Source organism: Jaculus jaculus, chromosome 2 (assembly GCF_020740685.1).
Source record: "Jaculus jaculus isolate mJacJac1 chromosome 2, mJacJac1.mat.Y.cur, whole genome shotgun sequence".
Lineage (NCBI taxonomy): Eukaryota > Metazoa > Chordata > Mammalia > Rodentia > Dipodidae > Jaculus > Jaculus jaculus.
In genome coordinates, this window is record NC_059103.1 from 14526056 (window position 1) to 14670234 (window position 144179).

Sequence of the window (144179 nt, forward strand, 5' to 3'; positions counted from 1 at the left end):
AGGCAGGGCTAGTTTCGTGGGCATTCCCCAACACTCCACTTACTCAGTGGCCATTGTCTGCTCTGCCATTGCAGAGTCCATTTCACCTGTGGACTGTTTGCTTTTGAAAAGCTAGCTCCCCCCCGCCCCTCCACTGGTACACCCACACTGCTTGGCACAGGGGCAACACATATTGGCACCGACTCAGTGATCGGATCCACCAGCCCAGGCAGCACCCTCCCTTCCCTTCCTGAGGCCCTCCACGCTCCCTGGCATGGCTGCCTCGCTCAGGGGTTGCCCTCCCTCTTGGATCTTGGCTCAGCTTTCACTTCTTGGTATTGTTCCTTCTCCAATGCTGGATTTGGTTGGCGCCCCATTATTTTCACAGTCCCGAAGGGACTCGTACATCCACGTTTCTGGTTTCTCAGGAATCACACGTGGCTTCTCCAGGGGGATTCTTCTTCCCTATCTCAAGTTTCTGCCTGAAGCTTACTGAATGTAACCATCGTCCCTGTACTTCAGGCTGGGGTTTTTAAAATGTAACACATCCTTTGCTGGTGTCAGGATGTAGGAAGCCACACACTTGGACAGCCTGCGGGGAGACAGGCTCTGAAGATAGTGGTGTTCATAGATGTTGTTGAGAGGGGGAGGCCGGTTTGATAAGGGGCAGCTGAGATGACACCGCCTTTTAGAATTGTATTATTTAGGGGAGTGATAGCACTATGCCAAAGCTGGGCATGGAGATAGGGGGAGAGAAGAAAACTAAAGAGAGAGAGAGAGAGAGAGAGAGAGAGAGAGAGAGAGAGAGGAAGAAAGAAAGTGAGCTGGAAGTTTTTTATGACTTCCTGGATAAGAGGTACACCAGATACAGCTATGTTAGAGAAGTCACAGGCAGCAGAGGAGAGTGGGCATGAAGAAGGCCTTTGGTTCTTCAGGGTCTCTAGCTGGGAGGGGCTTTGCTGCTCCTGATACTGGCAGGGTTGGGGGAGGCAGGAAGACACTCTGGATAATGCCTGACACTACCTACACAAGACCATCATAAGAGGAGGAAAAGATCATGACATCAAAATAGAAGAGAGGCCGATTGAGATGGGGAGGGGACATGATGGAGAATGGAGTTTCAAAGGGGAAAGTGGGAGGGAGGGAGGGTTTTGCCATGGGATATTTTTTATAATCATGGAAGTTGTTAATAAAAATTTGAAAAAAAAAAAGAGTAAAGTTATAATTCAAGGTTGCCTCAGCTCACCACTTAAAATGACTGCCATCTAGGTTCTAGCAGCCCTCTGGGCTGATTTTCAGGGCCAGGAAACAGAGACATTAGCACCTGTTGCTGTGAGAACTCTGTAGGCTTTGGTCCTTCTGTAGCCACGTTGTACACACAGCACTCATCCCAAGGGTCTGTATAGGGCTGGGCATGATAACGTATGTAACACAGTTGGTGTCTGAAACACAGAAAACACTTCATTACCTGTTGCCATGAGTATGACTGTTGGAATGACCTTCTTGTTGCTGGGACAAAACATTTGATCGAAAGCAGTTGATGGCAAGAAATGGTTTACTTATTTCAGCTTACAGTCATGAGGGGGAAACTTCATCATGGTGGGGAAATCTTAGCAGAGTGGACGACTGAGTGTCACATCTTGTCACATCAGCTGGGAGGAAGCAGCAGGAGTGAGCCAGCAATACCCAGTGGGTATGAACTAACAATAAACCTCAAGGTCTGGTCTCCAGAGACACACTCCCAAAGGCCCCACAACTTTCCCAACCTGCCATTAGCTGAGGACCAAGTATTCAAAACACATGAGTCTCTGAGAGGAAATTTCATTCAAACCACCACAATGGTATTAGTCATTTTTGCATCAGTGTCATCAAGATAGGTGACATAAAAATTTAAGATTAATTAATTTATTTTTATGCTTTGGTTTTGTTTTTTTGAGGTGGGGTTGCGCTGTAGCACAGGTTGATCTGGAATTCACTATGTATTCTCAGGGTGACCTCAAACTCAGCAATCTTCCTACCTCTGCTTCCCGAGTGCTGGGATTAAAATGTGCAATGCCATACCTGGCAATGTATTTATTTTTCACTCATGGTTTCAGACAGTTCAGTCCATGATTTTACTATTTTTTGCTTCAGATGTTTAGGCAGAACATCATGGCTGTTCATTTAAGAAGGCTGGTGATGAGAACTGTTCACTCTGCGGCTGACGGGGGGCGGGGGGGGGGGGCAGAACAGAGACAGGATGTGGCCATGGATATTAAGCTCTGAAGTACCTACTACTCCTCTGGGATATGAAGCAATTTCCTCCAAATTTAAACATTCTCTTCTTCTCTTCTAGAGAGAGGAGGGAAACTCTTATGAGTTTTGTAAGATTCAAAAAGTAAGCTGAGCATGGTGGTGCACACCTTTAATCCCAGCACTTGGGAGGCAGAGGTAGGAGGATCGCTGAGAGTTTGAGGCCAGCCTGAGACTACATAGTGAATTCCAGGTCAGCCTGAGCTAGAGTGAGAGCCTCCCTGGAAAAACCAAACCAAATAAAACAAGGTTTATAAGACACAGGAAGGTCCAGAAGCTTACAAGATTCACAAGTTCCTTCTTGAAGGTTATATGGACAGGAACAATTGCTGAGGAGAAGCTACTTCCCCACCAGCTGAGTGGCCCACAAGTTATTTAGGGAATCAGCTTTTGTGAGTCCTCATTCATGCCGGGTGGGCTTTGCAGTGATGTAAATGGCTCTGGCTCATCTGTGCTCCCATAAGTCATTCCTCATCCGTGCTCTGTAAGTAATCTCAATGAATTCATTGACTCACGAGTCACTGGACATTGATGGAATGAGTACTTTGGTTGTCATTGGTGCTCCTGTCTAGATTGAATAGATGTTGCATCTCAACATCCAGCAACCTACTTCCTCTATCCGTGTTCTACCTCTCGACATTTCCAAGACCTTCCAGAGTAGGGCCACCATTTAGAGACTGTGCCTGTTATCTTCTCATTGGTGGGGCAAAGCTCCTGGTCAGAAGCAGCTCATGGAAGGAGCAGCTTTCAGTTCAGCTCCCAGATTCGGGGAGAAGTTTCATCACAGTGGGGAAAGCATGGCAGAACAGGCCAATGGGGCATCACATCTTGTCATGGCAGCAGGAAGGAAGCTGTCTGAGGGAGTTAGCTGTGAGCACCCAGTGGGCTGGACTAACAAACCTCAGAGTTCATATCCCCAATAACACCCCTCCTCCAGCAAGGTTCCTGTTGGACCAGAATCAGGACTTGGGACCAACCAAGGTGATGTGTAAATGAAAGAAGCATAAGATGACCTCTACAGCACAAATTGTCCTTTATTCGGTCAGGCTAAGGGACAACAGTCTCTCCCTGCAGGATTGGGAGACTGCTATGTCCAGGCTTAGCTGGATTGGATATTTTTTTAAATTATTTTATTTTTGTTTATTTATTTGAGAGAGGGAAGGAAAGAGGGAAGGAGAGAGAGAGAGAGGGAGAGCATGGGCATGCCAGGGCTTCCAGCCACTGCAAACGAACTCTAGATGCATGTACCCCCTTGTGCGTCTGACTTATGTGGGTCCTGGAAAATTGAACTGAGGTCCTTTGGCTTTGCAGGCAAGCACCTTAACCACTAAGCCATCTACCCATCTCCTGGACTGAATTTTAAAGGAACAGAGGTGGGAAGAAGTGAACTTGGAAAAGAATGGGGAAGTTGTGGAACTTAAAAATGGAAACAGGGTCATCTCCTTTACTGACTTGTTTTTCAGGTGGGCCTGGTGACTGCAGCCCCTCAGGTCAGGCCTGTCTGTGTAAGTTATGGATCTGTTTCATGGTCTCGGGGTAATGGCTTCTTGCAACAGATATCCCATAGGTCAGCATGTCCTGCTGCTTTACATGAGTCATTACTCCTTTAGTTCCACCTCCCAAATGCTCCACAACTTTCCCAAATCACCACCAGCTGGGGACCAACTATTGAAAACACATGAGGCTATTGGGTACATTTTACATTCCAGCCACCACAGGGACCAAGTGTTAGACACAAACATATGGTTGACATGACATAGTCACATCATACAAGAGTGTTGTTTGTTTTTACTGGAAGATTGGGCCCAAAGTATGTAGCTTTGCAGGGTGGGATGAAGCTAGAAGGAGAGACTTGTTCATGATGACTTGACCCCTTCAGGCATCCTCTAGACTCCCTGTCACTTTGTGGAAGCCACTAGCCCCTGAATTCTGGGAGCCCTTTGAGGAGGAGCCTCTCATGTAGAGGTTATGTGTCGATGAGAGTCAATGTTCTTAGGTCTGGCTCTATAACATTGCTATTTCCAAGGACAAACAAAAGAGGTGCATCATGGTGGAACCCACCAACCTATCCCAGCCCTTGAGACTTCAATCAGATATACACGATATTGAAGACAGGAAACATGGGTGAAATTTATCCCTCCTGCAGTTTGGGGGTAGGTGAGTTGGGGAAGGAGGGCATTGCAACAAGAAATGGAATGTGCTAGAATGGCCCAGTTGCAGCATTCTCACAGGCTCCACAGTCTAGGCTGGGTATGTTCAAATACCCATGTGTAAGGAAAGGTTTTGTACCTTTTAAGGTGGTGCTTTATATCATTTCAACCAAGCTGTAGTTGCAATTAGGTCCATCCAGATAATTAATTCTAATTTCTTAGTTTGCAACTAGTGATTAAGTGCTAGTCTCCCAAGTGAGCCCTGGGAAGGGAAGAGAATGGGACTTTTCTCCCTTCTTTTCTTCCTTCCTTCCTTTTTTCCTTGCTTCCTTCTTTCCTTCCTTCCTTCCTTTATTCCTCTTCTTTCTTCCTTCCTTTATTCCTCTTCTTCCTTTCTTTCTTTCTTTCTTTCTTTCTTTCTTTCTTTCTTTCTTTCTTTCTTTCTTTCTTTCTTTCTTTCAGTGTGTATGTGTGTGGTATATGCACATGTGTACAGTAGATGATATGTTTGTTTGGTATGTGTACACGTATCAGGCACTGCCAGGCACAGGCTGGAACCTTCAGGAGAGGGGCCTGAGCTGCCAGGCACAGCCAAGGACCCGGGCTACAGGAGGCCACACCCTCTCCAAGTCCAGCACACCTGAACTTAGGCTCTGCCCATAGCCCTGTGACCTTTGGCCAGTTGCCTAGGAAACTCCTTATCAGCCAGCACCTTCACACAGCCCATCCCCCTGCGACCCGCTTCCCACCACCATGTAGATCACCCGACCCTCTCCCTATGTGTTGGAATGAGCATCCCCAGGCATCGGCTAGCAGCCTTTAAACCCAACAATCCCCGTAGGACCCTCGTCCCACTCTCAACTGCTTATAAACCTATTTCCCTGTTGAATAAATGGAACTACTCTAAAGTCACCTCCTGGGTATTCATCCCATCGTGCTCACGGCCACTCAAGACCCTGCTCTCCATGGTTGCCTGGATGCCTTTGGGTTACCGTGGCCCCGAGGATCCAGAGACCCACATATGTGCATGTGCAGATGTCACATGTGCATGTGTGTGGGCAGAGGAAGACATCAATGTCTTTCTCTATTGCTCTTCCATCTTATTTTTCTGGAACAGAGTCCCTCACGGATAGGGAGCTCACCGTTTCTTGGCTAGACTAGACTAGACTAGACTGGAAGTCCCCAATGCCCCTTCTTTCTCCACCTCCCTCAACACTGGGGTTACAGGCATCTCGGGTCATGGTGTTTGCACAGCAAGCAATCTTAACCTGCTCAACCATCTCCCCAGCTCCAGGGCAAGATTTAATTAAGTTATTTATTTATTTTGGATTTTTCAAGGTTGGCTCTCACTCTAGCCCAGGCTGACTCAGTACTCACTTTGAGCCCTAGGCTGATCTAGAACTCACTGTGATCCTCTTACCTCAGCCTCCTGAGTGATGGGATTAAAGGTGTGCACCACCATGCCCGGCATGGGGCAAGATTTTAAATCTTGCTGATGTTTAGTTTCCTTTCCAAGGAAAAGCAAGAAGTTCTGTTTTTGACACACAAGAACCAAACATCCAGCCGTGATGTGTCATCTCTAACATAGGGATCAAAGATTTCCCCACTTCTTCAGTTCTGAAGTTTGTGTCTGTTTCTGGTTTTGCCATGTATTTGGAAAGTCCATCCTTCTTCCTTTACCAACAGTATTAAATCCCAACCCAGCATATTAAACTCAGCTACCCACAGCAAGAATTATAGGATTTACACTGGTTGCCACCACAATGGAGTGGGAATAAATTTGCCCCCAAAATATATCTGTCTTTTTGTACATATTAATGTAGTGTATGTTCATGTGTGTATGCCTGTGTATGGGTGCTCATGCACATGTGTACACATGTGCGTGTGGGTGCCAAAGATTGATGTCAGATGTCTTCCTCAGTTGATTTCCACCTTGTTTTTTTTTTTTTTTTGAGGTAGAGTTTCTCAGTGGACATGAACCTCACCAATTTAGAGAGACTAACTAGGCCTAGGCCGTGTTCCTCAGGGATCTATCTTCCTGTCTCGGCCTCCCAAGCACTGGGGTTACAGGTGAGCACCACCACACCTGGATTTTTTTATGTGGGTGCTGATCATTATGATCAGATCATTATGCTTGTGTGACAAGCACTTTTCACACTGAGCCATCTCCCCGGCCCCAAAATGAATTTTGATTTGTCCCTTATCAGATGTCCTCAAATCAGTCCCCACTGGATCACAGGTTTACTAAAGAAGAAGTAAACGTAGAGCCTCTGGGAGGCGACAGAACAGATATATGGTTGAGGGGAGGCAAAAATAATTTGGGCAAAAAGATTTCCCCTAAAGAACAGGAGGAAGGAAGTTCTAATATCCAGACATAGGCCTACAACTCCAGATTACAGGTCTTTGGAGAACGAAGCATGTTGGTTTGCAAGTGTGAAGCCTGTTGAAGCTATAGGGAGAGCCCAAGGTTAGCCTGAGAAGTTTAGGAGACCCTGGTTATAAATGAAAAATTTTTAAAAATGGCTGATATTACTCTAAAACAATGGGCTCTAGCTGGTAATTCCCAGGGCCAGAATTGGGTCTCCTTTCCCCCCTACACTGAACTTTTGGTCAGGGAGATATGAGGTCTCCAAAATCATACAGGCTATCTCCAAAGCACTTGGTTACCTGCAATAGCTAAAAGGCAAGTACGACCCTATTGTTGAAGGCACCACAGCCTGCAGCCACAGGACACCAACGTGTCATGCTGGAACTGAGAGAGGAATCCTGTTACCTCCCAGGCAGCCCTCATAGTGCTGGAAAGTGATATGAGAATGGCTGGAGAATAACAGTTGCCAACTGGTTGAGCAGGAGATCTTGCCAGTTACAGAACCAACCAGCAGAGCAAGAAGTATATACTTGTGCAATAGTGGCACACAGCTGATGAGGTAATCAACTGCTTACAGATTGGACCTGCTCTGACTGAGTGAGGCCTCTTGGTCCCCAAAATGAATACCAATGACCCCACCAAAGAAAACCCTCAGCTGGATTGGGGTGGAGGAGAGGGATCTAGGTGTACAAACTTTCAATACAAAAAAAAAAAATCAACAAATTAAAAGGATGGCTAGGGATCTACCTAAGGGTACAGCCCTTGCCTGGCATTTCCCAGAGAGGAGATGGAGGTGTGATTCACTAGTAGAGTGCTTGCATGAAGTCCCCCAGTGAGGGGCTGTGGGCGTGGCTCAGTGGTTGAGCTCCTGCCTAGAATCCCCCAGTGAGGGGCTGGGGGTGTGGCTCAGTGGTTGAGCTCCTGCCTAGAATTCCCCAGTGAGGGGCTGGGGGCGTGGCTCAGTGGTAGAGCTCCTGCCTAGAATCCCCCAGTGAGGGGCTGGGGTGTGGCTCAGTGGTAGAGCTCCTGCCTAGAATTCCCCAGTGAGGAGCTGGGGGTGTGGCTCAGTGGTAGAGCTCCTGCCTAGAATCCCCCAGTGAGGGGCTGGGGGTCTGGCTCAGGTGGTAGAGCTCCTGCCTAGAATCCCCCAGTGAAGGGCTGGGGTGTGGCTCAGTGGTAGAGCTCCTGCCTAGAATCCCCAGTGAGGGGCTGGGGGTGTGGGTCAGTGGTAGAGCTCCTGCCTAGAATCCCCAGTGAGGGGCTGGGGGTGTGGCTCAGTGGTAGAGCTCCTGCCTAGAATCCCCCAGTGAGGGGCTAGGGGTGTGGCTCAGTGGTAGACACTTGTCTATCTTTTAGAGGTCCCAGCTTCTATCCCCAATGCTGCAATTATAAAACACAGAAATATTCTTTGATCCTGAGACATGAACTAAGAAATTAATTAAGGACATGTTGATCTTCCCAATAACCAGAGCAACATAGTGTCTCTATGACAATGCATCTTGAGTGGGATAAAACTTTCTAATACGCACGCTCCCAAAGATTCCTGGAACAAATATTCAAAGAACTATACATCTATAATAACACACTGACACTCCAATTTCAAAAAAGGAAACAGAAAGACAAAAGGGGCATCTCCCAGGAGAATATAGGCATATGAAAGCGTTCGACATTGTGTTCAGCTAAAACACAAGTTACACATGGACTATGGTGTCACTGCACACCTACACTGATAACCTTGATGGAGGTCTAGAACAAGCCTACAGTCAGAGATGCTGGTGGGGAAGTAATTTCTTCTACTCCTTGGCAAGTGTTTCTATTTTCTGCTAAACAAGAAGCCACAGGGAAGCTGTTACCCAACCATTCCAGTCTTGGGCTTATCAACCAAGGAAAGCATCTACATGCAGAGCAGATGACATGTAGAGTAACATAACTCATGCTAGTTACAAACTAGAAACAGCGTGGATGCGGAGACTGTGGGGGGATGGCTCAGTGGGTCAAGTGCTTTCCATGTCAGTATGAGGACCTCAGTTCAAATCCCCACACCCATGTAAAATGTACAGTGTGGTGGCAGATGGCTGTAAACCCAGCCCCGGGGATACAGAGACAGGAAGATCCCTGGAGTTTGTTGGCTGAGCAGTTTAGCCGAATTGGTAAGTTCTCAGTTCAGTTATTATATTAAAAAATAAGCTGGAGAGGGGGCTGGAGAGATGGCTCAGCACTGAGTCAGGTGTTTGCCTGCAAAGCCTAATGGCCATGGTTTGATTCCTCACTACCCACGTGTTGCAGTCCGGTTCACATTGCTGGTAGAAATCACCCAACCAAGAACAGCTTCTGGGAAAAAGAGATTTATTTTGGCTTACAGGCTCGAGGGGAAGCTCCACGATGGCAGGGGAAAACGATGGCATGAGCAGAGGTGGACATCACCCCCTGGCCAACATAAGGTGGACCACAGCAACAGGAGGGTGTGCCAAACACTGGCAAGGGGAAACTGGCTTTAATACCCATAAGCCCGCCCCCAACAATACATTCGCTCCAGGAGGCATTAATTCCCAAATATCCATCAGCTGGGGAGCTAGCATTCACAACGCCTAAGTTTATGGGGGACACCTGAATCAAGCCACCACACCATGTAAAGCCAGATGCACAAAATGGTGCATGAATCTGGAGTTCGTTTGCAGTGGCTAGAAGCTCTGGCACACCCCTTCTCTCTTTCTGTCTCTCTTCTCTCTATCTCTTTCTGCTTGCAAATGAATAAATAAATAAAATAATCTGGGCAGTGACTGAGGATGACATATGTGCCCACACCGTCCATGTGCACATATACCCGTATGGACACGCATGCACACATGCACACATAAGCCACAAAACAAAAACCAAAAAGAAAGGATGCCTGGTGGAATATGGAATGGAAGGCTACATAACAACTGTTGCTATGTACAATGCCTAAGATGAATTCCACATATACACCCTGTGCAAAAGAAGTCAGACAACAACGACAGTGCATGGGCAAGGTGGCATGCACCTAGAATCTCAGCACATTGCTGCAACTCTGTGGCTAACTGGAATACATAGTGAAACCCTATCTCAAAAAAAAAAAATGAACAAGAATGTACTGTATGACTTCATTTACATGAGGTTAGATATCATGTATATTTAGTTGAAAGAAATCCGAGATTGTGATATTTTAGTGATAAAGATTGGAAATTGGGGAAGTGAGAGGGAAACGCTTTTGGAATGGTGGTGATGTTTTGTATCTTGTGGGTGTTATCCCCATGGGTCCTCTCTCTCTCTTTCTCTCTCTGTCTCTCTCCCTCTCTCTCTCTCTCTGCAGTGGAAATTGAATCTCATGCATTCTAGGCAAGTTCTCTAGCACTGAACAATGTTCTTATCCCCTCACTGGGGGATTCTAGGCAGGAGCTCTACCACTGAGCCACGCCCCCAGCCCCTCACTGGGGGATTCTAGGCAGGAGCTCTACCACTGAGCCACGCCCCCAGCCCCTCACTGGGGGATTCTAGGCAGGAGCTCTACCACTGAGCCACACCCCCAGCCCCACACTGTGGGATTCTAGGCAGGTGCTCTACCACTGAGTCAGGACCGTGGCTCCTTAGTGGAAAATTCTAGAGAAGCTCTTTGCTATTGATCTACATCCTACCTTTCCTCTTTTTTTTGAGATAGGATTTCACTAAGTTTTCTTGTTTGATGTTGAACTTTTGAGCTTACACCTTTCAGCCTCCTGAGTAGCTGAGATGCCTTGTGCCAGAAGACCTGGCTGGTATTCATAGTTTCTAAAACTTTACATTTGATTTATGATTTGTCTAATTTATTGTATGATTCTATCCTTCAGTATAAAAGTTTAATAGGGGTTAGGGAGATGGTTCAGTGATTAAAGACACTTGCTTCTTCCAAAGACAACCTGGTTTCAATTTCTAGTACCCACATAAAGCCAGATACACCTGGCACATGTGTCTGGAGTTTATCTGCAGAGGCAAAAGGCCCTGGCATGCTCATAGCATATTCTCTCTCTCTGTGTGTGTGTCAAATAAATAGTTTTCTTTAAAGTTTACTAAAAGCAGGGATGGAGGGATTACTCAGTGGTTAAGGCACTTGCTTGCTAAGCCTAACAACCTGAATTTGATTCCCCAGTACCCACATAAAGCCAGATGCACAAAGTGACGCATGCATCTTGAATTTGTTTGCAGTGGCTAGAGGCTCATTCTCCCTCCTCTCCAGACCCTGATCACTCTTCTCTCTGCCAATAACTAAAATAAAAATTAAAAATATTTTTTAAACAATGTACTAAAAGAAAATATAGCCCCTTAGATCTCACCTTAGACTAACTGAATAAGAATGTAGGCAGGAAGTGGGGCTTGCAGGTGATTTAAAAGAATTTTTTTCTGTTTTATTTATTTTTTAGAGACAGAGAAGGAGAGAGAGAGAGTGAGAGAGAGGAATGGGCGTGCCAGGGCCTCTAGCCACTGCAAACAAACTCCAGATGCATGTGCCTCCTTGTGCATCTGGCTTATGTGGGACCTGGAGAATCGAACCTGGGTCCTTAGGCTTTGCAGGCAAGTGCCCTAACCACTAAGCTATCTGTCCAGCCCTGAATATTATTATTATTATTATTATTTGCAGCAGGGTCTCACGTATCTCAGGCTGATCTCTCACTTACTATGTAGCTGAGAAAGACCTTGAATTCTTGATCCTTTTGCCTCTACCTCCCATGTGCTGAGATTACAGGCATGCATCTGAGAATGGAACCTAGGACATCATTAATCCTGTACAAAAACTTTGCCAACTGATCTGCCCCCTCATCCCCAGTTTCCTTTTCTTGGTGAATCTTACATGCAAAAGGACTTGATAATCACTACACTAAGAGCCAACATCTTTTTCATGGAGTCATTGCTTATAACTTTACCTCATGGACATTTGGTTTGGGGATTTCGTTGGGTGGTCAGGGTTTTGGAGAAGCATCATTTGGAAATTTCTAATCCAACCTCTGGGGCATCTGGGCTCCGCTCTGACATCCCAACTCCTGGTGCATCCATGCTCCATTTTGGCATTCCAGTGTTGTCCCTGGCTGTCTCCTTGCTTCATCGTGTACTCTGAATGCTCTATGGACATCCTAAATGCCTTGTGTAGGCTCACCTGCAAGAGCTATGATTTGAATCTAGGCTCCGGATGGTTCTGCACCAACGGATGTTATAGCCACAGCTTCATGCAATGGAAGAACTTAAAAATATTTGAATGGGGATCTGGGAGATGGCTCAGTGGTTAAGGCATTTGCCTGCAAAGCCTAACAACTGGGTTCGATTCCCCAGTACCCACGTAAAGCCAGATGCACAAGGTGGCGCTTGCATCTGGAGTTTGTTTATGGTGGCTAAAGGCTCTGGCACACCCATTCTTTCTCTCTCTGCTTGCAAATAAATAAATAAAAAGATAAAATGTTTAAAAAATATTTGAATAGGCAAAGTTTGATTTGCAAAGCTTGCTGGGCCAGTTTTGATTCCCCAGTACGCATGGGAAGCCAGCTGCACAAAGTGGCACATGCATCTGGATTTTGCTTGCAGTAGCAGGAGGCCCTAGTGTACCCGTACTCGCTTTGCTGGAAAATAAATACATTAATTTTAAGAGTACTGGACAGATGAGGCCGGGGCGATGGCTCAGTTGGTCAAGTGCTTGCTTTCCAAGAATGAGGACCCAAGTTCATTCCCGAACTCATGTAAAAGCCAGGCATGATGGCTCATACCTGGAGTCCCTGCACGGGGGAGGCAGAGGTAGGAGGATCCCAGGAACGCTCTGGCCAGTCAGTCCAGACTTGTTGGTGAGCTCCAGCCCAGTGAGAAGACCTGTCTCTCCACAAAGGTAGATGATGTCCTCGAGGAACCACCCTGGCCTCCTGCACATGCATGCCCCCACATATGCAAAAAATTGAACGTGTAGAAAACAATAAAAAGAGAAACAAGCTTGCCTTTCTAACTTATATCCAATGCAAGAGCTCCCTGTTTTATTCTGAATTTATATTATAATAATTATTGCTGTTTTCTCTTTTTGGTGGCGGTGGCGGGGGGCAGGGTGGGGAATTCTTCCCAGTATGGGTCTCAGATCTAGCCTGTCTGATAGTACAAATACACGGGAGGATGTGTTTTTGACTCGCTCCGACACTCTGTCCCTCTGTTCTTGATCTACCGGCTTGTAGAAGAACTCCAGGCTGTGGCTCTGTCTCCGAAAAGGTGTTATGACTTGAGATTAGTTAGGCAAGTGGCAGAGCGAATGCATAAGCACTGATTTTGCATAACGAGGCGTGTGAAATCCCACTGGCGGTTGTTAAAACAGCAGACAGGCTGTGGTAAACAAGGAGGAAGGTAGGCTTTGAAAACAGATGGCTTTGAAAACCTGGCACAGCCCAGGTTCAGATTTTTAGAAATTGGTTTTCCTAATGCAAGTTCTTTTTTTTTTTTAAGATTCTACATGCATATTTTAAACTTCTGTTTTAATGATAAAGTTCTGTGGGTAATTGAGCATAAGTTTCCGCCGTGCTACAGGCAGCCTAACACCCAGATGTGATGGACAGCTTGCAGAGAGACTGACTGCTCTTGTATACGTGGATTTATTTTTATGTTTTATATGGGGTGTGTGTGTGCGCGGTGTGCATACATGTATGTGTGTTTGTGTGTGTGGGTGTGTACAGACATGGATGTGCAGGTGTCAAGACAGGTTGTTGACCATCTTCCTCAATCTCTCTCCATCTTATCCTTTTATAAAAGCTAATTAATTTATTTGTGTGTATGAGAAAGAGAGAGGGGAGTAAGGCTGTGCCAGGGCCTCTTGCCACTGTGCATCATTTCCAGTCAGGCATACCTCATTCTGCATTTGCCTTTACATGGGTACTGGGGAATGGAACCCAAGTTTTTAGGCTCTGCAAGCAAGTGCCTTTAAGTGCTGAATCATCTCCCCAAGTTCTTCTACCTTGTTTTAAAAGACAGGGTCTCTCATTGGACCTAGAGCTCATTCATTTAGCTAGCCAGCAAGTCCCAGGAATCCTCCTGCCTCGGCCTCCCCCGTGCTGGGATTACATGTACACACTGCCATGCCTTGCATTTTGTGGGTGCCAGGGATTGAACTCAGGTCCTCAAGCTGGCACGACAAGCGCTTTACCCACAAGGCCGCCTCCTTAGCGCCTGCAGTTGGATCTGAATGCGCTGTTGTGTTTCAGCTTGAGGCAGCTTTTCTGACTTGCACGCTGGAAGTGTGTGTGGCCCTGGCCTGTCTTTCCCTGACAATGTGGCCCTCTGAGAGCCACATCAGGAGCCTCTCTCCTACCTCTTCCACACCTGCCCTCATCTTGTCCAGGAAATGGGCGGACCCTTGCTTATCTTTCCTGCCTCATCTTTATCCTTCAGTCCTTAATCCTCTGAACACCCACAATGTGTCCAACCCTTTTCTGAACATCACGTTATTTCTGGAGTCACCTTACAGATACAGGTTGAGTCCTTTACCCAGGATGCCCTTCTTTTGATAGATAGATTCACTCATCGAGTTTCTCTGCATTTCAAATTAACCTGACAAAGAAAGGGCCTCTCCCAGTTTGGGTTGATCTAATGATCATATCTCTGAATTCAAGACAGCCTTGAAATATTTTTGCATGTGTATGTATGTATGTGCATGGAGGCACATGTATGTGTGTGCGGGTGCATGTATGCCTGTGTACACGTGCATGTCAAGGCAGAGGTTGATGTTTGGTGTCTTCCTCAGTCACTCTCTACCTTTCTCTTTGAGACTGGATCTTTCGCTGAATCTATAGCTCACCTATTAGGCTAGACTAGCTGGCCAGCGAGCCCCAGGATTCCCCCCTGTCTCTGCCTCCCAGCACCGCCCCCCACACCTGGCAGCTGACATGGGTTCTGGGGATCTGAACTCGCGTCCTTGTGCAGTGTGGCAAGTGCTTTAATCCCCTGAGCCATCTCCCCAGGCTCCATAATGACGTCCTTCCAAGTCCAAGTCTCATTCTCTGACCTTCTCTGCTGGGTTTTACCATGACCTGTTCTTTTCCTATCCGGTTCATTAATATTAGATACTCATGAAGTAGGGAGATGTTTTTAAAAATTATTTCATGGGAATGAAGAATTTTCACTCCCAAATCCAGCAGAGAAGCCCTGGTGGCTCTCTAGCTGGGGATTACTTATGAATAGGACCTTCGAATTCAAGCACAGCCCCCATCAGTAATGCTGTCAGTGCTGGTGTCTGGCACGGTGACGCACTCCTTGGGAGGAGACTCGGATTAGCTTGTTCTCAATAAATAGATTTTGGACCATAATGCTGTGTAATTATGTTTCTTAATAACATTATCTTACTACCCATGGGCAAAAACACATGCGCAAAATCTCTCTATTGTACCAAAGGAGATATCCAGCGAGCGGAACTTCCAGGCAAATATAACGTGTAGAATGGATCAAACTGGGAAAACAGGTGCCCTCCAAAGAGTCCGGGGGAGCTGAAAGAAGATCTGTCGTGATATGTTCAAGCTCTGATGTTTCCGGGGTCCAGTCATTCCACCTCGGTATAGTAGCTGAACCTAGAGCTCCAGCGAGCCCCAGGGTGCTCCTGTGCCCTCCCCGTACCGCACTACAAGTGCTCCCCACCACACCTGGAATCTTACATGGGTTCTGGGGATCTGAACTCTGATCCTCATGCTTGTACGGCGAGTGCTGAGCCATCTCCAGTCTTGATAACGGTAGATCTCTGAGGGTCTAGCATACTTGCACAGACCTGAGGTTATCAATCCACCGTCAGGTAGGTGATTCTAGTAGCTCTGGTGTTTATAGTAAATTTTATTTAGCACACACGCGCATGTGTACCATGGAGTGCGTGTGGAAGTCAGAGAACAACCTTGAGTGTCTGTCCTCACCTGCCACCTTGCCACCTTGTCACCTTGCTCGAGACAGGATCTGTTGCTGTTCACTGCCGTATTCACCAGGCTAGCTGGCGTATGGGCTTCCAGGGGATTTGCCTGCCTCTGACTCCCATCTTGCCATAGGAATCCTGGGATAACCAAAGCTCGGGCTGCTGTGTCTGGATATACACGGGTCCTAGGGGTCTGAACTCAGCTCCTCACGCTTGGGCAGCAAATGCTTCACCCACTGGACAGTCTTCCCAACCCTGGGTGGATGTCAAGATGCCACTGAAGTATGTTTAGAGTCCACGTGGCAGAGATAACATCGCTATCAGGTCCCACCTGTAGTTTGTGCTTCCTGGCTGGGGTTGGTCCTATCCGTCTGGCTGGATGAGTTCGAGTTCCCATCGCATTTTAAACTCCTCCTAAGCCCAGAGACCCCATGAGTAACCTCTACCTGAACATCTAATCTTTCTTGTGATGCTCTTTCCTGATTGTAAGCTCACTGAGGACAGTTTCCTATTCTTCCGAATCCCACAGAACCAAACCTTTCTATGGGTGGCCCTTAATTACTTGGGAATTGACTCATGTTAGAGGAGAAGAGAAACATAAACTCGAGGCAAAGGTTTTCTTGGGTGCTTATTTTCAGAATTGTGTTGTCATCCAGAGGACATGGTTCCTCAGTGGCCTCCCCTACTCCATTGTCTTAATTTACCACCGAATTCAAGTAAGATCCTCCTCTTCTCACTTTGAGAACTGTTCCTTCCTTTTTTTTTTTTTTTGTATTGCCTCGGGTCACGGTTTGAATCTGAACTCCCTCTCCCCCTTCCCACACAGGTTTATGTGTTGAACCCTTGGTGTCCAGAAGGAGGTGCTATTTAGAGAGGCTGTGGAACCTTTAGGGGGTGGAGTTTCACAGAAGGAAGTGGGTCATCAGGACCTTGAAGGTTATGTCCACCCCTGGTTCCTGTCCATGTCCTCTGCTACCTGATCAGCTATGACATGAACAGTCTCCGTTACATAATCCTGCTGCCACAGACAGTTGCTTCTCAATACCTTCCCCACCACAATGGACATGGAACCTTCTGAAAAAATGAGCCAAAGTATATCTTTCTTCACTTAAGATGTTTCTTTCAAATATTTTGGTCACAGAGACACAAATTAAATGAACACATCTTCCATTATACCTACTTTTCTCTAGATTCTTACGATTTTTAAAGGAATTCCTTCATTTAAAAAATATTTAATTTAATTTATTTGTTAATGAGGGAGAGAGAGAGAGACAGAGAGAGAGGCAGAGAGTGATAGAGAATGGGTACACCAGGGCCTTTAGCTGCTGCAAATGAATTCCAGATGTATGCACCACCTTGTGCATCTGGCTTTATGTGGGTATTGGGAAATTGAACCTGGATTCTTAGGCTTTGCAGGCCAATGCCATAAGTACTAAGCCATCTCTCCAGCCCCCACCTCAAGTCTTTTTCTATCCCTAAATTTTTATTCTTAGCAGCAAATCTGTCTCAGTGATCTTGAGCTCCACCTAAGCCATGCTTCTTCTCTTCCCACCAGAAAACACAGTCTACTCAAGGAACCACTTCCTTCTCACACTAGTTCTGAAATCTTCTTCCTCTTGTCCTGGCCAAGACTTGTCATGGAATTATCTATGCTGGTGGGTTAGCCCAACCCTTGGAGCGCGACTGTGATATTAAGAACACTTTTGTTTTGAGGCGGGGGTCTCATGTAACCTAGACTGGACTTCAGACACTCTCTGTGTAGTCTGACGAGGACCTTGAATTCCTGATAATCCTGCCTCCACCTCCCTGAGATGACAAGTGTATGCCACTGTGCCTGGTTTATGCTGGGGATGGGGCCCAGGACTTTCTGCATGCTAGGCAAGCATTCTTCCAACTGAGCTACCTCTTCTGCCTTAATAATACATTTTTGGGCTGGAGAAATGGCTTAGCAGTTAAGGCGCTTGCTTGCGAAGCCTAAGGACCCAGGTTTGATTCTCTAAGTCCTACGTAAGCCAGATGTACATAGTGGTACATGCGTCTAGAGTGTCTGCAGTGGCTTAGAGGCCCTGGTGCGCCCATTCTCTCTCTCTCTCTCTCTGTCTCTAATAAATAAGCCAGGCGTGGTGGCGCATGCCTTTAATCCCAGCACTCGGGAGGCAGAGATAGGAGGATCGCCGTGAGTTTGAGGCCACCCTGAGACTACATAGTGAATTCCAGGTCAGCCTGAGCTAGAGTGAGACCCTACCTCGAAAAATCAAAAACCAAAAAAAGAATATATTTTTGAGACCTTCTTGTTTCTTTGAACGTGTCTAAGGAGATTCAACCCTTGAGAGAGGCCTGAGAAAGTGTCCGTGGCCTCAGAGATGGCGATGGCTCTGCAGTGAACGTGGCTTGCTTGAAGAGCTGGCCTGAGTTTAATCCCTCAGTAAGGCCTGGGAAACCAGATGCAAAGTGGCGCAGGCCTCTGTGATTCCCCATGTGCCCACAGCAATGGGAGGCTGAGCCAGGAGAAGAGGAAGCACACACGTCATTCGTTTCCAGATTGACAGGTGTTTGCAGCAGCAAGGGACCGTTTCTCCCAGAAGGTGAAGCACAGGGTGGTCCTCTGCCCCCCACATGTGCTCTGTGGCATACACCCAACCCTCCCTCCATGCAAATACTTTTGAAAAGAAAAAGAGAAGAACATTGGATTCTGACTCTAGTTGCAATGTGGTGTTGGTCACAATGTCACCCACACTTGGAGGCTCTGACATAAGCTGATTGTTGTTTATTTTGAACTTTTATGCTACCCGAGATTTGCTCTGTAATATAAGGCTTGTGTTCTTATTAATGGTCAGACAAAAGGGGTATTAGCCAGGTGTGGTGGTGCACATCTTTAATCCCAGCACTCAGGAGGTAGAGGTACAAGGATCACTGTAAGTTTGAGGCTAGCCTGAGATTATATAGTGAATTCCAGGTCTGCCTGGGCTAGAGAGAGAGAGAGAGACCCACCTTGAAAAACCATAAAAAACAAAACAAAACAAAAACACAGCAGGTGGAATGATATCACTAAGGAAGAAGCAATGGATAAAAATCTCATAGTCATATCAGGGGCTGGGGAAGTGGCTCAGTGAGTAAGCACTTACTTAACGAGTGTAAGGGTCTGAGAGGGCCTGGTGCTCAGCTCCCAGGTAAAAAGCTGCGTGTAGCCGTGCACACCTGGAGTCTAGTCCTGCACAGAAGGGGGTGGGGCGGATGGAGACAGGAGAATCGCTGGAGCTTGCTTGCTTCTCAATGGATGTGACCGAAAATGGCAGGTCCAGTTCCAGAGAGAGACTATCTTAAGCAAACCATGCAGAAGTGCAATAGAAGAAGACACTGAGTTTCTTCTGGTTTTCACACGTATGTCCATGCACACACACACACACACACACACACACACACACACACACACACACAGGTTCCCATGCCACCCTGTGCATGTGGGGGACAGAGGACAGCTTTGAGGTGTTTGTGTTCCACCTTCTTTGAGATGGGGTCTCTTGCTACTACATACATCAGACCAGCTGGCCTGCAGGCTTCAGTTTTCCTGGCTCAACCTCCCATTGTTGTAGAACACACTGGGATCACAGATGCATGCACCACTTTGCACCTGGAAAATCGAACCTAGGCTGGCAGGCTTTGCAAACAAACACCTTTAACGATTGAGTCATCTCCCTGGTCTCCAAATGATTCGTTTAAAAAAAAAAAATTAGAGCTTGGAGAGATGGCTTAACAGTTAAGGCGCTTGCCTGGGAAGCCTAAGGACTCATGCTCGACTCTCCAGATCCCATGCAAGCCAGGCACACAAGCAACACAAGTATGAGGCTGCACATGTGCACGAGGTGTCACACATGTCTGGAGTTTAATTGCTGTGGCTGGAGGCCCTGGTGTGTCAATTCTCTCTCTCATAAAAAAATACAAAAATCTATTTAAATACAGTCCTCTTATATGTCACGGAATCTCATATGCATTATGCATACATATGTACTTTAATATCTAAAAGCTACTAGTTTATTGGTTGAAAAAAATTTGTTGTTCAGAATCAGATTTAGATATTTTCAGCAGTCATGTATTGGTTCAAGTATGCCAGGGGTCAGTTATAACACCCCATCAGACAGGGCTACCTCTCGTGAATTCAGTCCTAAATATCATTTTATTCCTTTCTTTTGAGGCAGAATTCCACTCTATCCTGGGTGGGCCTGAAACTCACTCTAGCTCAGACTGGCCCTAAACTCATGGCTAGGCTCCTACCCCAGCTTCCCTAGTGCTGGGATTAAAGATGTGGGCCAGCATTTTATTCATTTTATACTTAGGAGGAGGGTAGGAGGACCAGGGTTTCCCAGACGTGGTGTTCATCAAGATTCATAATCTCAACCTTCTTTTCAGTGGTTGGTACTTAGGAAATGTTTTTCCTTACATAACCTTAATTCTTCCCCACAGCTCCCCAGGAGGGTGTCACTGGCCATCCCAATGGACAGATAGAAAGATGTGGTCCTGAGACAGTGCATGGCTAATCCAGATTGTATAATTAGTATTGCCCTTGAGTTCCTTCCATTTTCTTTTTATAAACATTTATATATTTGCAAGGGGGGGGGGGAGAGAAAGAGAGAGGGAGAGAATGGGCACACCAGGGCATCTAGCCACTGAAGACTCCAGATGCATGTGCTACCTTATGCATCTTGCTTTACATGGGTACTAAAGAGTCAAACCTGAGTCATTAGGCTTTGCAGGCAAGCCCCTTAATCACTGAACCACCATTTCTCCAGCCCCTTCTTCCTTTTTCTTAATGTTCTCCCTGGAAGTGATACCTCTGAACATCCCCCCCCCACCCCACTCCACCATACGGATTATTGACAAAACCTGGGAAATGTGTGTGTGAAGACTGGGTATTCTATAATCACTGGATAACATCTATAATGGTTTGAATGTAAGAGGTCTCCCATAGCTTCATGTGTTTGTAATTAAGCCTCATACTTAATCCCTCGGCTTTTGGAGCCTTGCTGGAGGTGTGTCACTCGGGGTGGCCGGGCCTCGGGGTGTTGAGGCCCAGTGCCTCTCATGGCACTTAGCTCCCACTCTACTCCTGCTCTGCTGATGTGGAGATGTGATGCCCAGCCATCTCCTCCTGCCATGACTTTCCCACCATGGTGAAACTTTCCTTTGAAACTGCAAGCTAGAAGAAAGTCTTTCTCTGGATAGATGGCTCAGAGGTTAAGGTGCTCAATCGCAAAGCCTAAGGACCCCAGTTCCATCCCCCAGTACCCATGTAAAGCCAGATGCACAGGTGGCACATGCATCTGGTGTGCATTTGCAATGGCTGGAGGCCCTGGTGTGCCTGTTCTCTCCCCCCCCCCATGCTTGAAAATAAACAAATAAATAAAAATATATTTAAAAAGAATAAATCCTTCCCCCCCACACATAAACTGCTTCTGGTTGGATGTTTTGTCCCAGCACTGAGAAGACAGTGGCTACAACATCCAAAGCATGCATAGGCCTTTGGAATCGAGGCCAGGGTGAGCTAGCCACTATCACGCCAGAAATTTTCTCAGCTCCTCATCCTTCACCTGCCCACCTCGTCATTTGCTTTTGTTGTGTGAGTGTGTGTACAGTGTGGGTGTGTGTGTGCTCAAGTGGGTGAGGGAAGGCAGTCACATGCCTCGCCATCTGTGTGTGGAGGTCGGGACAAGCTTGGGCATTGGCCCTCACCTTCCCCCTGTGGAGGCAGAATCTACTGTTGTTCACTGCTGCATTCACCAGGCTACCTGGCCCGTGAGCTTCCAGGGGATTTGCCATTTCTGCCTCCTTTCTTGTTCCAGGTGTCCTGGGATTACGATTCTTTTTTTTTTTTTTTTGGTTTTTCAAGGTAGGGTCTCACTCTAGCCCAGGCTGACCTGGTACTTACTCTGTATTCTCATGGTGGCCTTGAACTCACGGTGATCCTCCTACCTCTGCCTCCCGAGTACTGGGATTTAAAGGCGTGTGCCACCACGCCCGGCAACAATTTTTACAGCATACAGCACTGCAGTGGGTCTGGAGATCCGAACCCAGGTATTCTTGCTTGTGTGGCAAGTGCTTTATCCACTAAACCATATTCCCAGTCCTGATTCATTTTATAGAGAAAATCTTTTAAAAAAAACATTTATTTATTTTTTATGAGAGTGAAAGAGGCAGAGAGAGAGAGAGAGAATGGGAATGCAAAGGCTGCCAGCCACTGCAAATGAATTCCAGATGCACATGCCTTCTTGTGCATCTGGCTTACCTGGGTCCTAAAGAATTGAACCAGGGTCCTTTGGCTTTGAAGGCAAATACCTTAACCACTGAGCCATCTCTCCAGCCTGAGAAAATCTTTTAAAAATATTTATTTAGGGGCGGAGAGATGGCTTAGCGGTTAAGCATTTGCCTGTGAAGCCTAAGGACCCTGGTTTAAGGTTCGATTCCCTAGGACATACGTTAGCTAGATGCACAAGGGGCTGCACGCAGCTGGAGTTCATTTGCAGTGGCTGGAGGCCCTGGTGTGCCCATTCTCTCTTTCTGTCTGCCTTTCTCGCTCTGTCTGTCGCTCTCAAATAACTAAATAAATGAACAAAAATCTTTTAAAAAAATATTTAGTTATTTGAAAGAGAGAGGCTTATATATATGTATATATATACACAGATACATACACACACACACACACACACACACACACACACACATATATATATACACAGATACATACACACACACATATGCACACACACACATATATATATGAGAGAGAGAGAGAGAGAGAGAGAGAGAGAGAGAGAATAGGTGCACTAGAGCCTCTAGCCACTGCAAATGAATTCCAGATGCATGCACCACCTTGTGCATCTGGCTTACATGGGGAATTGAACCTGGGTCCTTAGGCATTACATGCAAGCACCTTAACCACTAAGCAAACTCTCCTGCCCCTGATCATTTTTAAACCCATGTGTGTATCTTTGTGTATGTACGCATGTAGGAGTGTGGGTGCATGTGTGTGGGTGTGCATGTGGAGACCAAGGGACAGTCTTGGGTGTCATCCTTAGGAACACCCTCCACCTCCTTTGGCACAGGGTGTCTCATTAGCCTGGAGCTTAGCAATTAAGCTCAATTGTCTCTATCTCCCCATAATTGGGATTATAGCCGTGGGCCATGAAATCTGACTTTTTATGTGCCTTCTGGGGATCAAACTCCGCTCATCATGCCTCCAAGGCAAGCGCTTTGCCACCTGAGCCATCTCCTCAGCTCCAATTCATGTTTCTTTCTCTTGACTCAAAAGAGCCCCAGGACCCATTTTTGCTGGCTTGAGGCACAGGAGTCCGATGTTCCTTGTGGGAAGAGAACAAGCTTCAGCCTAACTCACTCATTGTTCTACAAATGATTAGGAGGAGGAGAATCTACAGACCCTGGAGGTGTCCCCTCATCAGGCCTCAGAGACTGCCACTTGGAGCATGTGTGAGCCTGTACTCCGTGGAGGTGTTTCCTCTTATCTCTGGGGCTAATGCATCCATTTCCTGTAGAGGAGAAGGGTGCTCAACCCACATCAGGGCCAAGAAGAACCCACAGGGCGGGAGAGAAAGGAAATGCAGTGTGAGTTGGTTAAACAGCCGACAGCTGCGCTGACTTAATTGGGGTTTATTCTATTTGATCTTGGATAAAGAGGATTTTTGAGAGTCTATTTTCTCCTTCTTAAGTGTTCTTGCTTAAAAAAAAAAATAATTAAAAAAAATAAAAACGTTCCTAATATCCACTTGGTTCCCAGATCCTTGCTATCCCAGTTTGTTACACATGGGGGCAGTAGTACACCGCGGACCTGACTGGAAGCACCCTGGGAAGCTGATTTATGAATCCGAGGAGTTCATTGGAATTTTAACTCCAGTTAGATATTTTTCCATCTCATATATATCGGTGAGAAATATCACTTAAGACAAAGTTGGAAATAAATTAAGCAGAGAACCACATCAAGAGATTTAGATTTGCTTTCCTGCCATAGTCTGTGAATTTTTATATGCTGAATATTTTCAGACTGGCTCGCAAACCCCCAGTGTGATTCTGATTGTCCCATCAGGTGGTTTCCATCATCGCGAGGGTGTTCCTGGGAATTCCAGGGCAGGATGGAAAGTCTCTACATGTTGTCTCATGGCTTTTGAATGACGAGATTGTACCAGGCATTCTTGCATGGGTGGGTGTATCCCTTCCCCAGTTTAATATTCAACCCAGGCCTGTTGATGCAGGCCTGTTATCATAGCCACTGGGTTGGCAGAAGCATGAGGAAGATCTCGAGTTCAAGGCCGGCTAGGGCTGTAGAGTGAGTTCAAGGCCAGCGTGAGCAAGTTAGTAAGATCTTGTCTCAAAACGGAAATTTAAAAGAGAACGAGAAGTGATCTTTAGCAGTGGAGTGTTGGGCCTCGCATGGGGAAGGCCCTGGCCTGAATACCATGGGTTCTTCCCACCAAATGCCAGCAAACTTGTAGCATTATTCTCCAATACCAGAAAAGAAATAAGGCTAAGAGGATCGAGAGAATTGGCCAAGATTCAGTAAGTCAAGGACACACTCCTTCACACTCACTCTTTGAAGGCCAGGACACTGCTTGTCTTGTTTGCTCACTGACTTCTTATTATTATTTTATTATTAATAAGTTTTGTATTCAGCAAATACAGTCAAGTTGGTACCATTGTTAGGCTTGTCCATGTCCTTCCCCTTCCCCCAGCCCCTCCTTGTTGAGGTGTATGGATCATGCATTGTGGAGTTAGCCCACAGTTATGGGTAGGAGAAATGTCTCTGCATACCATAACCTAACATGTGGCTCTGACATTCTTTCCGCCCCCTCTTCCACAAAATTTCCCTGAGCCATGTTGGGTTCATTTTTGGTCTGATTCAGTGATGTGGTGTTGGGGGCCTCTGGGTCTCTGGATCCCTGATTTGGTAGGAGTTGACTTTTCTCTGTGTTGGTCTCCTTCACCCTTGTGCTGGTATCCAGTTCACCAAGAAAACAGCGCCCTTGCTTGTTTCGCCAATTGTTCTTAGTTTCAGCCAGGGCCCTTTTGAGGTATGATGGGGTGGCTCTCTCCTTAGGATCTACGTCTATTGAAAAAGAGAAGCAGATTCTCCAACGGAGAGTAAGTTAGCACCAGACAAATGTGATAACCCTTACTTTTTTAATAGAGAATTTAATAGGTGTAGGCCCTCTTGTAGCCCATGATTGGTGGTAGCTTGATAATGGAGAGCAGGCTTATGTTTGGATTATTATTGTTGTTGTTGTTGGTTTTTGTGGTAGGGCCTTGCTGTAGCCCAGGTTGACCTGGAGTTCACTGTGTAGTCTCAGGCTGGCTTCAAAGTCACAGAGATCCTCCTACCTCAGACTCACTGGGATTAAAGGTGTGTGCCACCATGCCCAGCTTCATTGACATATTCTTAATGGCCAGGGGAAGGGCTAAGCTACCTTGTTGGTATTTAATAAGTAAATGAGGGCTGGAGAGATGGCTTAGAGGTTAAGGCATTTGCCTGCAAAACCAAAGGACCCAGGCTTGATTCCCCAATACCCACATAAGCCAGATGCACAAGGTGGCACATGCATCTGGAGTTCATTTGCAGTGGCTAGAGATCCTGGTGCACCTGTTTTTTTCCCTCTCTCTATCTGCCCCCCTCTCTCTTAAATAAATAAATAACATTTACAAAAAGCAAAACTTAAAAAAAAAAATAAGTAAGTGAACAAGAGTTTGTTCCCTCCAAGAATAGTTCTCTTTGTACACTGAACTGTTTTTTAAAACATGTGCACGTGTGTTCATATGTCTGTAGACACGTGTATGTATACATGCTCGTGTAGGCCCGAGGTCAATGTTGGGTTATCTTACAGAATCTCTGTCCTTCTTAGTTTTTGAGAGTCTCTCGTGAGCCTGTAGTGCTCACTGATTTATTTAGATTAGCTTATTAATTTAGATTAGATTATTTAGATTAGCCAGCAAACCCTAGGGATCCCGAGACTGAGGTTACAGCACACACCACCATACCCAACTTTTACGTGGGTTCTGAGGATCTGAACTCAGGTCCTCATGCTTGCATGGCAAGCTCTTTAACCACCTCCCCAGCCCTGTACTGTGTTTTACGGAGGGGATTGGCAGCCCTTCCAGTCCTCCTACAGAAGCTCTTTTACTGCACATTGACCTCTGGCCTTCATAACATACACATTTATGGACATGTGCACCTCCTCATATGCTCCCACATATATACACACAAAAATACCACATATGCATGCACCACACACACACACACACACACACACACACACACACACCGTCACATATACAAAGAAATTAGTCACCAGACACAAACTACGACCTTGCCAACAGTGGGCTATTGTTGGTCCCAGTTGGACATGACCCCGTCTTTGGATAGCTGCCTGATCTCCAAACACACTCAATCTCAACTTTCTCCCCATGGCCACTTTGTGATTACAGGTTTTATTAATTCCACTATGATGCCTCTTTTTTTTTTTTTTTTTTTTTTTTCAGATAGGCTCTCATGTAGTGAACTCACTTTGTAGCTAGGGATGATCTTGAAATTCTGATCCTCCTGACTCTACCTCCTGAGTGTTGGGATGACAAGCATGTCCCAAAGGTAACCTGAAATGATTCTTGAATCCATCTCTACAGCCATTGCCCACTGTCCTCACGCAAACCAAGTTGTTTCAACTGCAGTGGGGTATAGAACTCAACATTGTACCTGCTGGCCATCCTTACCCCTCCTTGCTCTGGGAAGGGGTTGAGAATGCGTCATCTCCACGAAACATAGTCAGAGGCTACTGTTCTGGGAGGTCAAGGACAACTCTGTAGCCCGGTACTCAAGTCAAGATGGATTTACCCCTCCTGGTCTTCCAGCACATCCATCTACTATGCCTGCTCTGGGTGGGAGAGACAAATACTGCTCTCTCTAAACACACACCCCCTTTTTAAGTAAAGATTAATTTTTTACAGAAGGAGAGCATTTATAGAATTTATTGTTATTCAGCCAGGTGTGGTTGCACACACATTTGATCCCAGCACTCGGGAGGCAGAGGTAGGAGGATTGCCATGAGTTCGAGGCCACCCTGGGACTACATAGTGAATTCCAGGTCAGCCTGGGCTAAAGTGAGATCCTAGCTCAGAAAAACAACAACAAAAAATAATAAAATAAAGAAGAAAAGTTTAGTGTTCTTCAATTTATTTATTTGAGAGAGACAAAAAAGAGACAGAGAGACTGGGGAGGGGCTAGGGGTGAGGGGGGATGGGCATGGTAGAGACTCTAGCTGCTGCAAATGAACTCCAGATGCATGTGCCACCTTGTGCATCTGGCTTACATGGGTCCTGGAGAATTGAACTTGGGTCCTCAGTCTTCATAAGCAAATGACTTAACTACTAAGCCATGTTTCCAGCCCCATATCACCCCATTTGCACCTGCTGTTCATTCTTCCTGGAAGCCCTCCCACATCTACTCCGTATTGCATCCAGCACGCTGCTTCCCATAATTCCAGATGGACTCAAAGCTCTGCTTGTGAAGCCATCCTGACTCCACAAAAAGAACATCAGCTCTCTCTCTCCCAAGATATGCATCCCGACATAGTATTCACATACCTTGGTCCCCATTCTTCATTTCTGGAAACCCAGGGCTCTCTTCCTTCAATGCAAGTCTTTTAACACTTAGCACACATCACAATTTGTGGAAAGAATAAACAATAAGTACACTGTGTAGCTTGAGCCCAGCTAGATTGTCAAAATATTGGTCAGTGAGACAAGTACAGATCCTTTAATCCTGAAGGTTTATCCGGATTATTTGACCTAATTCTTTAATACCCCATCATCAGATAATTCCGTGTGAGCCGGCCCCTGTAATGGCAGCAAGCACACTACCAGGTCTCCTTGGCACTGCTGTGTGGAGGGTTGGAGTCCTTCAGGGGTGCCCGTAGGAGGAGAGATGTTAGAAGATTAGCATTCTTGCAATGAGGAGGGAAACATCCATCAAAATTACTCAGGTGCTATAGGCAGAACATCTCTCAGCAAAGGCCAGTGAATGGCAGTGTGAGATGGTAGATTTCACAGGTGGGTCATGGGGAAGCTTGTTAATTTCACAGTGTATAAAAGATGAATGTTAAAGGAAATAAAACACAGAGGCAGCTCATCTAATTGTGGGAAAACTCTTTGTCTGAAGTATAACCCCCAACAAAATAGAAAAGGGCACATCATTATGTCTGACTTCAGAAGTAATGAGAATGTTTAACCAGGGAGGATTTTTTTTTTCATCCCAAAGTCTGGATAGTGGGCCAACAAATCAACCACTCTCCATTTTATTGGGAACCAGGAAAGATCCTGCTGTGGAGATTGTTTTGAACTTGTATGATAGGCTGTTGACCCCTTCCCTAAATTTGAAGAGATGTGTGGAGTGACCTCTGAATGTTAATTACAGTTGTGAGTCATAAGGAGTTATAAAGGCAAATACCAAGCTTTTATTATCCCACTGGAATTGATTATGAGTTGTTGAATGATGCAGAGAATTCCAGCCCATGTTGTTTTACATGACGGATCGTATCACATGTTACCCAAATGATATATTGGATGTCCAATCCCACAGTCATTGTGTAATAATTTGGAGATGGGTCTTCACGGAATTAATCAAGCTAAAAAGATGCCATTAGAATGCAATTACAGATATGTGGCCAGAGGCGGCTGGTCACATATCTGTAATCAGGAAGAAGAAAGAGAGAGAGAGGAATCCAAACTCAGGCAGTCACAGAGGAAAGCCCTACTTTGGCTCCATCTCTGAGCCATGGCTGAAGTTCAAGTACACCTTGAAGTTTGACAGTCAGTGAGTCCTTCAATAAAGTGTATCATTCACTTCCATTTTCAATTGCTTTTTAAAACTTTAATGTTTACTTATTGAAGAGAGAGAGAGAAAGAGAGAGAGGCAGATAGAGAATGGGCATGCCCGGACCTTTGGCCACTGCAAATAAACTCCAGACACATGTGCCACCTTGTGCATCTGGCTTTATGTGGGTCCTGGGGAATCGAACCTGTGTCCTTAGGCTTTGCAGGCAAATACCTTAACCACTAAGCAATCTCTCCATCCCTTCAATTGCTTTTGCTTCTTCCTGGAGCTTAGGCTCTGATGCATATGAGGGGTAAGTTTGCATGCTCCATGGGATGATCATTATTCATTACTGACACTCTTGGATTTGGAGTCACCTAGGAGGCACACCTCTGGGTATGTGTGTGAGGATTTTTCCAAGGAGGTTTAACCAAAGAAATAAGACTAACCCTGAATGTAGGTTCTACTACCTCTTCTTCCCATAATAAATAGAAAGAGAAGCACTGGAGGGATGGCTTAGCAGTTAAGGCACTTGCATGCAAAGCCAAAGGACCCAGGTTCAATTCCCCAGGACCCATGTAATCCAGATGCACATGGTGGCACATGCATCTGGAGTTCATTTGCAGTGGCTGGAGGTCCTGGTGCACCCATTCTCTCTCTACTCTGTCTGCCTGTCTCTCTTCCTCTCTCTGTCTCTCTGTGTCTTCACATCCATTCTCTCTCTGGGTCTACTTTTCTCTCTCTCTAACAAATTAATAAAATATTTTTTTAAAAAGAGAAAGGAGAAAGCCAACTGACCACTGGCATAGATGTCTGTGCCTTAACGGAGGTCCCATTGTGATACCTCACACTCCCAGCCACCATGCTTTCCCCACCACAATGGACTATATTCCTCTGAACTGTAAGACAAAATGAACTTTTCTTCCTCTCATTTATTTTTGGTCCAGGATCAGGGCACATTTTACAAGAAAATGTAACTATGCACCTGAAAACCTTCTAACAGATTCAAGCTGTGAGAAAACCCAGTGGCCACACCCAGAGAGCTAGCACCTCCAAAGAAGTCTCACTCAGTGACGCCCACTTTTGCTGGAGGACGGCGCTCTGCATTGTACACAAAACCAAAGGTGCACATTCATCCTCATTCAAACCCCACGTTGCACTTGAAATCCATACCCCACGTGTCCTTCTACCAAAGATATTTCATTTCATGTGAGGTCTCTGGAAGATGGAATTATGGTCTTCTATGGTGCAAGAGAAGTGCTTGTCATTCTGGCTGCTCAGAGTCCATGTGGTGCATGTGGGAGTTCATTCCTTCATTCAGAAAAAAAAATCCTTCCTTGAAATTAAGTGGAGTAAGAAGTGAACATTTACCCCATCATTGTCTGTCTTGTGCCTTTTGCCAATTAGCACTGGTTATACCTTATGGCTTAATTTAGTTTCACTTGTAGTTGTGAAACTTGAAGGTGGTCCCATCTTTGAACACTAATGCGACTTTCTTTTCTTGGAGCACTAAACCCTTTCACATACTGGTCTCTGGCTGGTAGAGAGTTTTTGGATTTTTGACTCCAATAAAGCTTTGCTCACCCAATAGTCTATAATCTTCCTTTCTTATGGTGATAAGAATCCTCAGATTGCCATGTGTATGTGTGTTTCTGTGTGAGGGGCATGGTGGAGATCAGAGGTCAATGTTGAATGTGTTCCCCAATCATTCTTCAACTTATTTTTTTGATACAAAATCTCTTGCTGAACTGATGTGGCTAGACAGTGAGCTTAGGGATCCTACTGCCTCCATCTTCCCAGCACCATGATTAAAGGTGTGGGCTACCACACACTGCATTTCAAAAAAAAAAATATTATTTATTTACTTGTTTGCAAGAAGAGAGAGAGAGAGAGTGGATACCCCAGGGTCTCTAGCCTCTGCAAATGAACTCCAGGTGCATGCATCACTTTGTGTATCTGGCTTTGCATGGGTATTGGGCAATTGAACTTGGGTCATTAGGTTTTGCAGCAAGTGTCTTAACTGCTGAGCCATCTTTCCAGCTCCACATTACATTTTATATGGGTTCTGAGCCTCACACTCTGGCCCTTGTGTTTGCGAGGCAAGTACTTCACTTGCTGAGCTATTTACCCAGTCTAGATTTCCCATTATTTTTAAAAAATTATTTATTTGCAAGCCGAGAGAGAGAGAGGGATACAGGGAGGGAGGGAGGGAACTGGATATACCAGGGCTTCCTGCCACTGTAGCTGAGCCAGACACATGTGGCACTTTGTGCATCTGGTTTTATGTGGGTGCTGGGGAATTGAACCCAGACCACTAGGCCTTGCAAACAAATCCCTTTAGCTGCTGAGCCATCTTCCCAGCATCCCCAGATTCTCCATTTTTAACACAAGTACACTTCTCAAGGAGAACTACAGATTCATGTGGCTTATGTGGGTCCTGGGAAATCGAACCTGGGTCCTTTGGCTTTTCAGGCAAGCGCCTTAACCAATAAGCCATCTCTTCAGCCCCCTTGAGACTTTTTACCCAGATCATGCTTTGTTCAATTTTATCTAAAATGAACTAACTAACCTCATCAGAGCAGGAAAGACTTTTTGAGATTAAACCCTGGTCACAGTGTCTGATACATGTCACGGTTTCAATAAATTTCTTCTTGAATCTCCAGGGCAGTTATATCTACACTCATCAGACTGCGCACCTTCCTGGGCATTTCAAAAGTACCAATGCTTCTGTGACTTGAGCACTTACTGAGAGCTATGTAATGGAATTCCATCAGCTCTTTGCATCCTGGTGAACCTCTTGGCATCTTTTTGCAATCTTATATGAGCAGAGTCCACATGTTTGAGTGTGTTTGGGAAATAACCAAAAGTTTCCAGGGAGTCTTGACAATTCATAAACATGAGGTTTTTTTTTTAATTTTTTTTAAAATTATTTATTTATTTGAGAGCGACAGACACAGAGAGAAAGACAGATAGAGGGAGAGAGAGAGAATGGGCGCGCCAGGGCTTCCAGCCTCTGCAAACGAACTCCAGACGCGTGCGCCCCCTTATGCATCTGGCTAATGTGGGACCTGGGGAACCGAGCCTTGAACCAGGGTCCTTAGGCTTCACAGGCAAGCGCTTAACCGCTAAGCCATCTCTCCAGCCCCAAACATGAGGTTTTTATCAGCAAGAAATACATCCTTTGTGGGCTGGGGAGATACTGCTGTCAGTAAAATTCTTGCCTTGTACACATGAGGACCTGTACCCCAGAACCCATGTAAAATGCCTAACATGGTGGTGTGTGTCTATAATCCTAGTACTGAGGAAGCAGAGACAGGTGGATCCCTGGCACTTGCTGGCCAGCTTGTCTGTCTATCTTACTTGGCAAGTTGTAGGCAAATAAGAGACCCTATCTCAAACAAACCAAAAAAATTTTTAAAAAGGAAAAAAAAAGAAAAGAAATACCCAACTGTAAGGAAGGTGGACAGTTGTAACAGTTTTCTTCTTGTTGCTGGGAAACAACATCTGACCAAAAGCAGCTTGCGGGAAGCAAGGTCTTACTTCAGCTTACAGTTTTGAGTGGAAGTTTCATCATGGCAGGGAAAGCCTAACATGAGCAGGACAGCAGGGGCAGAAAGTAGTCCAAGTGAGCTGGCTGGACCTAGCAAACTGGGCTAATAAATATCAAGGCCTATCTACCCCTAGTGACACACCTACACCACAAAGGCTCTGCTTTCCAAATTGCTGCCAGGTGTGGACCAAATATTCAAAATACATGAGGCTTTGAGGGACATCTCATTCAAACCACCACAATAGTGTCTGAGAAATGACACCTGAGATTGTCCCCCATGACCTCCACACACATGTGCATATACATGAATATGTATCTGCACACACATAAACACATGTGTATACCCAAATGCATCCCTCATTAAGAAAGACAGCATTTCTCAGAGTAGGAGACATCATCCTATCAGAAAAGTCCCAATTATGGGTTTCAAGGGACTCTGGCACTCTCTTGGTGACCATCAAGCTGTTACTTACCCATTGGGACCTCCTGAGTTACAGTTCACCCTTTTCAATTCTCCTTCCTCCCACAAAGCTTAAGCCAAACATGGCTCATGCCAATTCCATATTTTCTCAAGCTGTGTGTCTTGCCAATGTCAAAAATAATTACTGGGGGCTGGAGAGATGGCTTAGCGGTTAAGCGCTTGCCTGTGAAGCCTAAGGACCCCGGTTCGAGGCTCGGTTCCCCAGGTCCCACATTAGCCAGATGCACAAGGGGGCGCATGCGTCTGGAGTTCGTTTGCAGAGGCTGGAAGCCCTGGCGCGCCCATTCTCTCTCTCTCCCTCTATCTGTCTTTCTCTCTGTGTCTGTCGCTCTCAAATAAATAAATAAAAATTTTTAAAAAAAGTTAAAAAAATAATTACTGGGGGTCTGGAGTAGTGGCCTAGTGATTAAGGGCCTTTCCTTGCAAAGCCTGATGGCCTAGGTTCGATTCCCCAGTATCCACATAAAGCCAGATGGACAAAGTGGTGCATCTGTAGTTCGTTTGCAGTGGTAGGAAGCCCTGGCACCTTGATACCCATCTCTCTGTCTGCCTCTTTCTCTCTGTCTCTCTCTCAACTAACTAAATAAAATATTTTGAAAAATTACTGGGGATGGCAGGCTGGGGAGATGGCTCAGTTGGTAAAGTGCTTGTCATGCAAGCATAGGGACTTGAGTTTGCATCCCCAGCCATCACATACAACCCAGAGTTGGTGGTGTAGCCCTGTAATCCCAGTGATAGGGAGACACAGGCAGGAGAATTCCTGAGGTTAGTTAAGCTGAATTGGTGAGCTCTAGGTTCTGTGAGGGGACCCCCCCCCATACCAGCTTTTCCTTAACCTAATCTCAGAACTTCTGCCTACATCCACCCACATTAGCATGCCCTTTCTCTTATCCCCTGGAGCTTACCTCCTGCACAAATATTGATTCTTGGCATGATTAATATCGCTATTCACATTAACAATGAATTTGTTCACCAAAAAAATAATTAGCACAAGGAGCATGCACATTATTAAAGGCCTCATTAATTTCACCAAGTTTATTTAAATGACAGCAGGATGTCAAGTCAATAATGATGACTAATTAATAAACACATTGGGATACCTTAAGAGACACTAATATAAAGCTAGAGAGGGGAAGATGCGTGGATCTTGACCCATGGAGGGGATGCTTTCTCCTTGAAATGAAACTACACGAAGGCAGTAACTCCAAGGTCAATTGCATGAGGGGTGGACTGTAACCAGTTTGGGGTTTGAAGAGCGATCCCACAATCAACATTGGCCTGAAACTCCACGTCATGACACGAGTCCTTTTCCTCCTGCTGATGCATCTAGTTTTGACATGAAACTGTTTTTTTTTTTTTCTAGAGACTGTACATTTGACTTGACATGTCCCATTTCAGTAGCCTGCGATATAGAAGGTGATTGGGTAGTGTAACCTGTTTTTGTTGACAGCCTACCTCTAGCTAGTACCAAGTGGAATCAGGTTGACATGACTACAACCATCTTGAATCATAACCACCATTTTTCCCGAGTAGTTCCCTACTAAACAATAAACAGACAGACCATAGAGTTGTATGTTGTGTGTTCCCCCTCATCCTTCTCCCCGGGGAGATGTAGGGTACCAATGACAGACCAAAGAAACGATTCCATGACATGTCCTATTTCAGTAACCTGCAATATAAAGGGAGATCGGGTAGTATCCCTTGTTTTTGTTGACATCCTGCCTCTAGCTAGTACCCAGTGGATTCAGGTTGACATGACTGCAACCATCTTGAATCATGATCACCATTTTTTTTCTGAGTAGTTCCCTACTGAACAATAAACAGACAGACCATAGAGTTATATGTTGTGTGTTTTTCTCCCCAGGGAGATGTAGGGTACCAATGACAGACCAAAGGAACAGGTCCACCCAAGCTTATCTTGGTGAACCAGTGGGTTTCTTGCAGAGATACAGAGCACAGGTGAGAAGTTGGTTAGCGGAGGGTGGGTGATTCAAAGACAGATGCATCACTGAAAAGCCAAAGCCAGCATGACTGTTGACTCAAGAAAGCTACATCCCAGAGAGAATCTTGTGGCCGTGATTGTGACTGCTTATTTAACCTCGTGAATCTTGTCACTTTCATGAGTTTTTCTAAGTGCTGTAAGTTTCCTTAGCTGCCATAGTCTCATGAGCCTCCAGCCTCCCTCCAGGAGGGAGGGTTTCAATTCAGAGGATAATGGCACAGCATAGGGAGTGCTTTGCAACTGGAACCTTGCTCCAGGGATGTGTCTGACTCCTTGATATTAACTTCAGATGAACCAGCTAGAAAGGAGTCATTTTTGTCCTAAGTCATATATCTGTATGATCTTTATCTAATTTACCGATATTTAATAATACCTATGCCCATTTATATATCTATATCTCTATATCATCTATAGCCATTGCTACAATCTATATGATCTGTATGTATCATCTATATGCACCTATATGTCTCATTTATATCTATCTATATAGCTGTTACCTATCTCATTTATTATATAAAATCTATACTTACATCATTTGTATCACTCATAGTATATCTGTATATCCTCTCGAAATCCATCTATATACCTATATATCTATATCATCCCTTATTTTATTTACTTATTTATTTGAGAGAGAGAGGAAGATATATATAGAGAATGGACATGCCAGGGCCTCTAGTCACTGCAAACAAACTCTAGATACATTTTCCACCTTGTGGCAAATGTGAAGAATCAAACCTGGATCCTTAGGCTTTGCAGGCAAGTGCCTAAACTGCTAAGCCATCTCTACAGCCCTCATCTATATATTTATATTGATATCATCCATAGCTATATCTATATCTATCTATAGCATTTATATATATACATATATAGTATCATGCATATCTATATTATCTATGAATATATATAATTTATATCATTCACATGACATGTATCTACCTCATTTATGTTCATATCTACCTATATCATCTCTATCTCTATATTTTCGATTTCATTCATATCCCTGTCTTTATAACATATCTATATCTATCTATATATCTATGTCTACATCATCTATATATGTAGAAAATATTTTTTGTTTTTTTCAAGATAGGATCTCACTCTAGGCCAGTGTGCCCTGAAATTCACTTGTAGCCCCAGGCTGGCCTCGAACTTATGGCGATCCTCCTACCTCAGTATCCCAAGTGCGGGGATTAGAGACATGCACCACCATGCCTGCCTTTAGAAATATTTTATTTTATTTTTGGTTTATTTTTATTTATTTAATTGAGAATGACAGACAGAGAGAGAAAGAGGCAGATAGAGAGAGAGAGAGAGAGAGTATAGGCATGCCAGGGTCTTCAGCCACTGCAAACGAACTCCAGATGTCTGTACCTCCTTGTGTATCTGGCTAACGTGGGTCTTGGGGAATCAAGCCTCGAACCGGGGCCCTTAGGCTTCATAGGCAAGGGCTTAACCACTAAGCCATCTCCTCAGTCCTAGAAACTTTTTTTAAAAAGCATTTTATTGGTGTTGGAGAGATGTCTCATTGATTAAGGCACTTGCTTATAATGTCTGACAACCCAGGTTTGATTCCTCAGTATTCACATAAAGCCATGGGCACAAAGTGACACCTGCATCTGAGTTCGTTTGCAGCAGCAAGTGACCCTGGCATGCCCATTCACTCTCTCTCTCTCTCTCTCTCTGTGTTTGCAAATAAATAATAAATAAATGTTTTAAAAATATTTACTTATTTATTTATGAGAGAGAGGGAATGATGCCAGGGCCTCTAGCCACTGCAAATGAATTCCATCTGCATGCACCATCTTGTGCATCTGGCTTTTCATAGCTACTGGAGAACTGAACCCTGTTGTAGGCTTTGCAGGCAAGCACCTTAACTACTGACTCATCTCTCCAGCCCTGAAGATTTGGTTCTTTAAAAGATCTTTATGATTATTAATTTATTTAAAAATTATTTGATGTTTAATATTTATTTATTTGAGAAAGAGAAAGAATGGGTGTGCAGAGTAACCTGCTATCATAGACAAACTTTGAACATGTGCACCACTTTGTGCATCGGGCTTTATGTGGGTACTGGGGAATTGAACCTGGGACAGCAGACTTTGAAAGCAAGCACTTTGACTGATGAACCATTTTCCCAACCCTATGTATAAAGTAGAAAAATCTATATTATTGAAATTAAATTAACCTATGTGATCTATACTTATAATTACCATTGTCATTCATGTCTATATCATGTATAGCTATATAATATATATGATTCATATCTGTGTTTACATATCTCTTGTGTATCCATTTCTATATCTATAACTTTATCATCTACATCACACATCTATGTCATCTGTACCTATATCATATATGTCTATGTATTATGTAATTATCATTTATACCATCTATTTGATCTGTATTATGGATATTCATATATTTCATGTATGTCATACACCTATATCTATATGTGAATTATGCTTATATCATACATATCTATATATCATCTCTCTATATCCATTGATACATGTTTCTATATCATCAATATCTATCTTTCTGACCCAAGTCAGCCATATTTCCATCAGTAAGTCCCCTCAGTAAGTTGTAGTCTGTGATGTCCTGGATCTGTCTACTTTTTGCTTTGATCTCCTGGCACTGAAGGCCAGTTCCCATTCAGAAAGATCTTATTATTTAGAACACCTGGTGCCCCTCTACCTACTGTGCCCACAGGGACATTGCTATTTGAGCCCCTTAGAGGCCTGGAGCCTCCCTTTATGTTCCTTTGCATGATAATGCTGCAGTTAAGAAGTCCTAGGAATCAGTAATCACCTATTAGATTGATTTCATTCCTCTGACCTCCCCACTCACTACTCAGCCTGCAGAGGAATGCTTTGGGAGCTAATGTAATTGGAGTGTTTAGGCGGAGTCCACTGGCTTCTAACGGAGCAATCTGTTCAGAGCATGCGGTCTTGAGCCATTGCAGAGGAAGCCAGTTGGGGCATTCCATTTATGGTGGTGGGGCGAAGGCTCTGTGAGGATCCCCATGTGAGAACTGAGGGCGACGGCTCAGGGTGGATCTGAGAGCCGCTTGGATGAGCCACCCTGAAGAAATGAAAACGTTTCCAGTTAAACTAGGGTTGTTGTAGGAGAAATTGTTTTCCAGATATTGTAATTACTTAGCAAGCCAAGGGCAGTGCTTGCCAAGACTTGAGAAGCGTTTATGGGCTTGTTTGTGAGCAAGTTAGAGCTACGCTTTAACTTCCATGAGGCCTCCTTCTCTGGGTCAGAACTGTGCTGAGGAGGTCTTTATGAATCCTTGCACTCTCACTTTACACATGGGTAAACTGAGGAACAAATCCAACATGGTGCCCCAGTCATTGGCAGAGGGCTCTCAAGAGATTCAGTTGGTTCTCTTCACAGGGTAGAGACTGCTGGCATGTTTCTATGACAACTCTCCCTATTCTATTTACACATATGCCCTCTACTGACATAGGGCTGAGAATGAAGAAGACGGCTTGTTCATTTCAGGGATCCTGGTAACTCATCAAAAGCCTTCGTACATAGTAGATGTGGCGTTCAACCCTGCTGGCTGCATAAATTGCGTAGATCCTGAACACCAAATTGTGGGGGTTTGAGGGAGCTCTGCAACCAGGGAGAGAGCATAGCAAGGGACAGGAAGGATTAAATATCTCCCATGGAGGTCATGAGAACATCACATGCTTTATCCAGCACGAGGTCCCTTACAGCATACTTCCTCCATGGAGAGCCCTCCCTTGACTCTCTGCCCACCACCCCAGAGCTGAGCGGATGCTTGATACCAGTCATAACAAAAGTGGCACCAAACACCTGGTGTCGTCTGTTTACATTAACTGTAACTCTGCCAATCTGCCAGCCAGATGTCTGGCTGAGTCCACCTTGGCCAGTACGTCTTGTTTATAATGTTGTCTAACATTACTTCAGGCCTTTATGTTTCCCTCATAGTAGGGACCTAGTCTTCATGACTACATGTGGGAATGATGTGCACCTGTTGCGCCCCTCCCGCCAGCAGGATTCTTCTCAAGCACACTTTATTGGGAGCTCCAAACTGAAAGAGAGAAGGACCCCGACCCTACGGAGCGCCAAGCTTATATACTTATGGTCATGTGATTGTATAGCGTCGTCTGATTGGCTTAAGTCTCATCAGATGATTTTGCATCACCCAATCGGGATGGGTGAGCAACCATATTAGAATAACATCATGTGCTCATGCGCAGACAATTAGGATACAAAAGCAGTAAACAAGCTGACATGGCAAAGCCTGACGAAGCCAGCATGGCTTCCCACATGCACCCGAGTCCCAAGTGGTCTCCCCATGTGCTTATAACAGGAGCCCAGTGGTGACGGCTACAGTGCGGCACCTCAGTGGTTGCAGTTGCAGAGCTCTTACAGTGGCAGGCCTGTGCTGAGCCCTGGGAGTGTATGTGTATGCCTGTTGAGTGTGTGTGTGTGTGCTGGCTTGTATATATACGTGTGCATGTGTGTGTAGAGGCCAGAGGATAACTTGTTTTGCCGTGGTGGTTTGACTGTAAAATGTCACCCACAGCCTCATGTGTTTTGAATACTTGGCTCCCAGCTGGTGGTAATTGGGAAGGTTGTGGAACCTTTGGCAGGTGGAGACTTGGAGGAGCTATGTCGAGGAGGCGGACCTGGAGGTGTATTAGGCCAGCCCACCGGGTCTTCAGAGCTAGCTCACTTAGACTGCTTCCTCCCTGTTGATGTGGGCATGTGACCCAGGCTTCCTGCGCTAGCCCATCATGCTTTCCCTGGCATGATGAAATTTCCCTTTGAACCTGTAAGCTGAAATAAACCCTTTCTTCCCATGAACCGCATTTGGTGGACTGTTTTGTCCCAGCAACAAGAAAGTAACTGCTACAAGTGCCACTCCTCAGAGATACCGCCCACCTTTTCCTGAGACAGGGTCTCGCGTTGGCAAGGAGTTTACAAATGAAGGTAAACTAGGGAGCTAGAGAGCCCCAGGGATACACCTGTCTCCACCTCCACAGTGCTAGGGTCACAAATGTGTGGCACCACACTCAGCATTTTATTTGGGTTCTGGGGATACAACCCAGGTCCTCATACTTGCACAGCAGTCACATGACTGACTGAGCCATCTCCCCAGCCCAAGGCTTCTTCAGTGACACCTCAACTTGAGCCAATAGACTTGATCTGAATGGGAAGGCTAGTGCTAACCAAACAGGACCATCTGGTGGAACCTTTAGGAGGTGGAACCTTGCTGGAGGAGGTGAGTCACAGTGGAGGGAAGGGGGACAGGGACTGGCCTTCAGGTTTCTAGCCCAGCCCTATGCCCTGTCCACCTTCTGCTTTCTGGTCTACCAGGATGTGAGGAGCCCTGATCACATGCTTTGGCTGTCATGAGGCCATTGTGCCTTCCCTGCCACGTTGGAGAGAGCTGAATAGTGAGTCAAAATAAATATCTCTTCCCTTAATATGCTTCTGTGTGGTATTTGATCATAGCGCTGTTGAAATAATTCATACAGGGGACCACAAGGGACTTCCTTGTCCGCCTCCATATTGTAGAAGGCTGGATTTTCTATATGTAAGTTAACCCAAGCAACATTGTTGCAGCTTGAGTGAAGGATCGGAAATGAGAATCCAGCTGTTTTTCTATGAAGCCAGACATTAGAGATTTGTAACAATGCTGTGCTTCTCGCCAAGCTTTTGTTTGGAAAATACAGCTGGGTTTTAGAAAATACATTATTTATGTTATCATGTGATGGGAACATTATAATTGAGTTAATAAATATTTTTAGAATGTCTCAGCTTCAATCTATAGTGCAGTATGAAATTATGACACATATAAACAGAAGCATGTTTGAGTCCTCAAATCATTTTGAAGCTCAGACTGGTGGTTGGTGTAGGTGTGTAATCCCAAGTATTTTGGAGGCAGAAGCAGGAGGATTGCAAGTCTGCCTGGGCTACAGGATGAGTTCAAGGTCAGCCTGTGTAAATTAGTGAGCTTCTATCAAAATAAAAACTACAAAGACAAAGCCAGGCATGGTAACGCACACCTTTAATCCCAGCACTCGGGAGGCAGAGGAAGAACAATTGCTGTGAGTTTGAGGCCACCCTGAAGATCCACAGTGAGTTCCAGGTCAGCCTGGGCTAGAGTGAGACTCTACCTCGAAAAACAAAAACAAAAGAAAAGAAAAGAAAAGAAAAGAAAAGAAAAGAAAAGAAAACAAAACAAAACAAAACAAAACAAAACAAAACAAAAGAAAAAACCTGCAAAGACAACTGGGGATATATCTTAGTGGTAGAGCACCTGCCTAGCATCCCCCAGTGAGGGAATGGGAGGGTGGCTCAGTGGTAGAGCTCCTGCCTAGAATCCCCCAGTGAGGGGCTGGGGGCGTGGCTCAGTGGTAGAGCTCCTGCCTAGAATCCCCCAGTGAGGGGCTGGGGGCGTGGCTCAGTGGTAGAGCTCCTGCCTAGAATCCCCCAGTGAGGGGCTGGGGGTGTTGCTCAGTGGTAGAGCTCCTGTCTAGAATCTCCCAGTGAGGGGTTAGGGGCGTTGCTCAGTGGTAGAGCTCCTGCCTAGAATCCCCCAGTGAGGGGCTGGGGGCGTGGCTCAGTGGTGGAACAGTCAACTATAATTCTCAACAGCATACCAGCAAAGGGCTGTGGCTGTGCTCAATGAAGCAGCACATGCCTAAAATCTGTGAGTGATGGGCTTAGGTGTGCAGTTCAGTGACGTCTTGCCTAGTATGTGCGTGGTCCTAGGTTCAATCCTCAACACTGGGAAAAAAATCAGCAACAAAATGAGGTGCCTTTGTTTGACCGAAAGGATCACTTCTCCCAGGAGGAGCAGCATGAAGCAATTTTTTTCCATGTAACTAGCAATTACCATGTATTAATTATACATGATATTGAGTTTATGACATTTTCATACATGTGTATAATGTATTTTCATCAAATCCATCCCCATTACCCTCTCTTGTCTTCTTCTCACTCTTGCTGAGCCCCCCTTCTCTTTTGAGTTCTTTCAGTATGGAAGCATGAGACTACCTTTTGGTGGGGGAGACTAAGGTCAAAGGTGTATAGATTTCCTTATCATTAAATCTGATGAGATAAAAGGTGTGTGGATGTGGTTGTGCACATTTTTAATCCCAGCACTCAGGATGCAGAGGTAGGATATGAGCTTGAGGCCATCCTGGGAGTACAGAGTGAGTTCCATGTCAGCCTGGGTTAGAGTGAGACCTTACTTCGATTTAAAACAAACAGACACACACACACACACACACACACACACACACACAAAAGGGTAAAAGATGACACAGATAACTATATATTTGTGGTAGAGTGATGACTGGCTTAACCAAGGTCACAGCAGAAATGCATGACCTCAGTCTTTTCTCAGCGCATCTACTCTGCAGAGCTTGACTTGACAGCCTGAATTAATCACAGTGTCCATCACTGTGACCGGACCCCTGATGAGACTCAGCTTAAGGAAGGGTAGGGTTCACTTTGGCTTACGGTTCCAGGGAGTACAGTCCATCATGGTGGAGACAGCAGCAGGAGGCATCTGGTCACACTGCATCTGTACTCCAGGAAGACAGGGAGGGAGCAGGAAGGTCTACACAATGACTTGCCTGCTACGGCAATCTTTCACCTTCTAAAGGTTTCTCTACCTTCTCAAATAGTGTCTCTAGCTGGACAGCAAATATTCAAACACGTGAGCTGTGGGGGACTTTTCATATTCAAATCACAACATAGCTCTTCCAGGGGTGAGTATTCTTGTAATCTGTTTATAGTATGCGTGAAGCAAAGTTCTGGCTCATAGGAATTCTCAAGCCAAACTAGATTCAGGGGTCAAATATCCTCACGTTGGCCTTTCTTGACTTTGTACTTGCCATCTTGTGAAAGCTCAACCTCACTGTCAACTGTATTGGCTTGAGAGACATCTAGGGGATTCATAAAGCACACTTTTGGACTTCTCCAGGGTGTCTCACACTTCTCCCAGGATATCTCTGGAGACGATTATATCATGAGCTATTGTAGTATGGGCTGGCTATAACATGTCTGCTCTATAGACATAGTAGAGGATACCTTGGCCAGGTAGCACATGATGACAGTAGCTATGTCTACGGTAATGGTAATGGACCTATTGACACTCTCTAATAAAAGGGAGAAGGTAGGGTTTCAGAATCATCACCTTCTAGTCCAGCCATTACTCCTTCCTGACTCAGTTGCAATGGATCCTGGGAGATGCTAGAGTAGACAGGAAGTGGAAGACTAACTGAATGGGGGACTCCATGAAGCAGTTTCCATGACTTCCCCATCATAGATGGGGTGAGACTTTGCAGTGACACGTCCCCTGTTGAGTCATGTGTTTCGAATGCTCCGTCCCCAGCTGGTGGCAATTTGAAAGGTGGAGCCTTACTCAAGGAGGCGTGTTGCTGGGATTGGGGCTTTGGCATGTTAGGGCCCAGCTTCCACCTTGCCAGAGCTCAGCTCACCCTTGCTGTTATTTTCCTCCTGCTGTGCAAGACGTGACATATCCAGCCTCTGCTCTACCATCCTTCCCCGGCTGTCATGGAGCTTCCCCTCAAGGCTGTGAGCCAAAAACAAACCCTTTCCTCCCATCAGCTTTGGGGCAGGTGTTTTGTCCCAGCAACATAAAGGTAACTACAACAGTAGGAAAAGTTGCTTCTGGCAAAAATCAATGGATGAACCCCTTGATGGAGTCATAAGATGATGTCATTACTAGGAGGTGGTAAGAGGTAGGGCATGGGGCCTAGGTGGGGGAAATAAACTGCTGGATACGAGTCTTTAGACTCCATAGTTTGCCCTGGCTCTTTCTTGTAGTCTTGTCTCTGTGTTTCTTTCTGTTTAACATGAGGTGATGACTTCCTCTACCTCAGGCTCCTGCCACCGCGATGTTCTGCCCAAGTGTGTGAGGCCAAGACCACATACCAAAGTCCCAGGAGCCATGAGGCAACATACAACTTTCCTCCCCTCTGTCAGCAATACAGATGGAATCAAGACTCTTGTCCTTCAAATCTAAAAAGACCCCTCCTCCCCTTAAGAATCAGCAGTCCTTCCCCACCTGAATTGAAGCTTTCTTTTGCTTAAAACAAACTCACCTGCCATACTCCCTTTACTGGGACCCAGGTAGAAACAGGCGTAATTCAGAAAAATTTAATTGGGCTCCAAATGTGATTAAGCAAGACTTGCTTGCATATGCTATACTGGTGCTTAGTGTGCCACAAATTCTATCATTATCCAGTGGGCTCTAAAAACCATTCTTCATGTTCCTTGCCTAGTTTACTCAAGGTGAAATTTAAATCAAAGGGTAACATGTACATTGGGGATAACGCGACAGTTTATCTTCATATAAAGGCTAATAAATGCCATGTTTTAAGGGAACTTTTTAAAAACAGTGGTTTTAACAATGTTATATACTTTTAAGGGTCTCTGGTAAACCTTTGGCGGAGTCTGGTAGCGGGTAATTTTAGACATTATAAAAACAGGAGCAAGCACGGGAGAGAGACAGCTCCAAGGTACTGAGCCAGAGCCAGAACAGATACTGGGATGTTTGCTGACATAACGATGGAATCTCCCGCATTCTCCGGGTCAGCTCTCAGTGCAACGCGTTGTCAGCAGGGTCTTCCTCTTCACAGCCTGCTGTGAACTGGAGAGCTGTAGGCGGCAGGCGCTGGGGGCTTTCAAATAAAACCAAAATTTCTAGTGGCGGTCTTGATACAGAATTCTGTACTGGTGCCACGTCTGTCACGTGGATTTAAGGGAGACTGTAGCAGCCAGTTTAGAGGAAATAGCATGTGGCAATATCTGTGTTCTGTGGCTAGGACAAAATACCTTGGATGGGGTAATTTATTGAAAGAAAAAAGGAGTTTGGTTCATTGTTCCAGAGGCTGGGAAGTCCAAGAACAGGGTGGTGGAATCATGTGAGGCTCTTCGTGTGGCCCCGTGACTTGGCACAGGGTATCACAGGAAGAGACAGTGTGTGTGTGTGTGTTTCCTCTTCTCATGATGTCACAAATGTCACGGTGGAAACTCCACCCTCATGACCTCATCTAGTCTCTCTTAATGTCCAAAGACCTGCCCTCCATGGAAGCTGTACCCATGGGCTTCCTTGTCAGCCACTCCCTCCAGGAAGTCTCCTTTTCTGTAGCAATTGTTTAGTGCTTATGTAACCCTGGAGAGGGGTCTTTTGAATCTCATAAATTCCTCCTTTTCAAATTTTTTTTTCTTTTTGATTTTTCAAGGTAGGGTCTCACTCTAGCTCAGGCTGACCTGAAGTTTCAGGCTGGACCTGAACTCACAGTCATCCTTCTGTCTCTGCCTCCTGAGTGCTGGGATCAAAGGTGCATGCCACTACGCCCAGCTGAATCTCATAACTTTCAGAGCTTCCTGGGCCTCCTAAGTGCTGAGTTCCAGCAGCTTCCTACATCTTCTGACTCCTCTGTTCCCTTCAAGAGGATGTTTCAATCAAGAGGACAAGGCACACAACCTCAAAAGTAATGTCTTCCTTTTCCTCTTAACCAGTGTCAGAATTTTTTTTTTTTTTACATAGGTTATAGTCTCATATCCCCTCTCCTCCACCCCCATTTTCCTGAGGGTCCTCCTCAGTAGGGTTATTGATGTTCACTGTGGGGTAATCAAAGCCTCAATATCTATGAGAAGGGCTGTACCTCAGGATATTTCTACCCACCCAGTGGCTCTTACAATCTTCCCACCCCATCTTCTGCGACAATCCCTGAGCCTTGGTGGGTGTGTTACTAGTTTGCTTTAGTGTCAAGTTCTCCATAGCATCTGTATTTCTGTTACAATGTGTTTCAGTTCACAACATTGTTTGTTGGTGTTTTCCTGGAGGTGGTTGTCAGTTTGGTATTGGGAGCAACACTCATGTCACTGTTCCCTCTGTAGATTCTTCTGGTCCCCATAAATGTTGTAGAGGTGGTTAGCTATCTTTTCTTGTCATTCTGATGGATCTTGGGTCTCACCAGTATTCTCTGCCATCTGTGAAATAAAACAGATTCTCCAACCAAGGATGATAGCAGCTTTCATGAAGGAGATTATACACCAAGGTTTGAGAGACATTTTGATGTGGATACCCATTCTACTTGTCCAGAGAGCCCTGGGGGCTTCTCTCTGGAGTTGTGAGCTTCCTGACTGTGGGGTGTTTGACTTGGTTCCCAGTACAAGTTATGAGATCTCTCCCACTGACTGGGCCTCATGTCCAGTCGGAGAGCAGTTGGTTACCCACAGATGCTCTGTGTCACTGTTTCACAAGTGTGTACTTTTTGTCTGACTAGTAGAGTGCCTAGATTGCAGGGCCTCCTGCTTGTTCACGCTGTAAGTGACCATTGCCACCCAGTAGTTCTGATAGTGCTTCCCAACACCATGAGATTTTGCCAGGAGAGGACGGACTTTCCTCTTGGTTCCCACATGGTCTTTTAGTGTCTTAAGGCTGTAGATTTTTTTAAAAAAAAAAAATAGTTACAGATTCTGAGACTTGGATATAACCATATCTAGCAGTGGAATCTTGGCCCTCTCTCCCAAGACCACAGGTATGCAACTTGATGCTTTTCACTGATTGACTGATTAATGATTAGTGAATTCCAAACTTGATAGGTTCCATTTGTTCAAGGCAACACGTCTGTTTAGGCGCAGTGAGAGACCATAGTCTTAAAATTCAGCTTTTAAGAATGTTTATTTATTAGCATACATATCTTTTTCAAGAGGACACAATTTGACCACCCATAACTTTCTAACTCCTGATACATTCTCATTCATTGTACTCACCAGTCCCATAATTTAAACTTGGGCCCCAAACATGTCAAAGAAGCACATATTCTCAGCTGTGACAAAATATTGAAAGAAGTAACTTAAAAGATTTGTTTCAGCTCATGGTTTTAAGGGATACAGTCCATCATGGGGGGAGGGAAGGCATGGTGGTAGGCAAACATATGGTGTATGGTTGTTATAGTTTCGTAGATTAAGAAGCAGAGAGCTTGGCCTAGAACAGGGACAATCACCTGTGAAGCCCAACCCCCAATGACCCACTTCTTCCAGCCAGACTGCGCCTCCTAAAAGTTCTACAACCTCCTAAAACATGCTGGGGACTTCAATTACAGAGCCTAAGAGGGATGTTTCACATTCAAATCAAAGTAGTTACAACCTGACTATAGAGCTGGGCACAACGCTCCAGATCATTTTTCCCATCCTGCCCTGCTATTTCTGCAGTCAGGATAGCCTTGTCTCACCCATGGTCTGATGGGAGTCACTAAAGCAAGACCATCGAACATCTTGTTCCCACACACACTGATTTGTAGAACCTTACAAACGGACATGTTGCAGTGTGGCTTGAATGTAAAAAAAAAAAAAAAAAAAAAAAAGTCCCCCACAGGGCTCATGTGTTTGAACACGTGGTCTCCGGGAGGTGATCTGGTTTGGGAAACTTGTAAACTTGTGGAACCTTCAGGAGGTGGAGCCTTGCTAGAGGAAGTGGGTCATTGGGGAGGGGGGAAGGAGGGACCAGCTTGAGGTTTTTGTAGCCCAGTCCCACTTCCTGTTTATCCTCTGTTTCCTGACTGTGGATGTCAATTGACCAGCTCTACTTCCTGCTCCTGCCACCGTGCACCCCCATGATGTTCCCTTGGAATTGTAAGCTGAATTAAATCTTTCCACCCTCAAGCTGGTTTTGTCAGATGTTTTGTTCCACCAATGAGAAAGTGACAAATCCAGTTATCAGCCTTGTTTTCATGGGAGCATATGATCTCCCTGCAATGCGAATAAGCATGTGTGCTAATTCTATTCTCTGCCTTGTTGGCTCCTTCCTGCAGTTTGTCACAGTGAGCTACCATCTGATGAGCCCTGGAGGAAGGAGACGTTGCGCCACACCCAGCCACTGCCAGGCGATGTCACCTGGGGACAACATAGAGAAGAATGCTTTTTCTTACTTATTTTATTTATTTATTTAAGAGAGGGAAGGAGGGAAGGAGAGAGAGAGAGAGAGAGGATGAGGCAGATAGAGAATGGGCACACCAGGGACTCCTGCCACTGCAAAAGAACTCCAGATGCCTGTGCCACCTTCTGCATCTGGCTTTACATGGGTATTTGGGAATTGAACCTGGGTCACTGGCATCTAGCTTTATGTGGTTGCTTGGGAATTGAACTTGGGACCTTAGGCTTTGCAGGCAAGCACCTTATCTACTAAGCCATCTCTGCAGCCCCGAGAATACTTTTTATCAATGATGCAGTGCTGAATGTACATAGGTGAAGGACACAATAACTTTGGAAGGATATCTTTCTTCCAAAAACCAACTTGGAGGTCGGGGAGATGACCAGTAGGTAAAACCCTTCCCATGCAAGCATGAATACCTGAGTTCATATCCCCCAAACTCACATAAAAGCCAGACACTGTAGTAGGCGCCTGTTATCCCAGAATACATAGTTTAAAAAGAAGGGCAAGGACAGAAGAATTTATCAGAAGCCCGCTAGCCAGTTAGCTTGTTGAGAGTGGCAAACATGAGATATCCTGTCTCAAATAAGGTGGAAGGTGAAGATGGACTTCCAGAAAGTTGGCTTCTGACCTTAAACCACACATACACACCTGTACTCACTCACTCACTCACATACATACACACATACACGTACCAAAAATACCTCATTTATTTTAAAAAATTATTTTACATTATCTTATCCTTTTATTTACATATCCCAAATCTTTAGTGTTCAAGAATGTATGTAAAACCAGAATGATAACATAGGCCTGTTACCCCAGCTACTGGGAAAAGAAGGAGGACCACAAGTTCAAGGTAAGCCTGCCAAGAAAAGTCAGCTCAAGGCTCACCTGGGAAATTTATGAGTTAAAAATTTTAAGCTTGGGGTGGTTGCACAGCTCTTTTGCCCTGGAACTCAGGAGGCAGAGGTAGGAGGATCATTGTGAGTTCGAGGCCACCCTGAGACTACATAATGAATTCCAGGTCAGCCTGAGCTAGAGTGAGACCCTACCTCGAAAAACCAAAGGGAAATATTTTTTAATTAAAAAAGGGTGTTGGAGATATAGCTCAGTGACAGAATGCTTACCTATCATACTTGAGGTCCTGATTTCCATCCCCAGTACTAAAGAGAGGAAGAAAGAAAAAGTGCAATGAAACATATAATCTCTAAATATTCCATACAGGAGTTGGGCATTATGCTCTTGGTATGTATGTTTTAGGGGCTGACAACATTGCTTGAGGAGGCAGGGTCCTGGAGCCATGGCCAAGAAGAAGGACTTTGGGGCTCGTCCAAAGCCAGGCTCCATTTTCAAAAGAGAACAGAACACTTACTTACCAAGGTATGCCTCATCTGGATGGTTCTCCCCAGCACCCTGGGTGAGTCAGACACCTTCCAGCATCTCAGCTGAACGCCCTCTTAGACCTCTCCAGACAACCTTCGTCATTTGTAATTGATTTGAGAACGTATGAGAAGTCACAATCCAAAGGTGGAGGCAGGAGGATGGAAGGAGCTAGAGTCTAGCCTGGGCTGCGTAGCAAGACTGTCTCAAAATTAAATACAGACAGCTAGGCGTGGTGGCGCACGCCTTTAATCCCAGCACTCGGGAGGCAGAGGTAGGAGGATCGCCACGAGTTCCAGGCCACGCTGAGACTACAGAGTTAATTCCAGGTCAGCTTGGACCAGAGTGAGACCCTACCTTGAAAAACAAAAAAACAAAAAAAAAAAAAAAAAAAAAAAAAAAAATTAAATACAGTCAAGTAGTGGAGGACGGAGAGATGGTTCAGTGGCGAAGGTACTTGCTTGCAAATCCTAAGGACTTAGGTTCCATTTCCCAGTACCCACGTAAAGCCAAATATACTAGGTTGTGCATGTGTCTGGAGTTTGATTACAGTGGCTAGATGGCCAGGCACACCCATTCATTCTATCTCTCTCTCTCAAATAAATAAACAAAATATTTAAAAAAATAGCAAATTCAAAGTCACAAAAAATGGTTAGGTATCCTAGATTAGTTACTTTCTCATTGCTGTGACAAAACACTTAAGGGAGGAGCGGTGCTGTGGCTCTAATGAAATGTCCCCTGTAGCCTTACATATTTTGCACACTTGGTCCCCAGCTGATGGCAGTTCGGGAGGGCTGTTGAGCCTTTGGGAGGTGGATCCTTGCTGGAGGAGGTGTGTCACTGGGGTAAGTTAACCTCTGAGCCCAGCCCTCCTTCCTCTTTCCTGTTTGCGGCCAAGTCACTAGACTCTGTCTCACCTCACCCAGTCTGTTCTGCATGGGGAAGATGTAAACGCTGATCCGAGCAGGGAGGAGGGGTGGAAGGAGCCCAGGCCCTTCCTTCCCGTGATTAAGCCACTGGTCATATCTTCAGATTTATTTTTGAGGTTGATGATAAATTTGCTCACTTTATTAAAGCAGCTTAAACCAGGTCTATCTGTTATGTATGTGTTGCCAAGGCCATCAGCACCGATTCACGGGGAGGAGAAGCGGGCCATACAATTACATCAGTGTTAGCTTATCAGCTTTTAGGGCCTGGCTCCTCCTCCTCCACTGGGCTGGCTTTATAGCTTATTTGAGAAGGGCAGGGGGAGGAGGAAAGGAGGCTGAGAGATACATGCCTTATACTGTCTCCTCTTGGAGAGCTGTCAAGCTGACTGCTACCGTCAAAGAAGCCACAACAAGCTGCAGAGACACATCCCACCACGAAGAGAGTAGAGGGTCTGGGTAGGTGGCTCAATGGGGAAGAACACTTGCGGCACAAGTATGATGGCCTGCGTCCCACCTCTGGCACCCATGTAAACAGCCAAGCGTGGCTCCGCATACCTGTAACCCCAGAAAAGCAGAGACAAGAATTTCTGGGGCGTGTTGCTCAGCCAGTCTGACCGGATCACTATGGAAGAACACACAAAGAAGATGTCGCAGTTAGTTTCCAGTTGCTGGCAGAAAGCACCTGGCCAAAAGCAGCCTGTGGGAGGAAAGAGTTTTGGCTTACAGGCTAACTCTGCAATGGCAGAAGAATACATAGCATGAGCAGAGGCTGGACATCACCTCTTGACAGCCTGGACAACAGCAGCAGGAGAGTATGCCAAACCCTAGCAACAATGAAGCTGAACTCTAACATTGAAGCTGACCGTAACACCCACAAGCTCGCCCCCAACAGTACACCGCCTCCAGGAGGCTCCAATTCCCAAATTGCTACCGGCTGGGGACCTAACATTTCAGCACACATAAGTTTATGGGGGCACCTGAATCAAACCGCCAGAGAAAACATAAATAACCAGACGAGGAGACTGTACTGTGCAGACAAAACTCAGCCAACAAGATTCGTGGATTTATAATCTCAGATTGTAGATTAAGGAGCAGAGTCCACATGAGATCACCTAAAAAGGTATTGAGTTTTAGATGGAGGTGTTTTCTTTTTTTAATACAGGGTCTCACTATGTAGCCCAGGCTGTGTTGGAACCCACTACACAGCCTAGGTTGGCATCCAACTCATGATCTTTCTGTTTCAGCCTCCCAAGAACTAGGGTTACAAGTGTGAGCCACCACACTTGGCAATTTTGGATAGCTTTAAGATAATGGGTAAAGGTGGTCTTTATGTAACAAAATAGAACTTAATGGAAGTGACAATGTTTCACACAAAAACAATCAAAAGTCACGATTCTTCAGTAGTCCTTTAATCCTGTCAACTCAATTTTTCTTTTTATCCTGAGGTACTGGTGTCATTAACCATCATGTTTCGGGGTTATATGTGCATGTGTGTGCAGTACGTGTGTGTGCATATGGTATGTGCCCATTGCCTGTAATGATTTGTACACTCTGTGTGCACACATGCAGAGAGACCAGAGGATTCTGCGTGTCCTCCCTTTATCTTACGTCCCTGAAACAAAGTCTCTCACTAAACCTGGATCTCACGGTGCTGGCTGGAGAGCCATAGAGATCCTTTTGTCTCGGCTCTTTCTTTGTGCAGGGGTTACAGGTACGCATGGCCATGTCTGAATTTTTACAGAGGCTGGGGCTCAAACTCAGATCTTCATGCTTGAGCAGCAAGCGCTCTCAGCTGCTGAGCCATCTCTCCAGCTCTCCATCATCTTTTCTTGATTACAGTTCTGGAAATCCTCTCTCAGCCCAGGGATATTGTCTCAAAGTCAATAGTCCAGGTGATGATTTCGTAAGTCAGAGACCTAACGTGCCTCTCATAGTCCTCTCCACGGGCCTCTGCGACTGCTTCTTGTTGAACATGAAGCACTTTGGCCTAAAGATGACTGAAAATGTTTTTGCAGAAAAACAAGTGAAAATACCTGTGATAACAAGACTTGAACTGACCATGATTAAAGATCTGGTGTGAGTGCTGGAGAGATGGCTTAGCAGTTAAGGCATTTATCTGCAAAGTCAAAGGATCCCAGTTCAATTCTCCAGGACCCATGTAAACCAGATGCACAAGGGGGCGCAGGTATCTGGTGTTTTTTTGCAGTGGCTGGAGGCCCTGGCATGCCCATTCTTTACCTTTCTCTCTCTCTCTCTGTGTGTGTGTGTGTGTGTGCCTCTTTCTCTCTCTCAAACATATATATATATATATATATATATATATATATATATATATATTTTAAAGATTTGGTGAGAGGTTAGTATAAAAATTGGTGTTTTGGGCTGGAGAGATGGCTTAGCAGTTAAGGCACATACCCGCAAAGCCTGAGGACCCAGGTTCAATTTGCGTGGCACTTGCATCTGGAATTTGTTTGCAGTCGCCAGAAGCCCTAGCATGGCCATTCTCACTTTCTCTCTCTCTGACTCTAATACATAAATAAAAATAATAAAATCCTTAAAAAATTTTGGTGCTTCTCTGACATGTTAGGCTTTAAAATCACTAGATTCGTGACTATTAACATTTGTGCTTTTGTTTGATATTAAAGTAGCATCGGGCCATACCATGCAAAATAAAGGTGCTGACAGATTTCTAGAAACTTTAGATGATCCTGAAATACTAATATTAATAATATTTTCCACTAATAATGTAGGGAAGGTGTGGTAGTTTGAATGTATGTCACCCATTGACTCAGGTGTTAGAATTAGACTTGTAACTTGGATCTCCAGCCATCTGTCTGGAGGAGGTGTCAGTGGGGGGGGGGGGCAGATCTGAATTCTAGCTGAGAAATGTGAGAGAGCAAGTCTGTGCTGGGGTGGATTTGTGTGTGTGTGCTGGTGTTTTGCTTGCTGCTGTCTTTCTCTGTGTTTGGTTCTATGGAAGCAAGCGGCTTCCTCCACCCCTGATGGAGTTTCCCCTTGGATCTGTAAGCTGAAATACATCCCATTCCTCCGATGTAACTGTGTTCGGTTAGATGCTCATCCCAGCAACAGAAGAACTGCCTGCTATGAAAAGGTTCACCCTCCTCACTCACAGTGTGAAGGGGAAATTGTCCATACAGTCCATCACGGCAGGAAAGGGATGGGGCTAGGAGCATGATGGAGCCAGCTAATCACATTGTATCCATAAGTCAGGAAGCAGAGGGAGAGAGCGTTGCTGGCGTTGCCTCTCTTCTCCTTTCTCTTCATTCTGGGACTCCAGCCTATGGGATAGTGCAACCCATATTTATGGGAGAGTCTTCCACCCTCCGTTCAAGCTACCTGGACATTTCCTCACACGCAGGCCCAGAGGTGTGTCTCCCCTAGGTGATTCTACATGTATGATCTTGTCACCATGTTTTCCCTGCCACGATGGACTGTAGCCTCTCAAACTGTGAGCCAAAATTAGTGACAGCTAATTGTCACATGTATTGGTGGTAGACAATGGAGCTGGAGGGGCGGTTGAGAAGGGGTTAATGAAGGCAATAGTGAAATAAAGACAGAAAGCTGGAAAAAGAAAAGAAATCTGGGTGTGGTGGCACACGCCTTTAACCCCGTCACTCGGGAGGCAGAGGTAGGAGGATTGCCATGAGTTCGAGGCCACCCTGAGACTACAGAGTGATTTCCAGGGCAGCCTGAGCTAGAGTGAGACTCTCCCTCAAAAAGTAAAAAAAGAAGAAAAAATAAAGAAAAGAAAAGAAAGAAAGAATCCTGGGTGATCAATAGTAGAGAGTCCTGGGCAAGGAAGTGTGGTTAAAAAAAAAAAAAAAAAAGACAATGGAGAGAAATTTCTGCAGAATCATAAAAGAAGCTAGACAGGATGGTTTGGAATTTGACAGTTAGGGGATTCCTGGGGACTTTGCAGATGAGCCACTCCCAGGGAATGTGTGAATCCCAGGTGTCTCAGTTACTTTCTTATTGCTGGGACAAAATACGTAACCAGAAATAACTTAGGGAAGGAGAGAGTTTAATTCAGCCTGCCATTCCAGAGGGTAGAATTCATTGTGTCAGGGGAAGCATGGCAGGAGAGTAAGAAAGCCAGCATTACCTCGCCAGCTCAGCAGAGAGGAAGTAAAGAGAATAGTAAGCGAGGCTGGGCTATAAGACCTCAACCACTCCCTGCCCCGCCCCATGACACGCTTCAAGCAAGGCTCCCTCTCCTAAAGGTTCCGTCATCTTCCCAATACAGTGCCACCAACTGAGCATTAGGAATTCTAATGCATGAGCCTATGGGGGACATTTTGCATTTAAACAACCACACCAGGATTTCCTAAGAATTACCCTCATAACCAGTTCTCCTTCCCTTACGGTACCTAACCCTGTCAGTCAGCATCCAGCTTCCATTGAGCCAAAATTTTCATCATGCACATGGTTTGCCCCGTGGGTCCCAAGCTGATCTGTATCTTGCTGCTGGGCTCTCCTCCTTAATTAAGGATATGAGAACAAAACATCTCTTACAAAGGAAGAAAAAGGTGTTTTATAGCAGCTAGGGGGATATATAGAACTGTGTATGCATGTAAAAATGGAGAATGAACACAATGAAATTACCCTCAGCAAAACAAAGCTTTCTAATAAGCATAAGAAGCAAAACGTTTGACTTGTAACCAAAGGGATGGAAAACATGGTGGGGATGTGCGTTTTTTTTTTTTTTTTTTTTTTTTTTTTTTTTTTTTTTCCGAGGTAGAATCTCACTCTAGCTCAGGCTGACCTGGAATTCACTGTGTAGTCTCAGGGTGGCCTCAAACTCATAGCAATCCTCCAGCCTCTGCCTCCCAAGTGCTGGGATTAAAGGCATGCACCACCACCCCCCAGCTAAAATATTTATTTATTTGAGAGAGAGAGAAAGAGGCATACAGAGAGAGGGGAGAGAAAGAATGGGCACACCAGGGCCTCTAGTCACTGCCTACAAACTCCAGACACATGTACCATCATGTGCATCTCTTTTACTTGGACACTGGGAGTTGAACCTGGATCCTTAGGCTTTGCAGGAAAGCACCTTAACTGTTAAGCCATCTCTCCAGCTCAGGACATGCATTTTTTTTTTTCCTTCCACTGATTTGGCAGATATTTAAATGTACATAGTAATACCCTGTGTTGGTTAATCATGACTGTCAACCTGGTTGAACTGAGAGAATCCTGGGAGATTTGTAGACCATATGTCTAGATGTGACTGTGGGAGTTGAGAGACAGAGAAGATTAACTGAGGGTGGGTATCTATCCTCCATGTGGGCAATGCTATCCTGTTAAGCTAGACATGGGGATGGAGAAAAAGGGGGCGGGGAGCCATGTAGTAGAGGCCTTCTGTCTACTTACTGACTGCCAGACTGTGAGCCACCAACGTTCTGTACCAACTTTCCCCACTGTGATGGACTTTAAAACCACAAGCCAAAAATGAAGTCTTTTCTTCTTTGTTTGACTTGGGTATTGTGTCACAGTAACATAAGACTGTTTAACACATACCTTCTGCTGGATCAGGTACCAATGTGAGCGGGTAGTATTCAGTAGTTGTGTGTATATGACATCTGTGTGTACACAAGTGTTCACATGTGTATGTTCAGGTGTACGTGTGCCACCACACACATGAGGAGGTACAAGGACAGCCTCTGTGTCAGCCGTATCACCTTCCTCTTGTTTGAGGAAGTTCCTTGCTCATTGTTTCATTCACCAGGCGAGCTGAACTGTGAGCTTCTGGAATTGTCCCCCGTCGATTGGTAGGTTAGACAGACATTAGCAAGTTTGGGGGATTATAGGAGAAACCCTCACATCCTATCTCCCCACAATACTGACCTGAAAGATAGCACAATTACTCCTTCATAGAAAGGAAGGAAGGAGAGAAAGAAAGGAAAGAGAGGGAGGAGAATGGAGATATCAGAGTCTTCCCTTAATTTTTGTTAAGGTCCATTAAGGGAAGAGCCACCCCTACCGAACCGTGACACCAAAGTCCTTAGGTCCTGGGTGGAGCCTGTCAATCACTCACCTGGTCAAGAGACCACCCACCCCATGCTAAAGAACTAGAAGAAAGATATATACTCTTAATGAGATATTGTACTTTTCCCCCAGGAGCCGCTCCTCCATGCAGTTACCAAGCCTGCCCACTTTTCTGAGTTCTACCTCAGAAGGTGTAACTGTCCCTCTCCCCCACTTTATTCCTTCTTTCTCATATTTAGATACCTGTCGAAATCCTAAGCAAGCTTGCCCAGACACTTTGGGACTTTTCTATCTTGATATTCCCAGACTCAAGTTCCTGGTCCGCAGCCTCTTCTCTCTTTCTTTTGGAGGACACCTCTCAAGTTCTCAGGAATCTTTTTCTATATTTTCCTTCATAAAATCTACCTTGGCCTGGATACCTCCTTGTCCACATTCCTCATCACATAGCACAAATCCAGGGCCAGTGACTTGAAGCAGACCTGGTGACTTCTGAATTGTGCCCAGCCTTAGTTCTCAAATCAAGCCCACCTGGGCCATGAAAGTCCCTGTCAGTCTCAAAATCAGCAATACTATCTCTTCCTTCCTTCTCACTGCAGGCAGGCACACTGGGATTACAGCGCCCATGCACCGCATCTGGTTTTACATAGGTTCTGGTGATCTGAACTCAGGTCCTCATTCCCTCCTTCCTTCCTACCCTCCCCCTTCCTTCCTGTCTTCCTTCCTTCCTCCCTCCCTTTGTCCTTCCTTCCTTTCTCTCCCTTCTTTTTTGTCTCTTTTCCTCCCTCCCTTTCCTTCCTGTTTTCTGTCCTTCCTCCCTCCCTTTATCCCTTCCCTCCTTCCTTCCTTTCTCTCCCTTCTTTCTTTTCTTTCTTTCCCTCTCTCCCCCTCTCTTTCCTTCCTACCTTTGTTCCTACCTTCCTTCCTTCCCTTTTCTTCCCTTCCCTTCCTGTTCCTTCTTTCCTTCCTTCCTTCTCTCCCTCTCTCTCCCTCTCTCTCCCTCTCTCTCTCCCTTTCTCTCTTGTACTAGGGGTTGAACCCAGAGCTTCATATAGCCTTGCTCAAGCTATTGCCTCACCCCTTCTTTCACCTTCCCCTCTTTTTTTTTTTTTTTCTGCATGCTGGAGATGGGACCCTGGTCCTTCAACATTCTGGGCCAGTGTTCTACCTGGAGTCCCCTCTCCCTCCCACCCCAGTGGATTATGAAGCAGGCTGTTTTGTCTCATCTCAGGGAAAAAAAAAAAGTTCAAAAGTGTGGAAACAATAAATGATAGAGTCATTACATAAATCTCTGGGCAGGTTAATATGCAATGATATCTTCCATGTGATATCGAAGTGTTTGATGTATATCCAGTTGGCCACTTCATCTCCTGAAAGCGATTCGCTGATTACACCTTCACTAATATGACCTTCCTTCAGATCGCTGTGATCAAATGCAGGGAGAAGTTGAATTATATGCTGTTCTTTCAATTGCTTATTAAATACGCCCCCTACCACTTCTTTCCTGCCCAGAGGTAGAACTTCATAAGCTTTTCTGTGGTTTGAGAGACAAATACACTGGATCCCATTAAACAGAGATTCTTAACCATACAAGATAAGATGAATCACTCTATTTTTTTGTGGGCTGAAACACATGTTGTAGATACTAGTATTTTCTCAATGATGAATTGCTTCTACTCTTTGAGCTAAACCATGGGCTAGAACTCTGCAAAAACACGAAAGATAAATTCTCCAATAATAAGAAACAGATATACATCAAAAGGGTTTTTTTTTCATTCTCTGTTTCCTATAAATTGTGGCACTACATAATATATAAATATTATGTACGCACTAATTGTTCCTCTCCTAGCCTCTTCTTTCCTCTTTGTTTTCTTTCCTGCAGTAGTGATAGAATACAGCTTTATTCCATGTATGTGTGTGTGTATGTGTTTATGTTGTACAAGAGGGCACATATACATGTTCATATGTATATGGATACATATGTACATGAGAATATGTGTGTGTACATAGGAATACATATGTGTGGAGGTCAGAGGACAACCTAGGGGATTGAACCTGGGTCATCAGGCTTTGCAGGCAAGCACCTCAAGTGCTGAGCCATCTCTCCAGCCTCCAGAATTAATTTGAAAACATTACTATATGCGTGTGTGTATGTGTGGGAGTGTGCATGCCAGTGTACACACGTGGCGGCCTAAGGATAGCCTCTGTCTCTTTCTTCTGCTTCAGTTGAGAAAGGGTCGGCTTGTTTTATTTCGTTACTTGGTGCACAACTCTAGCTCACCCACAAGATTCCTGATTCTCCTGACTCCACCTCCCATTGCTGTAGGTACCTCGGAATCACAGACACATGTGCCTCCCGTGTCAGGCTTTCCTTTATGTGTGTTCTGGGTCATTGCATCTGAGTCATTTGCCAGCTGCTGAAATTCTTTACCAGTGAGAGGACCTGAGGCCCAGTGAAGAAATGACATGACCATTGTCACAGGCTGCATGGTAGCCAGGCTGGGAATATTGGTTCTCTTGTCTCTCTCATATTTTCTGTGGTGTTGCTGTGGGCACAGGTTTGTATATGGGAGTTGGGGGTGGGGGTGGAGCCACTGCGATTTCCAGCTTCTTGAGTCGCAGGACAAAAGATTTACTCTAGGGATGCATGGTTAGCGACAGAAATGGAGACAGTTTATTAAAAGGAGAAAGACCATTGAGAATGGGAGCCGGCAAGTGAGCTGGGAAAAGGCATACATTTAAAAGTGCTGATCTCTGGACTGGAGAGATGGCTTAACAGTTAAGGCACTTGTCTGTGAAGCCTAAGGACCCAGGTTTGACTTACCAGAACCTGAGTAGGTGTATGTGTTTGAAGGTCTTTTGCAGTGGCTAGAAGCCCTGGCATGTGGCCTTACCATCCCCCATCCCCAGCCCCTGATAAATAAATAAATAAATAAATAAATAAATAAATAAATAAATAAATAAAATTAAAAGTGCTGATCTCTGAGTCCCATGACCTTTTATAGGTTGGTGTTATTAGCACCTGTCTCTCCCGTGTTTGTATATTTTTCTCTTCTGTGGCTGTTTGCTGCCTGTAGCCCAGGTAAGGAAGGCCGCCAGCCCCCTGTCAACTGGCTTCTTTCATATGTTAATCTTGATACCTCTCTCTTCTAGTCCTGATCCTCCGGCCACATTATCACAGGACCACATGACTGCTTTTAGAGGGACAGATTATGAATGTTATCTCCCACCTTGACCTTGTTTGCAGTACAAGCAGCTGGTCTTTGTGGCGCACAGGCCTTGGGAGTTCTGAACCGACCCCTCCCCCTTTACCCAGAGAGCTCTAGAATTTCCTCCTCTCAACTATTCACCGTCCGCTGGGGACCTTTTGTGATGCATTTCATTAGTTTGTGGTGGCTCACCGCTGTAACATAAGTCTCCGAAGGGACCCGCCTTGTCTCTGCTTTATTAAAATGAAATCATCCCTTGGCATTTCTCTCAGGCACATCTCCAGGTATGGACTCCGAGGGACGAAGAGAGAAAGGGAAGAGGGCTAGGCTTAAATGCCAGGAATCCAATTAAAGCAATGTTTAACCTTTGTAAATAAAGACCCTGCCCAGCCTGCTCCTCGGATGCGGAGAGGACAATGAACTGCTTTTGTAGGGAGACGCACACTGAGAAGAGAGGGTCGGTGTTTATAACATCCTTCCTAGCGGAGACAGCTTAGCCTGCTGTTAAAAATTATCCTCTCTAGAAGGCCAGCCGGCAGAGCAGGCAGGAAAACATTCCCGGCTGTGAGCTGCCTCCCCAGGTGTGCTCTGTGGTGACCGGGACTGTTTACCTAAGTAAGCACTTTGTTCCCATGACACACTGGGACTCCTGACCGTCCAGCATTAAGGGGATGGAAAAGAGGTTGAGCGCCATGGTGCCACGTCCTGTCACCCCGCACTGTGGAGATGGAGGCATGAGGATCAGGAGCCCAAGGTCAGCCTGGGCTACAGGGAGCGTTTGAAGGTAGCCTGAGATACACAAGACCCTGTCTCAAATAAGCAAGACGTGAAAAAGTTTTAGTGGAGAACAACCAACAGCTAGGACAGGAATATAAGACAGAATTGAGTTTGGGAGTGAGGGTTTATAATCCCACTTACCCAGGAGGCCGAGGCAGGAGGATCGAGGATCGTGAATTCAAAGCCTGCTTGCACCTACGCAAGTTCAAGGTCAACCCGGACAACTGTTGATGTAAAATCCAGCTGTCACCTCAAAGGGGTTTATCCATGAGCTGCATATGAGTGGCCATGGCCCAGCCTCAGATTCATGTTGTCCCAAATACCTTTGTTTCAACATGGAAATAAATGGCTCTGAGTTTTTACAGTTACAGAACAAAGGAATATTAAAAATCGAGGCATTTTTCAAATTCGTTGGTGGGAACATCAGGGTCCGGTGGGTTGCAGTAATGTGGGGGAGTCTTGACTACAAGTCTCAGAGGCTACTTGATGGCATTCTTAGCTTCTGGGGATCCAACTAAGACCCACATGCCTGCATAGAAGGGCTCTTCACCCCCAAACCATCACCTAGCTCCGGTGCATGGTCTGTGGTTACATGAAACCCGGCTCAGAAGGGTTTTCAGTTTTCCCTGCCAACTGGCTTCTTTCCTGCGTAGATTTCAACGTCTGTCTTGAGGCAGTTAGGGTGACTAGGGCATTGAACGTAAAGGCAGAAATGTCCTTAAGTGTGCCCTTGAAGTCTCCACTTTGCTAGAGATCAGAGAAACTGGCTTCTCCTTGTCTCTTGCCTAAAGGAGTTCCCTAGATCTGGTTTTCTACAAACAACCCGAGCCCCTCCTGGGACAGAGTTCCCCTTTCCTAGACTTTAAACCTAATGCTGACCTTGTGGTTGGTCAAGTTCAGCCCCCAGAACTTGGTGTCCTGAAGACAGCCTCTAGCCCAGACCAATCCACTGTCTCTCAGGCTCACCTGAGCCTGAAGGTAAAGCTCACCACAGAAAGGTTTGAATAGATACGTACCAGGGGACAAGCTCTCTCTTGGCTACCTGATCTTCTCTTCTGAGCTTCCAGGTTCTGATCTCAGCCCGTCGAGGAGACCCCCAACACCTACTGTCCCATGGGCTCTTCACCCCCTCCTGCCCTCCACATGTCAGGAGCTCTGTGCATTTTCTTCTCCTAGTCTAATAAATTCTCTCTACACCTTACCCTCTGGTCTGTGGATTTTAATTCTTTAAGTTCATAAGATAACATTCTGGGGTACTGTAAGTATATTTGTGTGTATTTGGTGTATTAGCAAGGAACCCCCCCACCACCAAATTCCCATTTCAGTCTCTGTCGGTTCCCATGCCTCCATCACGTTTCTACATCCATCTTCCTACAGAGTGGCAGGAAAAGCCCTGAGCATCCTTGACAAGAGGAAACCTGGTTGATTTGGAGACAGTGTGTGAAATCCTCCATTTATCAAGATTGAAGTGCGCATGGAAGGAGTCTTACACTGTTAAGTTGGTGTGGTCGTTTGAATGTATGTCCCTTATCGATTCAGGTATTAAAATTCAACTTGCAACTTGGCTCTCCAGCCGCCTGGCTAGAGGAGGTGTCACTGGGGCCGGATCTGATTTCCAAGCCTGTGGGTTCCTGGGTCCCCAGAAGATGCCCGGGCAACCAGGGTGGGTGAGCGTATGAAAGTCAGGGAAAATGGATTTATAAGCACCTGAGGGTCGGGGAGAGGACCCTAAGGGGATTGGATGCACTAAGTTCATTTCTGATGACTAATTAGCATATGGGAACATTCATTCTAGCAAGTAGGCAATGGGGGGGGGAAGAGGAGGGGATGTCAGGTGACCAAGGGTCGCAAGGGGGGGGATAGGCTGTGTGAAGGCTGATAAGGAGTTTCCTAGGCAACTGGCCAAAGGTTATAGGGCTGTGAGCAGAGCCTAGGTTCTGGTGTGCTGGGCTTGGAGAGGGCGTGGCCTCCTGTAGCCTGGCATGACTCTGGCATTCGTTTGCAGTGGCTGGAAGCCCTGGAGTGCCCATTTTCTCTTTCTCTCACCTGTTTCCTCTTCCAAATAAATAATTGATTAAATACTTTTTTTAAGGTAAAATTAAACTTACAACTTGGGTGTCCAGCCACCTGGCTGGAGGAGGTGTCACTGGGCGTGGATCTTCATGCCAGCCCAGAGGTATGGAGAGAGCAGTTTGAGCTCTGGCAGTTCATGCTTGCCTGAGGTGCTGGCTGGTTGGTGGTCTCTCTCTCTCTCTGCTTGTATTTATGAATGGGATCCAGCATCTTCCGCCACTGATGGAGCTTCCCCTGGACCTGTAAGCTTGAAATAAACCCGTTCCACCTGTAAACTGTGTCTTGGTTTGACGTTCATCCCAGTAATGCGCAGCTGACTACAACAGCCCTGTAAGAGACTCTGGACTCCCCCAAAATCCTAGGACATTTCAGGAAGCAGAAAGACAAGATAACAACACACACACACACACACACACACACACACACACACACACACACACACAGAGTAGTGTCTGTACTGATATATTAAGGTTGGGTCTCCCCCACATGGACCAAGGCTAGGATCCAATCACAAGCCTAGAAATAGTGTAGGAACAGAGCCTTCACCTCTGAGGACCAATCCAGGGATGGTGCAGGGCGTGGGAGGGACATTCAGTAGTGATGAAGACCTGATCCCCTTTCACAGTCTGTGGCCACCTGGTTGGGACTCTACCCTGTGTGAGGGAACTTTTTCTTTCAATCTGTCAAACTTCCACTTGCTAGGCCTTCCCATCTCCTAATTCTTGTTTTTAAAGAAGACTTCCATTTTTTTGTTTATTTTTATTTATTTATTTGAGAGTGACAGACAGAGAAAGAGGGAGAGAGAGATAGAGAGAACTGGCGCGCCAGGGCCTCCAGCCATTGCACAAGAACTCCGGACGTGTGCGCCCCCTTGTGCATGTGGCTAATGTGGGTCCTGGGGAATCGAGCTTCGAACCAGGGTCCTTAGGCATCACAGGCAAGCGCTTAACCACTAAGCCATCTCTCCAGCCCCCATCTCCTAATTCTGTATTGGGTAGAGAAGATTCCACCAGCTAGTTGCCATTATCAGTGGCCACATGAATAATTTGGGTGGATGATCAACCCCTTCAGAAACGCCTGCAATTATCACATCCTGTATTTAATTACCTGGAAGTTACCTTGCCATTTAAGTCCCTCCTCACACCTCCCACAGCCTCAGCCCTCTTCTTTGATGGACTGTCAGGTGCCTGATCCTACTATTTCTGACAATGACTGTCTATTGACTATTCCCAAGCTTTGGCTGGCTTTGAATTAATTAAGTAGCTAATTAATTTGAGGTGTGTGTGTGGGGGGAGAGAGGGCACATGTGTGCCATGGCATGTGTATGATATCAGAGGACAACGTTTTGGTGGGTCCCCTCCTTACACCTTGTTTGAAGAAGTGTCTTTTGTTATTGTTCGCTTCTCACTTTGAGAGCTTCTGGAGAAATTCCTCTGTCCCTGCACACTGGGATGACATAAGTCTACCACAGCTTCTGGCTTTTACGTGGGGGTCTAAGGATCCAGAGTAAGAGTTGCGTGGCAAGCCCTTTCGATCCACTGAGCCAGTCATTGGGTGGCTTTGCGCAGAGAAAACTTAACCTCTTCCCATCTCAAGCAGAGCTGCTTCTGTGCCCTGAGCACTGAATGAGTCAGTCCAGATCTCCAACACTGTGACTCTGACAGAGCCATCCGATTCGGATGACTGTGGCAATTTTCTCTCTGGTGGGTTAGCAACCAGCTGTAGTTGATAAAGGAACTGACAAGCCTTTGTCTTCCTTCACCCCATTTGTCATTTGGCAGCTGGCTTATTTTTCATCTATTGCCAGGGACTCTCTTTCTGTCTCTTTCCCTCTCTCTCTCTCTCTTCCCGGGCACTTGTGAAGCAGATGTCTCTCTTTTTCTCTCTCATTCCCTGAAGACAAGATCTATAAAGCCATAACATGTTTTTTTTTAATGCAATTCAGCTTTTTGAAAAATGTATAATTGGAGAGTTTCAAAATAATTAGTTTATTATGGAGGGTCTGTCGAAATGAACTTGCAACTCATTTATGAGCCATTAGATCCCATGTTCTACCAGCCTGATGGCTATTAATGCCACCAGCATATAATTTAGCAGGCTTTATTAAAATGTGTCACAATTGAGCGTCGATTGTCGATTGCTCCCAGCCCCTCCTTCCCCATGGCTGGGGGTAGGGATGGATTTGTTTGCTGAGAATTTTTTCTCATTAACAAATCTCCAGCTTTCGCTACAATTGTCTTTTCTCCTCCCAACATCCTCTCATGAATCACACTGTGTGGCCCCCTTCCATAACAATGCCTGTCAGTCATTGTATTTCTTTCAGGAATACTCATGCAATACAGAGAAAGAGCAAGCTGTAGTTTGATTGGTTCCTCAAAGTTCACATGCTAGAAATTTAATCCCCAGGGGTGAGAGATCATAAGGTTTCTATCATTACATTATGTGGCTACTTCCTCTGAATTGAAACTTTCCTTCCTGGAGAGAGGAGGGAGATACATGAGACTCAGGAAACTAAGGACACTTACAAGGTTCAGGAAGCTTATGAAATTTAGGTGGCTCAGAAAGTTCGGTGGTTCCTGCCCAAGGTTATATGCACAGTAAAATATTGCTGGGGGAGATGTGACTCTCCATGGGAACTGCCCAAAAAGTTGTTCAGGAAGCTCCAGGGTCCACCTGTTGTGAGTCATGGCCCATTTCTGGGGTGCTTTCTTTCAGGGCGCAGCTACCTTTGATACAAACATACTTCTGTAAGGAACTCGTTGCTTCACCAGGCTAGACTTGGGCAGGATTATTTCTTTGTCATTGGTGCCCCATGTGGGGAGACTAGACACTTGGTCACCTGATCACAGGAAAAGTCACACAACACCTATGCATGGGATTAATACTGTTATCAGGGAAGTGGGTGACATTTTCAAAGTGGACTTTGGCCTGATTCTCTCTGTGTCCTATTTGCAATCTTTCATGATGTCATGATACAGCGTGATGTGATCTTCCATGAGGTTACGTGTAGCATGAAGGTCTTCATTCAATACCAGTTTTGTGCCCTTGGACTGCCCACCCTCCAGGGCCATGACCCAGGTAAATCCTTCTTCCTTACGAATTACCCAGTTGTGTATTCTGTCATGGCAGCAGGAGGTGGACTGAGCTCAGAATGGGCATGAAGACAAAGAAAAGAGCCAAGGGGCCGTGGAGGTGGCCCAGTGGGAACAGCGCTTGCTGTGCAAGCATGAGGACCTGAGTTTGGTCTCTAGAACCCACATGAAAAAATATGGTGGTTGGGCTGGAGGAATGGCTTAGCAGTTAAGGCATTTGCTTGCAAAGACAAAGGACCCAGGTTCGATACCCCAGGACCCACGTTAGCCAGATGCACGAGTCTGGAGTTCATTTGCAGTGGCTGGAGGCTTTGGCGTGTCCATTCTCTCCCCCCCCCCCCCCCGTCTCTCTCGATCCCCCTCTTCCTCTCTGTCAAACAAATAAACAAATAAAAATATGGTGGTTATGGTGGAGTGCACTCATCATCCCAGCACGGTGGGGTGGAGACAAGTGTGTTCTATGGCTCACTGGCTGGTTCATCTTGCCTTTTTGCTGAGCTCCAGGGCCAGTGACAGATCCTGTTTCAATAGCATAAAAAGTGGCTGGGTGTGGTGGCGCATACCTTTAATCCCAGCACTTGGGAGGGAGAGGTAGGAGGATTGCTGTGGGTTTGAGGCCACACTGAGACTACATAGTGAATTTCAGGTCAGCCTGGGCCAGACTGAGACCCTACCTCAACACACACACACACACACACACACACACACACACACACACACACAGAGTGCATGGTGGTCCAGACGAACACACCTGAGGTTGAGGGGCTGGGGAGATGGCTTGGTAGGTTAAGCATGTGCTCTGCAAGGCATAAAGACCTGAGTTCAGATTCCTGGAGCCCAGGTGAATGATGGGTATAATGACGCACGCCTGTAATTTTAATGCTGAAGAAGCAGAGACAGGGAATCGCCGGGTCTAACTGGCTAGCCAGTGTAGCCAAAGTGGTGAGCTTTGCGTTCAGTGAAAGATGATGTCTCAGAAAACTAAGAGAGGGCTGGAAAGATGGCTTAGCGGCTAAGGGGCTTGCTTGTGAAGCCTAAGGACCTGGGTTTGACTCCCCAGAACCTATATAAGCCAGATGCACAGTGATGCATGTGCACAGGTGGCACGTGAGTGTGGAGATTGCCTCGGTGGCCAAAGCCCTGGCATGTCAATTCTCAATCTCTCATAAATAAAAAGAAGTAAGGCAGAGGGCTTGAGAGATGGCCCAGTAGTTATGGTGTTTGCCTGCAAAGCCTAATGACCAGTTCGGTTCCCCAGTACCCATGTAAAGCAAGCTGCACAAAGCCAAGAGTGCATGTGGACTACATTTACAGTGGCTGGAGGCCTTGTGCATCTATTCTCTCCATCAGTCTCTCTTCTCTCTGTCTCCCAGCTTGCAAATAAACATACAAAGCATTTAAAAAAAACTTAAAGAAGTAAGATAGAGAGTGATTAAGGAAGGCATCCAATGTTGACTTCTGGCCTCCACACTCACACATGTACACGCATGTGCACCTGCATACTGACATGTGTGTCCCCCGCACACACACGTGCACGCACACACACACACACACACACACACACACACAGGAAGCAAACAAAGAGCCTGCTGCTCAAGACAGAAGAAAACAACCCCAGGAGGCAGTGGAGCAGATTTGCTGAGCTCCTGGCACCCTCTTAGGTCTGTCTACGGGTGCTACCTGGCTGAGGCCTGAGGGATAAAGAGGAAAGAACAAGAGGATCCGTGTGCCAGAGCCCAGCGCAGGATCTACATGCTTCAGCCCTGGCCCAGAGATGCCCCACGTCTGTGGGAAAGCTTCCTCTTTTCTCACGGGATGTCTCCAATGAATAGTGGGAGGTGGCAGAGGTGGCCGAAAGGAAGATGAAGCAAGGATGAAGAGGAAGGAACAGGAAGAGGGAAAGAGAAAGAACAGGAGGAGGAAGGAAGGAGAGACAGAGAGTAACAGAAATACTTGGTTGTATAATTTTGAGTAAATAATTCCTTCCTTTTCTTCCTTCTTTCCTCTCTTTTATACTTTCTTCTCTCCCACCCTCCTTCCTTCCTTCCTTTCTCTTTCTTTTTTTCTTCTGTCTTCTTTCTCTTCTTCTGCTTCTCCCCTCCCTCCTCGTTCTTTCCCCTTTCTGTTTCTCTCACAATGCTGGGGTTCAAACCCAGGGTTTTGCACATACCAGGGAAACACTCTACCACTGAGCTACATCCCCAGCCCTTAGTTTTCCTCACATAATGTCTTGCTAGGCGACCCGTGCTGGCCTTGAGGTCACTATCATCCTGCCTCAATCCTCTGAGTACTTGGGTTACAGGCGTGCACCACCATACATACCTGTATTCTACAAATGCTTCCCAGGGCCTCTACTTTCTATGTAAAGTTGGGGGATTGCTTTGACCTTTACTCCCAATAAAATCGCACATAGAAGTCCAGTTTATGCCACAGTCAGTGGGGGAGGAATGTGCTCATTTGATTGTAAAACATCCCTTGTAGGCTCATAGGTTTGAACACTGGGCCCCCAGCTGGCTGTGGAACTTAAGAGGTGGAGCTTTGCTGAGGAAGGTGTCACTGGGGGTGCGCCTTGAGGTGTTATTTCAGGGCCCATATAATGTTCTGGCTCTACTTTCTCCCTGCTAATGTGACGACGATGTGTTGCTGGCTTGTTCCTCCTGCCATACTTTCCCAGCCAAGATGGAGCCTGCCCTCTGGAACTGTAATCTGAATTATACCCTTTTCCTTCTCAAAGTTTCTTCTGGTCAGATATTTTGTCCCAGCACCTGGGAAGTAACTGATATTTTAAAGGGTAAGCTAGTGTGTGTGTGTGTGTACAGATAGTCACTCTGCTTTAGAGCTGTTTTGGAGAAGCTCTGTCCATCCAAGGAGGTCTCTTTTGCCTGTTCTTTCCTCAGCACATGGGAACCTTCTAGAAGGCATTTGGAAAAGGACAACGGAGGGAGGATCTAGAGGAATTTACTGAGCCCAAACAAGGGATGGAAGGCGGACCTCGTGGGCTTAGGGACCATTCAACTGGTTTGCACTGGAGGAACGCGGAAGTGGCAGAATCAATGTCCGGATTCCCGGCTGGTGTCGGCTGGGAAGCCCCATTAAATGAAATCCACATTATCTGACATGTTTCTCACTGGCTTGCCAATATCATTTCCCAGAGGGTGGCAGAGGCAGTAAGAAGAAACTGCTATTCTGGGCTTCACTCCAACGCGCAGCACACACTTGGCTGGGGAAACAAACGCGACTCCTGAGAGTAAACGAGCCGACAGTTCGTGGCGGCCACGGTGGGCAGGCTGTCTACAGGGAGAGGTGCAGTGTTACCCTCCCAGGTATCAATGAGCTCCTAAAAGCTACTGGCAGCATTCCAGGGAGCCGAGGAGATGGCTCAGTCAGGAAGAGTGCCTTGTAAGCATGAGGATCTTAGTTAAGATCCCTAGTGCCCCATGTAAAAATGGAAGATCTAGTGGCATGTGCCTATAATCCCAGAGCTGGGGAAACAAAAGCATGGGGGATTTGTAATTCCACCAGCCAGTGTGGCCTCAGTGCTAAGTCTCAGGCCCAGTGAGAGAGACTGTCTCAAAGGAGAGGCGTGGTGCTCCTGAGACCCCAAGGTTGTCCTCTGGTCTCCATACACACACACACACACACACATGTACACACGCACACATACATGAAGGGGTACCTGTGCATGTGAGCGCACAGGGACATGCACACATTTCCACATGTATATGCATGCAGTAAATAAAGAACATTCAAGACACTGATCAACTTTCCATGGGGTCCCCTTCATGATTGTGTCCTTTTATGAGGCCCCAAATAGGAGAAAGAAGGGAGGAAATGTAGAAGAAAACTGCACTGCAATCAGGTATAAAAGCAGCACATAAAGGGGCTGGAGAGATGGCTTAGCAGTTAAGGCGCTTGACTGCATAGCCAAAAGACCCAGGTTCAATTCCCCAGGACCCACATAAGCCAGATGCACAAGGTGGCACATTCATCTGGAGTTTGTTTGCAGCGACTAAGGCCCTGACATGCCCATTCTCTCTCTCCCCCCCGCCTGTTTCTGTATCTCTCTCTCTTTCAAATTCATAAATAATAAAAACGGGGATTGGAGAGATGGCTTAGCAGTTAAATGCTTGTCTGTGAAGCCTAAGGACCTGAGTTCGAGGCTCGATTCCCCAGGACCCATGTAAACCAGATGCACAAGGTGGTGCATGCATCTGGAGTTTGTTTGCAGTCGCTGGAGAACCTAGTGTGTCCATTCTCTCTGTGACTCTTCCTGTCTCTCTCAAATAAATAAATAAATAAATAAATAAATAAAAATAAACAAAAAATGATAAAGCTTTATTTAAAACAAAAGCACATAAAAATGGGAAACAAGGGGCTGGAGAGATGGCTTAGAGGTTAAGGTGCTTGCCTGTGAAGCCTAAGGACCCATGTTTGACTCTACAGATCCTATATAAGCCAGACACATAAGGTGATGTAAGTGTGCAACATTGCACTTGCCCACAAGATGGCACCCACTTCTGAGTTTGATTGCAGTGACTAGAGGCCCTGGCATGCTAATTTCTCTCTCTATTTCTCTCACTCTCTGTCTCTCATAAAAAAGTGAGAAATGAAAGCAGGGGTTCCAGTATGTATCTGCCAAGATTTGTCACAAAAACTAAGACTTTATACATTTGGTGTTTTCAAAAATTCTGAGAAAAATGAAACACTGTTTTTCTTAATCTTAACAAGAGCACAGAAAGGGGCATATTCCTCCTTGTTCTCTTCCTGACTCTCCTCATCCTCCTTTCTCCTCCATATTTCTTTTTTTCTTCCTCTTTCTCCTTCTTCCTCTTCCTACTCCTTGTCTTCCTCCTAGAGTGCCTTCTTTCTCCTTCTCCTGCCTCTTTTTTTTTTTGTCTGCCTATTTCTCCTCTTCTTCTTTCATCATCTGCTTCTTCTTCTTTGGCGTGTATTTCTAGAGGCAAGATCTCAGCACATAACCCAAGCCAGCCTCACATTCACTATGTACACACGCTGTCTTCAAATTCATGATTCTCCTGCCTCAGCCTCCAGAGTGCTTAGAATATCATTGTGCACTGCCCCTCTCACCACTTACTATAAATCAGTGATCTCAAAAGCTGTGGCTTGCATGAATCTCATCCCCAATCTGGATGAGGCTCTAGGTGAGATCTCTGAAGATCTTACAGCTCGTGGAACGCTTTCAGAAACAGAAAGTGAGGGCCCAGGGAGATGGCTCAGTATCTGCTGTGCACGCACCGGGACCTGGGTTTGGAACCCCAGAATAAATTCCTATATAAAAAAGTCGCGGGCTGGAGAGAGGGATTAGCAGTTGAGGTGGCTGGCTGCAAAGCCTGAGGACTCATGTTTGACTCTCCAGGTCCCACCTAAGCCAGATGCACAGTGACGCAAGCGCTCAAGGTTGCACACGCACACAAGGGGGCGCACGCATCTGGAGTTCAATTGCAGTGGCTGGAGGCCCTGGCGCACCAATTCTCTCTCTCTCTCATTTTCTCTCTCATAAAAAAGAAGTCGGATGTGGTATAGTCCCAGCGTGGGGGGAGGTAGAGTCCGAGACTCACTGGCTAATTAAACTAGTCAAATTTTGGGTGAGCTTTAGGTTCAGCGAGAGACCCTATCTCAAAGAAGAAAGAAGACCACTCAGGAAGACACCTGACGCCAACCTCTAATTTCCACATGTACCTGCACATGCTGTGCCTACATACATATGAATACGCATGCATACGTGCACATGCGTACAAGTAAAAACAAAGATGACAGAATGAGATGTTTTCCTATATAGCCAGGTGGCAAGGCTGCAGGAGGAGGTTGTAAGAAGCAGATGGAGTAACCAGAACAATCCTCTTCCTCTTCCAAAGGTTCCCTCTACTCATGTTATCCATTTAGTCCATATAATAAATGTAACTACAAACCTAAGGAGGCCCCCGCTCCGCATGCAGGCTGGCATCAATCATTCCTCCAATATGGAGAGCTAATTTGTGACATCCATTAAATGTGGCTTAGGACGGGGCGGCGGCGGCGGGGGGGGGGGGCGGCGTGGGTGGGTGGGAGAGTGATTATATCTTTAAGACTTTGCCTCATCGTTGAGGGAAATGACTCCCAATACATACACATCGGGTTGGAGCTGAATGTGTTGTTATTAATATTGGGCACTTTTCTGTTGTCACATGTTGTTAAAAGAACAATCACTTCACGTCTGAGTGAAAATCTCACTTGGAGGCTCAAGTTAATGTAGCATATGCAACAGTGTGGAAACAAGCCTTGGACGTCTTGTGAACACACGCAATTGCCCATTACAGAGCTGGTTAACATATTCCTTCCACTTCATCTGTTTAGCCGGATAGGAGACCATTATTGTTTGGCTTAGAGTAGGCTGTGGCCCCACTGAACTCTGAATGACAGAGCACAGACACCACCAGGTTCAGAGGCTAAAAGAGGATTGATCTACACGCTCTCACCCATCCCTCACCCTGCCTCCTGCTTTCTGAAGGATAAATCTCCTTTTTAGATAAATCCAGATTGCGTTGCAGACAGATTAACTTTTGGCCTCCCCTGCCGAACAGTACTTTGACATAACCCGGACAGCCTCCCCGTGGTCATGAAGAAATCATTTCTATTGTGTGAGGTTAACTCACTAAATGAAGCATTGAGTTTTTTTTTTTTTTTTTTTTTTTTTTTTTTTTGTCCACGGAAGCAAGAAAAATTGTTTCGATGGGGTTAGAAGTGCCAAGGAGAATTCAGAAACCAACCCCCAGGGCTTCACTCCAACACCAACCTCTGTTGGACATTTAATCCAGGGCTGAATGAATAAATAATAGGGGGAAAGCCCCCACCTCTCTTCATTTCTACATTGCCTTTACATTTGGAGTGATGCTGAGATACGTAGAATGAACCGATGAAATTCACCTCATGTGACGAATGGTTAAGTGGAGGCCCAGCTGGCTTACGATGGCTTATTATGCGTTATACTTCAAGTTATGTCTGACAAGGAGGGCTCTGTGGACTATCGCCCAGTGGGTGTTGAGGGTGCTGCCAAGGGCATTCTGAACAAGCGGGTACCTTAAGAGGCACTTTATCTCTGTGTAAGGAGGTGAAACTCAGCCACTGTCAGAAAATTCTTGGGCTTGAAGCGTTCACATGGGAGACCTGAGTTATCTCGTAAACGAGCCTCAAGAAGGGATGGGTGGGGGTTGGGAGATGGCTTATTGGGTGAGTGTGCCTTGTGCAAGCAAGAGAACCTGAGCCTGATCTCCAGCACATAGGCTGGGCACAGCTTTGTGGGTCTCTATTCCGAGACCTCGGGAGGACAGAGACAGGGGAGTCAATGGAGTTTGATGCTCAGCGGACTCACCAAGACAGACAAACAAACAAAAATTGCAGCTCCAGGTTCAGTGAGAGGCTCCATTTCAAAGAAGCAAAGTGGTAATGTGATAGAGGAGGTCATGTGATGTTGTACTCGGGCCTGCACACACGTGTGCAAGTGACATGTGCATCTGCACACTACACCCACACATGCATATACCATGTGTGCATGCACACGCACACACACACACACACTATTACACCAGACTGATCTTTAGAACATAGGAAAACCAAGAAGGGCTTGGGCCTTCGAGTTTCTGAAACTATATTAGATACAAATTCAAGCAAGTAGAGATGTCTTCTGTATTAGCAATATTTCAAGACCTTTGCTTGCTTAATGTTTAGTAAAATAATGTACTATGGAGCCTGGGGAAATGGCTCAAAGAGTAAAGTGTTTATACACACCTGAGGACCTTAATTTGGATCTTCAGCACCCACATAAATGCTAGGTAATCCCAGCACTGAGGAGATGGAGACGGGAGGAGCCCCGATGCTTGCTCTCTAGCTAGTCTGGCTGAATCGGTGAGCTCCAGGTTCAGTGAAAGATCCTGTCTCAAAGAGTAATATAGGGCTGGGGATATGGCTAGGTATTTAAAAGTGCTTGGATGCGTGAGCTTGATGGATGGAGTTCAGCTCCCCAGAACTCACGTAAAGCTGGGCACAGTGGCACAGACATCTGTAATCCCAAGTGCCTATGGCAATGGAAGGCAGAGTCAGGAGAATTGCGAACGCCATGCATGACATTGTCAGTGGTGAACACAAATGAGACCCTGTCTCAAACAAGATGGAGAGAATGGAAAACCCAAGCTCGTCCCTGACCTCCACATGAATGCCGTAGCAAGCATGTGCCCATACACACACCTAACACAAACACACACACACGAGATGGAGAGTAACTGAGAAAGACACTCTGGCCTCCAGAAGCATGTGTACAAATGTACCCAGGAATCTCCCCAATTTGTACTCTCACAAATATGAATATGAATGCACACATGTATGCACACCACACATACACAGCTCTGAGTTTTATTGTCTCCCTAAAGTAGTACATTGAAGTCCTAACTCCCAGCACTGTAGAGGATCAGCCCATTTGGAGAGAAGGTCTTTATAGGTGTTCTCAAATTAAATTGAGGCCATCGGGGTAAGCCTTGATCCAAAATTACTTGTGTCCTTATGCAAAGAGGAAACTTGGGGCTAGAGAGACAGCTCACTAGTTAAAGGCACTTGCTTGTAAAGCTTGATGGGCTGGGTTTGATTCCCCAGTATCCATATAGAGACAGATGTACAAAGTGGCACATGCATCTGGAGCTCGTTTGCAGTGTCTAGAGGCCCCAACACACCCGTTTTCTCTCTCTCCCTCTCTTCTGTCTCTCTGTCTGCTTGCACACACACGTGGAGCCTTGGTGAAGTGACTGAATTATAAGGTTCTGACATCAGTGATGAATCTACTCTTTGCCATCAATACCAAAGCCATGGTCATAGCTTAAGGGTTATTGGGAACTTGACGAGGTGGGGTCTAGTTGGAGGGAGCAGGCCATTGTAGGCATGTGATCGAATGGCCTATTTTTTCTCTTTACCACTCTTCAATGTGTCTTTGCTTCCTGGCCACCATGAGCAGCCTCATAGAGCCACACAGTCCTGGTGCCTGCCTACTTGTCCTGTGAGGACTGATGCTTAGCATGTCAACTTTTGTATCTATTACTCCTTTGAGTCTCAATTTTCTCATCAGTATTCCGAGGTTGTCATTCTCTGGCTGGAAATCCAATGCTGTGATTTACATGAGGCACTACAAAGCGGTCCAGACAATGCCTGGCACAGACTCATGGGTTCCAGTGGTAGCACCACATTGTTTAAATTTGCGGAGTGAAGCATTGGAACCCAGAGCCTTGTACATGCTGGGCAAATGCTCTACACAGTACTAGCCCCTCTCTGGGGGATTCTAGGCAGGAGCTCTACCACTGAGCCACTCTCCCCGGCCCCTCACTGGGGGATTCCAGGCAGGAGCTCTACCACTGGGCCACACCCCCCGGCCCCTCAGTGGGGGATTGTAGGTAGGAGCTCTACCACTGAGCCACGCCCCAGCCCCTCACTAGGGATTTTAGGCAGTCATTGTACTATTGGGTTTAATCCCCAGCCCTCCTTTTACTTTCTATGTTGAAAGAAGATCTCACTATGTTGCCAACACTGGCCTCAAACTTGCTCTGTTACCTAGGGAAGACTTGAAGTTGTGATCCTCCTGCCTCAACCTCCGGAGTAGCTGGCAATGCAGGCTTGCATCACTGGGCCTGGCTCACTTTCCTTCTTTTGTTCTTGAGCCAGAGACCGTCCAGCTACTCTGCTTCTGCAGTCGTGGAAGCTTGGCTGTTTTCTTTGACAGTATTATGTACAAAACCCAAGTAATGCTGCCCCTACCCTTGCTCCCCTCTATGGACATTATGAATAATCCCATTTGCATATAGGGAAGCCTGGACTAGCCCTCCACTAAATATTCTCTTCAGTAAAACACCAGAAAGCTGTTCTGAGCAGAGGTGCTCACAGTGATTTAATAACTCATCATTGAGGGTGTTCAATGCACTGGGACCTCCCTTGGAGATATTCAATATTTAATGTACCCTGAACACTCTTCTGGTGCCTCTAAATATTTTAACTTTACCACTTTTGAACAGGAAGTTTCATCTGTGGTGGACCAAAGGGAACATTCCAACAGACATTCCCCTATCTCTCTAGGGTTTGCTAAGTCCACCTCAGCCCAGAACTAAAAAGGGCAGATTCATCATTTCCAAAGGTGTAAAAGATCCACTTACCACTTGATTCGTCTGTGAAAGCGATTTCAAGGCACTATTGCTTTTACACAAACTCTCCAATTAAGCATACTGAATATTTTTCAAAGTGGCCAATTTCTTCCTTGGCTTTGCAAAGGATAATAATGTGTTACTAACAACGTGGTCGCAAATAAATCTCTTCTTTTCCTATGTAAAATGAACTTAACAGTTTACTAACATAGAATTGGGAAAATGCAATAGTCTTTTAAAAATGTTTCTTATTTATTTTTGCTTTTGTCTGTGCATGTGGTATGTGTGCATATTTGTATGTATGTTGGTACATGGGTGACATGGGTGTGCAGGTGTGTGTGTGTGTGCGTGTGTGTGCGTGTGTGCGAGCGCACACATGTTGAGGCTAGAGGTTGAATTCAGATGCCTTCCTTCACCACTCTCCACATTAGTTTTTTTTTTTTAAATTATTTATTTATTTATTTGAGAGCGACAGACACAGAGGGAAAGACAGATACAGGGAGAGAGAGAGAATGGGCGCACCAGGGCTTCCAGCCTCTGCAAACAAACTCCAGACGCGTGCGCCCCCTTGTGCATCTGGCTAACGTGGGACCTGGGGAACCGAGCCTCGAACCGGGGTCCTTAGGCTTCACAGGCAAACGCTTAACCGCTAAGCCATCTCTCCAGCCCCACATTAGTTTTTGAAACAAGGTGTATAAATCAACTCCTCCTTGCTGGGCCAAAATACTTGACAAAATTCAGCACAAGGGAGGAAGGATTTATATCAGCTTATAGTTGCAGGTTTCAGTCCATCCTGGAGGGGAAGACATGGCGGCAGGAGCTTGAGGCAGCCGGTCACATTCAGGCCACAGTGAGGAAGCAGAGAGAGGTGAGTGCTGGGGCTCAGCCCGCTCTCTCATGGTTGTATAGTGCAGGACCCCAGCCCATGGGATGGTGCCACCCACTCTTAGGTCTCTTACTGAACCCAGAGCTCAGTGATTCAGCGAGCCTGGCTGGTGAGCAGATCCTAGCGACCCTCCTGCCTCCTCTTCAGTGCTTGGTTACAGGCATGTGCCGCTGCCCCCAGATTTGACATAGGCGGATGTTGAGGATCCAAACTCATGTTCTTCTGCTTGACTGGCAAGCACTTTACCCACTGAGACATCTCCCCAGTCACCATACAATATCTTTTAGAAGAGAGGATTTTGGATGCCCCTGTCCCCATGAAATGATCAACGAGATGCCAGATAACCTATGCAGCTTGTGGGAATTGGTACACAATGTTTACATATGCTAAAATGTCACACTGTACCCCGTAAATATGTAGAATCATTATCTGTGAGTTCAGACGCAAATCAATTAATTTCGTTTTTTACCACTTCCTGGTCCTCTACTGAAAATAGTTGCTATGCTTGGTTTAGATTTTCATTTTGATATTTTTAATGTCTATGCAAAGTTAGAGCTGGAAATGAGGGTATGAAATGGCAGCTCTTTTAACATCATCAGGATTTTGTCAGGAGAAAAGAAAGGGGGAAATTAATGCAGTGTAGGAAAGCAGTGGTATTTACTACACGTAAGCAAGTCACTTGATTTCTATAAGCCTCAGTTCTCCCATACATATGGGTGTGAGGTGTAGAAGAATGTATTTTGGTGGAATTGGTGAAGATCCAGGGGTAGTAGATATGACGGACTGACATATTCACGGGAAGCCTAGATGGATGAGTGGATAAATGGCTGGATGGAGGGCAGATAATTAAACTGCTTACTGGATGGATGGATAGATAGATTAACAGATGGATGCATGGTTGGATGGATAGACAGACAGATACATAGGTGAATTTATGGATGAAGAAATGGGTGACTGGATAGATGGATGGATAGATAGATTAATGGATAAATCACTAGATAGATGGGTGGATGGATAGATGGGTGGATTAATGGATGTATGGATGGATAGATGAATGACTGACTGACCGGATAAATAGATGACTGGGTGTGGATGGCTGCATCATGCATAGATGGCCGGTGAAAAGGAAGGTGGGGAGACGAGGTGACCCACATCATGCCAAAGAGTTCAGGTTTTATTTTGAAATGCTTTAAGCGGGGAGTGACAAGGTGACATTTGCAGTTCAGAGAAAGAAAATGGCATTTTATGACTGGCTAGAGCAGAAAGGTCATTTCATCAGAGAGCAAATACCCCCGGAGAGGAAGCAGGAAACAAACTGGGAAGATGATTCAGTTGCTCCTCCTTAACCCTTCTCTCTGAGAGGGAAACAAGTCAGACTTGGGATGACATTAACAATTCAAGCTGTACCATCTACGTAAAGTCAAAATCCCAAGATACACAGAAAAACACCAAGGAGCACCCCTTTATAACTGTGACAAGGAAGGGTATCTCAGGTCAGATGGGAAAGAAACACATTGCACACGGAGGCAGTAGTACGTATGTTTTCAGCAGAAACTTACCAGGGGTTGTTTTTCTATTTGTTGTGACAAAGTACTTGGCAAAAAGCAACACAAGAAAGGGTTTATTTTGGCTCACAGTCTGAGAGGATGCAGCCCGTCAGAGCAGGAGCTGAGGCGACAGGTCACATTGGTACCTCAGTCGAGAAGCAGAATGAGTGAATGCTGGTGCTCAGCTGACTTCCTCTTCTTTCTCTTTTTAAAAATTATTTTTTATTTTAAATATTTTATTTATTTGAGAGAGAGAAAGAGAGAATTGGCATGCCAGAGCCTCCAGCCATTGCAAACGAACTTATGTGGGTCCTGGGGAATTGAACCGGAGTCCTTTGGCTTTGCAGGCAAATGCCTTAACTGCCAAGCCATCCCTGTGTGCACCCCTTTGTGGCACATGTGTGATATTGCCTGCTTGCACCATTGTGCATGTGGCTGTGTGGGAGTTGCAGATTTGAACACGAGTTCTTGGGCTTTACAGACCAGCAACTTAACTGCTAAGCCATCTCTCCAGCCCTCTTTCTCTTTTTATTACGTATGAGTGTGACTGTGTGTGTGCATGCATGGGAAGACTAGAAGTTGATGTTGGACATCTTCAATCACTCTCCACCTTATTTTTTGTATGTGTGGTAAGGGGTGTGTGTGTGTGTGTGTGTGATGTGTGTGTGCATGCGTGAGCTCTGCAGGTGCATTCTCCTTACGCACCTTACACGAGGCCAGAGAAGAGCACATATTGACTGTCCTTCCTCTATCGCTCACCTGCTTTCCATAAGACAGTTTCCTAGTGAACTCAGAGCTGCTGTTTCTAGGTCAGCCTGGCTAGCCATCAAGCCCCAAGGACTATCCAGTCTCTGCCTCCCACAGGTATACATGGCCATGCCTAGCTGTTTAAACGGATTCTAGGGCGTCAAACCCAGAATGATTCAGGCCCTTTCAAACCCTCATGCTTGTGTGGCAAGTGCTCTTATGCCCTGAGCCGTCTCCCCAGCCATCCCCCTTACTTATTAAGAGAGGGTCCCTTGCTGAACCTAGAGCTCACAGACTCAGCTAGACTAGCTTGTTAGCAAGCCCCAAGGGTCCTCTTGTCTCCACCTTCCAAGATCGAGGATTACAGGAGTACAAGCCCATACCCAGTGTTCATGTGGGTGCTAGGGATTCAAGCTCACGTCCTCATGCTTGCAATTTATCCTCTGAGCTATCTTCCTATCTGTAAACTGAAAGAGGAGAGGATATATCTAACTAAAAAAAAAGGGGGGGGGAATTCATTTGGGTATAAAAGAGACAAGAAGGAAAGAAAACAGAATCAAAGTACTTTAAGGTTTTCACACCATCTATACTTGAAGTTTTGCAGTCCTAACCCAGTGATGTCCTGGAGCGTTTATCCATCATTTTTCTAGTTGTCCTGACATCTTAAGATACGATCAAAACAAAATAGATGCTAATTAGCATACAGAATTCTGTTTCATATGCTCAGAATGTCTTCTTCTTTAAAAATTAAGAATTAGTTTTATCAAAGCGATGCATGGATTTAGTTTTTAAAAAAATCAAACAGGACTAATGGTTTTGTAATGAGAGCCAGAAGTCTGCCGCGGGGCTACAACTCCCCCGGTCTGGCTCTCCAGAGGCAATCGCCGTCGACTCTTCTAGCGATTTCTTCCAGGATTCATCTCCCTGCTTCTCAATAATGTGTGTCGCAGGACATTAAATAGATTTTTGCTTTAGTCTCTGAATTGTAGCTATAACCTCAAAGCTGAAAATAATAGGTGCTAAGGACTCCCGCAGCCTAGAGAGAATTGACAAGATGACAGGAATCATTTCCCAAGATCTTACTAGCATGTAGCAGGAAGAAGAGCAAGTTCATGCTTATAGCACACACCATGTTATCACGGTGACCCTGTTCAGTAGAGGACGAGCATCCTTGATCCAAAAACATGAAATTCAAAACTGTGATTGGGTGTAGTTTAAAAGGCCATGCATTTACACTAAAAATATTGTATAAAATTACATTCAAACTGGAGCTGGAGAGACTGTTTTGTGGTTGAGATCCCTTCCTGCTTATGCGTGATGGCCTCTCGCACTGTACAGGGCCAAATTGAGCTCCTCAGACACCATGTAGAAAGCTGGGCATGGCCGCGCGTGTGAGACCAGAGATCGCTGGGGCTCGCTGACAGAAAGCAGCTCTGGGTTGAGGGAGAAAATATGCAAAGGAGCAATAAGAAGTCATTCCTCTGGCCTTCGCACGAGGCACGCACATCTGCACATACATGTGCAGCCACACACACACCACACACACACACACACATGCATGTGTGCAAAAAAAATACATTCAGGCTATGGAGTATTAGGTGTACTGCAAATGTAAATGACTATCATGATTAGATGCAAGTCCCTAAGCTATCTGATATGCATACACATGTATCGGATATGTTTATATATTATTTATGTCCCTAAACCATCTGATATATATCAGGTATATATATTTATGCTCTGTGGTTTTTTTTGTGTGTACTATGTGTGTTGTATTGTGTGTGTAAGTGGGAACAGTGTGTAAATGCATGTGTGTGTGAAGAGGTGTGAGCCCCACGTGCATATGTTTAGAAGCCAGAGGAGAACTCTGGGTGTCTTCCTCCAGTGCTGTGCTCATTCCCATGCTTCCTTGGGATGGAGTCTCTCACTGAATCCAGAGCTCGTGGTTTTGCTCAGCCTGGCTAAACAGAGAGCCCCAGTGACTCTCCCATCTCTGCTCCCCACAGAACCCGGGTTACATGTATGTGTGCTCATGCACAACGTTTCACATGGGTGCTGGGGAACTGAACTCATGGCACATCATGCCCTCTTGGGCCCTCATGCTTGTATAGCAAGCACTCTTACCCGCTGAGCCATCTCCCCAGCCACACACACACACACACACACACACACACACACACACACACACACACATATATGTATGTATATATATGATTACATGATACCTGATATATATTCAGGTCATGACTGCCACTATGGGGTCATGAATGAAACTTCCACTTCATGTCCCCAGAAGACCGCGTTCTTCAGCAGCTCCTCCATATCCCACGGCTCCTTAAAAGTCTTTCCTTTCTGTCTTCCGCAATATTCCTTCATCCTTGGAGGGCGTCCTAGAGATGAGACTGGCCTCTTTATTTTTATTTTTAATTTTTTAAGTTTTTATTTATTTGTTAGAGTCAGAGGGAGAGAGAGAGTAAGAATGAGAATGGGTGCGCCAGGGTCTCCAGCCACTGCAAACGGACTCCAGAGGCGTGCACCCCCTTGTGCATCTCGCTCACGTGGGTCCTAGGAAATTGAACCTGGGTCCTTTGGCTTTACAGGTGAGCGCCTTCACCACTAAGCTGTCTCTCCAGCCCAAGATTGGCCTCTTATCCCCTGCATGGAGATCTGCTTTGTTCAAGGTGGGTTGTTTGCTCTTTCCACGGGGGAGGAAGGCATGAGATTGAGTGTCCTCAATCCAGTGACTGATGGGGGAATGGGGCATGCAGATCAAACGGGCACTTGGTGAAACAGCCAAAGTGGAGCCAGCTTGTCCCCATTCTTCTTAAAGTCATGGCAGGAGTACTAGGCCAGGGTGTTGAGTTGAGTCAATAGATGGTAAATTCAGAGGTATGTTGAACTCACATGAGTGTTTCCTGAGCAAATAGCATCAAGAGGGAGGGAACAGTGGTGCCTGCCTGTGATCCCAGTACTTAGGAAGATTGAGAGTTTCAGGGTAGCCTGGGCCGCACAGCAAGGGTGTATCTTGTATAAAGAAAAAGGGCTGGGGAAGTATCTCAGTCAGTGAAGTGCTTTCCTGGCAAGCATGACTCGAGCTTGAGTCCCAGCTCTCATAGGAAAATGCTGGTCATGGAGGCACACACCCATAACACCAGTGCTAGAAGGGGGGTTCCAGGGGGATCCCCAGGGCTTACTGGCAGGTCAGTCTAGCTTCCTCAGTGAGTTCTAGGCCATCGAGAAACACTGTCTCCGAAAGGTGGACGGTGCCTGAGGAACGACACGCAGGGCTGTTCCTCCAGCCACTGCACACGTGTGCACACATATACATCCTCTCCACACGGAAGAAGAATGAATGAAAGAAAAAATAAAGAAAGAAGGAAGGAAGGAAGGGCAGCAACTGAACTAAGAATTCTAGCCATATGGCAAACAGGGAGCTAACAGCATAAAGATAGTTATCCCTGGGGCTAGGAGTGCAGTTCAATTGGCAGAGTGCTTGCCTAGCATTCAAGAAGAAATGGGTTTGATCCCAAGCACCACATAAACTGGACACGGTGGTGCAGGCCTGTCATCCCGGCACGTGGGAGGGAGAAGCAGGAGGATCAAAAGTTCAAGCAAGTTTGAGGCCATTCAGGGCTACCCAAGACCTCAGCTAAAAAAAAAAAGGGGAGGGATATTTTAACCCCTGAACTCTGATTCCCATTTCTTACCAAAATGGAGGTGGGTGAAATTGAGAAAGTGTCTCCCACTTGCTCAGACCCTTGGCTGAGGTATAGCTGGGGGTAGGGGAGAAGGAGAGCGTGTAATGAGATATAAGATTGAACTTTGAAAATGAAGGCAGGCGGGCTGGACATATCACACTCTTCTTAAAATAACCAGAATGCTATGGGATCTGTCAGAGAGGTTATTTAAAGAGGAGAGAAATGAAATCCAATATAGCACAGTGGAAAGGAAGGATCAGAGGAGAAAATAAAGTGATGTCATGTTTATAGCATTCTTAGACTGAGGTGAGAACATTCTAATAGCAGTTATTGAATCAGCCGAATCCCAATGACTCTTGCCTCTTGATTTTGCAGCTGAAATGTTGCCTACGGTTAAAGCCAGGTATGGTGGTTCATGCTGATAATCTCAGCTCTCAGGAGGCTGAAGAAAGAGGAATGCTATGAGTTCAAGGCCATCCTGGACTAGAGTGAGACCCTGCTTCACAAGCCAAAACCAACCAAACAAAAACAGAACAAAAATATCCACTATTGTCTTTTTTTTCCCTTTTTGTTCATTTATTTATTTGAGAGCAACAGACAGAGAGAAAGGGGGGGGGAGAGAGAGAGAGAGAGAGAGAGAGAGAGAGAGAATGGGTGTGGTAGGGTCCCCAGCCTCTGCAAACAAACTCCAGACGCGTGCGCCCCCTTGTGCATCTGGCTAACGTGGGACCTGGGGAAGCGAGCCTCGAACCGGGGTCCTTAGGCTTCACAGGCAAGCGCTTAAACGCTAAGCCATCTCTCCAGCCCCACTATTGTCTTTTTTTTTGTGTGTGTGATAAATTTGTGTTTTTTCATGCTTTTCCCCTTACACACAGACCTTTTTGTCCCATATTCTAACAATACAGTTATGTGTTTTAAAAATAATCAGTGTTCTTGAGAATAGCTCTTTAAATTATTCTCTGACCTCCATGCACGTATTTGAAAAATGAAGCACTGGTCATGGTGACCTCTTATCATAGCTACTCAGGAAGCGGAGACAGTAGGATCACAAATTCAAGGCCTGCCTAGGGTAAAAAGTGAGTTCAAGAATAGCCTGGACAACTTGGTGATACCTGGCTTCAAATAAAACATAACAAGAGGGCTGGGTATGTGTCTTAGTGGCAGTGCTTGCCTAGAATTCTTCCAGTGAGGGGCTGGGGTGTGGCTCAGTGGTACAGCTCCTGCCTAGAATCCCCCAGTGAGGGGCTGGGGCTGTGGCTAAGTGAAGGAGAAACTGCCTAGCATGTAGCATCCTCAGTATGGCCCAAAACAAATCATCACAAAAAGCACTGGTCATGGCAGTTCTCCAGGTCCTAAAATAAAGAGCCAAGGGCATAGTCTACATGGATTGGAAAGATGATATTTTGGGAGCAATACCACCTGCCAGAGCAAAGGGGAGGCAGGAACTATGTGAACATTGCAGGCTCTGAGCCCCAGAGGGTAGGAGGTTGAAGTCAGAATTCAGACCTTTTAAGGTAGAGTATGAAATGCCTTTTTGAATTATGACAGTGGGGAAGAGAAACATTTATCTCTGGTTTCTGACTTCCATGGGTCAAGGGTAACCTTACACTATTAGCCTCCACATTTCAGCTTGTGCAGGAAGAAAAGGCCAGGGGGTTTCTTCACAAGCCCCTTAATGTGTGCTTACAGAGGTCGCTGCCCAGAAGCAGGAGTCACACGTTGCTTCTGAGGGCACAGGGCTGCCGTTGTACCCTCATGAAACTGGAGGATGCCCACTCGGAACAGCTGGTCAGAGTCGCTGCTGGGGTCAGCATTGCTTTCTTGGTGCTAGGATAAAACACCTGACCAGAACTTGTTGGGACAAAATACCCAACTGGAAGCAGCTTATGGGAGGAAAGGCTTTATTTCAGGCTTACAGTTTTGAGGGGAAGTTTCATCTTGGTGGGGAAAACATGGCACCATAAGTAAACTGACCCATGTCTTATCACATATCTGGGTATAAGTACTCTGAGGGAGTGCTCTCTGACAAGGGGGTTATAGTAGTTTGTATATAAATGAATGTCCCACATAGATTCAGGCATTTAAAAATATTTTATTTATTTATTTTTAAATATTTTATCTATTTATTGGAGAGAGAGGTGCAAAGAGAGAAGGGAAGAGGAAGAGAGAGAGAGGGAAGAATGGGTAGGCCAAGGCCTCCAGCTACTACAAACAAACTCCAGATGCATGTGCCACCTGTGTATCTAGCTTATGTTGGTACTGGGGAGTTGAATCTGGGTCCTTAGTCTTCACAGGCAAGTATCTTTACCACTAAGCTATCTCTCCAGCCCCTATTTTATTTATTTGTTTGATAGTGAGAAAGAGGGAGAGAGAGCGAATGGGCATGCCATGGCCTCCAACCACTTGCAAACAAACTCCAGACACAGGTGACACCATACACATCTGGTTTACATTGGTACAGGGGACTCAAACCTGGGTCCTTAGACTTCACAGGCAAGTGACTTAACCACTAAGTCATCTGTCTGGCCCCTGACACTGGTTTTAGAAGCATGTAAAATAAAAGGAAGTGGGTCATAAAGTGCACTTGGTTCCGGGAGCTACCAAGATGTGGCTTGTGAAACAGAGTTAATCCCTGTATGGAAGCCAAGTAAGGCCATTGTATATAGCTATGAAGATGGACATGGTTTTCAGTGTAGACCTGAAGATGTTTTGGATGTACTAGGACTGTGGAATGGCTGTTGTGGGGAGCTTCCGGCTTGGGATGGAGTTTTCCTCAGGCTGTGACCAGCCAAGCTGGAGTGTCTGAATTGGAAGCCCAGAGGTATCATCTCTGGTTATAGATGTTGGATTATGAACTGCAGATGTTTGATGTTTGCCTGTTGGTGATTGATCTTTCATTGGTTCAGTCTCTCCTTGTTATACCTTCTTTTCGCAATGGGAATGCTTATTCTGTGTTGGAAGTATGTAACCTGAGTTTTGATTTTATAGATTTCGCAGTTGAGACACAGTCTTGAATCTTGGGTGAGACTTTAGACTTTTAAACAGTGTTAAAGTTGGGAAAGACTATGGGGACCTTTGAAGTTGGACTACGTAAAATTTGCACTAGGAGTTTGATCATGAGCTTATGGGGCCGAGGGGTGGCGGAATGTGGTGGTTTTGATGGAGACATATGTTCCCAATAGTCTTATGTACTTTTTATTAAGCTTCCTGTTTAGTCTTCAGCAGGCAGAGGCCTGTTGGAGCAGGCGTGCCACTGTGGGGGGGGGGGGAGGGGGATGTGGCAGATCTTCAGTCCAGCCCTCCTCGATGTGTAGAGAACCAGCTTGAGCTCTGGTTGTTTGTGCTTGTTGGTTCTGTCTGTATTCTGTGGATGGATGAAGTGACCTGGCTTCTTCCACCATGATGAAGCTTCCCCTGGAATCTGCAAGCCTGAAGCAAACCTTTCTTCCCCTAAGCATCTGCTTCTGGTCAGGTGTTTTCCTCAGCAGTGAAAAGGTGACTGAAACAGGCACCTTGCTGCCAGGTGGAGACCGGATATGAGGTTTAGTCACAAACACATGAGGAATATGGTGGGGGCGGGGGGTGGCGGCATTTCACACTCACACTTCCACAAAGGACAAAGGAGTGTATTTTTCCTTTCTACAAGGTTTTCATGGCCTGAATGCACACGTCTATGAAATGCCAATGGGACCCCTCTCTCCTTTGGAGCTCTGATAGTCTCTCTATCGTTGCGTTGCCGAGGCTGGTAAACAAATTATAGTTTTATCAGTGTCTTCCTTGATTAAACTTCCCTCTTTTGTTAGTGACTTTTTCACTGTGGTCACCAAACAACTGTCTAGAAGCAGCTTCTAGCCCACCTTGGCAGGAAATGCATGGCCAGGAGAAGCTTGAGGCAGCTGGTCACCTCCAGTCCACTGTGAGGAAGCAGAGAGCAATGAATGTTGGTGCTCAGCCAGCTCTCTGCTCTTTATACAATCTATGACCCCCAGCCCATGAAGTGGTGCCCCCCCCCACACACAGTTAAGGCAGACCTTCCCTTTTCAACTAACCCAGTGAAGATAATACCCCACAGGCAAGCTCAGACACTCATTTCCTAGGAGATTCTAGGTTCTGTCAAGTTGATAATCAATATAAATCACCGTGCTTCCAATGACTCAGTTTGAATGCAGCATCTAGATGCCCAGGCTCTGGGGGGAGCCCCCTGAATTTTGTAATCAGATTCTGTCTTGAGAGGGAAGTTAATCTGGGAGCCAAGAGGCAGATATGGACTCAGAGGGGAGCCAGACAGCTTGGTGGAACATCCTTGGATTGGGGAAGTGAGGAGGTTACAAACTGGTGACAATTGGTCATTCAAGGCTCGCTTTCCTCCAACCTTAGTCCTGGGTTGAGGAGCAGCAGCAGATCGTGTGGAGAGAAGAACGCACTCCTCCCACACTGGCCAGCTGAGCCACGTGGCTCTGGGAAATCTGTAGGGAGGGCTAGAGGTGCACAATCAGTTGCTCTTTCTTACAAACAGATGTCCCGGAAACAGCCTGACCATGAAGCTATGTCTGCGCACTGAGACAGCACTGGGCACATACAAGGGGCTGTGCCTTCATGCTCACGACCCTCATGTCCCTCAGGCTGGCTTCACCGCCTCCACTGCACAGGTGAAAGACACTAGGCTTTCGCTGCTTGGATAACCAGAGCCATCCTTCACAGACAGGAAGTCCCGCGTGCACGTTCCACTGACTGACCCATGCCAGCTCCTGAAGCAGCACATCAGGGGAAGCCAGGTGCAGTGGCACATGCCTGTAATCCCAGCAGTGGGAAGTGAAGGCAGGAGTTAAGGAGTTCAGGGTCAGCCTAGGCTACATAGCCACTTTGAGGCTATACTGGGCTACGCTTGACCTTGGCTGAAAGAAAACACTGGAGCATTCGCAGAGTTTTAAGGTGTTACTTCTGTCACTAGACTGGTCTTCCAGTTCGGTGACACATTGCATGAGATACACACCTACCCCTTGATATCTAAAAATTCTCAAGTTCTGTATATACAGTGGTGTAGTGGCTTGTGAAATGTCTCAGAGGGTAAACTTCTTACTGCCGAAGCATGAGGACCTGAGTTTGGATCCTCGGAATCTACATGAAAATGCTCCATGTATTGGTACATGCCTGTGATCCCAGTGCTGGGGGGGTGGAGACATGTGGAGCGCTGGGGCTCACTGGCCAGCCAGTGCAACCTAATTGGTGAGCTCCAGTACAGTGAGACTCCTTGTCTCAACAAAGGTGGATGGTGCCTGAGAAATGACATCCAAGGTTGTTCTTTGGCTCCACATGCAAGCACGTGGATGGGCATGTACACCCAAATGCATTTACATGCACACACACACGCACATACACACACAAAATGAAATAAGTAAAATAGTGTACTATCACACATAAATTTATACATCTTCTCATATGCTTTCTTTCAATAACCTCTAGCTGACTTATAACACCTAGTCCAATATAAACAGCATACAATTAGCACAATAGCCTGTTCAGGGAGTAATAACAATATAAAAGCTAGTTATGTACCTTATGTACTTGTTCATTAAAGATACAGCCATCTCTGACTTAAGGACATTTTAAAAGATTATTTATTTATTTAAGAGAGTGAGAATTGGTGAATCAGGGCCTCCAGCCACTGCAAATGAACTCCAGACACATGCACAGCCTTGTGCACCTGGCTCACGTGGGTCCTGGGGAATTGAGCTTGGGTCCTTTGGCTTTGCAGACAAGTGCCTTAACCAGTAAGCCATCTCTCCACCCCTTAAGGACATTTAAAATCCACAATCGGTTTAATCCATGGATACAAATCTTGCAGATAGACCCTGTGAGCTATACAGCTGACCAGCCAGGAAAGATGTGCCCACGCGTGCAATAGTAGCATGGCTGTTATGAGGATAAACGAGCACTGTCTGACTGGATCTGAGGCCTACTCCACAGGAGGTAATTCATACCTGGTACTGAAAACCTAGTCAAGAACATACACCGGGGAAGGTCTTATGCCCTAGGGAGAAGCCTCTACTATTGTTTGGCTTAATGAATATGTTGTGCTAATCAAGGTGCCTTCTACATATTTATGTTTCTGCCCACAAATTAATGTTGCTCTCACCTTTGGTCAGAGAAGCTTCTTTCTGCAGATGACAGTGACTGTAGGGAGGCTCAAAACTCATCAAAGCGCAGAGGATAAGTGACCGTTGAGTGCTAGGCATTAAATGAAATATGTCTACCATGTTCTCCAAGGCCCAGGGAACACTGCAGAAGATGGAGCAGAAAGAATGTAAGAACCAGAGGATGGGGAGGAGTGCTTTGGAATGCTGTCTTCCCAGACAAGACGTGACAGCCTCATTCGCAACCTCACAGAGACTGTTAGCACCTGTATGAGGCCTGCACAATATTTGGTTCATCAACATTTCACCATGGAGGAAGGCAAAAAAAGAAACAAAGACATCAATGTAGAAGGACTATTTAGAAAGAAGGGGTTCAGTGGTATGGGGTGGGGGAAGTGGAGGACACAAGAAAGTCATGGGATGGGATTATGATCAAAAAGTGTGAAGGAGGGCTGGAGAGATGGCTTGGTGGTTAGGTGCTTGCCTGTGAAGCCTAAGGACCCCGGTTTGAGGCTCGGTTCCCCAGGTCCCACGTTAGCCAGATGCACAAGGGGGTGCACGCGTCTGGAGTTTGTTTGCAGAGGCTGGAAGCCCTGGCGCGCACATTCTCTCTCTCTCCCTCTATCTGTCTTTCTCTCTGTGTCTGTCACTCTCAAATCAATAAATAAATAATTTTTTTTTAAAAAAAGTGTGAAGGAAAGGTGGAGGGAGGGCTAATCACATTTAAGAGAATATAAATAAATCATATGGAAAACCTACTCTTTGGGACAATGGAACAATCAGAAGCCAAAGATTTGTTAACTAGAAAATGTTCAGTGCTAGGGATAGGATACCTTCCAGTGAGTTGTTAGGCAGGGAGGTCCCTGATCCCCCCCCCTCAAATTACTGACCATTGATGAAACCCTTGGTTTCCCACCAGGAATAGATGGTAATACCCTATTGCTGAAGACTCCACATACTTGGGCTGCAAGGTCACTGAGAAATCCTGCTGGAACTGAGCTGATAACCTCCTCCATGTAGACCAGCTGACAGAAAGCTGGAAAAAGCTATGCTGCATGCAGTTCAATGCAAGAGAGAGAAATCACCAGTGAAGATACTCAACAGTGGGCACTGCAAGCCTTAAATTTTGCCAGTCAGGCCAAATTAGCCAATGGGTGCAATAGTGGCACATCTAATATGGTGGAAACTACTGCTCTCTAGTTGGATTGGAGGCCCGCTCCATGGGAGGGAATACATCCCAGATACTGAAAACATACAACAGGGGTAGTCATGAGCCCTAGGGGTGTAACGTCTGCTGCTGTCTGGCTAAATGTATATACTGCGCTCACCAAACTGCCTGGTAAGTACTTCTCTTAATGTTCATTCCCATATATTAATGCTACTCTCACTTTTGGTAAGAGAACCTTCTCTTTTCAGATGGCAGTGACCTTGGGATGACTCAGAAGGCACCATGGTGATGAGAAAAAGTGACAGAGGAGTGCTCAGCACTGAAACATCTCTATCACATCGTCCAAGGCTCAGGGTCCATTGTGGAAGAGGTGGTGGAAAGAACCTAAGAGTCAAAGGAAGGGTAGGTCTCCTTACAACGTGCTCCTCCAGACACAAAATGGCCTGGATATCCATGACCTCACGGTGCCTGACACCACCTACACAAGACCATCATAAGAGGAGGAGAAGATCGTGACACCAACATAAAAGAGACTGATTGAAAGGGGGAGGAGATATGATAGAGAGTGGAGTTTCAAAGGGGAAAGTGGGGGGGGGGGTAGGGAGGGAATTACCACGGGATATTGTCTATGATTTTGGAAGTTGTCAATAAAAAAACCCTCCTTTTAAGTGGATTAGCATGGGGAAAAATGAAAGTGTCAATAAAAATGTTTAAAAAAATCTTGCAGGTAGAGCACGCCAGCTGTGTATATATGAACTCATTCCTTCCTGAGCTGCTGAAAGCTACAGAAAACCCTGTTGAATGCTGAATCTCCCTCACTGCCCCCACCTCCCCCCATCCTGGTCTCTACTTAATGTTGATCTGAATGGTAATTTTCTTGTCAACTGTGTAATTAATGGAACACACACTACAGTGGCCCTCCGTTATTCTGTTTCTCAGAGATATGTTTCAAAATGAACAGCTGCTTAACCAATCACTGGGCGGATGTCTTACCCTTAGGTATTTCCGTCACTCGGCATTTTCACACACTGGGCCTGAGGTAGGCAGAATCAATTTGGGTATCTGCTCTACCTCCCAGTGAAGGCGGTTACGAATTAGTCATTCTTGGAATATCAGAACTTGTTGCCTATTAACGCTCTGAGTGGCTGTGGACTGCCCTTGCCATCTCCTTGGCCCTGCGCTCCAGTGCTCCGCCACGTTGCCTGCCACTTTTAATGAAGCGGGAAGGAGGTCTTTTGTGGTGGCTTTAAGATAATGTCTGGTAACGGCCTACGTGCCTGCTCCTTGTCAGCAACCAGAGCATTTATTTTTGCCGTTCCCTGTACAAAAGCTCAAGAAGGTGTTGCCGAAAGAGAATTTCAAAATTACTGACGGCTCTGGGAACGCACAAAAGAAGACTATATGCACTTATTCAAAAACAAAATCCTCATACAACAGAGGGGTGCTTTGAAGCTGCCTTTGGGCGGGGTGAGAATTTTACCTGAAATTGCCCAAGATGGCCTTTGTGGTTTGAATGTGAAATACTCCTCCCCACCCTCACTCATGGGATTAAATACTGGGATCCTAGCTGGGAGATGCTAATGCTGGGACATCGTGGACTCTTTAGGTGGTGGGGGCTGTAGTTGCAGGAACTGGGGCACAGTTCGACCGATTCTTGTCTGAGGTGACTGTTTTCTGATCCACCAAGCTGTCAGCAAGCAGCCCCATGCTCCAGCTGCCAGCCTCTCCCACCATGGTGAGTTATATCTTCTCAAAGCATTAACCAAAAGAAATCCTTTTTTTTTCTTTTCGGAGAGGGAAGGTATTTGGTTATAATAGAAAAAAATAATGCAGGAATAGGGAGGCAGCTCAGTGGTAAAGTGCTTGCCTTGCAAGCGTGAGGACCTGAGCCTGTTCTCCGGTACTTGTGTAAATGCTTGCTGCAATGGCACACACTTCTCATCCCAGCTCCAGGGGGCGGAGACAACTGGCTTTCCAGCCAGTCTAACCTAATCCATGAGTTCCCGGCCAACCAGGTCTCAAAAAGGTGAGACCTGAATTTGTCCCCTGGCCCTCATATGCACATATATACACACGTGCTCCTACACTGACCAATGCATAGGCACACATACGTAACACATACATACACACACTATATGTATACACATATGTACGTGTGTATGTGTATGTATGTATATGTGTTATATGTATATGTATTATGGTGAAAGATTATAAAAGCAATATGGGAGACATGGTAAATTAATTGAATGAGCCATTTTTTAAATTTTAGTTTTAGTTTTAGGTTTTTTTTTTTTTTTTTTTTTTCTCTAGCCCAGGTTGACCTGAAATTCACCATAGAGTCTCAGGCTGGCCTTGAACTCACAGCAGCCCTCCTACCTCTGCCTCCTGAGTGCTGGGATTAAAAGGTGTGTGTCACCACGCTGGGCTCTGAATCAGCCACTCTAATTGGCCTTCTCCATAACTGCGTGAAGAGGCAGGAATAAAATGCCAAAACATGGCTGGCGACAGTCCTTGACCTTTGGCCTATGTTAGACGTCCCTGCCAGTTGTCTCATACTTGCTTTTGGATTTTCTTTGTGAAATTCCTCTTGGCAATCGCTGTCCCTCCCTCCCCTGTACCTTTCCCTTCTTGTGGTATTTCAGGTGTATGTCCCCTTCCGGTTGCCTGGAAGTCTAAATTCTTCTTTGTTTCTTTGCATGCGTATATATGTATGGTGTGCATGTATATGCATGCATGTTTGCATGTGTGTGTGTGTGTGTGAATGCACACAGGTGATAACAGAGAGGTGGCTACATTTGGAGGGCACCCACTGGTCACCAGAGGTTCCAGGTTCTTGTGTCTCAGGACAAGGACGTGAACTCAAGACACATGGTGAAGTGATAGAAATGGAGACAGTTTGCTAAGAATGAAAAAGGCTCTCCTGAGAATGGGAGTGGACTTAGGAGCTGGAAAAGACACACACCCAAAGAGCCCTGGCCCATGAGCTTCATGGCCCTTTGTAAATGTAGCCCCCGTCTCACATTTGTGTATTGTGAGTTCATTTATGTAGCCCCCCATCTCACACTTGCTATTGCAGGCGTCTTCAACGCATGCTCAGCTGTCTCATGAAGCACTGGGAAGGAAGGGTGCTATCTCCTCTTTTTCCTTGTTGATCTTGACACTGCCTGCTGGAAATCCCCATTCTCCCAACACAATCATCCATCCTTCTAACTCCTCCTGGCTTCCACACCAATAACTGAAGTCAGCCTGTAGTCCTGGCTAGCTACCTTAACTGGCCTGGCAGGAAGGAAGATAATCTAAGGAGATATGCATGCCATTTCTTGCGGCTGTCAGACTATGAAACAGTGAACCCCAAGAGGTTGGAATTTTCCTCAGGAATCTCATGTGTGAGAAAGAAAAAAAAAAATCAGAGCCTGGTGCTAGTCAGAGAGGGAAATTGTCTCCTCAAGAGAGGGATTTTACACAGTGCTAAACCCCTTGTCAGATCACCTGGCAGGAGAGACTGGAGCCAGATGACCACAGACAGGGCCACAGCTTGACCTGGGTTGCTCAGATATGCATATCACTGGCCCTCTACTTCAAACTAAACCTAAACCTTATATCTGGACCTTGAAGATGGACTTCAGAGGTCCCTGGACCTGTCTCTTTTCCTGATGTTCCTACATTGAACAAATCTCCCTTTACTCCCTTTCAATATTAATTTGGCTTTTTAAATTCGCTTATAGAGGATTGGTGGCCAGACATGGCATGCTGGGCCTGCCAGGGCATAGGCTCTGATTTTAACTACTCTAACAATTTGGCAACAGCCGCAGGACTACATAGATCCTAACTCTGGTAATGGTAGTCCCTGCATTGGGATAAAATCTTATGTTCCCCCAAAGAATTCAATACTTGTTAAGTACTATTGAGAGAGTTCAGAGGACAGAAGCTTGCAGTGTTAGATAAGGAGTGGCGGTGTCGGGGGGTGTTCAGTGGGTGAAGTGTTTGCCACATAAGCCCGAGGACCTGACTTTGGATCCCCAGGACCCAGGTAAAAGCTAGGCCTTGTGGAGCACGCCTGTTATCCCAGCGCTGGAAAGACAGACGCAGGAGAATCCATAGGGCTTGCTGGCTTGCTGGTCTAGCTGAATTGCTGAACTCCATGTTCAGTGAGAGACCCTGTCTCAAACCCCCCTCCCCTCAAAAAACAAAAAAAACCCTAAGGTAGAGGGTGATTAAGGAAGATAGATATCTGACATTGCACTCTGGGTTTCAAACACACTAGCATAAGCAAACACATATACACATATGCACACATATGAGCCCATAAACACATACATGCACACCACACACAATACATGCTAAAAAGAAAGAGTGTGAATGTAAGAGCCAAAGGAAGGGTAGGACCCCTTACAACGTGCTCCTCCAGACACAAAATGGCCTGGATACCCATGACCTCACAGTGCCCAAAGCTACCTACACAAGACCATCATGATAGGGGAAAAGATCATGACAAAAAATAAAAGAGAGACTGACCGAGATGGGGAGAGTGGAGTTTCCAAGGGGAAAGTTGGGGGGGGGGAGAGTATTACCATGGGATATTTTTTTTTATAATCATGGAAGTTGTTAAATAAAAAAAATTTGAAAAAATAAATAATGGTAGTGGTGGTGGGGAGGGAGAACAGAACATTCTGCTGAAGAGGGGAGGATTGACTCATAACTGAACCCTTTCCCATAGCTTCTGGCTAATAATCTGGCTAGGTTACTGTTAGGAGGCTCTTGTAGTAAATACGGAGGAGTTGTCCGCACTAATTTGATGGACTATTAAGTTAGCCATCAAAAGACCAAGGGAGGTGGGAATGTGAGGAAGATATATTATGTGAACCCAGAAAAATCCAGCCCCTTAGTCAAACTCTCTCCCGCCTTACCCTCTTCACCAAGACATGTGCTGGTGACGGTGGGAATGAACAGTCGTTGGTCTCCATTGGCTGGGGTTGGCAATGTGAGATGCTGCTGCCCCAGAGCAGAACTTCCTGGTGGTAATGAAGGGTTACTAAGAGCTCAGCACGGTGAAAGCAGGAGGTGAGGTTGGGCAGCAATGTTAGTATAAAGGCAAATAAAGCTGGGGCAGCAAAATCAGCGACCCCAGACCTGCATCTAAGGTGATGACCATGACATGTCTAAGGATAAGACAGAACCTTATCTGGGTTGCCTGTGCATAATTGCCAAAAATTAAGAGAGAAAACTGATAGCTGGACATCTAAAAGTTTAAATGAGGTGCTAAGTGGAAGTGAAGATGTTTTACTCTTATTAGTAGTAGTATTCAATTATTATTTAAATTATTATTAAATTATATTATTATTAAAGGTGTATGCCAGTACACCTGGCTTCACTATGAGCTTTGCACACACACACATGTATGGATTGTGTGTGTGTGTGTGTGTGCAGATGTGTACTCCCTCTGTTTGTGCATACACAGGCTAGAAGAAAATATCAGGTGTCTTCCTCTATTGCTCTTCTATGTTATTTCCTTGGATGAACTCTCTCACTGAACCTACAATTGCCATTTTTGTTCCAACAGGCTCACCACTGAGCCCCAGCAATTCTCTTGCCTCTATCTCCCAAAGGACTGGGATCACAGGCATGTGTGGCCATGCCTGTTTTTTTTTTTTAAACAAACAAACAAACAATTTTAAAAAAATATTTTATTTATTTATTTGAGAAAGAGAAAGTGAGTGAGAGAGAGAGATTGAAGCAGAGAGAGAGAAAGAAAGAGAGAGGATGGGCACACCAGGGCCTCTAGTCACTGCAAACAAACTCCAGACACATGCCTCACCTTGTGTATCTAGCTATATGTGGGCACTGGGGAATCTAACCCTGGTCCTTGGGCTTTGCAGACAAATGTCTTAACCACTGAGCCGTCTCTCCAGCCCTCCTTGATTTTTTTTCTTATGTGTGTGATCCACAGGGTAGGGTTGCCTCCATAGGCATGAGTGGAGGGTTATTCACCAGAGAATGTGTGACCTATTAGTGCTATACCACTGAAGAAAATGTCTTCTGCTCCCCCAGAAACTATTCACTGTCAATAGGTCCTCAAGAAGGGATGGGGGCCTCCTGCCCTCTTCTACCATCCATGATGGAATGTCGGTGGGCCCAATGTCATGCAGGTAAGGTCAGTCATTGGGAGGTCTCGAATGCAATGACCACATCATGTCTGGAAGATCGCCTTCCTGCGTATGCTTGCTTGTCTCCAATTCCATCAAGAGAATGGAACCATAGAATACTCATGTGATGGATGTAGTAAGAGACAAGAAGAGCAGGTGAAGACCTCAGGTGGGTATTCCAAGAGGAACACGTGATGAAGTTTCCAGGTTCGTGTCTCAAAGGTTTGCACTAGGGATGCATGTTAAGATAATAGAAACAGAAAAAACAAAACAAAACAGTTTATTAACAAAGGGAAAGGCAGCCTGGAGAGATGGTTTAGTGGTTAAAACACTTGTCTGCCAAGCCTAAGTACCCAGGTTCAATTTCCCAGTCCCCACATAAGCTAGAAGCATGTGGTTGCACATGCATCTGGTGTTTGCTTGCAGTGGCTAGAGGCCAAGGTGTGTACTCTCTCTCTTATAAATTTTTTTTTTTTTTTTTTAAAGAAAGGGCAAGGCACTCTTTTGAATGGGAGTATGTTACTGAGCTGACAAAAAGCACACACTCACAGGCATTGGGCCAGGAACCTCATGACTATTTATAGATAATTTGCATAGCTCCACCTTTGCTCACACACAAGCTATGTTTGGGGCGTGTAGCCCTGGTGAGAACGGGCATCCAATCCTCTGTCAATTCTCGGCTTCCCTCACATATCAAACTTGATGCTCTCTCTTCAATTCACTGTGCTCTTGCCATGTATCTAAAGTGCCACTGGTAAAGGATTTCAGGGATGGTAATCCCCATGTCACCCCGCCTGCTCAACACAATTCATGTGGATTATAGTGGATGCCAGTGAGCTGTTAGCGCCTTAACCAAGCAGAGTCCAAACTGTAATTGCTACACTCAATATGGAATATTTCTTGGAATCGAGTAAGCCTCTGGCCTGTGATCTCCCAAGTGCATTCTTTCCAATTCTTATCTTTCAGACATCTAGACACACGTCTTGGATGGGTCTGTGAGTGCATTTCTAGGAAGGATTTACTGAGGAAAACCTTCCACCAGAGCCGGCAGACCTCTCTGTGGAAGGACACATTTACAGAGACCCCAGGAAGAAAAAGTGATGTCTTTTTTTTTTTGCCCGGCTGCCCTTGCTCCTTGCTGATGCGTGGATGGACCCTGCGTCTTCAGCCTTCCAATGTGGACTGAAGACTTGGCAGCCCTCCAGGAATCCTACATACCTTCAGTGCCAGATTGGGTACTGCTGAGGCACCCAACCTTGCCGCCGACTGAGCTGGCTTCTTAACCGCTCCAGTCTGTAGACAGCTGATGTTGTCAACGTTTTACAGCCTGTATCCTGTGAGCTAGCCCACTAAGATCCTTTTACAATACACGTTGTTATATTGGTTCTGTTCCTCTGGAGAACCCTGACTGATACAGGCTCACAGCATGTGATCTTGCTATTGGCTCCTCTTGGAATGTGCTTCCCATAGCTGTCTACCTGGGTCACCTCCACCTCCAAGGGGCACCATCTTCGCTGCATGACAGATATATGAGCTGAGCCACTCTATAACTTTCAAGTTGGGGAAAATGGATGAACAGACATACTGTCTGACCTCCTCAAGACCTCCCGTCTGATTGGAGACTTGCAAAAATAATTCTGTTTGACAGACCCATTCCAAGAGATGTTTCTCAGAATAGTTTTGTTTAGAAATGTTACTGGACTAGACTCTTAGGTCCTAAATCCTATTCTCTCTCTCTCTCTCTCTCTCTCTCTCTCTCCATTATTTTGAGGTAGGATCTCACTCTAGCCTAGACCGACCTGGAATTCACTATGTACTCTCAGGCTCAGGGTGGCCTCAAACTCATAGCGATCCTCCTACCTTGGCCTCTCAAGCCCAAGTGCTGAGATTAAAGGTGTATGCCACCATGCCTGACTTATTTTCCTGTATTTATTATTATTATCATTATTATTACTTTTGGTTTTTCCAGGTAGGGTCTCGCTCTAGCCTAGGGTGACCTGGAATTTACTATGTAGTCTCAGGGTGGCCTCGAACTCACAGTTATCCTCCTACTTCTGCCTCCCAAGTGCTGGGATTAAAGGCGTGTACCACCACACCTGGCTGTTTCCCTGTGTTTTTAAAAGTAAACATAAATTTGTAAAGGAAAATGAATTTAATTACAGTTTGGTCAAATGGGAGTGGGGCAGGGAAGAAGTCTAACTATCGCCTCACTGGGAATGAAGGATAGTTTGCTATATGCCAAATATGCACCATCATGGCTTGGGAATAAGGATTCAAGATGCCTTAAAGAAAAATATTCCAGCATGGCAGTAGTTACCTGAACTTTTATCGTCTTCTTTTTTTTTTTTTTTTCAAAGTAGGGTCTCACTCTAGCTCAGGCTGACCTATGTAGTCTCAGGATGGCCTTGAACTCACGGTGATCCTCCCACCTCTGCCTCCAGAGTGCTAGATTTAAAGGCACTTTTATTTTTATTTATTTATTTTAGAGGAAGGGTCTCATGTATCCCAGGCTGTTCTCCAAGTCGCTATGTAGCCAAGGGTGATCTTGAATTTCTGATCCTCCTGCTTTTACCTCTTTAGTGTTCTGGGATTACAGGCATGTACCATAACACATCGTTTATGAGGTGCCAGGGATCAGACCCAAGGACTTGTGCATGCTAGGGAAGCTTTCTACAAAACAAACAGCATTCTGGGTCCAGGAAAATGGGGTCTTCATGATCTCCTACCTTGAAAGCAAAAAAAAAAAAAAAAAAAAAAAAATCAGATTTTTGTGAGCTATAAGGTTCCAGCCATTCCAGGGCAGGCAATAATATTCTTTGCCTCTAAGTCCATTCCTTTGGTAGGTGGAGTGTGGAGAAACCTCTTGAGTCTTCTCTCTGGAGGTCAGTTTCAACTCAGACCTTAGCATGCCTGGTAAGCAAATTAAATTTGAAAGCGAGTAAAAGGTGATGGTCTGACAGCTAAAAGGTGGGCCACCAATGCCTCTCTTTAGAATATCTCTTCTCCCACCAAGGTGTCAATATAAGATCACCCTTACAGGAGCACATCTTCATTCATCTCTAGGCACATCATGTGTCTATTATTAACGTGACATATGGAATGATGGATGAATGTGTATTGCATCCCACACTGTGTGAGACGTGGAGCTGGGCATCTCAGTTTCTCCTCCCCCATCACCCTCTGTAAACACTGGGGCTCAGTAGGAGCAGCCCCCCGCCATATGCAATGACTGGGGAAAAGAAACCCCAGCACAGCCCTTTACTTTGTAACTGTCTCGTATTCAGTCCTCCCTGGCAGGTGCAGCGAGTGACTCATTCCCCCACCCACACTCATCTGAAAACGTCCCTTTCATGTTTCACAAACAACAGCCTTGTGGTACCATTGTCTCTGTTAGTTATTTTCATAATTCATAATTATCTCCGTTCTTAAAATGTAGACGCACTTTTAAAGGCATGATCCAATCCTGGCTGATTGCTGCCACATTGTGTTCGCGGTAATTACCATTCATTTGGCTTTTGAGGCTGTTGAATGAATTTTCCACATGAGATTCCTTAATTTGTACATATTTTATTGCTATAAAATAGGTATTGGCAAGTTGCCTAAACTGGAGAGAAAGCCTTTAATTCCTATCACCATGTGATAAAAACAAATTGAGTGCAAACTGAGATGCTGAAGGCAGAACATTTGAAATGGACTCATTCCCCCCCCCCAAAACCAAGTTTCCCCAGGTGTGCGACACAGGTAAGACTGAGGTATTTTAATTCGGGTTGTGAGTTCGAAATTCCTTTAGCCTTTGTATAAAAATGGCAATATCCTTCCATCATGTTGGCCAACCTCTCACTCACTCTGATCTATGATTCCTCTGGGAGAAGATGTTTGGAAAGAGAACATTATTCACGTTTTTTATTCTTTGTGTGTGTATATGTGTTTGGTGCATGCACATGTGTGTGCCCCTGTGTGTGCACACGTGCGGAAGCCAGAGGAGTCCTCCTCTGTTACCCTTCTGCCTTATGAAGCAAGGTTTCTCACTAAACCTGGAGCTCTCCAGTTTTTATTTTCTTTGCTAGCTTAGCTGATCACTGATCCCCAGATTCTCTCTTTCTTTTTTTTTTAATAGTTTATATTTGTTTATTTGACAGAGAAAGAGGGAGAGAGAGAGAGAGAGAGAGAGAGAGAGAGAGAGAGAGAGAGAATATGAATGGGTGTGCCAGGGCCTCCAGCCACTGCAAAGGAACTCCAGACATATGCGCCCCCTTGTGCATCTGGCTAACGTGGGTCCTGGGGAATCAAGCCTGGGTCCTTTGGCTTTGCAGGCAAACACCTTAACCACTAAGCCATCCCTCCAGCCCCCCAGCCATTCTCTTGACTATGTGCTCCCTCAGGACTGGGGTTGCAGGTATGTGAACAACCACACCAGGCTTTTTACGTGGGTGCTGGAGATTGAATTCAGATCCTCATTCTTGTTAGCAAGTGTTCTTACTCGCTGAGCCATCTCCTCAGCTCCTCCCTTTTTTTTCATTCTTAGCAAGAGAAATAGAGTATGTGCAGAGAGAGAGAGAGAGAGAGAGAGAGAGAGAGAGAGAGAGAGAGAGAGAGAGCTGACATTCTTGGACTTAATCAATTCCTGGGCCAGATGTTTTGAGCTCTGGGTGGAGAGTGGGCTTTGTGTGGCTCTTGGAAGTCTTTCTACTTCTCTGAACCCAATGATCTCACTTGCAAAATAAAATGTTGGAAGTTGTCACAGGACCTTGCTGTAGGGTCCCCTAGGCGCCCCAGTCCTTGAAGATTTCTTACTGAGGTTTTCTCTGGGGCTTTACCCCCTCCCTCTTTTTTTGAGTGTATGCGTGTGCACATGTGGAGGCGTTTCAACAATGACAAATGCTTAAGTATACACACATGTCCGTGGGGGCTTTGAAGTGGTGGGAATAATTTGTGTTGAGAGATGGTAATAACTGGTGGGATAATCCAGAACGAGGGTCTTTTGACTACAGGAAATCAAACAATTTCTCCAATAGGAAAGACCTTGGAGATCATCTAACCCAACACAGGAATTCTGTCTACAACTTAATCTTCTGTTAGCTCACTTATTTCTTTTAGAATGTGGCATAAGACATGGATAGATGTGGGCTGGAGACATGGCTTACCAGTTAAAGGCACTTGCTTGCAAAGCCTAATGGCCTAGGTTCAGTTCCACAGTGCCCAAGTAAAGCTAGATGCACAAATTAGCACATGTGTCTGGAGTTCATTTGCAGCAGCAGGAGGCCCTGGTGTGCCCATTCTCTCTCTCTTTCAAATAAATGAATAAAAAGAAATGGGTAGATGTGGTTTTCAAAATGCTAAAGAGGGTTAGGGAGATAGCTTAACTGGTAAAGTGCTTACCTAGATACTGAGTAATGAAACTATGCAAAGATGTACAACAATTTTTTAATGTTAAAGTAAATACATATAATTAGAAATTTTAGTATATATCATTTTTTAAAAGTTGTGATTTTCCTGGATACATTCTCTTGTTGAAAGTGTGATAGATTCTCTTGTAAAGAAGCAAGCATAGACCACATTTGAGCCATGTTGCATTGCTAAATTATATAATTAGCACCTATTTCCTATACATTTGCTATTGCAAATTACACATGCCTTACAAATGGAAGCTTTTTTTTTTTTTCTCAGTACTTTGTGATTTGGTTATTTCTTTCAAAACAATTTATATCATCACTCTCACTTCTGTGCAATGAAGAGAAAGATCCCACACATAAAGTTTCCCCCTCTGTCCTCATCCCTATTAAAATTTATTCACAAGCCAATTGCACTAGAAAGGGAAATAGCTATGAAGTCAGAACTTGTTGGCATGGTAATAGTTTGTGGTAGCCATGGCTTCTATTTGGTCCTAGGGTTGGTGTTCACAAGAGGAAGGTGGTGGAGATAAATGAGAAGGTTGGAACAAGCCCAGTGTATCAGTTGTAAGCCACCCCCTTCTAAGTGTGTGTGTGTGTTGTGTGTGTGTACTTGCATGTGGTTGTATATGTGTGTAGCTCAGAAAACAACTTTCAGAATTATTACTCATGAATGCGACCCACCTCTTTTTTTAAATCTTTTTTTTTTTATTATTTATTTGAGAGCGACAGACACAGAGAGAAAGACAGATAGAGGGAGAGAGAGAATGGGCGCGCCAGGGCTTCCAGCCTCTGCAAACGAACTCCAGACGCGTGCACCCCCTTGTGCATCTGGCTACCGTGGGACCTGGGGAACCGAGCCTCAAACCAGGGTCCTTAGGCTTCACAGGCAAGTGCTTAACCGCTAAGCCATCTCTCCAGCCCGACCCACCTCTTTTTGAAACAAGGTGTATCGTTGGCCTAGAACTCACCAGTAAGCCCCAGGCATCCTCTAGCTTCCCAGGGCTGGGTTAGCAGGCATGAACCACCATACTTGGCATTTTATGGGGCTACTGGAAAAGGAGACTAGGTCCTCATGCTTGCATAGCAAGCATTTTACCAACGGGGCTATCTCATAGCTCCACGGAAGTTCCTTTAACCCCACTAGAGGCATTCAAAGGAATACAAGAATCTGGGAATACTGTTATGAATCCACATAAATTAGCCATAAACCATCATTAAACCTCTGCAGTTATGCACGCAAAATGAGAATTTGCTTGTTCAATAGAATACAGGCAACAATTAGACACCCTGTAATCAATCACTGGCAACAGTACCCTCCTTCAGGGCTCCATCTTCTTCCTCAGCTCCTGGGACTCACAGGTCCCCTCTTGGATCCGGTGCTCAGCAAGGAATCCAGTTTTCACGGACATGCTGCATAAGGATCTTAACCATTTCCCGGAGGAGCCTGCACCAGCTCTATATCATTGTGACAGGGTACCCGAGGAAAGACCTTCACTATTTTAAAAGGAGGATGAGTTGTTTTATTTTATTATCTTTATTTTTTTGGCTTAAAGTTCCTGAGGGCTCAGTCCTTGGTTGTGCTTGATCCTGCTGCAGTTGGGCTTGAGGAAGAAATATTGATGGGGGCTGGTGAGAGATGCCTCCAAGGCCTGTGTCAATACAATGCCAGAGGGCTGGAGAGAGGTGTTGAATGAGCTTCCTGCAGAAACAGGAGGGCTTGAGCAGGCCGGTCCAAATCTCCCTGAAGCCACGTAACAAGCTGGGCATGGCCATGCATACCTGTAACCCCAGTGGCAAAGGGGAGCAGACAGGAGGAAATTGCCAGGGTTTGCAAAAAGGAGCAAGCTCCAGTGTCAGTAAGGCACTCTGCCCCAAGCAAAAATGGGCATCAGGGTGATGGAAGTTCTGGCCACTGCAAGCGAGCACACGGTGGGGTCAAGGGCATGTGTACGTGCATAGATCACACACACATAACACATGAACTCACTCAGACATACACACATTACATACACACAAGCAAAAAATAAGTTACTTTTTAATAAATCCCCCTTTATAATACATATTCATTCTCTCAATTCTGCTCTTCTACAGAACCCTCACACACACACACACACACACACACACACACACACACCCCAAAGGGGAGAGAGACTAATTGGAAAGAAGGGGTGCAGTGGAAGGGCATGAGAAAGGAAGACAAGAGAAGGTAAGAAGGGATTATGATCAAAATACATTATGTACATCTATAAAAATTGTCAATTTTTGGGCTGGAGAGATGGCTTAGCGGTTAAGCGCTTGCCTGTGCAGCCTAAGGACCCCGGTTCGAGGCTCGGTTCCCCAGGTCCCACGTTAGCCAGATGCACAAGGGGGCGCACGCGTCTGGAGTTCGTTTGCAGAGGCTGGAAGCCCTGGCGCGCCCATTCTCTCTCTCTCCCTCTATCTGTCTTTCTCTCTGTGTCTGTCGCTCTCAAATAAATAAATAAAAATTTAAAAAAAAAATTGTCAATTTTTGTATTTATTTATGAGAGTGAGAGAGAGATTGAGAGTGGACATGCCAGGGCTTCTAGATACTGCAAACAAACTTCAGAAGCATGAGTCACCATGTGCATTTGGCTTACGTGAGTACTGAGGAATTGAACCTGAGCCTTTGGGCTTCAAAGACAAGCACCTTAGTCATTCCATCGTTCTAGCCCCTTTAATTGGTTTTTTAACCTTCAAAATGGACTAGGAAAATAGCTCAGGCAGTAAAGGCACTTGCTTGCAAAGCCTGCCAGCCTGGGCTCAATTCCTCAGTACCTGTGGAAAGCTGAATACATAAAGTGCTGTGTATATATCTCTCTCCCTTTCCCTTCTTTCTTTTATCACAAATGAATAAAAATAATTAAAGAAAAAGCCCTCCAACATACATAGAAATAGAAATAGCAGCAGCAACCCAAGTAAGAAGGTGAGAAATAGTGCAAGGCTGAAATATTGGCAGATGCTAGGCGAGTACAGGGATGAGTGTGGATTTTAGGAACACTTAAACACTCAAGTCATAATGCCTGGGGTGTCGCTCAGTGATAGAATGCCTGCCTAACATGCACTTATTTTTATCCCAGCTCTTTTATAGAACCAGAGCTACCATGGCACACTCCCCAGAGACTCTGATGACATCTGATGTTGGAGTCAAGTGGAGTGGGGGGGACCATTAGCTTTGGAAAGCAGGCGTAATAGCTTTTGGGAAGTGTGATGGTTTGAGTGTCATGCTCCCATAGAGTCATATATTTGAAAACTTAGTCCTCAGCAAAGTGGTGCTATTTGAGGCTATGGAAACTTAGGAGGCAGAGCCTTGGTGGGTGTGGGGTGTCACTGAGGGGCCGAGCTTGAGTTTATACACTCCAACCTGCCTTGCTATTCTCCATCTCTTTACTTCCTCCCTGCTTATGCGATCATGTGACAAAAGATTCCTTTTTCTGCTCTGCTTTCTCCACCATGATGGACTATACCCTCTGAAGCTGTAAGCTAAAACGAGCTCTTTCCGTCCCTAAGTTGTTCCTGGTTGGGTATTTTGTCCCAGAAATGATGGGAAAGTAATGGGAAACCATGCGATTCATATGTGTGTGTCTTTGGTATCGATCCTAAAGATAGATGCTGGGGATTTGAACTCAGGTCCTCATACTTATGCAGCAAGTGTTTTATCCACTGAGCCATCTTCCCAACTCCAAGAATTAATTTTTTTAAAAATATTTTATTTTTGTTTATATATTTGAGAAAGACAGAGAGAGAAGAAGGGAAGGGGGGAGGGAGGAAGAGAGAGAGAGGGAATTGGCACACCAGGGCCTCCAGCCATTGCAAACGAACTCCAGATGCATGTGCCATCTTCTGCATTTGCCTTATATGGGTACTGGGTCCTTAGGCTTTACAGACAAGTGTCTTAATTGATAAGCTACCTCTCTAGCCAACCCAAGAATTTTAATGATAGTGACAATACTCTGTATGATTATATAACGTTGGAAACATGTCATCATGCTTCAGTAAAACCCATGAAAACATATCAGGAGTGACCTAAGGCTAACTGTAGGTTTAGGTGATAATGAGGTATCAGTGCTGATTTCTTAATTATAACACATGTAGCTCTCTGGTGGGGGATGTGAGCAGTTGGGGAGTCTCTACCTATGTGGAGCAGAGGATTCAGGGAAACTGCATTTCTGCTCAGTTTGCTCAATTTTGCTGCAAAATCAATCTATTCTCAGTCTGGCAAGGCAATTCATGTCTGTAATTCCAATATTCAGACAGGAAGATCACAAGTTCAAAGCTAGCCTTGCACAGCTATGTAGTGAGCCCAAACTGGAGGTATAGACATTTATTTTTTTTTTTTCCACCTGTCATTGTATAGAGAAAGACTATACAGGTGACAGGTGGAAAAAATTATAAGCACAGGTACTTTGGCAAATAGCAGAAAATGACTAACAATTATCTTAATAGGCGAGTTCCTCTAGAGCACAGGCTGGACTGCAAATCACAGCAAATTGAAGGGAAAACAAACAACTTTTGAGCTCTGCCCTGTCACTTCGAACATGAGGCGGCTTGGGCCATGGGAAGACACACTTGGTGCCCGGGCTGGAGTAGAGTGCTGTTGGAGTGGAGCTGCGGAATTTGACCCTGAGAGAGCTGGAGGAGCATCCTGAGATCCTGAGGCTGGGCCCCGAGCTGACTGCTCTTGCTGCTTGGAAGCATCTGGGGTTAATAAGTGGATTTGGGGGAATTTAAGACTCACCCTTCCCTTTTCTTCCCTCCCTCCCTTCTTCTTTGCTTCTCTCCCTCCCTCCCTTCCTTCCTTCATTTCTTTTTCTTGGAGTATATGTGCAGTATGTGGTGTGTGTGTGTGTGTGTGTGTGTGTGTGTGTGCATGTAGTGCAGGCACATGCGTGTACAGATGCATGTACCCCATGGGCACACACATGTGGAGGAAGACAGCAGGAATCCTCAGGTGTCTTCCTCCATTGCTTCTCAGCCTCACTTCCTTAGGAGTCTCTCACTGAACCCAGACCTTCTATTTTGCAGTTAAACTGACTGACCAGGGAGCTACCCCGTCCCCCCAAAAAACACAAATCCTACAAACTCTGGCCTTCTCAGAGGTGGGGTCTGTCACAGTAATGTGTGGCTTTTCATGACTCTCTACAGGGGTGCTGGGGTGGATACCAGATCCTCATGACTGCAAGGCAATTACTTTGCTAACTGAGCAATTTCCTGCCCCCCCCCCCCCCCCCGCAGCCCTGTATTTAGCCTTAGTTAAAGTAGAAAAAGTGCTCAACCAAATCCATTCTCCCATGGTAAATCCTCTGGACAATTGCTTCTCTGACCTTCCTTTCCTTTTGTTATGATTTGAATACGAAATAGCACCCCACAGTATGAATCATGTGTCTTTTAAAAATACTTTTATTTTTTATTTATGTGTGTGTGTGTGAGAGAGAGAGAATGGGCACACCAGGAGCTCCTGCCCTGTAAACGAAATCCAGATGCATGTGCCACCATGCGCATCTGGCTTACATGGCTTCTGGGGAGTCAAACCTGGGTCCTTCGGCTTCACAGGTAAGCGCTTTAACCACTAAGCCATCTCTCCAGCCCGAATCATGTGTTTGAACACTTTGTTTCTAGCTGTTGACACTGTTGTGAGAGGTTGTGGAACCTTTGGGCCAGGAGGCTTGACTGGTGGAAGCAAGTCAATGGAGGTGTTTATTTTTGAAAGTTATAGCCTAGCTGGATTCAGTTCTAGTGACAGAATGCTTGCCTAGGATCCCCCAGTGAGGGGCTGGGGGCGTGGCTCAGTGGTAGAGCTCCTGCCTAGAATCCCTAGCATGGGTGGGGGGACTTGGCTCAGCAGTAAGTCTTAACTAGCATGTGCAAAAAGCTCTGAGGTTAAGCCCTATTACCAAAAAAAAAAAAAAAAAAAAAAAGTTTTTTCCCAGCTATTTTGCACAAAGTAACAAAAAAAGGAGACAAAGACTTGGGTTCCTTGTCAGGCTGAATCTGTGTGTCGCAATTCCCCCTTCCTGAACTTATTCAGAGGTTAGAGCCTCGGAAGGGGACCTAGTTGGAGCCGGGCCATTCAGCGATGGGTGTGTGATGCAGGGCCCAGCCGCTTGTCCGATCCACACTGATTTCAGACAGGCCTTGGTCAGTTTTTTTTTTTAATTATTTTTATTATATTTTATTTGAGAGCGACAGACACAGAGAGAAAGACAGATAGAGGGAGTGAGAGAGAATGGGCGCGCCAGGGCTTCCAGCCACTGCAAACGAACTCCAGACGCATGCGCCCCCTTGTGCATCTGGCTAACGTGGGACCTGGGGAACCGAGCCTCGAACCGGGGTCCTTAGGCTTCACAGGCAAACGCTTAACCGCTAAGCCATCTCTCCAGCCCCTTGGTCAGTTTTGCTCTGGAGACTGACTTTTCTCATCTCCGTCCCTAGTCCAAACTGACCTTTGGTGTGAAACAGCTGGAAAGATGAGTATTTTAGGGAATCTTTCTCTCAGAAGTGCAGCTCCCCGTTGGATCGTCGACTGGGATCCCGGAGCCCTTCTCAAGATCATCTTTCTTACCATGCCGTTTGCTCCTCTGGGGACGAAAGGTCTTGAAATGCAATTTATCGTGAAACACACAGTGGCCCCAGCACGGCGCGGCAGTCAATGATATTCCTCTTATTGCCACTCAGATGAGAACAGAAAATGACATTGGGACGCGGTGACCTCCCTGGCAGGGCAGGGAAAGTCATCAAATTCAACACACATCATATTTCAAAAATCAGAAGCCCACCATCAGGGCTGACACCGTCCTGTGAGTCTGTTGCGGCTGTGATAATATCAAACCCACGGCGGCAGCTGCTTTCCTGGGCGTCTCTTCTTTTCTGGACCTTAGCTGGGGTCAGGCCATTAACCACGGGAGGTAGGGGATGGGGCACACCATTGTACTCCCAAGCGTGTGAGTTGAAAATACATTTGGATTAGGGTGGGGTTGGAAGTGCCACGTTTGGTTCAGTGTCTCCTGAAGAGTTGGGGGTGTTACCATTAAACCACTTAATGAGGGCACTGTGGTGGACTCAGGTGAGTGTGGACCTTCATGGCTTCTGGAAGAAGTCAAGCCTGGAGAGTCTATAGGGAGGCTGATGGGGTCTTCCTGGAACATCCCAAATGCTATCAAGGATTGAATAGGTATTCCATGGACCCAGAGTGGGCCACCAGAGGAACTTGCAGAAATGTTAACTTATTGACTAAGAAATATAAGAAAAACATTTTAAGAAAAAATACCTTCCAGCTTCTTGTGCCCCTGACATACTGCATCACGCTCATAGGTGTGTACTTATGAAGCGTGTGTCTGGTGGGCCTGGTGATGCAGGCCCGTCATCCCAGCTATGAGGAAGGCTGAAGCAGGAGGATAGCAAGTTCATGACGGATTAGGGCTACAGAGTAAGTTTGAGAACAGCCTGTGCCATCGTTCCTGGGTGAGATGTCCCTTAAAAAAATCCAAAAAAAACCAAGTTTGGGCAACTTACTGAATTATGTCTTAAAGAAGGAGCAGAGGATATAGACCAGCAGTAGACTACCTGGCTAGAATCCCCCAGTGAGGGGCTGGGTTGTGGCTCAGTGGTAGAGCTCCTGTCTAGAATCCTCCAGTGAGGGGCTGGGGGCGTGGCTCAGTGGTAGAGCTCCTGCCTAGAATCCCCCAGTGAGGGGCTGGGGGCGGCTCAGGGGTAGAGCTCCTGCCTAGAATCCCCCAGTGAGGGGCTGGGGGCGTGGCTCAGGGGTAGAGCTCCTGCCTGGAATCCCTCAGTGAGGGGCTGGGGGCGGGGCTCAGTGGTAGAGCTCCTGCCTAGATTCCCCCAGTGAGGGGCTGGGGGTGTGGCTCAGTGGTAGAGCTCCTGCCTAGAATCCCCCAGTGCGGGGGCTGGGGGCGTGGCTCAGTGGTAGAGCTCCTGCCTAGAATCCCCCAGTGAGGAGTTGGGGGTGTGGGTCAGTGGTAGAGCTCCTGCCTGGAATCCCTCAGTGAGGGGCTGGGGGCGGGGCTCAGTGGTAGGGTATGTGGCTAGCATGTAGGCACTTTGAAGTTCTACATCATCTGTGCAGAACACAGTCCTACAATGACTTACTTCTACTACAGCCTTCGTGATGGAACCCTTTTATTTTGACCTCACATTTAGCACACAAACCCAGTAATCTCTACTTCCATCTCATTGAGTCTCAGGACATTTCCGTCATCTCCCTAATCTCTTTTACCCTTTAAATGAAGCCTGCCCTGTCTCTTCCTGCTATTAAGGAACATACCCTGCTGTGTTGACTATTTACATGGGCTGGTTTATCCTTTTCTCTATGATTATAATGTCATACAGCTTTTCAGTGGCAGGGTCAAAGTAAACTAATCTTAATCCTTACAAAAGATCTGCTGTTTATCATACAGAGGTGCTGTGGAGTTCAGAAAGATGCTAGAGATGGGGCTGTTATTATTGGAAGGCAGTCCATGCTGAGAAATACACGATCACAAATCAGATCATTATTGAAGCCTTCAAAGGCAGGAGTGATGTGGCAGAAAATCAAATTAGCCAAATAAATTTAAAGTATTTTATTTATTTATTAGAGAGAGAGAGAGAGAGAGAACAAGAAAAAGGCAGATAGAAAACGGGCGTGCCAGGGCCTCCTGCTGATGCAAATGAACACATGCACCACCTTGTGCATCTGGATTACACGGGTACTGGGGAATTGAACCTGGGTCTTTAGGCTTTGCAGACAAGTGCCTTAACCACTAAGTTATCTCTCCAGCTCCATGACCTCAAACTTGTGGTCCTCCTGCCTCAGCTTCCTGAGTACTGGGATGATAGGGGTGCACCACTATACCTTATCCTTAGCTTCAATAACCTTTTAGTCATTTTATTCCCCTAATCTCCAGCCTCATTTAAAACTTCCATTTTAGAACTGATTTTTTTCTCTAGCACTTTATTCTAAAGTCTCCTCTGAGTAGCTTGAATAGCTCAGATCAGTGAAGGGCTGGAGGCTGAGACCAGCCAATTCACCATTCTCATTTTAAGATCAGGACTTATAGTTTAGTTGAAGAAAAATATTGATCATGAAATAAATGCCCTATTTTGGTGGTTTCACCAATTGTTTTCCTGCCTTTCAAAATTTCATTTTCCAGTTGCTTCTGCTATCATAGCCATTGTTTTCTGCAAAAACACAGTGTGAGGGTTGGACAGATGGCCCAGTGGTTAAGACACTTGCCTGCTATGCCTAATGACCCAGGTTCGATTCTCCAGATGCACAAAATGTTGCATGCATCTGAAGTTCATTTGCAGTGCCTAGAGGCCCTGGTGCACCCATTCTCTCTCCACTCTCTCTCCTTGCAAATAAATAAATAAAATATTTTAACAACATCAATGTGAGAATCTCACAAAATCAAATTCAATGTTATCTCAATCTAGCCTTCACCATGACTCCCAAATGAATACCTTCCTTTGTAGTCTAACTATTGAGGAATCCAACCTCTTTGACAAATAAGGTTATAAATATTTTAAACTTTTTCTTGTTTATTTTTATTTATTTATCTGAGGGAGACAGAGAGAAAGGCAGATAGATAGATAGATAGATAGATAGATAGATAGAGAATGAATGGGTGCACCAGGGCTTTCAGCCACTGCAAATGAACTCCAGATGTGTGCCCCTTGTGCATCTGGCTAATATGGGTCCTGGGGAATTGAGCCTTGAACCGGGTCCCTTAGGCTTCACAGGCAAGCACTTAACTGCTAAGCCATCTCTCCAGCCCATAGGGTTATACATTTTTAAGCCCAGCATTTAGGAGGCTGGTGAAGGAGTATTGTTATAAAGCTGAGGTCAGTCTGGACTGCACAGTGAATGTTTGGCAAGCCTGGGCTACATAATGAGACCCTGTCTCAAAAGAAATGCATTAGGGGCCTGGGGACATGGCTCAGTGGAAAAGTGCTGGCTGTGTAAGCATGAGGACCTGAGTTCAGCTCCCCGGCACCCACATAAAAGCTGGGTGCATTGGCATGTGGCTGTAATCCCAGCATTGGGGAGATGGAGACAGAAGGATCCCCGGGGTTTGCTGGCAGTTAGTTGAGCTGAATTGATCAACTCTAGTTTCGGCGAGTGACCCTGTCTCAAAACCACAGTGGTGTGTGACAAGCTGCCACCCAGAGCTATCTGGCTACTCTTCGACCGCCACTTCTTGACTTAATTGTAGCTTTAGCATATGTTGGTAACTGGAAGGGAAATTGTATTTTCTTGATTACTCTCCTTTATTAAAAATAAAACCAGGGCTGGAGAGATGGCTTAGCGGTTAAGCGCTTGCCTGTGAAACCTAAGGACCCCGGTTCGAGGCTCGGTTCCCCAGGTCCCACGTTAGCCAGATGCACAAGGAGCACACGCGTCTGGAGTTCATTTGCAGAGGCTGGAAGCCCTGGCGCGTCCATTCTCTCTCTCTCCCTCTATCTGTCTTTCTCTCTGTGTCTGTCGCTCTCAAATAAATAAATAAAAAATTAAAAAAAAATTAAAAAAAAATAAAACCAAATTATAACAAAAAACCCTTTTCTTCCTTCTTCCAGGTTTTAGAATTAACTTGTTATGTTAGCTTTAGAAAAATTACCTTATGTTTATGGAAATTGCACTGCATTTGCTTATGATAACCAACGGTGGATGCTAAAAATAACTTCCTTCCAAACTATAAACCCAGTAAGCAAACAAACAACAACAATACCAAGTTGGTTAGACATAGTGGCACTTGTATTTGGCAAAGCATTTGGAAGGCCGAGACCGGAGGATTATGAATTCAAAGTTAGATTGATTTTCTATATAGGAATACCTTACCTCAAAAAAAAAAAAATTAGGAGAAGGAGGAGGAGAAGGAAGAGAGATTGAGGAAATGGGGAAGAAACAACAATAAATTGGGATTAAAAAAAAACAAAAACCTTTTGGTGGCTTGGGAAGATGGCTCCATAGTTAAAGTTGCTTGCTTGCAAAGCCTTCCAACCCCGAGTTCAGTTCTCTAGAACCCATGTCAAGCCGGATGGACAAAGTGGTGTATGCATCTGGAGTTTTTGCAGGGGCAAGAGGCCCTGGCATTGCCCCTCATACATCCATAAGCTCTCTTTCTCTCTTACAGACAGATAAATAAAACTAAAAATTCTTTGTATACTGCCTGTGTGTATGTGTGTGTGTGTGTGAGAGAGAGAGAGAGAGAGAGAGAATTTGGGCATGTGAATGCCACAGTGTGCACGTGGAGGTCAGAGGACAGCCTGGCAAGTTGGTCCTCACTTTCTCCCTTGTTTCCAGTGGGTTCTCTGCATTCTCCAGGCTGGCTGGTCTGCAAGCTTCTGGGGATTCTCCCGTGTCTCCTGCCTCTACCTCCCATCTTGCCAGGAGCACCCTGGCATTACGGATGCTTGCCTCACCGCACTGGGCTTTCCGTGGGTTCACGCTGTCACGCTTGCACAGCCAGCACTGTGATCCTCTGGGCTGTCTCACCCCAGCCCAAGTTTGAAAACATTTCTTTTTTAAGATTACTGTTTCCTAGTTAAAATTATTAATAGAAAACAACAACAAGAACCAACCTGTCGCATTCTTACATTTGATGGAGAGCAGGTCCAGAAGGCGACAGAAAGGGACAAGAGAAGTTCTCTACTCCACAGCAGTTCCCAACGTGACTGTATTGACATCGGGGTATTCTCAAGGGATCCTGCTCTGACCCTGAGTTCTCCGTCCTGCCGAGCTGTCACTCAGACACGAAACCTGCACAAAGACATCTTTAGATCTGCAAACTGACATTTTCCACGGAGAGCCCTTTCAGCTGAGAGGCCTGGAGGGCATAATTCAGAACACCACCGACTAGACAGGAGGGAGAATTCTTGAAAAGGAATGTTACTTTTGAACAGTACACGGCCACAGCAAGTCAAGCCAACTAGCCATTAGAGAGAGAAGTCACTGGGGGGACAGCGGGTGTGTGGGGGCACGGAACGGTGCCTCAGATGAGGGACAAGGGCAGGATGCCCTGTCTACATTCCTGCTGTAATTATTGGACCCAAAGCCAAGAGACCTCCTTGTCTTCTTTTTCTTTTCCTTTCCTTTCCTCTTTCTTTCTTTCTTTCTTTTTTTAAAACTTTTGGTTTTACCAGGTAGAGTCTCGCTGTAGTCCAGGCTGACTTGGAATTCACCATGTGGTCTCAGGGTGGCCTAGAACTCATGGCAATCCTCCTACCTCTGCCTCCCATGTGCTGGGATTAAAGGTTTGTGCCACCACGCCCGGCTTCTGTTTCTTTCCTTTCTTTTTTTTCATTTTTCAGTAATGAGGATTGAACCCAGGACCTTGCACATGTGTATGTGGTGTGTGTACATCTGTGTATGCATGTTCATATGAAATGAACGTCGAGCCATGTGTGTCGGGGGAGGGGCGGAGGTGGATGCCAGTTGTCTTCCTCAATCACTGTCTACTTTATTTACTGGGGCAAAGTCTCTCACTCAAGCCCAGAGCTCACCCATCTGGCTGGTCTAATTACCCAGCTGTGGTGGTTTGAATCAGGTGTCCCCCGCATAACCTCCTGTGTTTTGAATGCTTGGTTCCCAACTGATGGCAGTTTGGTTGGGGGTGCTATGCTGGCAAAGGCACTTCACTGGGGGTGAACCATGAGGTTTATTAACTCTCAGTTTGCCAGTGTTAGCAGGCACGCGTTCTCCAGCTGCTGTTGTCCACCTGATGTTGGCCAGGAGGTGATGCCCAGCCTCTGCTTATGGCATGTTTCCCTCCTGCCATCATGGAGCGTCCCCTTGAGTCTGTAAGCCAAAGTAAACCCTTTTCTCTCTTAAGCTGCTTCTGGTCGGCTGTTTGTCTCCCAGCAACTTGAAGGTAACTGCAACACCAGCTTCCCTTGGGGACTCCCTGTCTTTGAGTGCTGTGTTTATAGGCAGTCTACTCTACTCACTCGCCTTTTGCATGGGTTCTGGGGATCCAAACTCAGGTCCTCAGGCTTGTGTGGCAAATGCTTTATCCACTAAGCCATCTCCCCAGCCCATATTTCTTTTTCTTTGGGACAGAATATTCTGGTTTGGCTAATGATAATTGTTAATTGTTTTGTTAGCTTAGACTTTTAAAAATATCTTATTTTTATTTATTTATTTGAGAGAGAGAGAGAGAGAGAGAGAGAGAGAGAGAGAGAGGAGAGAGGAAGAGACAGAGAAAGAGAGAGAGAGAATGACAGAATAGGCATGTCAGGGCATCCAGCCAAAGTAAACGAACTCCAGAAGCATGTGCCACCTTTTACATCTGGCTTACATCGGTCTTGAGGTACTGAACCTAGGTCCATTTGCTTTTCAGGTACATACTTTAACTGTCAAGCCATCTCTCCAACCCAAATTAGATTTTATTTTGTGACAAGGTCTAGTATATAACCCAGGCTAGCCTGGAACTGATTATGTAGCCCAGACTATCTTCCATCTAACAATTCTCCCACTTTAGTCTCCCACATGCCTGGGGTTGATGACCAGTGTGCACCATCATGCCTGGCTACATAATTATTGCCAGTGGGCACCACCATGCCTGGATAGAGCACTATTTGGGATTTTTTTTTTTTTTTTTTTGAGGTAGGGTCTCGCTCTAGTCAAAGCTGACCTGGAATTCACTATGTAGTCTCAGGGTGGCCTTGAACTCACGGCAATCCACCTACCTCTGCCTCCTGAGTGCTAGGATTAAAGGTGTGCGCCACCACGCCCGGCAGGATAGATAACTATTAACTATTCTATTTTCTTTCTGCAATTTGCTTTTGCATAACTCAGTCTCTAAGTTGGGTTTTCCATTGTCTCTCCTCTGCCATGGTTTAAGGTGAAAATTTCTATTTGATAGCAGAGGTTAGAAAAATGTATTAAAATTGTGATTTATATATATATTCTTTTGGAAAAGTTCAGTTGTTTAAAAAAAATCTGTCCATGAGCCTAGGGAAGTCTTTATTTTTTTCCTTTTATTAGGCTAAAATAATAAATATTGATCAGTGTCCATCAGATGTTTTGTTGCTCTGACCAACATCTTAGAGAAACAACTTAAAGGCAGAAGGTTTTATTCTGGTTCATGGATTCAGAAGTTTCAGTCATGGTCATTTTGCTCCATGGTTTCTGGCCCAGGGAGAGGTGGAAGCATCATGGTGGATGAAAGATGCTCACGGCAGGGCAGCCAGAAAGGAAGGAGAGAGGGAGAGGAGGGGGAAAGAGAGAGAAAGGGAAGGAGGGAGGGATGGAGGGAGAGAGGGAGAATGAGAGTGCAGGGACAAGTCAATCCTTCAAAGTGTGCCTCCAGCATACTTCCTCCAACCAGGCCCCACCTCCTCGTGTCTACATCCATTACTAATCACACCACCAAATGAAGAATGGCTTTTAAATCTTCATGATTCAGTATGCCCATGGCCCCACCTCTGCACACCACTTGCAACTGTTATCAATCCCAATCCCTCAGCACTTGAGCCTGTTGAGGGAACCCTTCATATCCAAGCTACAACAATCAGTAAATAAAAATAGTAGCCCTTATTTTTGTATTTTATTTATTTATTTGAGAGAAAGAAAGGCAGATATCTATCTATCTATCTCTTTCTTTATCTATCTATCATCTATCTATATGGGGAGAAAATGAGAGAGAGAGAGAGAGAGAGAGAGAGAGAGAGAGAGAGAGAGAGAGAGGGAGAAAGAATGAGAATGCACGCCAGGGCTTCCAGCCACTGCAAACAAATTCCAGGTGCCACCTTGTGCATCTGGCTTGTGGAATCCAACTTTGGTCCTTAGGCTTCATAGGCAAATGCTTTAACCACTAAGCAATCTCTCCAGCCCAATATGATTTTTTTTGTAATATTTAATCATATGAGACGCTGCTCTAACTTCTGTTTCCCACCTCTGTAGAAGCCTTTCAGGTTGGCCTATGCATCATTTCAGTGATACATCCCATGATAGTTACTCTTCTCATTCCTGTGGCCAAATATCTGACAATTTAAGCGAGGAAGAATGTAGTTTGGATTACAGTTGGAAGGAACATCGTCCAAGATGGTAGGGAAAGGACAGTGGCAGGGACAGGAGGCCACTGGTCACATTGTATCCACAACCAGGAAGTAGAGTGCAGGCAGGAAGTGGGGCAGGGCTATAAAACCCCGCCCCCCACCTGTGATTGACATCCTCCAAGTCCTTACCTCCTAATGGTTCCACAACCTTTCAAAACAGCTCCAACAGCTGGAGACTAAGTGGTCTGATGCATGAGACTGTGGGGGTGCACATTTCACATACCAACTCCACCATGTCCCAGATTAGCTTATTTGGGAATAATAATAATAATAATAATAATAATGGACATGAAATGAACATTAGAGAAATGATATTTGCACCACTGAATGCCCTTGCTTTTTGACAGCTGCTAAGGCTGAAGGGAGCATCTGGGGGTATACGGTGAAGATAGGGAGCTGATTAATGGCATCAGACAGAAATGCCAACCAGAGAAATGCTAGCTCACACCTGCCCTGGCCCTGTGCTATGGTGCATTTAATAATGATTTGATCCTCAATAAGAAACATTAAAGCCTTTTATAGTTTAGGGAAACCAGACACAAGAGATATTTTATCAACTTGCACAAGACTGTGACAGGTGTAAGTTAAGTGTGATTAATCCAGGTGTTCATTCAGCGCCTTGTCTACAGCACGTGGGGTTCGTCCATGAACACGGCAGACATACCCTGTCTTTTTCAAGCTTCCATCCTGGCCTGAGATATGCCATGTGTGAGTCAGGAGATAAATACCAAACAGACCAAACATTCAAATAAGTGGATGGAATATTATGGATTTTTTTCCCCCACTGTGTATGTGTTAGTTATTTTGTGTGTTGTCGTGACAAGATGCCTGACAAAAGCAACATAATACAGGAGCACTTTATTTTGGCTCACAGTTTGAGGGCACAGTACTTCCTGGAGGAGAAGGTGTAGCATCGTATCCACAGTCAAGAAGCAGAGAAAGAGGAGTGCTGGGACTCAGCTCAATTTCCCCTTTATTAAAAAAAAAATATATATTTATTTGGCCTGGGGGGATGGCTTAGCAGTTAAGGCACATACCTGCGAAGCCTAAGGACCCAGGTTCAACTTTCCAGGTCCCACATAAGCCAGATGCACATGTGGCACATGCGTCTGGAGTTCGTTTGTAGAGGCGAGAGGCCCTGGTGTGCTCGTTCTCACTCTCTCTCTCTCTGTCTTTTTCTCTTTCCCACACCCCTTTCTCTGTCTCTAATAAATAAATAAATCTTTAAAAATTTTATTTAGTTAGTTATTATTTGCAAGTACAGAAAGAACACAAACAGGGGTGTCAGGGCCTTTTGCCATTGCAAACAAACTCCAGACGTATCCACCACTTTGTGCATCTGTCTTTACATGGGTACTGGGGAACTCAACCTGGGCCATCCAGGCCCGCATACTTTGCAAGTCAGTGCCTTTAACCACTGAGCAATCTCATCAGCCTACGTTTTCATTTTTGTTCAATCCAGGATCCCATAGGATGGGTCTTCCCAGATGTTAACCTAATCTGGAAATTCCCTCAATGACATGCCTGGGGGACTTGTCCTCTAGATGACTCTAGATCCTAGTCAGTTGACAGTATTAACCATCACAATACCTTAGCAGACCTTAAAACAAGATTATTTTTCCTTCTTCATGCTAAGACAAACTTACTAGCATCCATCCGTCTTCTTTACATTCTGTTTTTCCCCCTCCCCCCATTTAGTTAAAACAAATGGGGCTGGGGAGATAGCTCAGTCAGTAAAGTGCTTGCCTCTTAAGCATGAGGACCTGAGTTTGAATCCCAGCACCTGGTTAAAATACTAGACATGGTGGCACACACTTGTAATCCTAGTACTGAGGAGGCAGAGGCAGGTAGATCCTCACAACTTACTGGCCAGCCTGTTTAGCCCTGGTGATTTCCAGGCCAGTGAGAGACCCTGTCTCAAAAAAAATAAAATAAAATAAAATAAAATAAAATAAAATAAAATAAAATAAAATAAAATAAAATGTCTGGAGAGATGGCTTAGAGTTAAGATACCTTGCTTGCCTGCAAAACCAAAGGACCTCAGTTCAATTCCCCAAGACCCACGTAAGCCAGATGCATAAAGTGGCACATATATCTGGAGTTCATTTGCAGTGGCTGGAAGCCCTGGCACACCCATTATCTCTCCCTCTCAGCCTCTTTCCCTCTCTCAAATAAATAAATAAAAATATTTAAAAGGATGAATGACATCTGAAAAATGTCACCCGAGATTGTCCACATGCACACACGTAAAAGACAAAATAAAGAGATACAAGGGAGCAAATCATCCTACAACTGAATTCAAAATTAGATTACACAGCCCATTTAAAAAAAAAAAACACAGCTCTGAAATGTAAAGTTACAGGGCTGTGGCATAAGTTAGGTTTGCCAGGCACGTGAGGACTTGAGAGAAAATATTTGCAAGTCTAATACTAAGAGGATCATTTCTTCAATGTAGTTTGTGAAGCCTGGCTAAATAAAGGTTTCTACTCTTCTTTCTCTAAAAGCCCTCACATGTCTGATACAATTTGGTGTGGAGTCACCATGAGAGAAGCAGCTTAGTAAGAAAATGAAACGCCCATTAGCTCTTCCTCAGATATTCAAGATTTGAAGTAAAGTTAATTGGATTTGTTCACAGATCCAAGCATCAACCCACAACAGCATTTCCCAAAGGGGACCCTAGTTCTAAGAGAAACAAGTGTTAAGGCAAAAAAAAAAAAAAAAAAAATGTTGTGTGATGTAAATTGAGGAAGTATGAACGGGAGCAACATTAAATGATTTCTTAATGCTTACAGGAAATCTCAAAGGCTTTGCTACACAGTTATGATATGACTGTCTCCTATAGGGGGCCATGGTATTCCAATATCCAGGCTTATTTTGAAGTACTAACCTCTTCTGTGACAGACCATCCATTATTGCTTGTGGTTGATGGAATATCTGTTGTGGACAACATACTGTTCACTTAGATGACAGGGATTACCTGTGGATAGAAACTCAGCCTGAAGAAAAAATATTCAGCTCCCACCACTGCCCATGTGTCACCATGTATCACAAATTCTGTCTGTCTTTTGTCATTGCTGGGACAGAAACATTCACCTGGAAACAGCTTATGGAGGAAAGTGTTTATTTCAGATTTGCTTTTGAGGGGAACTTTCCTTATGGTGGGGGAAGCATGGCGGGCTTGAGCAGGAAGCCTGGGTCACATCTTCACATCAGTAGCCAGGAAGCAGTCCGAGTGAACTAGCTTTGAACACCAGGGAGGGCCAGACTGGTCAAACAGGGGGTCTGCCCCCAGTGGCCTCCTCCTCCTCCAGCAAGGCTCCACTTCCCAAAGGCTCACCAGCTAGGGATCAAGTATGAGGTTTAAACATGGGGAACGTTGCATTCAAACCACCTCTCTGTCGTGTCAGAGACACTGTGGTCCTGTCAGAGGACAGCACCTCCTCTACTGTGCTCCATTCCAGTCTCTGAGTCGGGACAGTACTCCACAGGTACATTTTGTGGGGAAATGCTTATAATCTCTGGCCAGTGTGGCCGGAGGGGTGATGTTTGTGTAGCGCTTTGCTCTGAATAGAAACATTCCATCCTGCAGGGAGGCTAGTTAGAAAGTACTAGATTGAAACCTAGGCTCCTTAAGGCTCAGGGAGTAAGCAACTCTCAAATCAAAAGGTGCCCCTCCCCAAGGTGACGCAATCATGCAGGGGGCTCCGGGATGCAGGGTCCATGAGTTGTCACCCGTGGTTTGGGGTGCGGCTTTTCCGTGACACAGCTGCCTGAACGTAACACATGCTCCTGTATGCAACCCCTCATGCATGCTTCCAGTGAGCGACCTCGGTGAACTCACTAAGGTAGACTTGAGTGGAAGCATTTGTCTGTCAAAGTGCCCTATCTGGGGTGAAGAGATTTCTGTTTGCACCTTATGACCAAAACCACATCTGAAATGTCCGAGCTAGGCATTAAGGCTAATTGGAAAGTTCTGGAAAATTCCAAGGTCAGCCACTTGGAGTAAGTTATGGTTGGTTTGTTTTTGGAGACAGTTTTGCTGTTTATCTCAGATAGGCCTTGAGCTTGGCAGCCCTTCCGTTTCAGCCTCCCCAAGTGCTGGGATTGATGGTGTGTACCACCATGGCCAGCTGAAGTGAAACTTTAAAACATTTTAATGTTGTTAACCCTAGTCTTGACCATCGCAGGAGAGGCAAACAAACAAAAGACAGTAAAATAGGGTGAATATGAACATACAATTATCCTACATTGTATATATACACATCTTCTTTTACTTTTTGGTTTTTCGAGGTAGTGTCTTACTCTGGTCCAGGCTGACCTGGAATTAACTACTTCGTCTTAGGGTGGCCTTGAACTCACGGTGATCCTCCTACTTCTGCCTCCTGAGTGCTGGGATTAAAGGCATGCTCCACCATGCCCGGCTACATCTTCTTTTTCGTACACAAGAAACCTAGGATGTTCTGATAAAAAGTATTTGAACTAAAGCCATTTCCCCAACCATATATTGCACGTTGGAATATATAGTTTAGGGATCCTGGTTGGGGGGAGATGTGTGCTGAATATACTTGGAGCTCAATATCAAGTCTGAGGAAGTTTATAGTGCCCTTAAGTAGGAATGGTCCCACATTGACAAAAAAAAAACTTTGGTATTTCAGTTCACACAATGAAGTCAAAGCAAGCAGCATAGAATGGTTTCTCTCTCTCTCTCTCTCTCTCTCTCTCTCTCTCTCTCTCTCACACACACACACACACACACACACACACACACACAATGTAAACTCTGCACTTAACCCAAGTGCACACACATGTCCCCATTGCCTTGATCATGAAAGAGCTATGAACAAGGGTTCTGCTTTGTCAGGAAGACATTCATGGTAGGCGTCTTTGCATGCTTAGTAGTTAAGAATGTCCCTTTACAAGCCCAACAATGTTTTGCACTTTGGAAAGGGTGCTGTTGGGTGTGTATGTATATGTATATGTTTGCCTGTGTGCAGATGCACATGTGTGCAGTTGTTTAAAAAAATGTCTTTAAGAAAAAGAAAAACGAGGGCTGGAGAGATGACTTAGTGGTTCTTGCTTGCGAAGCCTAAGGACCCATGTTTGACTCTCCAGATCCCACGTAAGCCAGAAGCACAAAGGTGAGGCAAGCACACAAAGTTGCATATGCCCACTAGGTGGCATATGCATCTGGAGCTTGATTGCACCATCTAGAGGATCTAGTGTGCCAATTCTCCTCTCTCTCTCTCTCCTTCATAAAAAAACACACATGCACCCGCACACACACGAACATGCGTACCCACATGCCACATACATATGCTAAAATAAGGGCGTGATTTTACCCTGATGACTTGCCCCATGCTGTTAGCCATAAAAGTGGCTGGCAGTGGTCAGCATCTGAGTAGATTCAGAAGATCATTGTGTAAGACTTACTGATGTGGAGTGTGAGATATAGTGGAGCAAAAGAGGGTGTTAGTGTGTTTGGTCTGAGCATTTGTTTTGGTGTGTGTATGTAATATATATGTTTTTGTGCATGTAGGGCATGCACGTGTGTGTGTGTGTGTGTGTGTGTGTGTGTGTGTAGGCCAGGTGAGGATGTTAGGTGTCCTTAACTATTGCTCTTCTTATTTCCTTGAGACAGTCTCCCACAGACTGGAACACTCCATTTTTCAGTTACACTGGCTGACCAGGGAGTCCCAGTGATCCTGTTGTCTCCTCCCGGTCAGCACTGGGGTTACAACCATGCATGGCCATATCTGGCGTTATATGTGGTGCTGGGGACTGAGCTCAGTTCCTCATGCTTGTGCATCAAGAGCTCATACCACTGAGCAACCTCTGCAGCTTAAGCCTGAACATCTGATGATGATGGAGTGGCCACTCACCAAAATACGGCGCATCACGGATTTCGCCTGGGAAGTTAAAGATGGAATGGGTGTTGGGATTCCAGAGGACGGCACAGGATGCAGGTGGTCATCAGCTTGCCAACCGTGTAGAAGCCATGCGGCTACATATGACCACCGTGATGGTCCATCTTGATTGTCAACTTGACAGGAGTTGGAGTCACCTAAGAGACACACTTTTGGGAGTGTCTGTGACGGAGTTCCCAGAGGTTTAACTGAGGAGGAAAGACCCACCCTGAATGTTGGTGGCACCATCCCATGGTCTAGGGTACCAGACTGAATAAAAAAGGAAAAGAGATGGCTCAGTGGTTAACAGTGCTTGCTGTTTGCGAAATTCCCCAGCCAAGGTTCAATTCCCCAGTACTCACATAAAGCCAGATGTTCATTTGCCGTAGCTAGACTCTCTGGCATTCCCAAGTGCGCTCTCTCTCTCTTTCTCTCCCTGCCCCCTTGAAAATAAAGAATAACAATATTAAAAGAAGAAAATGTGAGTAGTGCATAGCATTCATTTCTCAATGCCTCATGACCACTGGGGGGTTACAGGCCCTCACCTAGGAGTTAAACCATGACTCCTCCCTTCATAGCTGCAAGGGATCATGGAAGATGCTAGAATACACAGGTACTAGAAACATAAGAGAAAGGAGGACTCCATGATGCAACCTCCACAGCTTGTCATACGTGATGGGATGGGATGGGACTTCACAGCAATGCAGCTGATTTTTATCACCAATGTTCCTGTGACACATACTCTTCATGAATAACTTCATGACAGTAACCCCTCACGCACACCCTGTGAGTAACTTCATGACAATACACTCATTGGCTCACCACATTGGGACCTTAGCAGAATCCTTATTCTGGTTTGTTGTTGATGCACTATCTGAGGTGAATAAGGATTTGTTCATGTCTCCCCAAGGAAAGTTAAACACCTCCACACTCTCTCACATTAAACAAATCCTCGCCCTTGACCAGTTGTTAATAGTGGAACTCATGCTGTGTGATATCTGAACCCCTGCCATTTCTGATTCTGCCGTTCTGGGAAGCTCTGAACTCCCTGTTAAAGTATCGCTGCTAAGCCGGGCCATGCAGAGAGATTGCATGGAGAAGATCATCCCAACAGGACCCTCATCATGGGAACAACTCCAAGCCAGACCAGAAGAAGAACCTCTGTGACGACCCACATCATTGAAAGGTATTGAATGACTGTGATTTCAATTGTCAGAAGCCACTAGCTATGGCGTGTGTTGTTTGCAGCAATGGGCCACTGGAAACAAAATGTGTATACGCATAACATCAAATAATTGACTTTATTAATATTGCTAATAAATGGGCCTTCCAGATGCCACCTTGAATTGTCCGGAGGCCACTTATTTTCTGATAAAGAAAGTGAAATTTGCAATGCATTTACTAAGGTAATTTTCCCAGATCTGTGATTCCAGAATGACTATAAACATTATTTGCCCCTTAGGCATTGTTTAAAAAAAATGGGTTCTACTAACATGATTTATGGGCAAACTTCCTTTTTCATTGTGTATACCATATTTCCTGCCGTATGCTTGGTGCTTGCTAAACAGATGCTCTGTTCTATATAAAGGTTGAAATGAATTAGGCTTAAAATTTGGTTTAAAGGGGTTTATGGTTTTATTTTTTTATTTTGGTGTTACTGGGGATTGAACCTAAGGCCTCAAACATTCTATGCAAATGCTGTGCCAATGAGCCATGCCCCTTACTGATGGATCCTAGGTAGGAGCTCTACCACTGAGCTACACCCACAGCCCCTCATTGGGGGATTCTAGGCAGGAGCTCTACCACTGAGCCACACCCCAGCCTCTCCCTGGGGGATTCTAGGCAGGAGCTCTACTACTGAGTAACACCACCAGCCCCTTACTGGGGGATTTTAGATAAGTGCTCAACCACTGAGCAATGACCCCAACCCCTCACTGGAGAGTTCTAGGAAGGAGCTCTACTTCTGAGCCTTGTCCCAGCCCCCCACTGGGGGATTCTAGGCCAGTACTGTATGCCTGAGCTATATCTCCAGCCCTGTTTTTACTTTTCATTTTAAGGCAGGATTTCTTTAAAGTTGTTCATACTGGCCTGCAACTATTTCTATGGTCTTGAACTTGTGATCCTTCTCCCTCAGCCACCCAGGTAGCTATCATTACAGGTGTGAAGCATCACACTCAGCTTAAAGGATCTTATTATGTGTGACTTCTTGTTTCCCCTTAGACACTACATTCAGAGGGCTGAATCATACTAGAGAGCCTCTGGTAGTGGGAGGTGGTCTAGTTGACGCATGAATGTCCTTTGCTCCTTCTTGACAATTCCCTTCATCTACACTTTATTGGCCAAATCACATCCCTCTCCCAGGTTTATATACCATGGCCCTCACCATAGTGCCTCAGAATGTACCCTACCCATATTTGAGGATATCTTTAAAGAGGTGATTAAGGTAAAATGAGACCATTAACGTAGGTCCTAGAGACTAGGGAGATAGCTCCGTGGGTAAAGTACTTGTTGCACTAACACGAGTACCTGAGGTTGGATCCCCAGCACCCACATGTATGATGCGACCTGTGCTGATAATCCAGAAAGTGGGGAGGTGGAGACAGGTGGATCCCAAAGGCAGGCTGGCGTTGTGTAGCTGAATCCATGCGTTCTTGGCTCATTGAGGGACCCTGTCTCGAAAGATGAGGTGGAGAATGATCGAGAAAGACACTTGATGTCAACCTCTGGCCTCCACATTCACAGAAAAACATGCACACACATCTGCACACATGTGCACCCACAGACATATGAGCATGCATAAGCAAGCACATGCACATTGCTTACACATGTACAAGACAAACACTTATGCAGGGAACCCATGACATCTGGTTTCTTACTGTTTTCAGTCAGCGAGGAGCCCAGGAGGCAATATAAGGGAGGAAAATGAGTAGACTTTTTCTCTCCACGGGATCTCTCTCTCTCTGTCTCCCCACTTCTGAAATTGCAGATCCCAACTCCTTTAGGCATTGGGGTGGTATCAGCTCGGTTGCTACTTGCTCTGCCTTGCTGTCCTGTCCCCCTGTAACACCACATCTGTAAAAGGCTGCTTCGTGAACACACCGTCCTCAGTGTCCGCCCTTGAGAGTCTCGTCTGTCTTCCTGTCGGGGGCTCTGCCGATCCAAAGCATTAAGTCATCTGTGTGTAATGAAATTAACCATACAATTTGGCTTCAGTCGCCATCTTATTAAGGGGCTTTCTGATTTTTTCAGTTTCCTTTACTCTTCCGCCTTATTTACAAGTCATTAAATGACATTTCTCATTTCACTTGTAGCTACCTGTGCGATAGACTAGAAAGCGACACGCTACTGCTCCGTTCTTTGGGGGGCTCAGGGATGCAGCTGTCACGAATCGTCACCTATGCTGGGATGGGCTTTTTGCTGGTACAGCTGCATTTGCGTAACTGGTGCTCCAGGAAGTAACCCCTCAACTGAACTTCCGTAAGTAGTCTCAGAAAACTCATTGGCTCACCGAGATGGATTTGGGTGCCATTGTTTCTTTGGCCTATCATCGGAGCCCCAGCAGCGGTGAGTAGGCATTTGTTAATGTCCCTCAGGAAAAGTCCGTGTTACACAGTGTTAAAGTTAATCTTGCCTATTGTGGCATTTGTGAGGGGTCCATATTTTATAGCAGCAGCGTTTCTTTTTCCTCTTGAGCCTGGCCATGTGGAGTAAGGCACTGTGGCTCATTAGCAATTAGGCTGTAAGGGGTTGGAAAGATGGTCCAGGTGCTTGCTCGCAAAGCCTGACAGCCTAGACTCGATTCCCTGGTACCTATGTAAAGCCAGATGCATAAAGCGGCACGTGTGTTTGGAGTTCGTTTGCAGTGTTAGGCCTATACTCACTCTCTCTGCATCTGCCTCTTTCTCACTGTCTCTCAAATAAATAACAAATGAAGTATTTATTTAAAACATTAGGCTCTAAATGGTTTGTGTTAGATAGTAGGAGTCAATGGGATTACATGCTAAGTAGTCAGGGTCTAATTGTTAGTGTGTGGATTTCTGTTTTTGTTTTGGCCTATTTGCCTCTACGCTAGATATGGGACCTGCCATCACCTTAATGCTAACTTTTCAACCTCCAGAATAGTGAGAAATAAGTATTTATTGTTTAAGCTATGTAATAGTAGCCCAAACCAGTCAGATTTCCAGGGAGTTCAACTGCATTGCAGCTCTCTACTATTCTATTGTCAGGGCTAGAGAAATTGCTCAGTGGTTAAGGTGCTTGCCTGCAAAGCCTAATGACCTGGGTCTGATTCCTCAGTACCCACGTAAAGCCAGATGCACAAATTAACACATGCATATGGAGTTTGTTTGCAATGGCTGGTGGCCCTGGCACACCCATTCTTTCTCTCTGTCTCTCTCTGCTTTCAAACAAGTAAATAAGTAAAAATATTTTCAAAAACTACTATTGTCTGTTAACTGTTCCTCAGCAGAAAAGTGTCCTGTCCTGCTGTTCTTGAAAGAGGTGTTATTGTCATATTAAATTAGCCTGTAACATTGGCTTCCTAAACTTCTATCTTTGAGCTCTATTTGGAAGACTGTGTGGGTGGTTGGGGGTGGGGTGAGAAATAGCAGAAGTAAGTCTTTAGTCTATGGTCGACACCAGGCATATGTTTGGATTATAGCCAATCTCATTAAAAAAAACAAAACAAAAAAACTTCAAATTATCTCAGGTCTGTAAGAGAAAACCCATCAGATTTTTAAATCTCGTTATTAATTCTTGAGTGTTCATCTCTAGTTAAAGCTGAATACAGGAGAAATATTCAGCTTTCTTAACCTCAAACTCTCTTGACATCCATCCATCTTATTGCAAAGTCATCAGAGAATCTTATTTTGTGATTCTGTTCAGGACGACCTATAAAACTGTAGGGGATTTGATCATGTGACTTTAAAAGTAACTTAACTGCAGTTTTATAATCCCTAGGATGGAGTCTCATCGTGGGAATGCCACAGATAACAGGGCAATTACTGAGAGTCATAAAAGAACAAAAAGAAACTATTATGCAGATGTTTAGGCATTCAAAGCCACCCAGGCTTAAGTTATCAGTGCATGGAAGAAGAAAATGTTGAAATGTTTTCTCTCTTCCACTGCTCACTATTTAATGTTAGAACCCTGTGTGATTAATGTATACCTCAGAGAGATTTCATCCTAAGAATTCTCTACTTTCTTTTCTTTTTTTTTTGAGGTAGGGTCTCACCCTAGCCCAGGCTGACCTGGAATTCACTATGGAGTCTCAGGGTGGCTTTGAACTCATGGCGATCTTCCTACCTCTGCCTCCCGAGTTCTGGGATTAAAGGCGTGTGCCACCATGCCAGGCCTTTTGAATTGTCTATTTTTGTTGCAACAAGCTCCCAGGATCCTCACTGCTGACTTTGGCGGCTCACACTGGTCTGCGTTGCGGTTTGACTGTGAAATGTCCCTCGTAGCTTCACGTATTTATGATGAAGCCTCCTACTCAGTCCTCACCTGGTAGAGCCTGGCTGGAGGCAGTGTGTTGCTGGAGGCAGCCTTTGGGGTGCTGTAGCCCAGCTGCCCCTTACTAGAGCTAGCTAGCTCACTCTTCCTGCCACCTGTAGCTGTTATGGCATGATGTGATGCCCACCCTCTGCCGTGCCATGAGGAGCTCTCCCCTAAACACTGCAAACCTGAAATAAGTCCTTTCCTCTCCTTCTGGTTGGGTGTTTTGTCCCAGCAATGAGACACTTTCTGCAAAGGACTATGCATACCTCCTGGGTCCAGTAGCTGATTAGATCAAGTTGAGATGGGGCCTGGGGAAATGGCTCAACCAGTAGCATTTTCCGTGTGAGCATAAGGACCTGAGTTCAATCCCCAGAACCCACATGAACATGCTGGGTGTGGTAGCATACATCTGTAATCCCAATGCTGGAGAAGAGGATTCTTGGGGCTCACTGGCCCAAGATAACCAGTGAATTCCAGGTTAATGAGAGACCTTGTCTTGAAACAGGTAGATAACACCTTAGGAAAAACACCTAAGGTTGTCCTCTGGACTCCACACTCAGGTGCACATACGTGTATGTTTGTACACACACAAACACACACACACACACACACACACACCCAGACCTGCCTTCCTCACACAATTAAAAACAATCCCCCACCCCCAAAATAAAACTATTTATGTATACCCAAGCATGGTCCAGGCTTCTAAAGAAAGACTGCTACATACAAGTGTCTTTACAACAGCTGCATCAACAACTGTAGGTACATCTGGGGAAACAGTGTTCAGAGGGTTTAAAAGATTAAATAATGTGTTGTCATGCTTATTTTTTTTTTTTTTTACCTAAAGAGCTTTTTCTTCGGCAAATGAGATTATAAGGTTTATGGTGCATTATACAGGTTTGCAGGCTGAGCCAAAAATATGACAGAATAAGTCAAAGGAATTTTTACTGTATATAGTTTATGAAGACATCATGGAGAATGTTTTGACTATCCTCAGTGGTTCTAGTGTTTGTTTTTTTTTTCTAGGAAGAGTCTCACTCTAGCCCAGGCTGATCTGGAATTCACTATTTAGTCTCAGGGTGGCCTTGAACTCATGGCACTCCTACCTCCTCCTCCCAAGTGCTGGGATCAAAGGTGTACACCACCACGCCTGGCTCCCAGTGGTTTTAAATCACAGGGCTATAAAATGTGTAAAATAAACAGAAGCCAAACTGGAATTCATGATGATATGGAAAGTAGATACTGAATATTGTCGTTTGACTTTACGTTTCAGTCTTGAGGACGGAAGACTAGGTGGGAGGGCTGAGCCAGGCCGTTCTCTGTGGGCAGCAGCCAGAGGAAAGTGACGTTGTTGTACATGCATGGTTGACCCTAAGAAATGCAGACCTTGGGCTGGAGAGATGGCTTAGCGGTTAAGCACTTGCCTGTGAAGCCTAAGGACCCTGCTTCGAGGCTCGGTTCCCCAGGTCCCACGTTAGCCAGATGCACAAGGGGGCGCACGCATCTGGAGTTCGTTTGCAGGGGCTGGAGGCCCTGGCGCGCCCATTCTCTCTCTCTCTCTCTCTCTGTCTCTCTCTATTTATTTATCTGCCTCTTTCTCTCTCTCTCTGTCACTCTCAAATAAATAAATAAATAAAAATGAACAAAAATATTCAAAAAAAGAAATGCAGACCTTGATCCCTTGAGCATTGTGGAGAATGACTATAATGCAAGTGCTTGGGAGGCTGAGGCAGGTGGATCATGAATTTGAGGCTATACTGGCCTCAAATAGTGAGTTGGAGACCAGTCTGGGATACGTAACAAGAGAATGTCTTTAAAAAAAAATGGAAGGAAAGAAGAACAAAAGAAAAGGAGGGGAGGGAGAGCAAGAAAGGGAGAGAGAAAAAAAACTGCAGACCTTTTAAATCTGGTCAATGCGCACATTATGCATGTATTGGCGCAGCTTGACTTTGATTTACTGTAGACAAAGCTGAGACAAGGATTAAATAATTTAGTAGTTATTGGGTTGAAAATACCTGGTGGTTATTATTTCTGGCAGAAAGGATTGATGGGCCTGCGAATGAGTGGGTCTGATTGTAAGGCAAACAGAAACTACTTTATCATCACGTCATTATGACAAGAGAACTGGAAATGTCAACTTAAAGTAGTGTTGATTTATTTTAGCTCATTGTTTTAGAGGTCTCTGCTTGGGGCCTGAAGTAAGGCCAGAAATCATACTCTTGGACAGCAGGAAGCACAGGAGAGATAGATAGAAAGATAGAGAAAGAGAAGGAGAGAGAGAAAGAGAGACAGAGACAAAGAAAGACACACAGAGAGATAGAGATATAGACAGAGAGAGAGAGACAGAGAGAGAGAAAGAGAGACAGAGACAAAGAAAGACAGAGAGAGAGATAGAGAGAGGGGGAGAAAGAGAGAGAGATCTTAAAGGCATATCCCTAAGGACTCAACCGTTTTTATATTTGGTTTTTTATTAAATTATTTTTGTTTATTTTTATTTATTTCTTTGAAAGTGACAGAGAGAAGGAGGCAGAGAGAGAGAGAGAGAATGGGCGCGCCAGGGCTTCCAGCCACTGCAAACAAACTCCAGGCGTGTGTGCCTCCTTGTGCATCTGGCTAATGTGGGTCCTGGGGAATCAAGCCTCGAACTGGGGCCCTTAGGCTTCACAGGCAAGCGCTTAACTGCTAAGCCATCTCTCCAGCCCTATATTTGGTTTTTTGAGGTAGGGTCTTGCTGTAGCCCAAGCTGACCTATAACTCACTATGTAGTCTCATGATGGCCTTGAACTCATGGTGATCTTCCTATCTCAGCCTCCCAAGTGATGTGATTAAAGGTGTTTGCCACTATGCCCAGCCTAGAACTCAACCCATTTAAAGAGGCCTTACCCCCTACATTTTCTACCAGCAGCCAATAGCTCATTTAATAACCCATCAATAGATTAATCATAGAAGAAGTCTGAGCCCTCAAAATCCAACTCCATGGTCCCCACTGTGAACATTACTACATTGATGATCAAGCCTTAAATACATGAGACATTTGGGCAACATTTTCAGATCCAAATCATAACAAAATAGTTTTTTTAAAATTACTGTAATATTTCCAAAAATTAAATACTTAGATAGGTTGAAAATGACAATAATTCTAACAACAAAACCAAGAAGATCTAAATTAATGGAGACGTACACTTCCCATCCAACCTCTAGGTATTTATTTACCTTGGTGAAATAAAACATACATGTTGGCACAAAAATCTATATCCTTCTTCATCTGGCTTACATGGGTCCTGGGGAATTGAAGCTGGGTCCTTTGGCTTTTTAGGCAAGTGCCTTAACTGCTAAGCCATCTTTATAGCCCACAAAAATCTATATCCTGAGCCAGGTGTGGTGGCACTCACCTTTAATCCCAGCACTCAGGTGGCTGAGGTAGGAGGATTGCTGTGTGTTCGAGGCCACCCGGAGACTACAAAGTAAATTCCAGGTCAGCCTGGGCTACAGCAAGACCCTACCTTGAAAAATCTCTCTCTCTCTCTCCTAATGTTTATAGCAACCCTATTAATAATCATCCCAAATGGGAAACAAACTCAACAAGCTTGGATGACTATGAATAAACCAGTGGTTTTGTCTATATAAAAGACAGTTACTTAGCAATAAAGGAATGAGCTACTGATGCATCACAACATAGATCAATCTCAGTAACACAAAGCTGAGGAAAATGAGTTAGTCTCAAATGTTACCACATTATGATCTCATTGATACAGCACAGCATTCTAGCAAAGTCAAAAATGATAGTAACAGAAACCAGGCCATTCATTGATCACCATGACCAAAGGTCATCATTACATGTGATCTGTGGGGAGATGTAATTGTTTTGGGTTTCTTTTTCTTGTGTTGTAGAGGTTGTACAAATTTATTCATTAAAAATTCCATAAAATGTATAAGCTTTTAAAAACTTAATAGTGTCAGTGAGACTGTATGTCAATTTAAAAGCACACATGCAAATACATCCCAAAATGGGGGTTGGGGAGATGGCTCAGTGGGTGAAGTTCTTTGCATGCAAGTGTGAGGGCCTGGGTTTGATTCCCAGGACCTGTGTGAAAGTACCAGATGTGGTGGTGCAATCCTAGAATCCCAGTGTTGGGGCTCCCTGCCTGGCCAGTCTAGACTAACCAGTGAGCTATTGGCCAATGAAACATTGTCTCAAACGAGGTGGATAGCATTCTTGGTTTTCCTCTGGCTTCCATATGTGCACACGTGCACCCACACACCTGTGTGCACGCACTGGTGTGACTACCCACATATAAACACACATGTCAGGGTAGGCCCAGCACTAGGATGTCAGGGAAACTGGGAATGCCATAAATGTGAAAATTTCTGGCATGCGCTGTGACATGCGGTTGTAGCAAAATCCAAGAGAAGCCACCTTATGTCTTCTAAGATGAAAACATTCCTAAGACAGCTGAACCGCAGCAGGCCCATGTTCTGAGACCGCTGCCTGGTGCTGGGCTTCAAGATATCATCGGAAAGCAGCGGTTCACTGAGTATATACTTCTCTCTCTATTTCTTTTCTCTGTTTTCTTTTTAATGAGAGAGAGAAAGAGAGAGAGAGAATTGGCATGCCAGGGCTTCCAGCCACTGAAATCTAACTCCAGACGCATGTGCCACCTTGTGTGTCTGACTTACATAGGATCTGGGGAGTCAAACCTGCGTCCTTAGGCTTCACAGGCAAGCACCTTAACCGCTAAGACATCTCTCCATCTCTCTATTTCTTTTTGGGATTCTATGGAGGAAATCCAGGGAAATGAGGCCATTCCCAGCATTGGCACCAACAGGGCAGAATTCCACCTGTTTCCATCACCCCCATCATGCCTGGAATTGGACCAAATGTCCCCTTTGGAGTTGTGGGGGGGGTCATCTGAGCTATTCATAGAGCTGTACCTTAGTGGCAGAGTAGCAGACGGATGACAGTTCCCAGAGCTCTGTTTCAGCATTGCACACAGAAGCCAGGAAGGACAACCACGACAACCGTAGTGTTGACCTTTCCTCCCCCACTTCTTCCTCTTACCAATCCCCTCCCTGACCCCACTTCCAGCTCCAGCATGCTATCCATCTGCAAACGTATCCACTGACCCGACCCCTAAGCCATCTCCTCTCCTTCTTCCCTTATGACTCTTTCTAGCTTCCTGGCCTCCACTACTGACTCTTTCTCCAACCCACATATGAATCTGAACATTTGAAGTTAGGATCCACATATGAGAGAAACCATGTGGGGTTTGACTTTCTGAGCCTGGGCTACCTCCACGCATAAGGTATCATCTTTTCCAGATCCGTCCATTTCCCTGCACATTTCATAATTTCATTTTTCTTTACTGCTGAATGAAACTCAACTGTGTAAATGTAAAAACATACATATATGTACACATACACACACGCTTCAAAACAAATAAACAGACATCCAGCAGGAAACAAAGAAAAGGTACAGCACAAACGAAAAAGGGGCTTGGATTTATTAAACTCAAACTCATCCAGTTTAAGACACATATTAGCTTGGGGTGGCTGGTGTACGCCTTTAATCCCAACACTGGGGAAGCAGCGGTGGGAGGATCGCCGTGAGTTCGAGGCCAGCCTGAGACTACTTAGTGAATTCCCGGGCAGCCTGGGCTAGAGTGAGACCCTACCCCCCGAAACAAACAAACAAACAAACAAACAAACATGAACCATATTAACATAGCTAGGAAGCAAGCTAAGTCTTAAAGAAAAGAGAGCAGATAGAGAAAAAGAAAAGAGCCTCTTTATTTCCACAAGACAAGGACATGCTACCCCAACCTGCAAAGTTCTTTTTCTTGAGGCATTCAAGTTCAAGGAAAGAGAAATAGCATTTGCTAGGCCCCTAGTGGGGCCGACTTCAGACACACCAGCTTCAGTTTAAATTAAAAGGCACCGTTGAGAGAGATTCTGAAGTTAGAAAAAAAAAAATGTAGTAATAGGGACCGATCTTCCTGAAGAGACAGGCTTATTTATCCCAAGCCATTCCATAGTAAGAGGTTCTGACAATAGCCAGTGTAGTACAAGATACAAAATAGGGCTCCTGCTCCCAGGAACCCAAAAGATAAGAGCTATGCTAATTTAAACACTAAGATGCTTAGAGGCACACAGCTTAGAGAAAGGATTGAAATCAAGTGATTCTGAATATGTCTGAAGAATGTCATTTTTGTTGTTTAAGGGAGTGGCGTTCTCTATGCCAACTTTTTAAAAATCTTTTTTTTTTTTTGAGCAAGTCCAACAGACTAAGCTTTTTTATGAGAGAGAGAGAGAAAGAGAGAGAGAGAGAGAGAGAGAGAGAGAGAGGGAGAAAGAGGAAGAGAGAAATGGCAGCCACCGTAATCAAATTCCAGATGCATGTGGCACCATACACACCTGCTATCTATGCCAACTATTAAACTCTGCAAAATGCCTTAAAACTGTGATGACAGGCCAAAGCCTCGGGGTGAATGTCTAACACAAAGAATATAGCTAAGAGTAGGCTGGAGAGATGGCTTAGTGGTTAAGGCGATTCTGCAGAGCCTAAGGACGGGTGTTTGACTCCAGATTGCACATAAACTAGATGAGAAAGTTGAGGCAAGTGCAAGGTTGCACATGGCCACTAGGTGGCGCAAGCGCCGGGAGTTCCATCGCAGTGGCGGAGGCCCTGGCATGCCCACTTCCTGTCTCTCTCATTCTCTCTGCTTACAAATAAATAAATGAAATTTGAGAGAAAAAGAATGTTGTGGGACCCGGGGAGATGGCTCAGCAGCTAAAGGTGATTGCTTGCAAAGCCTATTGGCTCAGGCTCAGTGTCCCAGCACCCAAGTAAAACTGGATGCATACTAGTATTGCTTTGCAGTGGCAAGAGGCCATGACCTGCCCACACACAAGCACATGCACGTGTGCATGCACACACGTGTGCATATAAATCAATAACATTAAAAGAAAAGAGCATCGTATCATCATTAGGATTTCTTAGAATAGTTATTTATTTATTTGCAAACAGAAAGAGAGAGAGAGAGAGAGAGAGAGAGACAGACAGACAGACAGACAGACAGACAGAATGGGTGCACCAGGTCCTCTAGCCACTGCAAACGAAGTGCAGGTGCATCTGGCTTTATGTAGATTCTGGGCAATCCAACCCAGGCCCTTAGGCTTTGCATACAACAATCACCTTAACTACTGGGCAATCTCTCCAGCACCATCATCAGTATTATTTTTTTTTAGCAAGTGTATGTGTGATGTGTGTGTTCTTATATGCGTGTGCTCTTGCATGTGGAGGTCACAGGTTGTTGTAAAGGGTCTTCCTCAATTGCATTCCACTTTATTTACTAGGCAGAGCCTCTCACTTGAACTTAAAGCTCATAAGTCCAGGGAGTCTAGACAGCCAGCTTGCCCAGGAGATCCTGTGTCCACCTCCAGAGTACTGGGATTGTGTGTGGGCTGCCGTACCACTTGGCATTTCCATGTGTGTTGGGGATCTGAACTCAGATCCTCACACTTGCATGACAAACACTTTATCTATTGAGACCCTTACAACAAGGTGTTTTATTTATTTATTTATTTATTTTTGAGGTAGGGCCTCACTCTAGCCCAGGCTGACCTGGAATTCACTATGTAGTCTCAGGGTGGCCTCGAACTCACGGCGATCCTCCTACCTCTGCCTCCCTAGTGCTGGGATTAAAGGCGTGCGCCACCACGCCTGGCTCCTTATGACAATTTTTTAAACTTTAAAAACTTTCTTAAAGCCAGGATGGATGAATAAGCTTAGAAAGCATCTACCTTGGAGACTGTAGTTATAATAAAATTGTGCCATTGCCAAGGTTTTTGCTCAATGTAGATCTTAGGAGCTCTTGTCACAAAAATGAAGATGTAACTACATGAGATGATGGATACATTAATTTGCCTGACTATAGTAACAATTTCACTGTGTATATGTGCATCAAAACATGTTGCATAATTTAAATTTATACAACGAGGAACACAAAAGCCTGCGACGTATTAAATGCCAGTGTCTTAGGTAGATAGTAAACAAGGACTCGGTTCCCAGACATGTCAAAATATACTGCAGTAATTAACTTCCAGAAGACAGATCTTTGCCCTATTGGGTATTCAGAGAGTATGGGCTCTGGAAAACAGCCATATATCGAAGGAGATTGTATTAGTTACTTTCTCATTGCTATGAACAAACATTTGACCAGAAACCATTTAAGGAAGGAAAGGGTTTATTCAGTCTTCCAGTGTCAGGGGGATTCATCCGTCATGGGAGGGAAGGCAAGGCAAGGCAGCTGGGGCAGAAGGCCAGCTGGCCACATTGCAGTGAAGCTCAGAGTGGTAGAAGAAATTTAACAAAAGAAACCAGGCCCGGACGATACTCTAAAACAGTTTCTATTGTGCAAGCCTTTTCCAGGGAGATAGCATGACCCCAGTCTGCTCCCTATCTGTGCAGCTGCACCCTCCTTGTGTTATCTGGTTAGTGCAACCGTAGACACAAACGCCCCTGAACAAATGGCTTTCTGTTCTAAATTTGTACTTTCTTATCACTGATTTGTTGCCAAGGAATTTCCTGTTTGTGTCCCTCCCCCTCCAAATCATGTAACTTTAGAAACTTGTAATCCACCAATGGTGTAAAGAATTCAAGGTGATGTCAGAATGCCTGCCTGCCTGCCTATAAAAGCTCTGAGCTATCAAAGCTCAGGACTCAAGCTTTGAAAGTTATTCTGAGTCCATGTTAGATGAATACATTTTCTGATTCTCCACTCTTATCGCTCATCTCTGTGTGACTCAGTTTCTCATAATACAGAAAGTAGAGGTCAAAGCAGAAGTGGGATCAGATTATCAAACATCAAGGCCTGCCTCCCCCTCCTCTGAGACTCACTTCCTCTAACAAGATTTTACCTCCTAAAGGCTGGCCATGAACTCATGATCATCCTCCCTTAGGGATCTGAGCTCTGGCTTTATAGCCCTGCATCCCCTTGCCTGGCTAAAAATGTTCACAATATTGGATTTGTGGATCCTATCCTGGGGACACTGATTAAATTGGCTCTGGATTCTATTTTGTTTTGTGTTTGTGAGGCATTTTTTTGTTATATAATCCAGGCTGGCCTCAAACTCCTCTCTCACCCAAATTCTGGGACTATAGGTATATGTTCCCACACCTAGATTAATCAGCCAATTTCTTCTCTCCCTTATCCCTCTCCCTCCCTCCCTTCCTTCCAGTGGAGATGGAACCAAGGGCTTTGCAAATGGTAGTCAAGAAGTCTACTCAGGGATTTAAGGCAATCTCTAGTTCTGAGCTATACCTCCAGCTCCTCACTGAGGATTCTAAGCAGGTGTTATGCAGCTAAACCATGCTCCCAGCTTCTCACTGGGGATTCTAGGCAGGAGCTCTACCACTGAGCCACGCCCCCCTGCCCCTCACTGGGGGATTTTAGGCAGGAAATCTACCACTGAGCCATACCCCAGTGTGGTGGTTTGATTCAGGTGTCTCCCATGAACTTAGGTGGTCTGAATGCTAGGTTCCCAGCTGATGGAGATTTAGAAATTAATGCCTCCTGGAGGCAGTGTATTGTTGGAGGCAGGATTTTGGGTGTTATAGTCAGCTTCCTCATGCCAATATTTGCCACACTCTCCTGTTGCTATTGTACATCTTATGTAGGCCATGGGGTGATGTCCACCTCTGCTCATGCCATCATTTTTTCTGTCATTGTGGAGCTTCCCCCTTGAGTCTGTTAGCCAAAATAAACTCTTTATTTTCCCAAAAGCTTCTCTTGGTTGGGTGATTTCTGCCAGCAATGTGAACCTGACTGCAATACTCAGCAAACTTCCAGTTTATTAAATGATTCTCAGGTGATTCTAAGCTGTCAAGTTTGGGGGGGTTCCCTGCCCTGTTGTCACTTTGTTTTCCATATAAAATAATTATTAACAGGGAGGACAGTATGATGGTTAATACTGTCAACTTGACAGGATCTAGAATCACCATGACAACCAACCTCTAAGCATGTCTCTGAGGTATTTCTAGATTAGGTTAATTGAGGTGGGAAGCCCCACCCTCACTGTGGGTGGCACAATTCTATGGTCTGGGGTTTGGGATTGAATGAGAAGGAGAACATGTGCTGAGCACCAGCATTCATCTCTCTCTGCTTCCTGACTGTGGATACGATGTGACGAGCTCCTCCAAGTTCCTGCCACCATGTCTTCCCCGCCATGATGGACTGTATCTCCTCAAACTGCGAGCCAGATTACAACATTCCATCTTTTAGGTGCTCTGGGCAGAGGTTTGATCTCAGTATTGAGCGTAGTAAGCAATGGAGATGGCTTTTAGGTATTTTCTACTTTTCAGATACTCTGCAGCCTCCTTTTATACTTGTTGAGTTAATTAGACATAGTTCACTGAGGCCAGGCTTGGAAAATTCATTACCACATAGTTGGTGAGCAAATTGACCTTTGTGGTAAATACACCTCCCAACTCGGAGAGCACAAAAATTAGTTCAACAAATGAAGTTTCCTATATCAAACATTCATCGTCTAATAAAGGTTAGAAGTCAGAAGTCTTCAGAAATGTTTGCTCAACATTTATTTTAATAAAACAGGAAAACTCTGGTCCTTCTAGTCGGCACATTTAAGTTCTCCTTTATGGGAACACGAAAGGGAGGAGGGAGGGACTCACATTAATTTTTATGATGACTGTTATGTAAATACGCAAAGAATCTCTAAGGGATCTGCACAAGAGTTATTCACTCAGCACTTTAACTTCTTGTAGAAGTGCTAATATATGAAGTTTTCTTTCCCTTCCCTTTCCTCCCCTTTTGGTTCCCTTTCTTTTTTCCCCATTACCTTCTCTTTCCCTTCCCACTCCCTTCTTCCCTTCCCTTCACCCCTTCCCTCCCTTTCCCTTCTTCCCATCCTGTCCTTCCCCTCCCCAGCTCCTTTTGAGTGGGCTTCTTACTATGTAGCACAGGCCGTCCTTGAACTTATGAAGCTCCTGTCCTTACCGCCTAGCTGAGAGTATATGTGCCTGTTGCCATGACCACCACATATCTAAATGTCTAAAAACTTTTCTTTTGAGAGGTTTTCTTGTTCAGTGTTTTTATAACCTTTTTATTGACAATTTTTATTTGTATACATATGTGTTTGGATCATAATCCTTCCAGTCAACCTTAAGAGTTGTTTTTTTTTTTTAACCTCCCTAACATTGGAATTACAGGCATGTGCCACCACGTGCAGTGTGTACTGACAGGGATGGAACCTAGCCAGGGCTTTCTCCCTGTGTGCTGGGCACTTTACCAACTCCACGTCCCAGCATCCCCTTTGAGACTACAAAGTGAATTCCAGGTCAGCCTAGGCTAGAATGAGACCCTACCTCAAACCATTCCACCCCCCCCAAAAAAAAAACATCAGTTTTCTATCCCAAGACTTCCATTCAGCTGCCTGCAACAAAAACACTTACCTACATTTCTAGAACTCAAGTGGTACTTAGACAAAATTTTGTTTTCTTGAGCCAGGGTGATTCCCTGGTCTCTACTCACCTTTGAGGGGCTGGGGTTACAGGTATGGGTGGCTATGCCCACCCATTTTATGTGGAACCTGGAAATTCAAAATGGGTTGGTTTCAGGTCCTCATGCTTGCTCAAGAAGTATGCTTAACCCCTAAACCATCTCTCCAAGTTTTTTTTTTTTTTCTTTTTTCGAGGTAGAGTCTCTCTGTAGCCCAGACTGACCTGGAATTCATTATGTTGTCTCAGGGCAGCCTTGAACTCAAGGAGATTCTCCTACCTCTGCTGGGATTTAAGGTGCCCGCCACCACTATGGCCAGCTCTCCAGTTGTTTTTGGAGATAGGGTCCCACAGTTGAGAAGAGCCTTGCATACCCTCCTGTCTCCACCAGTACTGGGAATACAGGTATTACGAGTGGACAGTGTCCTGTCCAAGGCTTCAATGGGTCTGACCTGGAGCCTCCGTTGCCTGCAGCTTCCTGGTAGCCCTAGCCTGTGGGTGGCCTCTTTCCTCACTTCCGGATGAGGAAACTGAGGCAAGAGGCAGGAAGGAAAGAAGTCAAGTCAAGTAAAGAAGGCAAGTAAAGTGCATGCTCTTCAATCCTCAAGAGCTCCAAACTCCAAGGTGGTATCTTTGACTTCTTGGATTATTCACCCCTTAAGATTTTTTTTTTTTTGTGGTGATTTGACTCAGGTATCCCCCATAAACTTAGGTGTTCTGAATGCTAGGTTCCCAGCTAATGGAGATTTGGGAATTAATGTCTCCTGGAGGGAGTGTATTGTTGAGGGCGGGCTTATGAGTGTTAATAGCCAGTTCCCCCTTGCTAGTGTTTGGCACAATCTCCTGTTGCTGTGGTCCACCTTATATTGGCCAGGGGGTGATGTCCACCCTCTGCTCATGTCATCGTTTTCCCTTGCCATCATGGAGCTTCCCCTCGAGTCTGTGAGCCACAGCTGCTCTTGGTTGGGTGATTTCTACCAGCAATGTGAGCCTGAGTGCGACATTTAAAAAATATTTTTATTTATTGGCAAGCAGAGAAACACACACACACACACACACACACACACACACACACACACACACAGAGAGAGAGAGAGAGAGAGAGAGAGAGAGAGAGAGAGAGAAAGCACCAGGGCCCTTGCCACTGCAAATGAACTCCAGATTTCCAGATGCATGTGCCACCTTGTGCATGTGGCTTTATGTGGGTGCTGGAGAATTAGGCCAGGAATGATTAGACTTTGCAAGCAAGTGCCTTAATTGCTGAGCCATCTCTTTAGCCGCCTTTTTGTTCTTTTTTTTTTTTTTTTTGAGACAAGTTATCATTCATACCAGACTAGCCTCATTCTCACTATGTAGCACAGGATAAATGACTCCTCCTGTCTCTACCTCCAGAGTGCTGGAATCACAGATGTATGACATCTTTCCTTTTTCCCTCCCTCTGTCCCTCCCTCCATCCACTCCTCTTTCCCTTCTTCCTTCCTATCTGGAAATACAATGGACAGAGAAGGGAGGCACCTTGAGAATGTACAATCATATCAGTTGCAACCTGTAACTTTTTGGTGACAAGGATTCTGTCTGTATCCCTTTACCATTTTTACTAGAACCAGGACTCCTCTGTTCCCATTTGTTGCCCTGAGAGTTTTAACAGGACTGATTTTTCTGCCAGAAAGGATTGGAATACATTGCAGTCTTCCCTTCTAGATAGTGCTAAAACATTTATTTAAGAGTTTCACTGCTTGCCTGGCCTTATCTGTATTCGGAACGGCTTGTCCAATGAAATAAAATCCATTCATGCTTTTGCTCTGTTATTGACAAAGCACACACTTTATGTGACTCACAGCTAGAATCCTGTCTTCAGGGAAAACTTCTCTCTGAACTTGTCTGGGAGGATGATTTTATTACACTTCTGTGTGCCAGCTGTGGAATACTTGAGTGGGGAATTCCAGGGGTGCAGTTGAAGGGCAGAAACTATAAACTGGGGGCGCTTAGGAAGGCTAATTGGCAAAAATAATAGTAGTTCTGTCTCTAACCTGGGTTCATTGGGATATTGAATTGAGCAACCCGCTCACCAGGATAATGAACTCTGGGGTTCACTATGTCTGCAAAGCTTAGCTAGCTGGTTGTTGCAGTCCGGTTCGCATTGCTGGTAGAAATCACCTGACCAAGAGCAGCTGATGGGGAAAAAAAAGAGGTTTATCTTGGCTTACAGGCTCAAGGGGAAGCTCCACCATGGCAGGGGGAAAACAATGGCATGAGCAGAGGGTGGATATCACCCCCTGGCCCACATAAGGTAGACAATAGCAACAGGAGAGTGTGCCAAACACTGGCAAGGGGAAACCAGCTATAACACCCATAAGCCCGCCCCCAACAATACACTGCCTCCAGGAGGTGTTAATTCCCAAATCTCCATCAGCTGGGGAGCTAGCATTCAGAACACCTAAGTTTATGGGGGACATCTGAATCAAACCACCACACTGGTCATTTCCATTCATAAATACAGGAACATTTGCCATACACTGATTAAAAATACAGGGCTTCCTTTCTAGTGTTCTTTGTGGTGTGAGTGATGTGTGTGCGCGGGACATGCACATGTCATGGTGCATGTACGGAGGCCAGGGGACAAGTTTCGGGTGTTGGTCTCCATCTTCCACCTCTTTCCATCCAGATCTCATGTTGCTGACCACTGCTTTTTTAATTTTCTTCCTTCCCTCCCTCCCTCCCTCCTTCCTTCCTTCCTTCCTTCCTTCCTTCCTTCCTTCCTTCCTTTCTTTCTGTCATTGTCTCTTTTGTTTTTCTTTTTTTTTGCCAGGTTAGCTAGTCCCCAAGCTTCCAGACGATTCTCCTTTCTCTGCCTCCCTTCTTACTCACAGCCACGGCTGGAATTACAAACATTTGCCACAGGGTCCAGTTTTTTATCTGGGTGCCGGGGTTTCACACTCAGGTAACCATGCTCACATTACAAGCACTTTATCTACTGACTCATCTCTTCAGCCCTCTTTCTAACAATTTTAATTTGCCCCTGGCAATTTTTTATAACAATAGGAGAGAAAGAGATAATGACCTATAAAACAACTAGTACTCTGGCAAGGGTTGAATGCCTCAGCTAAAAGGCATAGAACAGCTGATTGGATGAAACACAGAAAAGAAAGCAGAGCCCAGAGAGATGGCTCAGTTGGGTAAAGTGCCATGCAAAGATAAGAACCTGAGTTTGGATCCCCAGAACCCACGTAAAAGCCATGTGTGTTGGCGCAAAGGGCTCACTGCAGTACTGGGGAAATAGAGACAAGGTGGGCCCCTGGTTCTTTTTGCCACCTGGTCTAACTCAATCACTGAGAGACTCTCTCTCACAAATGAAGGTGGAGAGTCATTGAGGAAGACACCCCGCATTGACCTCTGGCCAACTAATGTGCATGCACACAAATATACACACACACATGCATAGCACACACACAGATACACTCAACAAAAAAAATAAACCCCCAAAATTAAGACCAATTATATGCCGCTGGAAAGAATCTCACTTTGGGGCTGAAGAGATGGCTCAGTGATGAAGGCACTTGTCTGCAAAGCCCAAGAAACTAGCTTCAATTCCCCAGTATTCACATAAAGCCAGACGCACAAGGTGGTTCGTGTGTCTGGAGTCCATTTGCAGAGGCTAGAGGCCCTGCTGTGCCCATTGTCTCTCTCTCTCATAAATAAATAAAATACTAAGAAAAGAAGCTCACTTCACATGGATAGACACACGGTGAAAGTGGAGGATGGGCATGGACACTCGTCACAGCCTGATAATATCAGCTTTGCGGTGTATATCCTGTGTACCAAGAACTTTGTATCATTTCTCAACCCCGAAAACCATCTCATGAATCAAGCATTCCCATTTTACAGATTAGTAAACCAAGGGTGGCTTGTGGATTATATAACTCTGGTGGAGGATATGCAAACTTGAACCTGATTCTTCCCAGCTACAAATAAGATCTGTTGAGACCAGGTCTCGTGTAGCCTAGGCTAGTCTCAAACTTGGCTATGTGGCCAAGGACGACTGAGAATTTCTGATCGTCTTTTATCTTCTAAGGGCTGTAATTGCAGGCATGCAGCACTTTTTAGTGCAGTGCTGAGGATGAAACCCAGGGTTTCACTCACGCCAGGCACTTGACTCTTGAGCAGGGCTTTCCTAACGTTCTACTGAAACCCATCACCTTTGTGTCGGTAAGAAAAAACTGGTCCTGAAGATGCCTGGCATACAAAGTTACTCGGTCATAAACTTTTGATCTCCTTATACATTGGGGGGCTTGGCTCCCAGTGATTGACATCACTGGGAGATCAAACATTGACGAGGTGGATCCAGTGAAGGGAGAGGTTTGCTGAGTGTGTGTGTGTGTGACAGTTTCTTTCTTGCTGCTGGGACAAAGCATCCAGCCAGAAAGCACCTTATGGGAAGGAAGGGCATATTTCAGGCTTAAAGCTTTGTGGGGAAGTTTTATGATGGCATGGAATAGTAGAGACTGGGCATCATATCTTGTCACAGCAGCTTGGAGGTAGCAGCAAGAGTGAGCTAGCTAGCACTGGCCAGAGGATCGGTCCCAAGTCCCGAGGTCCACCCCCCAGGGACACACCTCCTCCCCGGTTCCACCTCCCAAAGGCTCCCCCAGCTGTGAGGCAAGTATGAATTTGAATGGCAAACGCGTAAGGCTATGGGCGACACTGTGCATTCAAACCACTGTGGTGTGTGTTCCTGAAGAGGGTCCTGGCTCTTCTGGCTGCTATGAGGTAAGCGACATTGCCTCAGCCCCTGATACCCACCATGATGTTCATTTGGACCTCAGCCCCAAAACAGCAGAGGGAGGCAATCAACCACAGAGCGAAACCTCTGAATCCGTGAGTCAAAATAAGTCTTTCCTGCTTTAATTATTTTTTTAAAAGACAGGGTCTCATTTATCTCAGGCTGGTCTTGAACGCCCTATGTTGCTGAGGGTGACCTTCTTCCCCCACCCTCCTGAGCGCTGGGGAAGGAACTTTGTCATTCGTACGTGCTCCACAAGTGCTCTACCCATTGAGCTGCCACCGCTTCTTAGGTACATTGTCACAGGGATGGAAAGGTGAACACGGCCATGTTAAGGAAATGGATGGCAGGCATGTCACATGTGGGGATGGGGGCCGTACAGAACCAAGGGAAGGAAAATTGTATACACCCAGGTGGTCTGAGAGGCCATGGGGCAGGCCTGGAAAAAACGGTAAAACAAAGAGTTAGAGAAGAGAGAACAGAAACTACAAAGGTCCCCTGCCACTTGGAGGGCGGGA